Below are 143705 nucleotides of genomic sequence, written 5' to 3'. Positions count from 1 at the left end.
AAAAATGCCCTTGCAATATGTTGGTGGTTATGCATGGCAAGCTTAAGAACATCATAATGATCAGAAATTAGTGTTAAATACATTGTTAGCAGCATAACATGAGAATGGGTTTGTAAAAGACAATAGCCTTGTAATAGGTTTTCTACTCCAACTCCTAGGTGGTAGATACTGTGTTACATTTGGCAAAAGGGTGCACAAATTAAAATTGCCATTTAGAAAGTATACAATGAATCACAGGCCTCTATTTTCTTTAGAGGGAATTTGTTGGTATGGAGAATTTCATCGATGTGCCCTGTATCAAGCAGATCCCATAAGGACAGTAGCATTAGAAAGTCAGCAATGAGAAAAGTGGAGTCTACTGGAAAAGCCACTGTCCGCTTCATTCTTGCTTTGTACTTGTAATATATATAGGAATATTCCATCATAAGTATGTCATGTTAGTTGTCCTGTCATGTGGGACACTGTATTTACTATTTGAATCAGGAATCATAGAATCGTAGAATAGTTAGGGTTTGAAAGGACCTTAAGATCATCAAGTTCCAATCCACCTGCCATGGGCAGGGACACCTCGCTCTAAACTATATCACCCAAGGCCTCGTCCAACCTGGCCTTGAAGACTGCCAGGGATGGAGCATTCACAACCTCCCTGGAGAACCTATTCCAGTGCCTCACCACCCTAACAGGAAAGAACTCCCTCGTTATATCCAATCTAAACTTTCCCTGTTTAACTTTTAACCCCTTGCCCCTTGTCCTATCACTACAGTCCCTAATGAAAAGTCCCTCCCCAGCATCCCTGTAGGCCCCCTTCAGATACTGGAAGGCTGCTATGAGGTCTCCACCCAGCCTTCTCTTCTTCAGGCTGAACAGCCCCAACTTTCTCAGCCTATCTTCATATGGGAGGTGCTCCAGTCCCCTGATCATTCTCGTGGCCCTCCTCTGGACTTGTTCCAACAGTTCCATGTCTTTTTTATGTTGAGGACACCAGAACTGCACACAATACTCCAAGTGAGGTCTCACGAGAGCAGAGCAGAGGTGCAGGATCACCTCCTTCAACCTGCTGGTCACACTCCTTTTGATGCAGCCCAGGATACAGTTGGCTTTCTGGGCTGCAGGCGCACACTGAAGCCGGCTTATGTTCATTTTCTCATCGACCAGCACCCCCAAGTCCTTCTCCTTGGGCTGCTCTGAATCTCTTCTCTGCCCAGCCTGTAGCTGTGTCTGGGATTGCTCCGACCCAGCTGTAGGACCTTGCACTTGTCATGGTTGAACTTGATAAGGTTGGCATCAGCCCACCTTGCAAGTGTGTCAAGGTCCCTCTTGATGGCATTCCTTCCCTCCAGCGTATCAACCGAACCACTGAATCCCTTTGCGATTGTAAGTAATGAAAAGCTAAAGAATGGAAAATGTTGTTAAATGAAGGAAACAGTTAGGTTACAACAGAAGGTCAACAAAAATCCAAGAAAGGAGAAATCAAATTTGGAAAGATTCTGCAAAGGGCTAAAGAAATTCTGAGCAGTTCTTATGTCACGTGAATGTCACATAATCTGAGAGTTAGTTGCAAGATGGTAGACGCAGGGGGAATTCTTATGCCAAATACACTAGTTAGTACTGCAAGTTCTGAGATCAGTTGTGTAAGATGACTAGAAGAGGGCCAAAAAGGGGAGTATGATAGCTTAAGCTTGATTTGGAAGTAGGTAGACAAATGCTTATCCTGAAATCGGTTTGAGGAAACCAGATGGTCTCTGTGAATTCAAGTTGAAGTGTCTGTAAAAAGTCTGAATCTGGTAAAGGTGCTTTCATGTTGAGCGTAGTTCCAGTGTTTTAACCATCCTCACTGATTTTTGTAAACTTGTATCTAATCAGAATTTTCCATTTTCCTGCTTGTGTCAGTTACCTCTAGCCTTGTCTATACCATCCCATTAAGTAGCAATGACAGCAGTCCATATGCTTCATAATATGTATGAAAAAATATGAAGAAAAGGACATTATCAACACTTTAAAGTTTAAATCCTCTGTATATGTAATACTCTTTAGAAGCTTCAAACCTTGCTGTATTGAAAAAGTAAATGTTTGGTTTTTTAGTCAAGCATTTACACTACTTATAAAGCATTTGCATTTTCTTGCAGAGAAAATGTCTAGCTTAACAATGATGCAAATAAAGCAAATTATTTTATGCAACTGAATTTATTTTTAAATCTGCACTTAAAAAGATATGTATTAAATTTTGCTATCAAAATTAAGGTTAAGACAAACGATGAGACTTCAGTAGTTATTCATGGCTATTAGGGTTGGTTTTGCAGGCACAGAGAGCCCATAATGTGGTCTGTCAGTTCCATGAAAAAGGACTTTTAAGGAAACCACTGCTAGCTGCCTTCTGCAGGATTGTTTCTGATAAGTGTAGTGCCTGATAAATGTAGCATGAAGAATTGATTTTATGAGCCAATAGCCCCAGAGTTAATGTGTTACCAGGATTGCTAATAGTCTAAATCTTAGTTTTAGATGCCCATTATTGTAGTTGTTGTTAGCCGTGAATTCCCATCAGAGCTATTTTGTCAGACTAGGCTTCCATAATGGTGGTGGTTTTATTCAAGGCCACTGTATTTTTATTTTGATATATGTACCTCTGTCAGACCCTTTAATGATTTTTTTTTTGGGGGGGGGCGTGTGTGTAGGGTGGGTTCAGGCTCTTAGAGACTTGAAAAATGCTGAGAAACCTGAATCACATTAAGTAAAATGCTTATCTTGCATATATGATGGGCCCACTTAACCTATTTAACTGCTTTGCTTTTCCTGAGCCTCTCTGCTGCGATCCTGATTATAATGGGGGGAAAGGTGAATGGGACATTAACATTACCCTGTATATATCTGCAGGCCAGCTAATGTTATTGTAAAGAAAAAAAAAAAAGAAGAAATTTGAACTATAAATAATAGAGTATGGAAAATGTTTATGCTTCAGAAATTTGTCTTGCCAGGGTTAGGAAAAAAATGAAAGTGAGAAAAGAATGAGAAGAAAAACAGAAAGGAAGAAAAGTAGCATGTGGGAGGTTGTGTGTGGGGATTTTCTTGTATTTGTTGGTTTTTGTGGGTTTTTTTTTGTGGTTTTGTTTTTGTGTGGGTTTTTTTTTGGTGGGGAGAGGGTGTTTTGGTGGTGGGTTTTTTGGTGGGTTTTTTGTTAGTTTGTTTTTTAACTTTACCACTTTTGGAAAAAATTGTGTACATTTTGTCAGTACCAGTTACTGGCAACAAAGAAAGTTCTAAAGCCATGGGATTTTTTTTTGCGTATTTAAAAGGCTGATAATCTAATTACACAGCTAAAGTACAGGGAATTAGATTGCAGAATGAAATTCCCCCTTGTGTAACACTCTCTGACTTGCAGTGCGCCAGCACTGTATACAAGCTGCTTGATTATTTTTTTTTAAACTAATTTACAAGGAAAGAACAAATGGTTTGAAAATGCTAACAAAAAAAAAAAAAACCACACAACAATCCCACCCAGAGTGGTATAAAAAATATTCAGATTTTTCACACTTCGTTTTTCATTTCTTTGACAGTGACTTGTTATCTTCCAATTATGTGGAGATTCACTATGAAGATGGGAAACCAAAGTTTTCAAAGGTATTGTGCTCTTAAAATGTGTCAGAATGGTCTTTCTGAGGGAACAATGCCAAAAAAAGCTAAAAAAGGGGAAAAATTTTGTAAGACATAGATCCACCAGAATCCTTTATTCACATGTGCAAGGTATCTGTGGCCTCCTCTTGTGAGGTTACTTCAGTAACAGAAGAAATGTACAAAAAAGGAAAGCTATATGTCGGGATGAGTCGGCAGTGGTTGGTGGTGAAGATCCAGATGTTGCCAGAACAATCACATCTTGTAAAATGTAGGGGGTGGAGGGATTGGAGTCACCATCAGTATAGTCTTCATTAATTATTTATGTGTCCTTAGCACAAAGTGCAAGGGGAAAGTATAATGGTAATATAAGACATTCAAACAAACAAAAAAAATCTTGCAAGAATTACATAGTCATGAAATGGAAAATGGAAGACTGAACTCCAGAGGCTAAGGTTTCAGTTATTACAAAACCAGCATATTGCTTGACATCCAATTAATTACATTTGTCAGACTAGCTCCCGAATTTAATTCAGTGCCATGGGCTATTGATCCAGTGACAAAGATTAAAGTTATGCAAGAAAGTTCAGCCCTGACTAAGGGAAACAGATCTGTCTCGTTTGTTGTAGTAATAAAATGAGGACTGGCAGGTTCCTAGGAAGGTTATAAACTACGTTTTCAGGCAATGACTTTTTTCGCATTTGGTATGAATGCTGGAATATTTGTTGTGACCTTATTACATGTGAAAGATAAATCTCTGTTTGGAGTGGAGGAAAGCCAGCATTCAAGATGCATTTATGCCTTCAGCAAGTTGACTTCTGTTTGTCCAAGAATTAGATATCTAGTTTATTATTTTGTCTGTGTTGTAGAGAGTCTCAAATAAAACAATATATTGCTAATTATGGCAAAATTAAACAAATATATAGATATACAAATGTAATTATTGCAATATACTGTTTAGTTTTTTTCCCGTGAAGAAGAAACATAGTTTCTCATAACATAATGAGGAAGCTGTTTCATTAAGACTCAGGACTCTGCAGAATAGGCAAAAATGCTAAATGATGCAAGAAAACAATCCCCTCCGGCATCTAGACAAGCTCATGCAATTGTCAGCTGCAGCACTAGCATTGAGCACTGCGGTTGCTGAATCATGAATCTGGCTGGAAAATTGTATCAGAACTTTAGACTCAGCAAATGGCCTAGCTTTGCATGCTGCAGTAACTTGATCCAAACTTCCTAGGGGATGTTTTTTGAACTGATTTATTTAGAAACAATAATAGAGCTTCTGAGGTCACGTTAATCTATAAAAGGCTTCACTATAAGCTCAGAAAATATATACAGAATTTGTGTAGGAGATCAAATAAGGACTGTTTCCTGGTCTTTTGCAGTATTCTATAATCCTCTTTAGGCCTGAGTAAGTAAAATCTCGTTTTGTTTCCTGCTGTGGATGTAAAGAAGTGCAGTCTTGATGAAAAGTGTCGTATTTTCTAGAACAGGGTAATTTATTACAAGGGTGAAAACACTGAAGAACAAACAGCAATTTCTTTAGTTGGATGACTGTCTTTTAAGAAAATTCTTGAAAAGCTACTTGTGTGAGAGAATCACAATTTAGTTGTTAAAAAAGCATGGCTTATGCATTCTCACTGATGGAAAAGTAAATATGTAGTGTTTACTTTCTGCATAGTACTTTGATTTTAATTATGCACGATAGTCTGTTAGGAATTTCATTCAAATCTGAATAACTCATTAAATAAGATGCAAAATGGAAATAATGCTTGTGCATGATTGAACAAAGAGCATTTACATTTTTGGTACTTACTTGAATTATGATTGCAGAAGCAATGGGTCCCATATGCTTGTTGGAATTCAAATGACATGACACCAGAATTAGGAATATTTTGATGGAGAATGGCACATTTTTCAAACAGTGTGCAAGGCAGCAACCACACTTAAGGGATTTTAATAAAACTTTTTGAGAATACTTTTTCTATTAGTTTAGCTGGGGTTATTGTTGATAGGCATTAAAGACCAATTACTTAAATGAGGTAAATTAGTACCATTCAGTTTTTCTCAGTTTATCTTCACTGACATATAGCATCTGAATTTCTTTTATCTAACAGCTTCTAAATTTACTGGTCTTTTTTCTTTAGAAAAGTCAAAGTGCTGCTTTAGAAAGTCAAAGTAATGTTTCCTGGTTTATTTCTGAGCATTCATAGTTTGAACAGTCTGTTAATGTTCCTACAAAACTATTGTAGGTAATTTACATGTTACTGGTTTTTGCATGAAAGGCAGGGCCTTGTCAAAAACATGAAACATGATTGCTGAATTCCTTAGAAAAAAACCCCACAAAAATCCTGCCTTTTTTTTTTTAATAATTTGTTTTTTGCATCTGTTTGGAGTTCTCTGCAGTTAAAATCAAGAGTTGACTCCTAGTACCTTTTTGATATGTACAGTAAAAATGTGACTGTATACTTCAGTGTAGCTAAACTGGATTAACTTTCTGGCGCATTCATCAGTAGTAATATTGGTACCTACAGTCTAATGACATAATGTTTTAGTTGATAAATTTTTAGTGAGGCAAAATTGGTAGAATTCATGTCTAATGCAAATACATGCCAGATTATTGAAAACTGTTATCGCTTGTAATTTTAACATACCTGAAAGGTTTCAAGAAACAGTTCAATGCTCGCATAACCTTCATTGCACAACATTTTTACAGAATCAGTTCACAGCAAGAAAATGCATTTAAGATATCAAGAATGCTGTGACTTCAACAAAAGAATAACCCCTGTTATGGCTTGAAGACTTATGTAAGTTAGTCTTTAATGGGGACAGTTTTTCTCTTAAAGCAGTTAGGGCTAGTCTAACTAGCAGCAATCGCTGCTTTCTCTGAAATTTTACCTAATACAAGGTGTTACGTCTTTTTTTCTTTTTTTCTTTTTTTGCCTTGGCTTTAAGCAACAGACATTAATCAGAGTTATCTTGTGTGTATGTTTGTTTTTAAATATTAGGGTGGAGAGCATTGTTACTACCATGGAAATATCAGAGGTATCAAGGACTCCAAAGTTGCTCTTTCAACTTGTAATGGACTTCAGTAAGTGCATGTTCTTATTTTTCAAACAAGGCTATTAACTAATTATTACCCTTTAATATTATCTCTTAATATGCAAAGGACTGAAACTCTACAGGCCCAAAAATTGTTGATGTTTTGAAATGCCAGTACCAGCTATGTCAAGCTGCTAACATTGTGTTTTAGTATCATTGGGATTAAAGTCTTTTGATTCTGTCTCATGAAACCTTTGAATGTTGTGAGTGCAAATAAATATTTAACCAGATGAACTAATATGGTAAAAAATAATATTGTTCTTTAGCAGTTTACATGCTCAATAGTCATGTATGATTCTGTCAGCCAGTAGAAAAATTAATCTCTGACAGATTGTACAAGAAAAAATATAAGACATTAGCCCTTACTAGGGTTAGTTACTGTTAAGTGCAACTCAGCTGTTAACTGTATCCTGCGTATTAATGCATGTTTTAGGACTCCTCTTTCCAAGGTCAAATCTTTATTCTTTTTGATGCTCTATCATTACGTTGCCATTATGTTCAGTGACAGTTGATTGAAGTGTGCCTGATCTCAAAAGAAATTCTTAGCTTTAGCCACATGTGGTAGTAATGAACATATATGGAATTTATTTTAATATTAATAAGTTTGTCAGCCATAAGTTTCATTTTGTCTTATCAAAAATCAAATACTGCAAGCAAATTAATTGCCATCTAATCTGAAATATCCCTTCTTTTTCTCCATGTTCCAGTGGCATGTTTGAGGATAGTACTTATTTATACTTGATAGAACCAATGGATTTGACCCATAGTGCAGTAAGTTTATTTTTATCTACTTTATTTGGTTTGAGAGAATGCTCAAGGAATAGCAAATGAGTGTATTAGCATAAATCAGTAAATGAGCGACCTCTCATGCATTCATATGAAAAACAAAATTATATTAAAACACATGGAATTTATTTAAGGCAAGAAACGTGTAAGTATGAATTTCCTAAGATTTTATCTACTTTTCATTAATCTTTCTTTTCCTAGTTATTGTTCATCATTTAGATATTGGGAATACTAATAAAACTGTTTCCATAGCAAATGATTATGGACTGTCAAAAAGTGTTTATCAGTTTGCTCTAGTATTTGAACTAAAGGTTTTATGAATTCATAGAAGGGATCTCTGGGAGTCATTTGTTCATCCTTCTCTAGTTGGATCACACTGCTTCTGATTTACCATATTTTCACAAAGATTTAGTGACGTAGATAATTACATCCGGGTACCTTGCACTTTATATTTGTTAAGTCAGTGGTCTCTGTACAGATTCAGGGATGCTGATCCAGAATATTCAAATATATGACTAAGCCAGATCAGCATGCCAGATTGCATTTATGCAAATGTCTTGCTAGCTATTTGTATTATAATATAGCTGTTCCTAAAACTTTAGCTGTTTATGTATGGAACCGATGCAGTTTCATAGGAGTAAAACCATGTAGATTTCTACCTCTTGAATGATTCAAAGATTTGAGTGATCTTCAGTGAAATGATTCTGCAACATTGAGACATTAAGGTTTGCATCCTGCTTGGTCAGTAGGATATATTCCAGATGCTATATCACAGTTCTCAAGCCTGTCTTGCTCTAGTATTTAGTGATGTGTGACACACAATATAATTCTGCAGATATTATAGATACTATATAAAACTGTCTGCTCCCCACCAAATAAACAAAACCCAGCAAAATGTGTTCCTTTAATGTGTTATATATTTCTTTCGGACGTGCCAGAACAGTAGCATCCTACCCTTTGAAAGAAATCACTTGTCTTGGCAAGTTCTGCAGAAGAGGTGTTACGGAAGAAAAGATAGTTGTTTTCTAGAACAGATACCAATTTGTGATAATTTGGGGCTTGTCAGACTTCTAAAGAAAATACACATTAAAAGTCTTCTCCTTTTTAAGTGTATACACCAGTAAAACAGGGTGAAATAATCCTCTTAAAGATAGTGCATTGATTAGCTTCTTGCATTTTGCTGCAATTAGAAAGATAACATTTTTGTCATAAGTAGTAATAGTTGCTCTTCCTCTGCAGGAAGATTTCAACTGGAAACATACTCTCTAATCTGATTTATTGGAATAAGTGGTCTGTGTGCTCTAAAGCTTTTAAGGGACTTCTTTAAGTAATTTCAAAGACATCTGTGATACTTCCATTTTGCAGGCCACTAAACATTCTGAAGCAGAGAGGCTCCATGGTGTCCTCAGGATTGCAAATAGATTGCTTCACATGAATACTATGCCAAACTGGTACTATGGTTGCTTGCATTTTATGGAAAAATAATGAAAATAATAAATACTGAAAGAAGTGCCTGACTTTTCACTTCATGTTATTAATTAGAAGGATATGTCATATATTTTTTCTTATCAGGAAAGTAAAAGTAGGCCACATATCATCCAAAGAACACAAGCCACCAAGCAATTGCAGGACCTTGGTATGTTTTTGCTTATGAGTTTTTCAATATTGAAAATAATTGTGTATATAACTTGAAAAATTTGAATATTAGGCTAACCGTCTATATTGAATTGCTGATTATTTAGAAAAACTTGAAGAGTAGATACTAACCTGACTTTTTTCACAATTATTGCAATGGAGTTTAGAGTTGTCATAAAAACAGGAAAACCTGCCTGTATTTAGCTTTCTTCTGCAAATCATTTAATTATCATCAGTGATATTAATGCTATTGAAGTCATGAGATGGAAGAAAACATATATTCTAAGCCCAGGTTGCAATCTTTTTTCCTCCCCTTGCATGCTTTAGTTCTAAATTACTTGAGGTTTGATAAGAGGTACTTTAAATTTTGTGGACTTAAAAATTAACTTTTCAATAGCAGAGGTTCTTCTACTTTTAGTGATCTAATTTTGGTTTGGACAGTATACATAAGTAGTTTAAAATAATGCCATGAAATTCTTAAATTGTAATTTGTACAGAGACTGAATCTAATTCTGAATGGCCCTATCTGTCTGAACTGCAGTGGCTGAGGAGAAAGAGAAGAAAGAGAGCAGTGAGTAGAAGTGACCCTGAGTTAAGACCATTTATAAAGCCAAAACCAAACCCACTAATTTCCAGATTTTTAATGTTGAGAGAACATAGGCTTTAGAAAATAAATATTTTTTTGGTAATTTAATATTGTCATATAATAGTTATAAAATGATAAATCAATTATTTATAAATAGAGTATTTGGAGAAATATGGATAACCTTTCTAAAGTGACAGCAATACTATATATCAGCTGAATGTAAGTTAGTAGTGAAAATGAGTTTAGCATTTTGAGTGCGCTTGAGGATAAAGAATAATTTTGAATGAAATCTTGCTACTTTACAGCTGCCTGACACTATTTTCATTTGGCTTGTTAAGTAGCATGATTAAATTAAAAATTCAAACAAGGACATGCAGAACTGGGTTATTGAGAGAAAAGAAGGGGACAGTCCTCATGATCTGCACATGCATATGTGTCAGTTAAGGGAATAATTGAATTAAAGAAAATTAATCTGGAATTTTTCACTGAGTTGCACAATGCACAGCATATTTTTTTGAGGACGCAGCTATTTTTAGTAACTTCCTTCCTCATTAAATCTGTAGACCAAGAGTTTTTAGTGTTTAAGATTTTCTCCTTTGTGAAAATAAGAGGAGGGAAGCAGTAGTGGCTTCTATGCTGAACGACGAAGAAGAGGCTCTAAATACTCTTAATGATGTGACTCAAATTCTCAGCCAGTGTCTATCATAACTTCCTAAGTTACTGGAGCTATGATTATTTACTTTAGTTGAATGCCTGACCCAGCTGTTACAGGTTTACACACCCTGTGTAATATTTATGGGTAATCCTATTAAACCAGCTGCAGTAATTTTTTAAAACCACTACATTTTCATGATTTCTCAAAGAACGTTTTCAATCCATCAGGTATCTCGTGGTGTCTTTGAAGAAATGAAGTATCTGGAGCTCATGATAGTCAATGACCATAAAATGGTAAGTATATCAATTTAGTGGTACTCTTCCTTTTGATTATACTTTGTAGCTTGGTGTACACCGCTGTGTAGCATCAGCTGCTCTTGGTACAAATATTTAGTTAATCAGCAGCTGTTAACATTTGTACTGTTAGACACAGTGTAGGCCATAATACCTAGTAATGTTTAATGTTAGCTGATTTTTTTTTTTTACAGCAATTATATATTCAATATACATCTGAAACACTTTGGTATCATATGGATGGATAATATACCCAACACCAACAAAGTAAAGCAACAAAATGCTTATGTCCAGAACAAATACACTAAACATTCTAAAATTACATCCTCTCCTTAAAGTAATAAAGGTTCAGAAAGTGTTTGTCATTTGATTAAAGAAAGGGACAAGGGGAGCCCACTTTCTTTTCCTTTTTGTCTTGAGGGATGACCGGAACGAAATCAGACATAAGTGACATTAGTTATTTAAATGTTACTGCTTTCACTCATTACGCCAAGTAAGGCTATCAAAGTGTCCATGTGTTAGTTACCCTTATGAAAAATCAGGAGGGAGAGGCCGGGGGAGCAGTAAGTTTTGTAAACCTGAACACCTATGTTATAAACTCTTTTTTTTTATAAAGCAAGACAAATTTGAGTCCAATAGCTGTATTTTAACTAGAGCGTATCTCTTATGGGAAGATACTCAGTGTAGGTTAAAAAGTTTTCTAGTAACAAAGAATATACTGCAACTGACAGCAAGTTACTCTAAAACCAGCTCGACTGTGCCTTGTTCTGAGCCTTTCAGTCGTTTAGCTTTCTCTGCTGTTCACTAAGAAGCAAATAAGGATCATCAGCTCTTAGTATGACTGCTTATGTGTGAGCAAGACCTTTTTTTAAAAAATCAGGTTCTGTTGATAAAAGTTTCTGCTTCTTTTGCAAGTAACATAAACTTCTGAGTTTCTTTGAGAGCTCCTTGCATCGCTCCTCTAATGCATGACTTCCCAATGCTTGTGGGCTCTTTTGTCAACACTGAAGGATAATTTTGAAGAGCCAGAAATAGCAGATACTGGAACAGGATGCAGCATTCTGTACTTGTTCCAGTGCTGAATAGACAGATAATAAACCCTTCCCTCATCTGTTTAATAAATCAGAAATAGTCTAAGCAAAAATAACCTATATTTAATCTGTGTAGCTTCAGCAATGTGAGGGGATTTGAATGGGTGGAAAGAGTAGGACAGAAAACTGTTTTCACTTGTAAAGCCACCTGGTAGGAAACTGTGCTAAAAGCATGAGTGATAGTTGCTTAGTAGTGTAGGGCACAGTAACTGAAGTTTAGGGACATTTTGTTCTCTTGTTTGAGGTCTCTGGCTGGTGTTCCTTATGAAGAGATAATAGTTCTATATCTGTTTCCTCTGGCCTCTCATACTGTAGATGCGCTTAAAGGACAACCGTCCTGTTCATTACACTTGCGCAGGCACTAACTGTTGTCTTTTCTCTGGCTTTATTTGTTAGAACTTTAGACCACAAGCATTCAAGTTTTTTTGCTTCAGAGTTGTCAGTGTCTCAGAAGCAGATAATAATTGTTTTCAAGGAGTAAGATACATATATTTAAGGAAGCGTGCACAAGTACGAGTTAAAGCCTGACAGTCCAGGAGCTCACAAAATACACTTTTAAGGTTTCCTGCTTACTACCGGTAGAGGGCAGATCTCTCCTGCAGCAATAGCCTGTGAAGAAGTATCTTAAATCTCTTTGGCCGTTGTGTTGTTAAATGGTTAGTACTATGTATTTTGGCAGCATTATCCTCTCCTGTACCACTAAAGGCACAACTAAACCTATCTAATTAGATTGTTGCACTTTTTACTGACTTACTCAGGTTAATTTCTGTTTTAGAAGCTGTGTTTAAGCACATTATGTTGTATATTGCTATTGATTTGGGCTTTTAAATACTTTAATGAAAACCAAGAACATTTTCTGAATATTATTTTCCATATTTTACCATTCTACTTCTGGGAAAGCTTCGGATTGGCTCAAAACAAAAAAACAAAGCCACCCTTCTCTGTTCCCCCATTATTTTGCTCTAGTATCATGGTTGTCTATAGAGCAGAGTCCTGTAATACAGATAATCTTCTCAGTGTACATCCTAAGCACCTACTAGCACTGTAGCTGAAAATGCTTTGTTTTGAGGATAGTTATGGGGAGAGGGGGGTCTCTGCAAACCTATGTTATAGTATGTTTGGGTAGTAAAACCTCCTGCGGATATACTGAAGCATTCTGGAACTTAACAATGAATAACTGCATATGTAAAAAATTGATCTTCATGCTGTCAAATGAATGGCATCACTAAGTTTGATGAAGTTTATTATCTCTCTGGCATTTTGTCCATATAAAACTAGATTGCTTGTGCAAAAATAACTGGAATTTAAAGGGATGGGAAAATTGTTATATAATAATAGTGTATGTCACCTGACTTCCAATTTAAGAAGGATTATTTAATTTTAAAGGAATATATATCTTTCAGTTTTACTTTCACCTTCAAACCAAACATAATTCTGTAAAACTGGGCATTTGTCTATAATTCTAATTTGGGAAGGTAGCTAATTGTCTAACTTGGTGAGACTAACTACTCAAGTGCTCAGAGAAGAGTCAGACCCTCTTCTTTCGAGTCCTGTTTTTGGGGTACTGTGTTTTGGAGTGCGAATAGCTGAGACTTCCATGAAACTTCATAATGTTTGCTCATGAAGTGATGACATTTGTTGCTTTTAACCAGTAGTTGGAGTTTAGTCAGAGGTTTTTAATGAAGACTTTGTTCTATGCAATTTTGAGTTCCTTTTCTGTGAAATTGTGAAGACTTATTTTCTTGTTTGTAAATCATATCATGCAATTTCGGTTTATCATTTTACAGTTTTTTCTGAAAGTCCTGGATTCATGTTTAGATAGCATAGCAGCAGAGGGGACTTGGGTAGGAGGGGGAAAGGCAGGAAACAGTTGTAATGACATGCACAGAAATTAAGAAGCAGAATGGGTAATACAGCACATCTAAGTCTTTAGAAATGGAAAATACTTGAAGTTAAAACTGAAGATACTCAGCTTAGCTCTTTCCATATTCAAACATAAATTTACTTTTGCCTTTTGCCATAACTAATGCTACTTGTCATAAAAGTCTTGTCCTAAAGTACAGAAAAGATGCCTTTGCAAAGAGCAGTATATAGGACATGTGGTAAATACTTAATCTCCATGTCTCGTAATTATAGTAATGGAGTATGGCTAGTACAGCCTGGTATTTAACTCATCAGGTTAAGCACACATAAGGTACAGCATTCTCTCAATTTTGAGCTCATGTTTATATTCGTGTTTACCTGTAATTCCATTTTGAATGTTTGAACTATGATTCTAAATAGGATATTTCTTGTGGCTAAATGCTCCTTTTATGGATGTTAAAGCCTGTCTAGCATATATGGCTTTCTGTATCTTCCAGGGATTCTTGAATATGATGTGATATAGGCTGTGATCTGAAAAGCTTTTTGAGTTTTTCCCTTACTCTTTCATAAAATATTAATTTTCCTTTCTTCCTTTAAAAATAAAGAATTAGTAATAAATATTTAACTTTTCACTGTGCTCTACTTTTTCTTTTCCTTTTAGTTCAAAAAGCACCGTTCTTCAAATGCATACACAAACAATTTTGCAAAGTCTGTGGTAAACCTTGTAGATGCTGTAAGTATCAATGTTTCTCCTGAAAACTGTATAACTGACCTTGTTAGTTTAGCACTGTATTTAAAATTTCACATTAGCATAAATCAGGATTAGAAAAATAAGCAGCTATAAAAATTACATTTTAAAACTATTTTCCAGTTCTTCTGCAGAAGAATAGCCTGGGGTGAATGCTAGTCACTGCTTGCTTATTCATTATCAATATCTGTCATAATGGCAGGAGGATATTTTCAATTAATGTTGTAGGCATAATTTGGCAAAAAAATAATAAAGGTATATATTTAATATGGTGCCTCATGGAAATGACCAACTAACTTGCCTTCTGTGTATTTTATGCATTAGGCAGCCAATATATTAATTATCCAGTGCTTTTAGATCATAACTCTGTATGATCAGTAAGTGTTCTTTATGCCTCGTGTAAGACTTTTTATGGGCAGACTGTCTATTGCAGATGAGGAATACAACTTTTGTAGATCTGCAAGTTCTGAATAACCTTAGTTAATAAAATTTGGCTATTTATGACCTGAACCTGAAGGTCAGTTTTATTTCAGAATCAAGTTAAAATCTATATTTTAAACAGTTGTGTAATTGTTAAGGCATTATTGTCCTTGTCTATTGCTACAAAGACATTAAAATAAATAGAAAAGTTAATATTCTTACCTAATTCTCACATTACTTGAGTGGCATTAGGTGATCATAGTATAAGTGAAAATCAAGCATTATGTGAAGTAAATTTTAGATATATTGGGGAAATGAGAAATGATTTAATCTTGACTTAAGAATTGGCTTTGGCTATTCTTTGTCTTTGAGATCTTTTATTTTTCTTTGGGATCACCCAGTGTACCTTTACATTTCTTCTTTGCTGATTTTTGTACAGGTTTTCTGCAAAACTCAGTGGTGAAATTATTCAACATGAGAATTTTAAAGAAAAAGGAATTGTCAATAAAAGAGCAGCAAGGGGTTTTTTTTGACCACTAAAATGCCAACTTTAAACTGATCAGAATATTAACTTTTTGGAAGTCCAAGACATTACCAGCTAACCATTTCCCCATGTTTCCCTCCTGCTTTATCCCTCTTGTCCTTCCGTTTTACTCTTACTGGCTAACTGTGCATGTTTGACCCAGTGTTCTACTCCTGTGCCTCTCCTGTCTCTGCCCCCAGATATACAAGGAACAGCTGAACACCAGGGTGGTTCTTGTTGCTGTGGAAACTTGGACAGACAGAGATCGTATTCACATTCACCCTGACCCTCTGCAGATGCTTCATGATTTCTCCAAATATCGCCAGCACTATATCAAACAGCATGCTGATGCTGTGCACCTGCTCTCGTATGTACCATTATACAATGCTCCAGACTATTACAGTTTTATATACTCTTTTGTCTGATGCTTTTGCCTATCTGGTTTTTAATTCTTGCTTACTTCTTTTGCTTTGTATTCATCTGCCTGCCTTAGGAAGCTTAATCTATTTTTTTAACACCTTAGTCTATTTTTAATAGGTATAGTATATACCACGGTCATGTTGATATATATCTGTAATGAATTTTGAATGTCTTTGCAACCTGGAGATGTTCCATATTTGAAGCATCTTCTGATGAGCCCTTAAGGACACATAATTTTGCTAATCAAGTGTGTGTCATGTACTGTTTTCCCAGTAAAGAGCAGAAGAGGGCAGAGCTGACAGTAATATGTATTGCCACAAGAACATTCCAGTTGCTGTATTAAGTTACAGGCGTAGCTGCACTGATGGTTTGTTAATGGAAGGTCTCCTCCTCTAAAGCTGTAATTAATTGTTTCCTGAGAGACAACACTTTTTGAGGGGAAGTTCCATTTGTATCATTAGGCAGCACATCAACGTTGAGCAACAGTATTTTTTTTACTTGACAGCATTGTAAATGAATAGGAGGAAGAGTGTGTTCCCCTGTGCAGCATAAAGATCATAGAATTATAGAATCAGAATGGTTTGTGTTGGAAGGGACCTTAAAGATAATCTAGTTCCAACCCCCCCTACCATGGGCAGGGACACCTTCCACTAGACCAGGTTGCTCAAAGCCCCGTTCAGCCTGGCCTTTAACACTTCTAGGGATGGGCATCCGCAACTACTCTGGGTAGCCTGCTCCAGTGTCTCACCACTGTCATAGTGAAGAATTTTTTCTTAATATCTACTCTAAATTTCCCCTCTTTTAGCATAAATCCATCCCTTCTTGTCCTGTCATTACATGCCATAGTAAGAAGTCCCTCTCCAGATTTCTTGAAGGCCCCTTTACATATTGGAAGGCTGCTTTAAGGTCTCCCCTGAGCCTTCTCTGAAGACCTTAAGCCTTCTCCCAGCAGCATGACATACTACAAGGGCAGCGTGGGACATGCCTTCCATGTGATTCTCCTAGAACATTCATCTTCTGCAGAGGAAGATGAAAACACTGGATGAAGAATTTCCTCCAGGCTCTGTCATAGCTGTACTGCCTTAATGCAGGCATTGCAACACAATTGCAAAGTACTGACGACGTGCACTCTTAGTTACTTCTATGCATATATTGTGTCACTTGCTGAAGAGTTTGCTGGCAGGCTCTTCTCAGTTGGGCACAGTGAAAGGTCCCAAATACAAACTGGAATACAGGAAATTCCATTTAAACATAGGGAAAACCCTTTCAGTGTGGAGGAGGTCAAATGCTGGAACAGGTTGCCCAGAGAGGCTGTGGAGTGTCTATGCTTGAAGATATTCATAAGGTAATGGAACATGGCCCTGAACAGCCTGCTCCAGCTGAGCCTCCTTGGAGCAAGGGGATTGAACTAGACCATTTGCAGATGTACTTGCCAACCTCATCCCTTACTGTGGTTCTGTCTGTTATAAAGCATCCAGCTTTAAGCATTTGGTATAGTTACATTACAGTTTGAAAGTTCTGATGACTGTCAGGATGTTTTGAAATAATACATACCTGAATGAATGTCATGTATTTTAATAAATCAAAAGGGATGTTGGTTCTGCTATTTTGAAAGGATTTAATTTTCAAAGACTAGAGGCATTTACTGTGCATGCCTACGGCTGTGTAGTTTTATTATTATGCATGTGAAGTTAAGCTATTATGAATGATACCTATCTTATAGACATTTTATAGAATATTTTATATCCAGATTACATTAACTTAATTAAATTATTTGAGACTTATGAATAATAAATGAAAGGAGGCAGGGTTAAAGTGCAGCATTAAATTACTTTCCCTTTAGGTGTACTTATCAGTGTTCTCATTTGGATTTGAAGCTAGAACCTGAATTGGTTTGCAGAAGAGCATAATTAAAAAATTCTCAATACTGGTACATTTCAGGACAGAATTCCTTCCTGACAGATTATAAACTGGAATATGACCTTATATTTTTAAAGGAAATGTTATGATTGTATGCTCTTAGGAATCTGGCACTCTGGCTTCCCCTGCTTGGTTTGTTTGTGGGTTGGGACTGATTCTGCCTCTACAAGATACAAACTTTGACAAAAATATTATTTTTATATCATCAACTCTTTTGATGTTTGTGTTCTGTTTGTAAACTTGCAGTTGCTTTTGATGCTAGATGAAGTTTAATGTGCATGAAGGATATTAAATATGTGTGAAAATGATCTTTCAATAAGTTCTTAGTGCCCAATGTCAATGTGGTTTTTTCTCTATTTGTAAGGAATGTGACATTTCATTACAAAAGAAGCAGCCTAAGTTACTTTGGAGGGGTTTGCTCTGTGACCAGAGGAGTAGGAGTGAATGAGGTAATATTTTTTCACTACTGAAATTAAATAAAATAGAAACTGTATATTAAAACCTCTGAGTTTATTTCAGTGTTCAGGGCGTTACAGACAGAAAACCTAATTTAACAAAAAAAGTTCAGATTGTCACAGCCAATCTTCTTGTGTCATCATAAAACTACTGCTCACTGTGCTTTTCTTTTTAGAAAGCAATCTTCCTGTCTGCATTATTCTCCTACTAAGATCTTAAATTGGCTTGTAGTATGTATGTCAGAAATTTACACCCGAAATTCTCAGACAGGAACATTTGAAATATAGCACTAAATAGAATTTTGAGTCTTCTCACTACAAGAGGCTTGATCTGCTGATGACATGTAATTCTTAGTGGGCTTTTTAACATTAAAACTAGAAAAAATGAGTCCCTTTGTGTGGTGATGATGATGATTCTTACTTTCTTCAGTGCAGTGTTAAATCAATAATGAAAATCTCCTGTTTTAACATATGATGATCATACGATACAGAACTATTACATATATATCAAGCAGACTCCTTTGTGTTGGTTAACCAATGGAGAGGGATTCCCTATGGTTAACAGAGGAGATGTTTTCTGTTACATACATCATTGTGTTTATTTTCCTTATATGCACACAGAATTCATTAGACTAACTTACATTTGTTTTGTTGTGTTTGTGTTTTTTTCATTTTATTTTATTTTTGTTGGGTTTTGTTTTGGTTTTTAATTTTCCCTGCACTCTTCCTGAAACACAGTATGGCCTCCCTTTGGCCATGGCACAGGAACTAGCCCAAAGTCTTGCTCAGAACCTTGGAATACAATGGGAGCCAGCTGCCAGGAAACCGAGTATGTACACTGACGTGGAGTCTTCTTTTGTTCCCCTTAGCTATACATACATATAAACTCCTCGTTTGTAATATTTGAAACAAATACCAAACTGGCTGTATCTGTAGAGCAAGAATTACTGCTTTTGGAAATATATGCACCAAATCTGAGGTTAACCAGAATAAGAATCACCAGTTTAGTACTGATTTCACAATGACTTTAGTGATGTCCTGTATCTGGAGTTTAGATTCGTAACCAACTTTTAATGGTATAATGATAAAAACACCATTAATTTAGCTCAGAACTCCTAATCTATCATAATGAAATCTGTATTTCCTCTAGTACTATCACTGACTTCTTAAAATACAAAAATACCTGATTTATGGTAAGAAGCTGTAATCTAGTTCGCAGTGACGTTTGCTCACCTTGTTACCTTGCTGCTTCACAGCCAGAAGATTAGACTGATGTGGCCTTAATACATTGAGAGTGTAGGTGCAAAACCTGCTGCAAAAGCCCTTTTTGAGGCTAAAGAAAATGGTTGGGTTTTTCCACTTGCATCTTGTAAGCATCTTGAAACTGTTTGGATTTGCAGTAGTAACTAGAATACAGAACCTTTCTTTGAGAAAATATTACTTCTTTGGTAGATTACAGGCAATTTGTAACTTTTGTTTTACCAACCATGAGGTGTTGATCTTGTATTTTTATTTCATGAATTTGGTCACTGTTGACTTACATGCTGTAGCTGTAAGTAAACTGTAAATCCATTTTCATTCAACTACATTTTCTAATGAATGTTTGATTGGCTGATTCACATATTACTAGGAACAACTATGCCAAAGGGAAAAAACATGGCCTGTCCAGTAGCAATTTTCCTTCAGAGTGTTCTGTACATGTTTTAGGGAGGAGGAATCGTGAGCATTTTTAATCATCATTATCATGTGTAGCACACATACCCCTGTGCTGCCTGTTTTGAGAGCAGAGAACCTTGCCAGCTATTTTTATGCTGCCTGAAACTTTGTGTTGAGTCTTAAGAATGTGCACATACAGTAATTTGAAAGCACCATGTTATATGAAGTACATTAGCATCTCTTCAAGTGGACTGGTTTCCTTTTTAGGGCTAGCATCTGTAAGCCAAGCAACCATCTAATCTCTGTATAATGATTCAAGGTCCATTTTTATAGTGAGTACCTTATGTTCATTGTGAGCGTATTTATAACTGCTTTCCTTTTCTGTTGTATTTGGTCTTGTCTGAGAAGAGTGTGACTGCACTGAATCCTGGGGTGGTTGCATCATGGAGGAAACGGGGTATGTCATAACTATCAGTAACTGAGGGATCTGGAATGAGTTCATAGCATACATAAATATTTATGTATTGGGTTTTGTTCATGTGGTTTTGTACTAAGAAATGAAAAATTAGAAGCAGTTGGAACAACCCAAATATACAGATCAATTATTTCAGTTTTTAGCAATTCATTCCCTTTGCTATTCACATTTTAGGATGTTATTCATAAATCTTATATTTTGAAGTGCAGTGCAGTGTATTGACTAATGCTTTGCTATACTTGTAATGATTGAAAAGTAACAAATGTGTGTTTTTCATTAAATAAACCCAGTTATACTTTTTACATGCAGCTGAAAAAGTGTTAGAATACAGTTTTGATGACACTTACATTTTCCTCCTGAATTTTAGATTCCCTCCCCCCATTCCTTCAAAATTCTAAATTTGAGTGAACAGATTTTTCTACTTCTGTTCCAGTGAATAGGAGGAGATGCTGGAAGCTTTCAGCAGTTGTTCTCAATCCTTAGCTAAACAGTCAGTGAAGTCTGAGGGGGAAGCACATCTATATGGGAGGAAACCAGGTTTCATTGCCCTTTGCCCTTACACTCTGCCAGAGATCCTTTTCTGTGTACTGTAAGCAATTGATTAGAAAAGGTTAGCTTCTGAAACATAGCTTTTTCAGTCTTACAAAATCACTTCCTGTCACAATTCCTGCACACTGTGGAAGCTTGGTTGCAAAAATCATGGAGAGAATTAGTTATAAATAAGGCAGAAGGTGCTTAGTTTCTTCATACTAAGTATGAAGGAACTGGTTCTTTAGAACTGCCGTGTGGCTTTCCTGTAGACTTGTAAGAATGCAACAGAAAATTATTCAGAAGTTTGCTTCTGGAATCCAAAGTAAGGCATTGACCAGAATACCTCTATTCACCAGCTTCCTCCCTATGGTGAACTTGTCAGAGTATCAGTCTTGGGTGGAGATAGCCGTGGAAGGGCTTGTGGAACAAACCTCTTGTGTATCTGATGTGCTAAAACGAAAAAGCCAGGAGCAGATGACAGTCGCCCAGAAGCTGAAAAAGGGTTGCTTCTGACCTAAGTGAATAACTAGCTGCAGTGTAAAGCCTTGTCACTTCATCAGTGCCTGAAGATAATTTATATATATAGAATAATTAAATGGGGAAGTGTCAGCTCAGGATCAGTGAGCTGCTAGGAGGGGAATGAAGAAACTCCTTATGGCATGATTACCCCACCTGTAATAGCGTGAATAGTTCTCGTTCCCAGATCTCAAAACATAGCTAATAAAAACATCAGACAGTTTCTGTGTGAGAAGTTGCTGATAAAGTATGTTTTCATCAGTAAATATGAGAGAAGTTTGTAACATTGTGAACAATGTAGCAGATGATTCTTTCTTGCAGTGTAAGAAGTAGGGAGACAGGAAACGAAACAAACAAGAAAAACAGGTGACATAAAAATCAGGATGAAATTGTTTTCCTATGAGTCTGTAATTAAGCTGTGAAACTTCTTGCTATAGCACCTTGTAGATGCTAAAAGATTTAGGGCTAATTCATGGAAGAAAATACAGTCAAGATTATTAAGGTAAGATAAAGTAAGTCTTCCTGCAAAAGTCATTGAACTAAAAATCTTTGGAAGTTGGAAAAACGTTCTGCAAATAGTAGTACAGTACTCTGCTCTTCTCTGGGTATATTTGCAGGGCCAGATGGGATTTGGGTAAAGTGGATTTTTATTCTGACCCTATACAACTGTTCTTAGTTACTTTTACTTTAAAAATTAAGCTTATTAACAGGATCAGAAGAATTGAACAGTTTTAATACCCTGGCATAAAATCAGGGAATCCATCTTTTAAACTGAAGCTGCAGGGAAGATAAACCCAAGAGAACACTGGATTATGCATGCAATTGAGAGGGTGCATAGCAGCTATTACGATAATGTGGCTTCACCTTATTAAGAAGACAACTATGATTTCATATACTGTGGATCCACATAATAGAAATATAAAAATGCAAAATATTAGGGAACTTTCTCTTCTGTTCTGATTTTGTTTGAGGCTAAGATTGAGCTGACATCCTGTTGCACACAGTGGTTGTAAGAAACTGGGATTTACAGTATTAAAAAATGTTGTGACCCCTCTGGCCCCCTACAGTAACTGTTGGTGTCTCAAGGCATTTACTCAGCTGATTCTTTGCCATTTTAGGGTATACCATTCCAGGAAATTCTCCAAATGCAGCATCGCAGAATACAAAGAGTTCTTGCTTCGTGGCGGAGGTGCCTGCCTTTTCAACAGGCCAACAAAGGTAATAAATATGTTTGTAGTCACAGCACCTCTGCTAAATTTATCCAGATGTCTAGGTGGGTATTTTCTTGACAATCCTTGTAATCAGCTGACTGTTCATTCCAATAACATTTCAAATTAATTTCAAGAGGAGTGCAGCTTGTTTTCCATCAATTCTTCATGCTCAAATAATGACAGATATTACAGTTGCTTTTTTTCTCACAGCCAGGTACACCCCCATTCAGCATAAATTTACTACTACTTAAGCAGGAAGTAGTGCAAAATGAATCCAGAAGTGAGGTTGTAATGCATGCTCCACATATACTTAATTCTTGGACTTTTTGCTGTTAAAAAGAATGTCAGTTACCACACCAAGAATTAGAAATCAATAGTTTGCTTCATACAGACAGCAGCAGCTAAATCAATAGTTTACTTCATAGAGACAGTAGCAGCTTGTGGTTGTTCTCAGAGTTATCTTAATTTCCTTTCAGAGGTACATCTAGCAAGCTCTAATTTATAACTGTTTCCTTACATCACCCACTGCTTTTTCCACCTAAAAACTTACCAATATAATATTTTTTGCTAAGGCAATATTAGCATGACGTCCTTCTAAAGCTGAGTAATATAAACAGGTTCAGTGTGGCTCTTTTTGCAAAGTAAGACCAACCCAAAGTATTAATATTCCATTTAATCATGGTGTCAAACTTGCTGTCCTTGTAGAATTTAGTACCCCGTGAGCCTATTAGGCTGTTCTGTTTACTGTGCTGAATGCCTTGGCAGACCACCACCTTGCACAATTAACCAAAACGATCTTGCTTGTTAGAGTGTTTTTCAGTCTTTTCCCAGGGTAGCAAGCTTTGCTTATGGAATAAGAATGTAAGAATTCGTACAAGAAAGAGTGAGCAAGGAGAAAAGCAAATACAGCTTCATTTTTTGATGCTGGCTGTCGAGCAAGATAATGTGAACAAGTTGTCAAATTGACTGTATTTAGAATAAAAATCTGGTTTACTTAATGAAAATGGTCCCAGGAGAACAGCTGAATTGTTACCTCTGTCAGTTTTTCACAGCTTTGAAACTGAAGGACGTTGGGGGGAAGGGGAGGAGGGGCAGAAATTATACAGTATGAGGTTAGGCAGAAAACGGTGTGTTTAATATTCAGGTAAATAAAACGTAGTTGTGTTAAGCAGTCACCATGACGTGATTCTTAATCATAACCTTTAGGTTATGCTCTGACATGTATGTGAACCTTTAGGTTATGCTCTGACATGTATGTGAACATTTGATGGCTCCTGATAAATGCCATAGGGAATTTGTGTGTTCTGTTACTTCCTTGCATTTCTCTGGTTGACCCCCTTTATGCTTTCCTATGGGGTGCAGGTCAAGTAACCAGGTCTGTCTGATGGCGTATTGAATTTCAGGTTGAGAATAAGAGATCTTGCTGTTTCCACTGAAGCATGGTAGTAACAGTGGCTTATAGAGAAAAACATGTTTTCTAAACAAGATTGCTAGTGAAGAGTACATAGAGGTGTTACTTCAGTGTAGCTTTGCTTCTGGCACCCAAAATTATAGGTGCTATTGATTACCTGTGTAGTTTGTGCAATGAAAGTAAAATGTTTTCTTTCTTTTTGATTCCTCCCCCCAGCCCAAAGTACCAAAGTAGAATTTTATTCAAGTTTATAACTAATTTATATTGTATTATATGTTACATTTTATATCTTGATAATCCTCAACAGCTGTATTGCCACTAAGTCAATGCAGAAAGAACATGTTTACTCGCATCTTTCACCCTTATTTAGCTGCAGATTTATGTTCTTATTTTAACTTGTTAACTTTTACCTTCTCATTTCAATCATGTTCTAGTGATGAATGTGTTTGTGTTGCTAATAGCTCAGTTTAGTTGGGGATTCCTCATATTCTTACAAGATTTTAAAGCAGAATTTTTACATTGAAAACAGGCACAATTTTTGCAAAATTATTTCTGACAAGACTGAAAAATACCTTAAATTACCATTAATCAATATTATGATATGTGAAACTGGAATAGAATCTATAGCATCCTGAACTATAGGACTTACCTTTATTGTATATATCTGGTTTGAGGATTAACTGTTTAGCACTGTCTGTATGTGGTTGTTATTCTAATTTACTAATAAGGCACACAGAACTTGCTTTTGGCAGTATTTTTTAATGTTTATTACTTTCATGCGCATGTTACACTGGAATAGATGGGAGCTACTTGCATGAGCATGTGTGGGTACTTGCACAGATCCCAGAGATCTTACTGCTGACTGGTTTCTTGAAGGAATTGTCAAAGAAGTGGGAGTCCACAGAATAGGAACAAAGTTCAAATATTATCTCCTTGAGTATTATTTTATTGTCTTTCTGATTATCATGATTTTCTGAGGTCAGTATTCTCCTAAAGAGGGTTAGCTTTCAGTTGTACAACTTTCATGACTGAACAGTTTTGACTAGCAGCACTTGGAATCATTCTGCCTTCCCCATTGCAGTATCACAGCATGTATATTCTCTATGAGAGCGTATTTCCATGGCATGGTGGAAATGGGCAATGTGGGACAGAAAACTCATTTGATGCTAGTTTTAATCTTACAGGCTGGGGGTCTTTTTTGCTTTCAGCTTTTTGAAACCACTGAGTGTGGAAATGGATACGTAGAAGCAGGAGAAGAATGTGATTGCGGTTTCCGAATGGCAAGTAGAGTATATATTACTCCACAAGTATATATTACAAGTATATACTACTCAAGTATATATTACTCCACAAGTCTTATTTTTCTTACAAAATATATTCAGATAAATTATGTGATTGGTAAGGGAGGGGGAAAGGTTATGGAAGTGAATTTGTTTTGCCTGTTGTTTGGAAACGGCTTTGTTAAAGGACTGTGTTAAAACATTTTCCCAAGTGAGAATGAGTGCAAAGGCAGAGTCCTCTGAACGGTTCCTGTTACACAGGTGACAAAGTGTAGCTGCTTTCCAGCAAGTTTTGAATTGTTGCTTACATCTTTATTTGTGTACCTGGAGTGGTAGATTCCTTATCAGTGCTTTGGAGATAGATGCCTGGGTTTGGACAGAATAAGTAAACTGTTGTGGTTTTCTCTATTTTGGAAATATTTCATTTGTTTTCAAACCTGCCCTGTAGATTTGAGTCCTAGTTCTAGTATTTAAAGAGAATTGCACCCATAATTAGTTTCCTTAATCTTTTTTCCTGCATTCTGAGCAATTTGGCTAAGCAGCTTGCATTTGGCACAGGCTATTCCTCACCTGTTAAGAAGCTTCAGAAGGTGTGAATGCCCTTATATAGCATACTTGTCACTGTTTTACCTTTAGTATCTGAGCATTGCAAATGTTCTTCTAGCTGATAATTCCAACTCATCAGTGCTGAACTGAATCTTTTGTCTGCTGATACCTAATAGTTTGTTGGAAAGATTGTGAAGAGAATTGTTACTTACAATGGAAAACTAAATTTTGCTTAATATTTTCTTCAGGAGTGCTATGCAGATTGTTGTAAGAAGTGCTCTCTTTCTAATGGAGCTCACTGTAGTGACGGACCCTGCTGTAATACATCATGTCTTGTGAGTGTTGCTGCAGTATATCTATTGTTCTGTCCGTTGTCCATGGAAGTCCTATGCAGCTTGTTATAGTTCAAAGTGTGTTTTATGTAGAATGAAAAGGGACAGCTTATGGAGACCTAATCTTAGACCTTAACTATATTCTTCATTTTCTAGTTTTTCCCCCGGGGCTATGACTGTCGATATGCAGTGAATGAATGTGATATTGCAGAGTTCTGCACTGGAGATTCTGGCCAGGTATGTATGCAGCAGCTTTCTCTGCTTCACTGTTGATGCATGCTTGCACTCATTTTCATATCAGTTTAAGAAGAAAAATCCAGATTAGCAAACTGCACACTCATATGCCCAAAATAACTGCAGCAGGTTATTTTTTAATCCTAACAAAACCTTTTAAACAAAAGAATAAAATATCATAACTCAAAATTAATCAAAGTGGACTTGAAATATTACTTCTGTACATTTATTTGGTTTCTAGAACTTGTAGGGTTTTGTGTATCTGTGTAGTATTTGTGCCAGACATCCTCCTTTACTCTTTGCCTGGTCTATAGCGTGAGTAGTAAGAATATATAGCAAATGTGAATGGAATCAAAGGGAATAAGGGTAAGATTTTATTAAATAAAATAGTATAAAATATGAATGTAGGACACTATAACTTGAATATAGAATCATTTAAGTTGGAAAAGGCCCTTAATATCATTGAGTCCCTGTGTCCACCACTAAACCATCACTAAGCATCACCTACAAAATGTCTTTTAAATGTCTCCAGGGATGGTGACCCAACCACTTCCCTGAGCAGTCTGTTTCAATACCTGACAGTCCTTTCAATGAAGGAACTTTACCTAATCTAAACCTCCCCTAGCACAACCTGAGGCTGTTTCCTTTCATCCTATCACTTGCTACTTGGGAGAACAAACTGACACCCATCTTATTACAACCTCCTTTCAGGTAGCTGTAGAAAGTGATAAGGTCTCCCCTGAGCCTCCTCTTCTCCAGGCTAAGCAACCCAGTTCCCTCAGCTACTCCTTGTAAGACTTGTATAAAGGGTTCTGTTTTTTTAGAGTGTGCACAGGTATTAGAATTTTAAGACTCTTTCTTACACATTTCTCTTAAACATTTGGCTAATACTCAAAAGTATGAGAATAAACAGCAATCAGAATACTGGTTTGAGTTCTTTTCAATGGACAACTTTATGTACAGCTTCCATTTTCACAGCAATTTTGATTTAGGTAATATATGCTCCTTTTCAGCACTGAGTATTTAGCTTCAGGGCTATATAAGAACTATGTAGCTCTGCTGCAGTAATTTACTGCATCAAGTTCTTAGCTTTGAAGAAATAAGATTCAGGATAGATCACGTCTCTTTCTGTGCATTGGCTGTAATTACAGATGCCAATAAATTAACAGTAACCTCTTTTTATATTACCATGTGAGACATCTACATTTACAGATAAGTAGCTATTGCTGATATTTTATTGTAAATCTTTTATTCTCTATATGGAGCATTCTTAATGGGAGGGAGAAGGGCTTTCTTCAGGTAGAAAGGCTGCCCTCAAAGTACTGGCTAGCAGCATACCCTTTCCAAATCTTCACAGGTCCATTTTGATGAGAAAAAGCTTTGAGAATAGGCTGCTCCTAGCTTCATCACGTGCCAAGAGAACATCACAATTAACATCATAAAAACCCCTACACCTCTATAAAGAATAGACTGGTAGGCTACAGCTGGGTGCTCACTCACTTTCTTAGTGGAACTGAGCTGAATGCAGTGGCAGTGTTGCAAACATGGCCTCACTACTAGCTGCCAAATACCCTGTTACTGAACACATTTGTTTTGCTTGTCATTTTACATGACCTCCTCAATTTCTACTTGGAATATTCAGAAAGTTAAATCAAACATTGTATTTCATGGCTGATGATGTTCATTTTTTCATTTGTATTTGTAGCTATAAATATTCGTGCACTAATTATGTCACATTATATTGTGCAGTTGTCTTCTAAATCCATTAAAATTCCATATGTGATCCTTTGTATTATTACAGTACACATGATAAAAAAATTGTTACTGTTTTTCAGTGTCCACCAAATCTTCATAAGCAAGATGGGTATGCCTGTGATTCTAATCAGGTATGCAGTGTTTAAAAATCCCTGCACAGCTGCAAATAGAAATCAACCTTATACAAGAATACAAGGTTTTGGTTTTGGTTTTGTTTGTTTAGGGTTTTTTTGAATCCTGTCTTCAATATTTCTTTATGTATTTTGTCTTTTGGACATCACTGTTCCTTGTGCTTTATGCAGTCAATGAACACTGACTAATAACTTAGAGTAAAATCTGCTTGGCATCCTTACATTTCCATATTTAGCTTTTATTACACTCCATGTTAACAAATTCTTTATAACTACATAAATGAGGAAAATAAAGCAGTTGCTGAAATGTCAGTACATGTTAGGCACCGACTTTGAGAATCTGCGCAAAATGTGTACTCAATTTACCCAAATTCATGAAAATTACCTCCCAATCTGCATGTGAAGGATCAAAACGAGACATTTGTTGAGGGAGGGGGATGATTGAAATGGTATTCAGTTCTCATTGCTAACATGTTGTGTTTTGTTTAGGGTCGTTGCTATAATGGTGAATGCAAGACAAGAGATAATCAATGCAAATATATCTGGGGATCTAGTAGGTTGACTTTTAACTACCTTAAAATGTATTTTATTTCTGGTTCATTCCTGTGTTTTGTGGTTTTAGGATGTTATTTTTTGTTCCTGCCACTGTAACTTAAAGTAAGTTTTCTGCTTATTAGAGTAGACTGCAGTGAGATCCCGTGGCTTGATGGCCAAGTGAAGTTTCATGTCTGGGAGTGATGACAGTGAGATAGTTCTGACATGATGGGGTTGCAGACATAGGTAGGGCAGCAAATGCTGGACTCTGGTGGAACTGGATGAGAAAACATACAAAATATTGGCAACTTTGAGTTATTGTTACTCGGGGGGGAGGGGGGAAGATTGGTTTGAGGATTTTATTTTTTATTTTTTTTTATAGTTCAAAATGGATGTTTTGGGTTTTTTTTTTTAATGGCAGTTACCGATTCCATTATCCCAGCAGCGGTTCATGCTAAAGCTGCTTCACCTTGTCTCTCTTTGCTATACCATCCTGTAAGTCAAGAAAATTAATTAATTGGTGCGAATTTAAATATACACAGTATGAAATGAAGCCCAGAAGTGCTGAGCAAAATAGAGCTGCAGTTGCAATGGATTTTGGCTTGCAGCTGAGAGGGGATAAATTTTCTGAGTAACGACTTTGAGGCAGTTCAACAGAGCAGAACTATCAGGATGTCCTGTCCTCTGGCACTTCATGCCTTTTTGTGCTTTTTGTCTAATCATAACTGCCATTGCTGACACTGCCTATTTGAGGCAGAAGAATCATTCCATTCTAGGGAAGATGTGAGGGAAAGAATATAGTTTTACCGTTTATTGTCTTGTACAATACAAAGGATGCTATGTAACTGTAAAATTGGATAGAGACAACATTGTCTTCTAATGTTCTTTTGGAGCTTTACGCTGCCACGTTTCATTTTTTGGTAATAGGCACTAAAAGGCAATATCTGTTTTTATTAACTACTTACTTCATATCTTACACAATTATGTTTTAAAATATTTGGTTTCCCTTCTGTACAGGTGATTTTACTGAAACTCCTCTGTCTTATTTACGTTTAGTATTTGATCTTAGAACCATAGAATAGTTAGGGTTGGAAAGGACCTTAAGATCATAAAGTTCCAACCCCCCTGCCATGGGCAGGGACACCTCACACTAAACTATGTCACCCAAGGCTCTGTCCAACCTGGCCTTGAACACTGCCAGGGATGGAGCATTCACAACCTCCCTGGGCAACCCATTCCAGTGCCTCACCACCCTTACAGGAAAGAATTTCCTCCTTATATCCAATCTGAACTTCCCCTGTTTAAGTTTAAGCCCATTACCCCTTGTCCTGTCACTACAGTCCCTAGTGATGAGTCCCTCCCCAGCATCCCTATAGGCCCTCTTCAGATACTGGAAGGCTGCTATGAGGTCTCCATGCAACCTTCTCTTCTCCAGGCTGAACAGCCCCAACTTTCTCAGCCTCTCTTCATATGGGAGGTGCTCCAGTCCCCTGATCATCCTTGTGGCCCTCCTCTGGACTCACTCCAACAGTTCCATGTCCTTTTTATGTTGAGGACACCAGAACTGCACACAATACTCCAAGTGAGGTCTCACGAGAGCAGAGTAAAGGGGCAGGATCACCTCCTTCAACCTGCTGGTCACACTCCTTTTGATGCAGCCCAGGATACGGTTGGCTTCCTCTAGAACTGCCTTTTTTTCAACTGATTTTTAGAAAAAACAGAAGACCTTGTTAATTAAATAATTGTGGTTTAAACCATTTGGTTCAAATTTCCACTCCTAGAGAGCAGTAGAAGTTACACTCTGACTGTTCAACCTTGGTTTTCCCTATGAAGTCCTAAAACAGAAAATAAAATAAACATTTGTTTGATGTCAGAGCATACAGTTATGATATATGTAATTTGTAAAATCTTTGGTGTCTGGGAAGACAGATTGGGATTAATTGCAGTGAAAACAGTTAGAGTAAATGTATGTGCAGCTGTTTTGAAGTGAACAAACTTAGAGCACAGATAAATTCAAGTGCAGGAGACAATACCGACACTGTGGAAACTGTTTTTTACTTTTAAAGTTCAAGCAAATTTTGGGCACTGAGCATTGTTTAAGAAAAGCCGTCTGTAGGTATTGCAGTTCAGTCTGCTGGGTTCCCATTGGAGTCACTGGAAAATACCATCTGTGTATGTACATATGTGGTTAGAGATGTGTTTTGTATTATAGAGAACTGCTGCAATAACTCATGCAGGTTTTTAAAGCTGTGATGGTGTCAGTGGAAATTATTTCCTTTTTCATCAACAGAGTCTTCAGGATCTGACAAATTTTGTTATGAAAAGCTTAATACAGAAGGTACAAAAAAAGGAAACTGTGGAAAAGATGGAGACCGATGGATTCAGTGTAGCAAACAGTAAGTGATCTTCATAGTCATTAATTAGGTATTGATTAATACTGGCTTAATGTTGGCTACTTTTTCATGAGTGTCAGCAGTTTGTTTTGCCTTATTTTGGATCTTCTTTCCCTCACAAGGTTTGCATCTTGTAAAAGTTCCATTCAGACAAATCCATGGCTGACTCTACAAATACACTTATAAAGAATTCCAGGTTCTCCGAAGAATGTACTTTGACTTTAATACTTTACAAGGAGCTGGAGCAGAGGGCAGCAAACCATCACCTGTTCATAATATACAAACACTTCAGATTTGGTAGGGATAAATTAGGCTGCCAATACACATGCTATTTTTACTTGCTCTGGGATTAATAACAAATTATGATATTTCAAGTTTGTTTCAACCTTTATTTTTGACCAGAGAGGACCATTCGACACTTGGATGCTCTTAGAGAAAATAGCTGATTCACTTGTATGTGAGCATGGTATCTGATAAAATTTACTTTTCAAGCTAATAGCCATTAGTGGAGAGATTTACATTTCTCCTGATTCTCTTACTGGTTTGTAATGTTTAGGTACGCATGTAACAGTTTCAGTCTCAGGATGGTGTTTTCCTTCTTTGTCTATTAGATGTTTATCAAGTGGCTTTATTTATTACATGATTAACCTTTCAGAGAGGATCATAAGGAAAGGAGTTGTGTAATGGATATTTTCTATATTTGGATTAGTGTTGTTCTGATATGTATGTTAAAAACTTTGTATAAAACTGGTTTGGGGTCAGTAGAGAGATGCAGAAAAATGGTGTAACTGAAGGGCCATTTAAAATGTTTTGGAGTTTTCACAAATACGGTTTCCAGCATTCATCCAGCTTCTTCTATGACTTGGGACAATTGTAGGAGATGGAATTTTTAACCCAATATCCTTCTATTGAAGATTGCACATATAAAATAACATCAGACGAAGCCGATTCTTTAACAAAGTTCAGGCACACACGCACTGCATGCGGGTGATTTTTATCATGGTTCTGTTGCCCTGCAAGGGAAATAAAATTCAATTAAAAATTCAAACTCAATGTACAGCATTCAGCCTGCTAGAGAGGGAAAGGTAAGTTATCCTGATGTGACAAAGGTTTGTGCAGTTTAACTCCTCTTAATTGTACTATATTGTAATTAGAGCACAGATAAGTTTTTGGCTCATACGAACTTTCACTGGTCCATTAGCGTGAGCAGTGCTTTTTGCCTCTTTTCATTTATATCAAGTAATATTTTACTTCCAGACTTGTACTCTGAAAATATGTGGCTTACCATAATATATTACTTAATGTGATCAGCAGCATCATTGCTAGCCTTTTTTTGTACATATACTTCTTATTATTCTAGTAACTTTTTGATTTATATTTTCATTTCACAGTGATGTTTTCTGTGGCTTTTTGCTCTGTACCAATCTTACTAGAGTTCCCCGAGTTGGCCAAGTTCAAGGAGAAATTATTCCAAACTCTTTTTATCATCAAGGACGAATAGTGGATTGCAGGTAAAAGATAATGCACAGTTCAGACATTATTTTACTCTGTCAAACATAATTAAGATAAACATAGCTGTAAAATTCTATGAATTTTTAAGGTAATTAATATTTTACAGCTCAGCAGAATCATTATCCTGAGTGATACTTTTGATTAAAATAAGGCCTAATATTCCACATTTAAAGAGTGAAAAATGTGGCTTGTCCTCCTAATTAGCTGATTTCTCCAGTTCAGTCATAGTTTAATGCTCAGCATTATACTTCCCTGGTGGATAAAAAGACTGTCATTTCAAAGATCTATATTTTAAACATAATGATTTTGTGTCTTACATACTCAGGGAAATAGCTGTAGGGGACTGGAGGAAACTGAAGTTTCTTATTACAGGATAAGATGTTAAACCACAGTTCAGTTAAAAGGCAGGTAAATTTTAGCCTGCTGTGACAATACTGGACTTGTGTTTCAAAGACATTGGCAGCACTGCTGTCATACTAAGAATACTCTTTTTTAGGCCCTAAGTGAACAATGATGCCTTAAATTTCCTATTATTCTACTAGTGTCTAACCTAGTAGACATGAGGGTTTGGCTTTTTTTTCCACGTTTTTCTAGCACTGGTATTCCACAGTATTTGAGGGGAGAAAAATAAAAAAGGAGAAAAGCATGGGCCATCAAAGGCTATTAAAAGAACCCCAAAGCCTAAGGTGCCCTTTGTGAGTATTTAAGCCATCATCAAGACTTCTTTTTAGTCTGACTGCTGGAACACATTGTCAGTGCTGTGGACGGACATGATTTTGTTTAATCTGTCTGTATGCTCAAATGAGAGAAGGGTCTGAGGCTTTTAGTGTCTACACTGACATGTTTAGTATTTTCAAAAGACTCCAGTCATAATACTAATAGTACCTTAAAACTTTTTTCTCGTAGTGGTGCTCATGTTCTTTTAGATGATGATACAGATTTAGGTTATGTGGAGGATGGAGCTCCATGTGGACCTCAGATGATGTGTCTGGACAAAAAGTGCCTGCCAATTCAGTCCTTGAACATAAGCAGCTGTCCCATTGGTTCTAATGGAAAAGTCTGTTCTGGTCATGGGGTAAGTCTGAACTGGGAGTTACCAGCTAAGCTTCTCCAGCTGTCTCTGCTCTATCTGGTTTTAATGTACCCTGTGGAGTTCTCTGCCTGAAAGTGTTCCTAAGACCTGTTGATCTGCAAACACAGATATTTAGATTTAGGGGAAGACTGCCATTCTGTGAAGCACAGGTAAGATTTTAAGCAGCAAAGTTGTCAAATCAGTTCTGCAGTTATACCCAGTGTTGTTTTTGTTTCTAGGAAGAAAAAAAACGCTTTTATATCAGTTACTGAAAGGCTTCTGTAATGTAGTACCTGTATTTCGAAGTATTTGCCATCTTCAGTTAGACTTTTTCCTGACACTTTTATGAAATTGGTCCTGGGTTCATGGAGTTACACCCCATGACTTAAGTAAAACTTAAACTGTTGTATCTCAGCAGAGACTGTGTTCTTGAACAGATGCAAAGTGTGTATCATTTTGCATTCAGGCTCATTATATTCTGATTTTCTACCCATAAGTCCATTTATCTAAGACATTAGGTATGTTTTAATGATCTTCCTTAGCTATAAGATTGATAAAACATTTCCACTGTGAGATTCAGTAGACAAATACTTGCCTGAGGGGCTAGACTTTATACAAGAAGGCATTTTTCTTCCTTCTTGTTATGTGCACTTGGAGTGCTTCAGAGAAGAGGGTTACATTCAAAACCAAGAAGATAAAAAATTAAAATTGGAAAGTAAAGTTTCTAGGAGATCTAGAAATCATCTTGGTACATTTGGAGAGTAGCGTGACTGGTAAGAGAACTGTTACCTTCTTTGGTTTGCTTTGGATTATTCCAATTCGTAATTTAAAAGACTACTTGAGTTGACCAGACCTACCATAGGATGTGTTTATCTTCAGCTTCTTAGCTAAGATTCTTCAGGGAATACTTTAAGAAGCAGAATGAGGTAAAAGTTAAGCTAAAAGAAAAAAATCAGAGGTAGTACTTGCTTATAATCATTAGTATGTAAGCAATTTTCTGGTGTATTATGCCCTTATATTCCAGTGTCCAAAAGACTGATTAGCTGATACCTAATGATTGACTTCACTTCTAGGCTCATAATCAAAACTTCATTCTTTTTTTTTGTGTCTGTTTCTCATGTCATGCTTTTTTCCCCTTAGTAACCTCTTCTAGCAACGCATTACATGTGCTTTTTAATATGGAAAGTTCATAGCTCTCAACTCTATTGATTTGATACTTTAGGGCTTATCAGTTGGTTAGGTTTTCCTGTATCTGATAAGTGTATTGCCAATTTTAGTGAGTCCTAAGTCCTTTTTTAGAGGTCATTCAACTAAATATAGACAGAGGAAGAACTATTTCATCTTTCTAAAAGATAAGCAAGCACTTCACATTGCTTCTTAGAAAAAAAATTCTGACAAAACTAATGAAAATCTTACTGTTTTTAATACATGGGAGCAAGCTGTAAATGAGAGGTTGTAAAGAATAACCGTGTCTTAAACCGTTTAAACGCTAATACTTGTATTTGTTCTGGACATTCGGGCTCAAAGTCTAGATAGCTGGTGAGTGGAGATCTAACTACACTAGATAGGGGATTTTCTAGATGAGAATTTCTGTTATTTTTTACATTCTATGCAGGTGTGTAGTGAACGTGAAGATGAAACCACTGGGGCCACTTCTGCTTTTCTTAGCATCTGAGGGTATTTAGAGGGTTAAAGCAAACTTTGAGGTTATTTATGTATTATACTCATGCTAAACACTCAGCGGTATTTTTACAATATATAAATATATATAAAATATAAATAGATAAGTTTTATACTGTGAATTAAATACCTAACTACATGTTAAAGAAATCTAATAAAATGTAGTTCAAAACCAATTGCTGTCATTTATTTTCCTTTCCAGATTTGTAGTAATGAAGCCACTTGCATTTGTAATTTCTCCTGGGCTGGGACAGACTGCAGTATTGATGATCCTATCAGGGATACTGGTAGCAAGAAGGATGAAGGACCCAAGGGTTTGTGTGATTTCAGTTTTGATGTTCTTTCAAATATTTATGACATTTTTCTGTTGCTACATGGTAGTAGATTGTCATATAACAACCAAATATTATTGTACAGTCCTTTTTAGACCCAGACAGTAAAATTCTGCTTTGTGTAGATGAAATAGGTCTTTCTGCTTTGAGAATGGATGAAACTTACTTTTTTAACCTAAATTTGGGGAAGATTTCAATAGGTAAGGTTACATACTTTCTGATTTTTCTTTCATCCCTTATTCTCTATTTTTTATGACCATTTTCTGATTGGAATATAAACATAGCTCTTATTATTTCTATAATTGAGTATTTATGTTTTACTAGATGTTGCCAGTTCCCTTAATTGTTCTCAGCTAATTCAGAGAATTGTGGCATAAGAAAGGGAAAGGTGGAATGTGCCTGGTGAAAAAAGCTTTGGTTCCTTGAAAACAGATTTCAGTGAGAGGAAAAAGAAATAAATTAAGATTTTTAAGGACTTAAATTCTTCTTGCTATCATTATTATTTGCTCTTACGTATTTAGTAGATATTTCAACTGCATACGATGTATAAATACAAAGAGGAGCTATTGAGGAAATAATTCATCAAAGCAGTTTTGCAAAGACAAAGAAAAGCACTTGAGATTCTCTCTGACTTCTCTGCCAAAGAATTTCTTCGGATTGTGCTGCCCAGTTCTCTCATGTCTTTCCTGTCATCAGGACATTGTCCAACATCAGACTATATTTATCCAGTGTTATGCAGTTACAGATGAAGCTCCCAATAAACAACTGAGAAAGCCAAACAAAATTTGTCCCAGTTCCAGGTTCTTCTGTCCCTTATACAAGGCTGATGGAAAGAGGATAGAGTAACTTAAAAATGTAGCCCTTAGAGCTCAGACCCTAATGGATTACTCTTTCAAATATCCAGTGTTTCAAGGGAGGGCAGGGGTTTGATATGTCCCTCCAAAATGGCTCTACTAGTGTCTTGTGTGCCTTAGTTTTTGCCCCATAGCAGAATGGCTCCAGTAGACTTTTACCAAGAACTGTTGAAGAGATAATCTTAAAATAAGTTACTACTGCAAAGGAAGCTCTCTAGAACAGTCTGGATTTGTATTAGGGTATCTGTGTATATACAGATGTATGTATAGAGCTGCTTGGTTTTTATCCTGCCTTGCAATACTGCTTGTCTTTCCGTTTCCCATGAAAACATTCCTGACTGTGGAATGCTGCTTACACAGTCTTAAAAAACACTGTGGAGAGCAGCACTATAGAGCTCATTACTTCTGTGTGTATGTGGATAAAGAGAGCAGTATTTACACTTGTGACACTGAAAGTACATTATTTGATATCGCTCTTTCCACATCCCGTAGGTAAGAAATAATGCCCTCTGTAAAGAGTTCTATAGGAAACCCTTTTGTTCTATAGGAAACCCTTTTGCTACACAGAAGGTACACTTATCTTGGTTAGATTTTTGTGATTTAAATTAACTCATCTAATTCAGACTGAAAATGCCTTTATGAGGATTACTGTGTCGATGCTGAAATATTCTGGGAGAATGTCTGAAATGAATAGTATGTGCATGGATTTCTGCCAGCAGGTACGGACATGAAGCTTAGACTGCATTTTTCAGTGGAGCCCTCTGCAAAAAGGCAGGATATGGTTTTGTACAAGATGGTTCAACAATTCCAAAAGATGGATTATTTTTACTTTTGTTGTTACAATAATTTATTGGTGTTGAATCACCTAGAATTTAGGAGCTAGAACACTGACAGCTCATATAATCTCTTTCAATGTGCTAATAGAGGAATTCCTATGCGAGAAGATGCCAGAAGAACACAGAAGTAGTTTTGTAAAGATTCAACATACTCAAGTAGTTTCCATTAAGCATTTTCCCCTTATTACCAGTACTTCCTACGTCATGCCAGCTTACAAGCATGAAACAGAACCCGAAATACTTGGTTTTCCTTAGCCTGAAATTTCAGTTTTGTTACATTTCAGAAACAGAACGCTCGTGATGTGAAAATTCACCCGATAGATTTAAGATCTTTCACACCACAGAGCCAAGCATTTTTCTTACTACAGTTGGAGCATGTATAACTAGGAAGTATTGCTATTTATTTATATATTGTTACGACTGACAGTTGAGTGCTACTCCTGCTGACTTGTCAGATCTTTCCATCATCCATCAATTCCTCTTGGCTCCATTTTCAGGATTAAAAAAAAAGAAGTCTTTCTTAATTATGTTGGTATTGATACACGAGTCTTAAGTTACTCTAAACTCAGCAACCTACTGTATCCTGTACTAGCAGACCTACCCAGCATGCTGGCAGTTTTGGGAAGACAAAGTGTTCTTGCTGTTAATTTCTGGCTACTGCAGAAACTTGGAATTACTTTAGAGTGTTGGCTAGGAGTTTTGAAATCAGTAGGATTCTGTATGTGCACAAGATTCTTCCTTTGCCATTTCATTTGCAGAATTAGGCCTTTGCTTGACTTAATGGAAGTGTGTGTATGTTTGTGTTTGGTATAAAACTTATGTCTCAACTGTGTAGTGTGTTTGTGTGTAGAGTTATGAAATAGGAAAAAGTTAGGAAACCATTTCAAACCAGACTTATTCAGCAAGAAGACTATGAAGTTTTGTCCTTGGAGAAGTTCCCATTAGACAGGATTTTCAGCTACTTGCTTGTGGTCTATTATGACTCAGTATATCTATCAAGCTTTTAATCTTTAACCTAGGAAACACGTAGATGTTTTCTCTTAAAACAGTTCCCTTACAAAATGAAAAATAAGGCCTCAGTGTCTTGAGAGAGACTGTCTGCACATACTGAAAGTTCCAGAGTGCTACCTGAAGCGCATTTCTAGAGAAGGATTTTTCTTTCACAAAGGTCTTATCTGTCTTTAGGCTTTAGAGATAAATAGTCTTGTCGAGAAATACAGTAACAAATAAAAATATTACTAACTAGTAAAGGAATCAATTATAAAGCTTGTGGTTTTTGCTCTTCCTATGATGGAGCTGTTGCCAAGCAATTATCATTTGTTATATTATGGATACAGTAAGTTTCTGGTGATAAAAAGAAAGTTTTCTTACTGGTGATTTGTTTACATTTTGGCTGCTTTAAGAAAGCAATAGGTTGAGGATGTTCCCTTGTAGAGGAATAATAGAATCACAAAGCCAACAGGAACAGTCTTACATTTAAAGCAAAACTTTTTATTGTAATATTTGCAAGCATTCACAGAAAATCAAATACTTGGTTTCAGAAATTTTTAGCTACAGTATTTGGTAAATAAAGGTTTCTTAGGAGGTTTGAAGTGTTTATCTGGCAATGGACTACAGTATAAAATATTCCTTTGAGGAGTTATTTCATGTTTTCATTTCAGACATAATGTGATTATTTCCTTAAAAAAATCTTCCCTTTTCCCTCCACACAGTGAGCATGGCCACTAACAGGCTAATAGGTGCAGTGGCAGGGACCATTCTGGCCTTGGGGGTGATTTTTGGAGGCACAGGGTGGGGAATAGAGTAAGCATTTTTCTTAGTTTGAGTTCTATGTCTGGTGCCTAGTGTGTGAGGTAACCGTATGCACCTGAGCCCTCTGTGTATTACCCCATTAGCTTTGTCTTGTGGCCACTGTATTTGTCATGTGATTGACTGTGTCTGTGTCTTGTGGTTTGCTCATGCAGTGTTGAACCTTCTCCTGTCTGGGGTAATGTGGGGCATAAACCAATAACCTGGTGAATTTTTACATTGTCACGGTAAAATTAAATGTCTAAATGTTTCCATTACACCAAATTATAAAAAATAATTGGGAAAACCGGCAGCTTGTGATTATTTTGCAGAACAGAGGAACATGGACCATTTCAGAAAATGCAGGAATGGTTTACTGCAGTCTGTGGGGCTTTCAGTCTTATAATAGGTCACATGATCTAGCTAGGAAGATGAAAGCTGATGATAGTATAGACAGCTAGTTTTACAGGAAAGCTTCCGAATGTTCTATTGCTAGGATTCTGTTACCTCAAGGTGGTAGAATGCTTAGAGTATAGAATTCATCTATGAAGACTATGGATGAGTGATTTTTGTTGTCTTTTCTAGTTTTCGGAAACTGATCTCAAGTATTAGCCCACTACTTCAATTTTACTAGAGGCTATGATCTACGTATGTGTATGTATATGTATGCATACACATATAAAAGTGTCCATTTAAGAACTCTCTTCATTCTGCATTCACTGTGCAAACTACACAACAAGTCACTGTTATTCTGCTCCTCTGAGATTTCCAACTCTGCCATGTTTCTAAGACTACGCATTACCTCTGGTGCGTGACAGTGCCATCTCCCTGAAGGGGGAACTATAACAAGGCAGTTTGTGATTTCTAACCACACTGTGTGAAAAAGCATTCACATGGAGTTCTAATTAAGGCTGCACAGGCAGTCTGCTGGTAGGCACCATTTGTGTGTAAGTTTGCAGCTCTAAACACGTTTTTAGCTTTTGCTAAATGGGACTGTTACATGAACCTTACCTTAGATTCTCAGGAGAAAAGAGAGTTGGATATTTGGTTTTGATAACTTAAACCAGAGACTTTGCCTGGCAAAGTGACAGGCAAGAAAAGAAAACATCAAAGCACCACAGTGCCTTGTTACCTGCAGGACAATCTGGTCTCTCTAGCAATTAGCCTAATTCTAGCAACTCAGCCCAATTCTCACAGGCATTTGATTGTATGGGGGGGAAGGGGGTGGTGGTGGAGATGTTTGGTGTTAAAAATGAAATAATTTCTTTAGTTGTAGAATCAACTAGGTTGGAAGAGACCTTTAGCATCAAAAGTTATGGATGCTTTATAAAATTGGCTCAGATCCAGAAAACGTTTTCAATCAGGACCTGGTTTTAATTATTATTTAACATAATTTCAGTAACTTTCACTACACCCAGTTGTTTTATACATTATTTTTTTTCTGTTTAAATTTGGATTGAATTATTCCATATTCATAGTCAATTGATTTTTCAATTGAAAGAACAGACTGCTGTCCATTGAATGGATGCGCACTATGAAATGTATTTCCCCTCCCTACAAATATTTGACAACCAGGGAACACAGAGGAAGGATGTAAAAAAGAGGCGATTTGGTACTTCCTCATCTAAGTTATAGCTGTGCTACTATCAGTTAATCATTGAATCTCTTTTGTGGAAGGATAACATTCTATGGCTAGAAAGAAATCCAGCTTTAGAATTTTTCAAGGCTTCTAAAATGTACTGCAGATAAATAATTTGCTGTGTTTTCAGTCTTTTCTTATATGCAATAATTTGATAAAAAGTAAGCCATAGATCTGAGTCAGATGCGGTAGCTCACTGGGCTGCTGGGCCTTAGTTGGGGATATAATGCCTGTGGAATGGCATTCATTTACCCCCCACCATGCTCACTCCTGTTGATTTGAGCCAGGTGTGAATTTAAAGGTAAGTCCAAATAAAATTTATTCTTCCAAATAGTGAAAAATCATCTTTTAATTACATGCACTGCTCCTGTCTGTAAAGCTCACTGCACTGCTTTTCAGTCCAGAGCCTTTTGTTCATATTGCTGAATAATTCGTGTAGGAAGCAACCTTTAAACCTGGGCAATCTGACCTCCAGAAGCACTGATACAGGAAATGTGGAGTGAGTGCAGTGGAGTTAGGGCAAGCACGGAATTTAAAACCTAGGCATGTACTTACTGTAGTGTCTGGGACTGGGCAGGTTTTGTGATACCAGCCAAGGTACCAGCTTACGGCTTTCAGTTGTTGCAGCTGCCCTTGCTCTTTTCTTTGCTGATCTCTGGCTGCTCCTATTTCTTCCTTACGTTAGCTGTCAGGCAGCTTTCCAAACTCTCTTTCAGGACATTTAAAATAAGAAAATTTCGGTTGCTGTGTAGAATGGTTTGGGGAGAGTGGGATGGGAGGCAAGAACTCTTTTTGAAGGCTATTCCTGAATATGTACACATTTAAGCAAAGAGTGCACACTGTGCTGCAGAAGAACGGCTAAGTTGGGTTAATTTGTGTTCAGCTCAGATAGAGTTAGCTTTACATCAAAGACTGCTGAACAGGAAAGTTTTGTACAGAGCAGTTAAAATGCTACTCAGGCCTATTGTCAGTTTTCCTCCACCCTGTGTAAATAGAGCACTTAAGGATCAATTATGAATATGTTACTTAGGTGTTCCCTTACCCTCTTCAGAAAATTGCACAGATATATTTTGTGCTGCTTCTTTTTGTTTCTCTTTTCCTGCACCACCCTTCCCCACTTTGCTGTTAAGTAGCTTCTTGAGGAAGATCAAGAGATGCTTTGATGTTTGGAAAGCTTAGTGCTTTTATTTCAACTTTTGTTCCTTATTATATACTACTTTGCTTTTGTAAAACAATTGTTGTAAATTTAGCTTTGATGTAACTGAGGAGTGTGGACTCTGATTAACAAGTGGTGCTAGATGCTCTCAGTTCAAATTAAAATATCCACCACCTTTCAGGATCTCCATGGAAAAAGGTTGGGCTTTTTGGTATTTTTTTCCCTTTTTTATTTTCTGTAGTCATACACATACAGCATTCATTCTGTTCCCTTTCAGTTAAGGAATTATTCACAAATATCTTAGTGTCCTCAGCTAGCAGTTCCTTTACCAGATAATGGAGTGAGTCACAATAGAATTTACTAATACGAGGTTTTTGTCTGTGGCAGAAGTCAACATAGTACAATGCAGAGACCAACAGCTTTGTTCATTCTTACTGTTAAAGAAAAGTAAGTTGGGCTTACAGAAGTTGTATAGAGACAGCACCTTGTGTACTGTCTATATTCCCTTGGAATTTTATGACTACCTTTCAATTGCTTCACATAACATGAATGAAGTCGTTGGTTCTGATGTCTTTCTTACCATAATCCTTTATCACAGGTCCTAGTGCCACCAATCTTATTATAGGCTCCATCGCTGGTGCCATCCTGGTAGCAGCTATTGTCCTTGGGGGGACAGGATGGGGCTTTAAGTAAGCAATGCCGCATGTCTTCTCTTCAGTGGCTATGGCATTTCTCTTTCTTGCTTACATCACTAAATTTTGAGTTCCTGCTACAAGATTTCCAAGTTAACTCCCCTCGCTTCATCCCCCAAACTGTAACAAACTGATTTAAAGAGAAAGAATTACACATGTGCTGAACAAGAGGAGGAAAGGGATTTGAAACTCGTGGATGTTATCAGGATGCAAAGTTGAAGTACAATAAATTTACCTTTCCTGACTTTACCCCAACAAACCATAACCTTAAGAAAATAAGGTCTTTTTCATCTTCAGGTAGTAGCATTATTCTCAGAAGTTGACTATAGTGATTAAAAACCACCAATAACACATCTTCAGGGATGTCTGTTTTGAATAACAGTACTTCCAAGCTGCTATATGAAAAACTTTGTGTAAATGGCAAGCTGTGGCAGTAACAGAGCAGTTTTCATTGACAAATGTGTAGACGCAGTTGATGCAGAAGTACCTGAGCTAACTTTTGTTGTGCGTATTAATATTTTTTTTCCTTACTTCACAATTAAAAATAAAATCAAATTTAGGAGAACATTTTGAAATCTCAGGATGTCTCCTGAAAGATGAAAACATTTATCACCTAATTCTAGTTCTGTGCAGTTTATAACTGTGAAGAGTGACATACTAGTCATTCTGCTTCTGACTGTTCAGCAAAGAGAGAGTCTTGTACAAAGACTCCTGTCTTTTTATGTAGCATCAAGTCCAGCTACATGCATGGTCCATATTTGGTAAAAAGGATCTAAATTTAGAATCTATGTTTAGATCCTTGCAAATCATAGAAGTGTTAAGCATAAGGACAAGTTATTTCTCATGTATTCCAGTTACTATTCCATTTCAGTGACATGAATGAAGATTAAACCATGATACAAAAATAAGGTATAATTATTCATTCAGGGTTTTTATAATAATTCAAAGAATATTTTTATATGGCCTATATTTATATTCCACATCAGAGTTTAGAGAAAATTATTCCTAATTAAAGTAACTATGACAGTAGAAATATAGTGATCAGGTGATGTTTATCTGTTAATTCACTTTTGAAGGTCACCTGAAAAGATGACTCCTGCCTGTTGCACTGCCTGCTACCACTGGTGTTTTCAGGAAGACTCTGTTCTGAAGTTTTTCCCCTGTACTTCATTGCACTTAGAGTTTTCAGTAAATACAGCCCAATTTTCTGTCAGGCTTGTATTAACATTTCTGGTAGAAGTTTTGATTCCTTGAGAACAACAACACAGGCGCATTAAAAGTGATAATGTTATAAACACTGAGAGGGCTAGAAACACTCATATTGCAAGTTCCCATGGGAATTAACCAAGCTACAGTTTGTTGGAAGAAGTAAGTATCAGATTATACTTTTGAACCAGTTTTCTGCTGCCAGCTGTATGTCTGTTACTTAGCAATCCATATGCTTTCCAGACACAGGGTATGCAGTAATATATTTGGATTGCAGAAGATAACTTGTTGAAAACCCAGTACAAGTCATTAACATAGAAAAACCTGAGGTGGTTTACTTCCTGTGAATCTTTTTAAGATGTCTTGTGCCATAACCACCTTTGCTCTTTGGCATCAGTGCTGCTGCTCCCACCAGCAGATATGTGGGCCAGGGACACCTTCACTCAAGTACTCACATGGAAATAGGTCTTTAGAAGAATTCCTTTGTCTCAAACAATGGAGTACTTGATTGACTGTGTTCCACAGCTCTCAAACTACACTAAAGTGTTCAGCTTTGCATCCTGGTGTCATTTGCTTGCCCAAATGTACACAGACACTTGTTAGCACTACAGAGGATCTGTATTGGAAATGCCTCTTGAAGCTCTTATTCTCAAAAGAGCAAGATACAAATGTCTATTCTGTAGCAGAACCTCAAAAACACTGGCCTGGCCTAGCTCACAGCTTGAAGTGCATGTTTCTTCTGGGGTCAGAGGGGAATTGAAAAGGCTTTCCAGCTCGCATACACAAGAGCTAGCACATGGAGACCCTCTGATACTTTGCTTCAGATGTATGTGGAGGGACAGATGAGGATAATAAAGAGGATTTTAACTTCTTTTTAAAACAAGTGATGTGTTTAGTCTCTGCAAATACAAGAGAAGGTAGCTAATGCTTTACAAACTGGGAGATGTGATTTCTGTTTCACAGGTTATCAGATGTTCATATGAACATACGGTACTGTGGTGTCAAGTCCATATCAAACGTAAGCTGCAACTAAGCAAACTTTGTTCATGAACTGAGGTGGGGGGTGGGGGCTGGAGGGGAAGTGTAAAAGGCTTGATGGAAGTTTGGAAAGACAAAGTAAAAAAACCTAAACAACTTTGAACAAGTTTCACAAGTGAATGCTAGGTTAGTTTTTCTAATGAAATTAATATGTGAATAGGAAAGAAAAACATTAACCCCTGATTTTAGGGGGCATAGAGCCTCTATGCACATTTCAGATAGCTTAGTTAAAGGCTGTGTGTGCAAACCTTGTTAAGAGGTAGATCTTACTTCAGTTGAGCCTTGCTTAGTAATTTTAAAGCTTTGGTAGACTGCAGGAAGGGAGTCCTATACATTTCTACCTAAACTCTGCTAGGTAATGTACAGGAAATACGAAGTCTATTTTGATGTGGCAAATCTCTGCAATATAAAATGTTTAATGTAGGACCAATACAGGAAAGCCATTTTTAAGATTAGAGCAATCCTGTGCATCGGCTGCAGGTGCAGTCTCAGAGGCCTTCACTCACCTTTTTTTGTAGCTTATATTCACTTATTTTCCCAAGCTACTACTGCAGTAATGTAAACCAATTAAATGCTTCTGTTGCTGACTTTAACAGTGTTAAAGCACTTTCTGGTAATAAAGCAGCACTAGTAGAAGTGATGTGGAAAATACACATGAAAAGCTGCTTTTTGCTGTATCAGAATGCAAAAGTGGCTGACAGAAGAATTGCTTGTAGGCACAACTATTTCCAGCAGTTGTTTCTTAAGTGAAGGGTTTTCTATCCCTCTAACAGAAGATTAATGGATGGACCAAATACCCAGATACAGGAAATACCAAGTTTTTAACTGGTCTGTGCAGGTGCATCTAGACTCCCAAAATTTCTGCAGGATAAGGCAGAGGAATGCTAATGGCAATGTTGTGAGGAAGGAGGTTTCAGCCCCTTGCCAGCATTTCTATAGTGTGTGTCAGGGACTTAGATACAGTCATCACTACACAAACATCAGCCTTAGCATCCTATGTGAGATATTGTCTCACTTTTTTTCCAAACTAGTAGAATAAATGGCAGGTCAACGTCTTACTTGCAGATGCTAATTTTAGTCCTTTACATTGCTAATTTGAATCAGTTTTGTGGCAAAGCATCACTTAGTTAATGCCTATGAAAACATTTGCTATTTGAAGTGATTAAAATACCCAGTTAAAGCTTTGTATTTGTGATCCCACAAAAGCACAGATTTAAAGTAATATACTGTGTAACCACATTCCTAATTAGCTAAGGAAAAAAAGAAGTTCAATGCAGAGCACTGCATCAAAGTATTTCTTATACCCAGCCTCTTCTGAAAACAGTCTTTGTCTGAAATATTTCATATTTGCAAAGATGGCCATAGTAGAGAGGCAGTGATGTGCTGTAGCATGCTCTGCTTTTTCGATCCAGAATCAGCTGTAATTTCGCTTTCTGTTAGAGACGTTTTTTCTGGTTGGATTACAGACTGAAAGGCTGACCCTCATTATTTAAAAAGGCATTGAAACATTAAATGCAAAGAAGTTAAAGTTCTCAGATATTCCATGTAAATAAAGAACAGGAAACAGCATCATTCTCTTATGTCTTCCATAGAGAACTGTTCTGCACCTCACCTTCCCGTTTTAGTGTCACGCACTGAAAGGAACCCTGTACTGCTGTAATACATAGCTATAAAGAAGTGCAGATATCCAGGCCCTGATACTTACTTGGCCTCCTTGCTTTTTATTGTTATTTTCTTGGGGAAGAGAGAGACTTGTTCTATTTGGCGATTTAAGTAAGACTGCTGTCTCTATTTTAGTATTAAAAAGGTTGGGGATTTGGGATGAAGCTGTTAAAGCAGGTCAGGGAATCAGAAATAGCATTCCCATTCCTGCAGGGTAACACCTGACTGCCTACCTCTGTGAAGTGCTGTTGTGGTCACAGCAGAGAGCTATGGCTAGTGACTGTTCCCTTACTGATGCTATACCTGATGGTCCTTATTTCAGAGACTATTTCAGGTTCCTATATTAAATGTTCTTTCAGTTCTTTACATGTTTCTCTGTCATATAACACTGTCTTAATATCCTAAGTGAAGAAAGGCAGTGGTTTGGTTAGTATCTTATTCCTTGAAGTGTGTATTTCTGCTGGATAAAACTAGAAAATGAGTAAATACACAGTTTGGGCAGATCACAGAAGGCATGGTGAGGGCACAGCAGACATGCCTGTTGGCTCACAGCACAGGTGCTGGCTGAGCTGCCATACAGCCAAATAGTCATTACTGGACCACTACAGTGGCAGAGATAAGAGGTTTGTTACAGGAATTGTTCTGGGAAGTTAGCATGGTATCTGTCCTCCGTACCTTGTCCTAAGACTTAAGAAAGTCCATTTTAAGTAAAATCAGCTCAGGTAACAGAATGCAATTCAGTGTGCATTTTAACAGCTTGTCCTCCTCAAGTGAACTGGAACATGGTACTTTCTCTGCAGTAGGAAGAGAAGTTACATCATCCAGATTTTTCACATACACGGGTGGTTTAAGGGGACTGACTGACTACTAGCATTGGAATTCAAACATCAGTAGTATTTGAATTCAAGTATGCTAGACAGTATTTTAAGAAGAGGTGGAATGGGGGGAAGGAATCAGCTTTCCCCATTTAAACTGGCAGGATAAGCAGATGCAAAGCCATTTTAACTCACATTTAATCATGTTATATTGTGTTCATACTTCCTATGATGCAATTCTGCAAGTTGGCCTGAAAAAATAATTTACTCATCTGAAATTTACCTGCAGTACAGAAGAGGATGGATTGAGACATTGAAATAATGTCAGCCTAATTCAAGAGAAGCATTAATACAGTGCTTGTAGAGGGGAAATTATGAATACAGTGATCTTTCAGAAACTATCAATGCTTAAGCATTCACCTTGCAAAAATATAAGCATTCGTAAACAAGAGAAAAGCAAAATAAAGGATGCCCAAGAACAACCATTCCCTGGAGGTCTTCCCAAAAAGGAGTTGCCTTTGCATGCATTCATTAGTCTCTTAAACCACGAGACAAACCTCATGTATTTATAAATATTGTAGCAGTGCTAGTACTTAGCAGGGCTGCAGAAAAGAGAAGGTCCTGGGGTTGGTATGTAGCTTTAGAGAATTTATGAACTCCTGTTCTGTATTTTTGCATGTTGGTTTGGTGGCGGTAGTGGTGCCTATGCCCAACGTTGAAACTAAATGCATGAGCCCCTTGCTTGATGCCCCACATAAAGCCAGATACTGGGGAGGTTGCACCCAACTCTTGTTGTCGCTTCCTAATGTCTTGCTGTTTGATGTAGGATATCAGTATCGCAGGAGACTGGATATCACTGACCAGCTTGCTACGCACTGTTAACATTAAATTCTAATCAGGCAGTTTCCAGAACTGTCCAGTCTCCTTCGAATGCAATGTCTTTGCTATATTTTGCACCTTACTAACTCACAGCAGTTATGGTCAATAGTGGGGTAAGGGCTCACAGAGGCACTGACTACTTCATCACACTGGAACATGTAAACCAATTCTGGTACAGCCAGAGATGGGCACTTGCCCTGACAACTAGAGTGTCTGTGCTTACGCATTTCCAGTACTGGCACATCCAACTCATTCCCTTTAGGTATGTGCATGCTTTCTTCAGTTACTGGAGGCTGAAAGTTTCTACAAAATCAGAGCACCACTTGAAGTGCTACAGAAATAACTGAGTTCTGTATGCCCGGAAGGTCTTCAAGCTGCATAAGGAAACCAGTACCTCAGTACTACGCTACTGAAAGCATGCAATCAAATTCCTTATTACCCCTTGGCAAAGTTATTTGTTGAACTGTGTCAGTGTGAGCCTTTTACTTTACTATGACCTTGGCGATAGCTTTGTTCCTGTTGTGTCTAACCAATGTCTCGCATTTTTCTCTTTTCATCTCCTTTTGGTGCAACCTGGAAGAAATGTCAAAAAACGAAGGTTCGATCCAAGTCAACAAGGGCCTATCTGAAGAAATGTGTTTCAAGGAGCTGCTTCTGGCACTACTGGATTTTGGGTATCATGTCTTCGCTGTAGCTGCACACAAACTAACTCAGTAAGGAAGAACATGGGAAACTGACTATAAACAGTGTTGGGATGTTAAGCTTTGAGGCAGTAGAAGACTCTCCTTTTTGGAGATAAGTTCAGAATACTTCCTCTATTCACCTTTCTCCTGTTAACATTAACTGACAAAGCGTTACAAGCAAACTGTTTCAGAATCAGGTGGGGTTTTTCTTTTCTCAAACAAAGGAGGAGACACACAAACCAAGTGCAATAAGAGAACTGTTCCAAAAATAATGAAATAGCAGCAGATCTTTTCCCCAGCCTGCTGGCACTCTAACTTCACTTGAGTTCGCATGACTTCCTTTTTCTTACCAAACTCCAGTGGCATGAGGAGCTAGTTCTGAAAGGGTAACCTGCATGGCTCACATACAGACAACCAAGCTCGCAAGCTGACCCCAAGCAGAATCTGCAGCCCAATAAATGCAAACCACTGGGAAGCCGGTACCAGGCTCCAATAGCTTTTCCAACTGCACAGTGCATTTCACCACTGGACTCCAGTGTTCCCTGCTCTGGGAGCTCGCTCTCTACCTTGGTTTGGTCTCCTGGGCCAGGAGTCTGTTCGGTATGGAAGCCACCAAGTGGTGGATGCAATTCTTCCAAGAAGGAAAAAGTGTAAATATGGAAATAAGATTTTGATGTATCATTTTCACAGATTATATATAAATATATATGAGAAAAGGATTTCCATATAAAAAGTTCTATTCTTTATGTAAATCTATTTTTGATGTTGGGTTTGGTTTTGAGGTTTTTTTGCTCCCCTTTTTTTTTTGGTAGCATGTTGTACAGCGGATGTTCTGGGCTTGCTCAAAAAGGCAGATAATAGCATGCAGATGCAGGGAGTTCTGACACCAAACAGATGTGATCTGAAGTTTGTATGCTTGAAACCAAAAACAATTAAAATGTATAAATACATATCTATGTATTGACTGTAAGTCTGGATTACTTTTTGTTTTGGCTGTTCCACAGATTTTTCCGTAAGATAATGTAAGATAAGTGACACCCTCTCAAACTAATCACAGAAGTGCCAAGCATTTTTAATTGTTATTATTTTTAACCATAGCTAGTTTTTTTCCTAATCCCTGTGAAATAAAAACTGAAATAAGCCTTAAAATACTCACAAAAATTAAAAGCTTAGACAGAGCTCTTCCTCTTTTTGCCTTGGGCTTGCAAAGGTGACTGATGTTTCTGACCCACTCCCTGTAACTCTTTGATGCATCTCACTTTTCAAAGCATAATGCAGAATTAGTACTTTGACCCTTGGCTACTGCTGGGCAGTTACCATCACAGAGCGTGCAGAATCCCACGCTATCTCAGGCGGTCATGCACTGTAATGACTTGTAGGTACACAGTGTGCACAAAGATAACAGCTTTGCAGAGAAGTGTGGGCACCTGCTCTGTTCCCCTGGACCTGCCCAGCTTGAGAAAGGTATAAAGGTGTCTTGTTTAGGCCTCCCTCCAAGTGCAGAGCTGTGCAGTCTGGCTTACCCTCTTCACCTTGATTTAAAACTTAGGTAATTGAGTTTGTGTAAGTGAAGTGACCTGATGAAAGTTTCATTGCTGCATCTGATAATCAAATTTAAGAGTTATGTGTTGGACATTAGTAACAACAGAAACCCAGTTACAACTGTTTACTCCATCTTTGTTTAGTGGAAATCCATTTCCTGAGTTAGCTTTAAGAGCCAAAACAGTAAGAAAATGCTGCAGATTTCCTGTGACTTAAAAATCTCATTTCTATTATATTTCTTATTATGATAATGTTCAATCCAGCAGTTTCACAGAGAGAACTACAATATTGTCATGGTTTAAGCACCCAGGACAAATATATTCTTTTTGTTGACAGATATTATTAAATGGGTTTAAACAGCTTTAACATAATCACATTAACACTTTCTACATTATGAGTTAAAGGTGCTGCACACAGGTAGTCACCAATGATATGTGTTATAAATCTTATTCTGAAAAATTCCTGCCTGGCTTTATGCAGGAGGAAGCTGGTGACAGTACTTTCATGGCAAACCAAAAATACTTGAAGCTGTATTATTGTCCTCAAAAGGTACTTTGCTTGGGAACATAACCCCAAAGTTCATCAGGGTTCTGCTTCCAAAGCAGGAGTAACCCACAACAGAAACACTAGAGTTACCAAAAATCAGAAGTAAGTAAAATCAAGTGGCTATACATAAACTACCTGTGTAATAAACCTTTGAGAAGCGCTTCACAAACAGCATTGTTAGTGTGTGATGTGATGTTCTAAATCAGACCACAGTGGTCCCCAGCTACTATGTACATACATTCAGTGCTGGAGTAACTTTTTGATTTACACCAGCAGTTTCATAAAGATTAGGAGTTCCTCACTGACTTTATGCTTCACTCACCTACTGTATGTGAAAACACACATTTGCCTTCTGCCCTGCGGTACATGAGGCAGGTGGCAGCACTGCTTGGAGCACACGCAGGCATGAGTGCTTTCTGTGGTGGCAGACAGGTAAAACACAGGGTTTGGTAGGCATTGATTTTCTACATCCTGCCTTTGCTGTGCTTTGGAAAGTCCATGTAGTATTCATTTGTTCATCACAAAGCATCATCAAAAGAAGAGCTGGTCAGCAGTGCCTCTACTTCATCCACTACCTGTTTGCTCTATTATTTATCTGTTCACCTGGACAAGAAACTGCGGTAACTATTGCTCATTCCAGTTTGCTGCATGATCTCATTGATTTGACCTGATCCTCCTAAACGAGAAGTCTGCCTGGCAACTAACAACCGTATAGGTGCATGTTAAAAGAAACAGATTACTTATGACTGGAGTTTGACCAATTTTTCTTTACTATGCAAAGATGGGTATTGCACAAACAAATCTAAGACAAATGTCTGAGGAAATGCCATAGAATACTTGAAATTGTGTTTTAAGCCTACTCAGTCATGTTTTGTATTCATTATTGCTTCCACTGTTATTCTTCCTTTTGAAAATGATTTGTAATTATTTTTTTAAGTGCACAACTTGATGTTATAAATCAAGTTTTTGTTTCAAGTTAATACTCATTCATATCTTGTTGGCTGCTAATGAATGGAAATTCAATAGTCCTTGTTCTGCATCTTAGCAAGATGAGTATTAAAAATGTCATGAACATGGAATGGAGTAGTTTTTAATTTTTCAATCATTTTTTCTTTATTTATTCTCTCCATTTTCTTTACTTTCTGTGCTCAAGACACCACCACCTTGCTAGTGGGGGAGACTGACTGGGGCTTTCTTTTATCAAAGATCTCTAAAGTGCATCTTGCCTTGCAGCAGGTATCTCTCCAGGAGGGGACACTGCACTCAAGCTTCCTGGTGTGCATGGGACCTGCCCCGCAGCACCCAGGGCACATGGGAGGAGGGCATGGGGCCAGCTTCACTGGGTTGAATGAGGGCTGTGCACAGCCATTAGCTGAGGGAAGCCTGCTGTAATTCAGAAATCTGTATTATGGAAGTGCAAAAACTTCTGAAGTGATTTAATTATTTCGAAATGTTTTGAGAGCTTCATAGTCACCCAAGAATACAGCTGGTGTTTTGGGGGGTGCTGAATGAAGCACACGTCCCCCCTCTGCTTTTCTGAACTCTAGCGAAGCTGGCCTGGGAAAGCCAAACAGCTGCATGACCAAATAACTGCTGATGGGTTTTTGCTTGCTCCAGGCACAGAAACAAAACCACACTTTTGTCCTGCTGTCTCCCAAGGTTAGGTATGAAGGCACATATCTCATTAGAGCTGTAGAGTGAGGGAACACTGTCATTAACAGATCCACCATCACCCACTTTTATTTCCTGACATTTGAGTATAAGAAGGTTTATCTGTAAACTCAGCATGAGCATGCAACAGTTTGACTAGAATTAGAGTAGACAGTCTTTCCTAGAATAGGAAAGCCTCTTGCAGTATATGAATACAAAAGCAACATACAGGTGGATGCATCCCTGCTCTGGATTGTACAAGAAAGTCTTTCAGTTGTTTTTTAGGACTTTCACACCACCAAGCACTGAAGAGTGAACTTGCCGAGGCACCTACTGTTAGGAACAAAAGCAACACAACACAGCAACAAGTCCTGTTCTACAAACCAAATAAAACCTTTCTTTCCTGAATGTGCTTACTACAGTGCCCTACCCACCGGGGCTGAAAACTAAATTTAACATGAGTCATCCATTAGAAATAGTGTAGAGACTGTTTAAGTGCCCTCAGAAAGCTTGAAGAAAAAAAAACACCTAGGAATGTTAGTAGTAGTGATGCTGAAACCACTACAACTGGGAAAACAGTATCTTGAAACTGCACATACTGTAATTCTGCTCAGAGATGTATTGTCCGGAGCTCAGTGTGCACATTACCACATCTTCATATCTTTGTAGGTTTGTTGAACAAGGTCTTCAGTGGCAGCATGTAACACAAGAGGGCACACGGCTCCTAGGAAAGCACAAGGACTCCATGTGCACCCAGCACAGACATCCACTTAACAGGTATTACTCCTGAACAAACACAATCTGCTGAAGGCAGCATCATGCAGCATGCTCTAATTTGCAGAAATGGTGCAATCAAGTGTCAGCCTATTTGCTCTTGTTAACATTTTCTTTTAAAAGAGCTTGGCTTTGTCATAAGCCTCAGAACACTCTCAGCTTTACCCCTAGTATATACCACTATGCTGCTAGATGTAACAGGCCATGCTTCAGGGGGCGCTTTCTGAGCCAGTACAAGAATTTCCCCACCAAAGCCAGTAACTCAAAGCATGAAGGAACTAACTAACAAGTGTTTTTTACCTGCTCTGAAGTGGAAGTAGCTGTGCCAAGCACCCATGGGACAGCCTGCAGGGAAGCTGCTGCTTTCAGCTTTGACCCAACCAACACCTCAGTACCCCACAAAGGCTGGGTTTAGTCTGAAGCACTGACCCAGGAACTGGGCCTCTTTAGGATACACGCCATTATGGACACTTAACTGTGGAGAGGCAGAAACAGGAACAAACCTCCTAGTCCAGATCCAGTTCTCAGATTTCATAAGCACAACACTGCACCATTTCAAAAAATCCTCTAACTGCTCATATGTCATACACTAACAGCTTTCCCCAGCCATCAAACCAATTTGCTTTTGGGACCCTTAAGCCACAGGTTTTCAAGTGCTCCATCTGTGTCTCCTGTCTGTTGCTTGAATGCTATTATATCTCTGCTTTTAACAGATGACCAAGGCATAGGCAGATTACAGACTGGTAACACACCGTGCTTCCATTACATCCATTTTGTCTCTTCTGCAGAAAGGAAGTGTTCCCACACATGAACACATGCTGCTTTCCTGCAGTCTAACCCGGACAGTGTCCAGCTAAGTCACGACACAAGCAAATGATACTTTTGACTGGTTTCCTGTCTGCAGCTAAGGTGATGACCAGTTTCTTCTCAGGAATGAAAAGCATCTAGATTCCTCAAACCTAGTGCTATTTGCATAAGCTTTAAGACAATGGTAACTTCATAGCAGCTGTGCTAAACTTGCTTCCGCATCAACTGCAACAGGCACTGGACCAACAACTGACAGCTCCAAGTTTCTCCCCATTTGACTCCTTTGAAAGTATTTTGCGCATATCCATGGTTATATGGAAACAAAAGTCAATATTCTTATGCATGTTGCCCTCACACATTAGGTCCTAGATATAAATTTGGCTATTTGCCTTGGAACAGAATAAGGCTGACCTTATTAATTCAGGACAGTTTTCCATAGATGTGGTCTTCAGACTGTAAAGGCTGAGGATTTAAATATCTATTATGTATCTGCTCTTCAGAGAGGACTCTTCAATACATGTACTACTTAGTGATGCTATGGATTCACAGAACAGGGAAACACTCTATCAGTAGGTGAAAGCTTTGCTGTTCTCAGAAGGGAGCATTCAGTAAGTAGTCCAGAAGACTGAACAGATCTACTCTTAGTGTCTAACCCAGGCAATAGAGGACCTGGATCCTTGTGGAGCTGCCACACAGCAAAATAACTCACACGATTGGTAACAGCAGAGATATTTTCTTACTTGAGAGGGAAACAGCCCCCTCTTCCCCTCTCAGCTAGTGACAGACCTACAGACCAGCTCCAGTGGAAGTCCCCTCACCCAGGGGGTCACAGCATAAATGGCACTAGCAACAGCAACTGATTTTGCTGTGACCCTGCAGCTTTGACTCACCATAAGCAATGTCCTATGGACCCTTGCACAACCGTGCCAGGAGCTGTGCTGAATGGCACCTTTTGCTGTCAAGCCGAAGGAAGAGCCCTGATCATGCTGGCACAACATCTACCCTGCTTTCCAGGTCAATGGAAAGCATCAGTGGGCTGTGCTGCATAGCAGCAGCACTACAGACACTTAAAGCTCCAACTGGATATAGCACTTACCTAAGTGCTTTTGCCAAAGCCTGAACGTTAGCCTTAGTACAGCCATACAAGGTGTACTTCCACTCACCTCTTCAGCTTCTGTAAACAGAGATGTTTCTTTTCCCTATAAGGGCCTCTTCCCTAAACACAATTTATAGCAGTCTAGTTTGCTCCAGGACATACCAATAGCTACAGAATTAGAGAATGACTGTACAGAACTTGCTGTAGAAGTGCTGATGGTTGTGTTAAGCAGTCTCCATGAATGCTTCCAAAAAGAAGGCTCAAGTTACTTTTAAAATACAAGGACTATAGTCTAAGCCTCTATGCTCCATTCATATATTTATGTATTTATTGACATATTCTGTCCATCCATTTCCTCTCCAGACCTATTCCCCTGTCAACATACCATGTTCTAAGTAAGGGGGGCACAACAATGAAATGGGATGGATGCAAAGTGCACAAGCAAGCCTTTTGGCTTTGGAGTCTGTCATTTCTCCCCTATTTCCTTTCAGGCAGATCTGAACTCTTCACTGCTATTGGAAGACTTGCATTATGAAGTTACTCTTACAGAGATTGTTAAAAATAACATAGTTTACAGACAATGCATGCTAGAATAGCATTGCTGTGCAATGAGAAAGCAGTTCCAAGAAAACTGGAACTATTATCATGCCCTCCACCATCCACTGAAAAGCTTCAGGAAATTACAGATTTTTAAGTTCTCCTTTGTCTACTGAGGAGGCCCTGAACTCAGGGCTTAACACTGCCTCATTCACAGGAAGAAAGAAACAATTCTGTTACATAGCAGCATCCCGAATGCATGCTGTTGGATCAAAGGGCTGGGCAGGTAGGGAGAAGATTCAGGTCCCATTATATTTTGCCCCACTTTTCCTTCCTTTGGTTTGGCTGGGTAATTTTCACTTCAACTATAAGATGTCTAGGACAGAAACTGCCCTATTCAACCCAAGGTGACCTTTAGCACCTAGCCCAGGGAGCTCTGGTTTAGGCAGAGCTGGTTGGTTTGTACATTTAAGACAACCCTGCACACAGGCATTTAAAAATATTATAGATCTTCATGAAATGTGCTGCTCTTTAGGTACACCTAAGAATAGAATACGAGAGAAAGGACCTTCTTAAACTGGTCTCCTCAGAAGCTCCAATTCAAAGACACACCTACTACACAGAATTTTCACTCTAGTGTCACCTTTTTATCATCTCCTTTGTGAACAGGTTCCAAAGGGTACATTTGTGAAAGAAAAATGGCAGTTTCAAAGGCTGAGTGGTCTAAGCTATTAAAAAATACTGAGTAAATTTAAAATATTCAAAAAATAATAACACTATCTGCCTTTATCACACAGTTCCTTACTGAAAATGTACAGGGTTTGTCTAGTCTATGCTAAATAGCAGAGCTTGTACTACACTTAGAAAAATCATTCAAGGAGGCAGATTTCCCTGGCAGTAAGTTCTGCATGACAACATACTGACTTTTCTCAGCAGATTTTGCATGGAAATAACCACTTCCCTCTGACAACTGCAGTAGTACTAGTGCATGTATAAAGGCATCACACCTCTGGCTTAGCAGGATGTAAGTGCTTCATGAATGCCAAGGAACCCTAGATCAAAACTAGTAGCAGAACATAAAGCAGACTGTTTGCTGGACTACCTGAGAATGATCAGCTAAGTAATGAAAGCTGAAGATCCCACAGGGCCATTCCTTTCACAGGAAACAGAATATCCTCATTACACTGCAGAGCCTACTGTGACACATTTCTTTGGCCCTAGATTTGCTGTACCACCTCCAGTTTCTCCTTGCAGACTAGTTTCCCCAAAGAGCTTCAGCTCTGAAGGTGCAGGCTCCCAGAGTCAGGCCCTGGCTGCTGTGGGGAGAGTTCGACAGTGGCTGACACAATTTCCTGGCTGGCTCACTGGAATGGCATAGGAGCTGTCCTGAGGCAAGCACACTCAAACACCCTTTTCTCTCAAGGGCTGCAAGAAACACACACCCTTAGAGCAAGAAAAGGTAGGAGACCACATTACAACCCTGCTCACCTTCAATAAAGAACACACTGTGAAAGTGTTTTCCTTCCCCAGAAGATTTGGCTATAAGACACTGGGATAAATTGATCCTGTAATAGGCTCCCTTTCATAGGTGTTAATGGCAGTTTTACGAAAGCATGTTTCACTGAACTGCTCTTGTAACCATGACATACCCAGGGGGACTCTTGCTTCTGACTAGAGTGCCTGAAGGTGAGAAGGGTTTCCTTTATTGTCTTCTAGTGCTCAAGGAAGGGGGGGGTGCAGGAGATGTCAGAAAGAACTGATGACTGTTCTTGAGCACAGAGTTAACAGTGCAGCACATAAATGGCAATAAGTCCCTTCATTCAAAAACCTAATAGTTGTCTGGATATGAATTGCCTGCCTGCCATCAGAATTAATCAAGACCTCTCCAAAAACTGCATTGGATGGTTAAAGTCAGACAATCTGCCCACAGGACACAGAGTTAACTTTTTGTATACTGTATTAATCAGTTTGGGAGATTTTATTATTTTCTTGGAATGTGTCGGCCTGGATAGAAATATGGAAGGTTCACAGTCATATTCTTTGCAGACATCACTTGCATGTATAGTGCATATAGTGCAAACATCATACACACCATAGTGTGCCATGTCACCAAATTACATTTTCAAAACATATTCATTTTCTAGCCAACATTGCTTAGTTGTCACTTGTAAAATAGCTGCTCCAAATGTCATTTCAAAGCTTGTGTTAAACACATTTGTCACAAGAAACATTGCTTCTTTCACAAAGAAGTGTCAATGATGAAGCCACTTCAAACACCTGACTAATGGCGCCTAAACTTACTCTTGAGAAAACACTTCAAATAGGCCACAGTAACAGAATTACTCACATACAACAGCTAGTAGGCAAGAAGAGATTAAAAAACTTTTTATTAAAGACAGACAGATCTCTTCTAATACAGAACTGCAGTTTCTCACAAATTCTAGCAGAAACAGAAGCCTGTGGAGATAAAAGAATGCACACTTGACCCATTTACACGAAAGCAAAATATACACCAGTGAGTCAAAAGATCTTAATAAGGAAGGTCCCTATACCCTGCTGAAACAGGGCAAGCAGATCTAGCAATAAGAATTAAACCTCTGAGTGCCAAGATCTAGAGATCTGCCACACAGTAGGAAAACTAGAACAGGAATATGACCCCTTTGATGGCAAGTGGTGAAACAAACAAACTGCTTGGCTCCCATGCCATGGCACACAAGCAATCACCTAACATCAGATTTGCCATCAAGAATTTAATAACTAGAAATCCTGGGGAAAAAAATATAGATGAGCTTTGGCCTGGTTTTCTTATATGAAATACTGATTGCAGCACCAGATCACAGTGAAGATCTGTACACACATTTCTCTGAGTACACATCAGTTACCAGTTAGTAGCAACTGGTAAAACCCAATGGTATTCAGACAAGTAATAGACACACTTGCCCCTAACTCAAGCTGTGTTACGAACTTAAGCATCACAAGAATCTGCACATTCAAGTCACCTAAAAATTAATCAAGAGATTAGACTTTACATTCTAGGCAGGTTAAGCAGTAGGAGCTAACAGCAATAAAAACAATGCCTTTTTAAGTTATAGGCGAGGGGAATAGCTAGATGAAGCATACATCAGGAAAGAAATATTAGAATATTGCAACTTATACCTGACCAAGGTTTAGCCAAAGAAGGTGACAAGTCAGAGGCACTACCACACTGTAAGGCAAGATGCTGAAGCTGGTAAAGAGGTGGCAAAGATATGATCTAAGAACCATCTATAACTCCCTTTCAAACAACTGTGAAGATAAAAAGAGCCAAATTCTTCTTGGAAGAGCCATATAGGTGCCTATAGCCCAAATTAGGAAACAAACTAGATAGTAGGAAAGAAAAGATCTACTAGGATTCCAGACACAGCCAGTTTGATCTAGTGTTCAGACTTATGCTTCAAGCACAAGACCTCCAGAGGGTTGTTTTCACCAACACGTCTCAAACTCCATGAAAACCAACAAGACACAGAATTATCACAGCACAAAAAAAACCCAAAAACACACCAACCCCCCCAACAAACACCAAAAACACAAACCCACAACCCAAAAAACCACACCCCACCCCACCACCCCACAAAACCCAAAAACCCCCCAACCCACCCCCCACCACAAAACCCCACCCACACCCCCAAAAACACAAAACACCCCAACCCCCCCAAACAAAACCCACCCCCACCCCAAAAACCCACCCAACACACCCCCACCAATTATGTTGTGGTAGGGAAAAAGAGCAGAAGAGGAGCAACACAAAGTTTGTCTAACTCATCAGGAGCTTGAGTCCACTTCTCAGGCACAGGCCACAGACATCCCAGGGTGTCCACAGGACACCAGCTTCTGGCTCAGAAATATACCCATCTTTTGCCTGTCCCATGTCTTGTCTGCTAGGTCCACAGAGATGCTTCAGGTCATCACCGATGGTGTATAGCACAGAGTCTTGACTCAAAGCCCTCTAAATATCATTTTAAAAATTAATAAAAAAATACCCACAGACTTTGGATGAAGCATGAGTGTTTTGTTTCCAAGAAGCTCTTAGGTGTATTTGTCAGAGAGCCAATTTTAAGCAGTTTAATCTCCTGCTTAAAAGAGAATTTTAAGAGATATAAATGGGAGTCCAGGAGTTTGATTCCCCACTTTACCTTTGTGGATTTTGAAGGGGGAAAAAAAAAATAAAAAATATGAAAAGAAGGAAGATTCAAGTCTCTGCCACATACCATGAGTTTGAAACCTAAAAGAGTTCTCTTCCCTCTGAGAGTCTCACCTTTTGCCTTTGCCATCTCTTCACCACGATTCACATATCGCTGAGAATTTGGAAACCAATTTAGTAAAACACAAACTTTCAGCTAAGAATATGCCTTGAAAGCATTTGCTTTAGGTTAAGGCTTAACCAGGTGTCTCATCATGCAGCTCACTTCACAGAGCTCAATACTGGATCCAGGTGTGGCTGCTTATGGCAGTAACAGGCAAGCTGCAGGCACCATCACACATTGTGCTCCCTCAGACAGGGCTAAATTTAGGTTTTGTTTTAAATTTGCAAATGCTTACTTAGCTCAAGCAATCATAAGCCATTGCTTATTAACTGCTAATGTTAAACCACATCAGAGGGTTTGCAGGAGCAAAGGCAGTAAGGAAATAACTCTGCACAGAGTTGTTTATGCCTTTATTCAAAATGCAACTACCAGCGAGATGGCCTCCTAGTTTTCTCTCAGCATCCCCTTCTCCTACAGCCTGATCATTTTAACACTAGCTTGTATGTTATTTTTACTTTTTTTTTTCCAGTAGAAATCATGTCATTTCTGTAGCATTACATGATCTGAAATCTCTCTCCTATCTACAAGTTAAAGAATCAACTTCTCTTGATAAAGACATCCTTTTCCAAATGACTCTGAATATGACCTACAGCCCATCTGAATTAAATTCATTCATAAGATATGGAGACCTGCTGAAGATGTATTCCCCTGACAGCCAATGTTCACATCATGCAGTACAATGAAAGAAAGATTATTGATAGCCTAAAAAGGGCACAGAAAGCTTTACTGAGGGAGAGTACACGGAACTGAATGAGATCGCAAATCCTTCTATGTTTCTTCTCCACTCAGAGGTTGAGGTGATGAATCCAATTATCAAAAACCTCTTTCCCAGAAACAGAATATGAGTGCTCTGGTTCAGAGGGAACAGACTGTAGTAGGCTCAGGAAGTATTTGTGGAGCTGAGTACTTTATCTATAGCAGTATTTCCCTTGAGCAGTGACTCTCATTTCTCCGAGGACCCCTGCTTCAGCACCCTTGGCTCTACCAGAAGGATTCTGAGTGGAATGAAACCTATGATGCTCTTGATATAAAAATCAGATTAAATGCTCCTCAGAAGGGGACTCAAGCTAACTCACATCTTAACAATGACTCCAGAAAGGTTCCAGGTTGGCAGAAATGTAACAACTCACAAGAAACATTTTGCCTTTTCCAAGTTGCAGCCTTTTGGTCTGCCCTTATGGGGCAGAACCCTTAGAGTGACACTCTAAAGCTCCAGCAACATCAGCAAAAAACACCCCTGCTCTATCTGGCTTCCTGCACCCAGGCCAACCATGAACACAAGCAGCCTCAGAGCCTTTTCTACCCAGGAGCTTCCTTTAGGTTGCTTACACGACAACACCCATGCCTTACAGGAACACTTTCCTTCTTTCCATCACTAAGTTCAACACCAAACACAGAGGCTAGGAGAAGCACACTGGCTACTGACACCCCAAGGAGACTCCAGATAGCTCACAGGCCCAAAGTCAGCTTCTACAGAGCAAACTTGAACAAAAATGCTTAAAGATCACTTTGGCACTAGAACCAGGGAGGGGGCAGTCTACTGGAACAGCCTGTATTTGATAGCAGAAGAGAAACACTGGAGAACCTACATGACACAAAGCTTCCCATTGCCATGTCACAAGGGCTTCTTGCAAGGCATGACATTCTTCAGTTCCTCACAAAGCCTGTTTCAGCAGTTGCTGCTTAGTATTACCTCCTTACCAACCCCACACTTCTTCAGGAATAACAGGAACATGTACAAATTTGGCAGACTTATCTACATAGTTATCTACATAGATTCTAGCCAGATGTTCTCTCTACATAGTTATCTACGTTGATTCTAGCCAGGTGTTCTCTCACCCCCTAAAAGTTCCTTTAACTTCTGTTCAAAAGTAACATTACTTACACAGAATATATTTTCACACAGATTGCTCACGGAGAAAAGGAAATAAAGCATCAGGAGAAGAAAGAACAGTGTTTATTGTCATAGACTCATTGTAAGATCGTGGGTTGGGAAAGGAACATACATCTCTAATTACATGGACAGGATGCAGAGAGAGATGTAAAATTACAAGGACATATATCACTAACGAAAATCTGTGTTTCAAGTCAGCTTTCCAGCTGGTACAAACCAGGATGGCCTCACTGATCTCAACAAAGATAAGCCTGGTGCTACTGAAGTACAGGTGCTTCATGGAGAAAGGATGATGGTTCAAAGTGCAAAGATATCAGGGAGCTGCCAGTGAAAGTCTTGAAAGAAGACTGGTATGAACTGGTACAGCTGCACTGGCTGCAGAGCTACATGATCTGCCCTACAGAGCACACACAGTTATGAAAAAAGAATGGTCACCCTCCCCACTGCTTCACATATCTAGTGTTAAAAAAGTTAAGCCAGCACTGGCTAGTAACCTGCTCCCAGAGCTCCGGCTCTGAGTTGTATGTCTGAGGCAGAGTTGAGCTCAGGCTCTTCTCTCTGCACTGTAGCAGATGACCCTTTCAGCAGTGGCTTCCTTCTACTCCTCTGCTAGCTTGACTTGTTTCCCTAACGTGTACAGAGGTTTTGCCGCTGTTCCAAGGAGGCAGCAACAGAGAGGGGAAGCAGCCAAGAACCTCAGAGAAAAAAGCACAATATTAGACCACCTTATTTTCTTTGTTTTGCTGAGGGATGGTGTGCAGCCCTCCAAGGTAGCTCTCCTTTACCTAAAGCCGTGGAACTGAGCTGCAGCAAGCAGCTCAGCCCCCTTGTTGCAGTTACTGCCTCTCCTGGCTTTCTTCTGGGACTCTCCTCTGTGTCTCTGCTTCAGGTCCCAGGAAAGCTGGACCCGCTACTGTATAGGCTGAACCCTAACCAGCAAACAGCCCTAGCTATGCCACAGACTCCTGCTCTGTGGTGAGGGACCTCCAGCAGCCAAGCACAGCAAGCAAGATGCCTGGGGGCTGAGCCAGGTCCAGACAACATGAGCTGTACTGTAGGGGCTCGCTTTTACCCCTGTTCCCCCCGATTCAGCACTATTAGGAAAGGGGGCACAGGGAGGGCTGCACTTTGCCAAGTGCCCAGGTCTGTTACTCTTGCACCGCTCCGGCGCACGGCTTCCCCTCTGTCGGAGCCCACACCAGGCTAGACCCCAGGGGAGCAGGAGTCCGTGGGGAGCGGACAGGCGGGGCAGAGGAGCCGGAGTCCGTGGGGAGCGGACAGGCGGGGCAGAGGAGCCGAGCACGCTTCCATAGGGTTAGCTCCGCAAGGGGAAGGAGGGGGCGCCGGGTACCCGGGAGCCACGGCCCGGGGGTGGGGGCTTCTCCCCGAGCCCTGACGTAAAAACTAAGAGGGGCTGCCCGCTCCGGGTTCATAAGGAGCGCGGCGGCGGCGGGCGCGGAAAGCCGAGCCCTGCCCTGCCCGCCCTGCACACCGGACCGCCGAGGTAAGGGCTGAGGAGCCGGGGGGGGGTGGTGGTTGGGGCCGGAGCGGACGGGACGGGCCAGGAGCGGGGTCCGACGGGGAGCCCAGCAGAGTCCCGGACTGGCGGAGCTGCCCGCGGGAGCTCCGCAAGCAGCGCTCGCCGCCGAGACGGGCACTCGCTCCTGCTCCGCGGGACTGGGCTCGCCTTCCTCAGGGGTAGGATGGAGTGACTAGTCACAGCCGAGAGCCACAACCACTTAAAGCAGCGACAGCTAAGGAGCTAATTAACTTTTTAATGATTATTACAATTGTAAGGGGCTATTTGTGACGGGGAGTGGAAAGGAGGGGTAAACTGCCAGAAGAGGGAAAAAAAAAAAGAAAAAAAGAAAAGTCAGAGCCAAGTGACAATAGCACACACACAGACTTCGATTTATGGACAGAAAGACCTAAAAACTGGAAGGGGGAGGGGGGAGAACTGCTGGAAGCATTTACCACAAGGTCAGGTAAGAGATCAATGAAAACTGACATTCCCTGAACATCCCTTCAGCTCTCAGCCATCTAAAAAACTGAACTTTGTAGAAGACTAAGAGCAAAATGCTGCAGGGTTAGACCAGACCATAAGAACTAATGGTCTTGACTACTGGCCCTGACCAATGCCATTGACAACACACCTGAAATGACATCCACCATTGCATTAACATCCTGTGGGCTCCCTGCCCAGGGCAGTCCCTTTGCTCACACATCTGACAAGTCTATAACCCTTTACCCTTGCCGTACTTTTGTATCTTACAGTTTCCAAAGGGGCTGGGGAAGGTTGGTGGGGTGTGGAAGCAGCAGAGAAAGCAAAGCAACCTATTCAGTTCGTAACCAGTGCAATATAGATGGCCCTTCTTCAAGTGACATGCTTAAAAGCCAGTTTTAGTATTACTCCTTTGAACTCTCTGTTGGTGATTTTATCTTTTTTTTTGGGGGGGGGGAATGTTTCCTCCCCATGGTCATATCTGAGATTGCTAAACTGCTTTGAAAACTAGAAGGTTGATAAACAAAGTTAATTATGGCTGGGTGGATTTCCTGTCTCTTTATAAGCAATTTCACACCAAGTGAGAACTTGTTTAGACTTTAAGACTGTATTTGCTTGAATGCGTGCTCAAGGCCAGGCTGGATATATTTCTGTGCAACCTAATCTAGTTGAAGCTGTCCCTGCTCATTGTAGGGTGTTTGGACTAGATGACCTCTGAAGGTCCCTTCCTACCAAAACTATTCTATGATTCTATGTTCCTCAAAAATGTCTCAGTAAACAGATAAGTACACGCAAATTGCATAGCATATATGCCCAGGTGTATGCTGCACAGTGGAAAGGCTCCAACGAACAAATAAGTAAGAATGAAGCATTGACTCACAGGATGTCTTCAATTTTGCTTCAGAGAAAGCAATCAAAACCTGCCTTGTGCACTATGGTACAGAAGAGCAATGCTTCTGGAGATCTTGGGAGCAGCATGGGGGCAACCTTATCACTACCACCACCATCATAGGTGACATACCAGTAAGCAGATCAGTGTGTGAAGAGTGTGCCACCCCTCTTTTATTCATCAGCTTCAAGGTTCAGATGCAAGGCTGTCAAGCCCGTTCTCCTCATGAGATCCCAGCTCAGATTAAAAACTGACTGCAAGCAGTTGGGGAGTAAAGTCTGAATACCTCCTGAATGTTCCCAGAACCTGACCAGGTAGCCACATAGGGGCTAGGTAAGAATATTGCTGCCTGGACTGACATTTCTGAAGACTACTTTAGATCTACCACAAAATATGTTCTATGAGCAACTTACCCCTCCCTGGGCTTGCACACTGGCAGGGGCTTGACCACTTTTCACACACAATCCATCTACACACTTATTCTGTCTTCAATATTTTTCTTCATAGAGCAGGGAAACATTTATTGTGCTTTCGATGACCACTCACGGAAGAAGCTTTCTACACAAAAAGCCAGTTGATTTTTTACTTGAGCTCATGAGGAGAGATACCTTCTCCCCTGTCAACATCCTTCAACAATCGAACACATAAAAGCATGAACACTCAAGATTAACACACACATTAAACAGAATTGTTTGTCCTAAAAGCTGATCTCTGATGTTGTAGATTTCCAAAAATGGGAGGTTCTCCACATGCCTTGAGCTACACTAAAACCCACCCCCAAATCTGTTACACATTAGAAATGCATATTAGAAATGTAGTATCATGTAGACGCATGTGAATCTGCAGACTATTTTAAAGTCTTGAGTAAAGCAAGACTGCCTAAAGGCTTAAATTCTTTGCAAGAAGGAATGGTTTTTTACTGAAGAAGGTTAGGGACCTGTAAATCAAGAAAGGACAAAAAGCTTCTACATGAAGAAGTTCCACATAAAAGAGCTCATCAGATGGATTTAAGGATGCTTAACAAATTTTAACACATGCTTCTGCTGCACAGAGTAATGCAACTCCACTTAGTATTTATATTCATACATGCAAAAAAGCATACACAGATCTTTAAAGAGCAGAGAAGTAATTGCCAACATCTGACATGATGTATATAATGTAAGGTACCAGGGCTTTGTTCCTGCATCTAACAGAGAGGAATTTTTCATCTTTTTGGTTTTGTTATATTTCAGTGCACTATGGACCTTGGGAACAGTGGAAAAATCCACTGCAACATGAGACTCACCTACTCTCTGCTAATTGTGGGAGCGTTCTGCGTAACACCCTTCCTCTGCCATAGCCAAATTGATCCACTAGCTCTTGGGCGAGCAGACCCCCAGTGTTGGGAATCCTCCTCAGCTGTCTTACTGGAGATGAGGAAGCCTCGTATTTCTGACTCTGTCAGTGGCTTTTGGGACTTCATGATCTTTCTGAAATCATCAGAGAACTTGAAACATGGGGCTTTGTTCTGGGACCTGGCTCAGCTCTTCTGGGATATCTATGTGGACTGTGTGCTCTCCAGAACCCATGGCCTAGGGAGAAGGCAGCTAGCAGAAGCTGAACAGAAGATTGCAAGTCTACGTTCTCAATTCACAGTGAGAAACCAAGGTTACTACTCCTTTAAAACATGTCTCATGGGCAATAACTAGTCTAGCAGGAAAGAAGAGCAGTATGTGGCAATAGTACAGAAATAGAGAACATGCTGCACAGCCTCTCAGTAACAGCACAATAGTAACAGTACAACAGTAATAGTACAGAGCTATTTTTGTGTTTAAATTGATCTCAGTAAAAATTTGACCTCCAGACAACCTGTACTCTAATGATAGCTTTTAAGATTCAGTTTGGTGGGGGGAGAAAGGGCAGCAGAAAGTGAAACATAGGAGGATTCAAACAAAGAAAACAGCTCAGCAACTGAATATACAAACATACTCCTATACACCAGCATTTTTACCACTATTGCACCATGGACAAGCTAGCTCCGAATTCTTCATTCCAAGAGGTGCATTACCCCAGGATTGTGTTGCACTGACACTGCTGGGGAGAGTGGCAGTCTTTCAGAAGAAAAGCAAGGTTGTTTACTTGCCATCTAGTAGTCATCCACTAGGTATTTCCATACTGGCGATTTTGCCCAGCATACAGACCTAGGACTCAGACATGTGCAGGCTTTCAGACACAGCTACAGCTTCACGAGGAAGAACACTATCTACGACACTAAAAGATGCAATTCCTAGCCTCCAGGTTCCCAGCCCCAGAGCAAAATCCCCAGGCTTAAACTAGGTGTTTCCATATGCAGTAAGGTGACAGCTAGCACCTCACAGCAGGATCTGCAACAGGTATCATATCAATTAGCCTCCTCATTCCCAGTAGAAAGATACAGCATAGCTTTTCCTAAATCTCAGTCCCTTATAAGGCTTCAGTTCTGATTCTGCTGTCAAGAGATGTATCCTTCCCTTGAGAATGTCCACTTTCAGAAGGGGCAGGTGCTATAAGCTGATGGAAGGGTAGAAATGCTGCTGCCATCACCAACAGTGTAGTGAATTGGGCCCACAGTGACAAGGCAGAACTGCCATTTCACTTTAATGGATTCAGACCCTTAACTCTGCTTCCTAGATCAGTGTGTTAGTTATCAATATGTCTGGAGGGAATGTCTGTGGAAGAATGAAGAACCTCTCTGGGCAGCTACCCATTACAGTCTCTCTAAAAAAGGGACTTGAACTCAGAATTCTTCTGACTCAGGGACACTATACCACTGGACAGTCCAATTCTTGCCCACAAACCTTAAGATGTTTTGTGTAATGAAAGAGGATTTGATAGACAGGATTAAGAGGTCCTTTACCCCCATTACCTACAGAGAGTATTTTAGCCATTAAGCCAGAAGATAGCTGTGTTTGAATCAATCCCCTTAGAATGAAGAACTCCTCACACACATAGGGACAATTTCTAAACTCTAAGTCAGACCACCACTACCTGCATTTTAAAAGCAAAGAGTGGATCGTATCCTGCTCTGCAAAGAATCTGAGCCATCACATAGCTCTACAATCTTGACTGAATTGAGATACACTGACAGCAAACAGCACAGAACCCCCTTCTGGTTCCCAAGTGGCCTTAGGCATCACAAAGGTAGCAAGTTGCTCACTCCTAACCAGAGTGATGCACTTTTGAATGCAAACAACATACAGCTTTAGAAACATGAGGTAGTAGTACTATCAAAAAGCAAGATGTTCACCAGGCTAAAGCACCAGATAAATTTTTGTTTTCAGGATTGCAGCTCTGAATATCACTAAATTGATCTTTAGCCTTTTGTTTACATCTGGCTCTTCATGTCTATATCACACTGTGATTTTCCTAAACAGAGCTTTTGCTCCAGTTGAGATTAAGAGTAACAGTCTGACGTATTTTGAAAAATCAAATTATGGGGTTTGTGATTAATACTGACTTTTTACTCCTAAACAGATTTTAAGCGCTACTAGGCATTCACACTCTAAGACAAACAAGGATCCCTCCCCTTCTCTATTTCTTTACCTCCTTGTTTTGTAAGCCGTAATCAGTTAATCTGGTTTCTCTGTACAATTGATGAACATCAGTGAATAGCAGGCACCTTATAACAGTGACCACCTAATTTTTATTTTTTGGAGGAGCTATCGAACCTCTTATCCAAGTCTCCCAGTTTTTGAACAAAGCCAGCTGGTTTAATTTTGGTAACTCTTGATCTTACTGCCTTGTTTCACCAGTGAAAACAGAAATCAGTTGTTCATAATTGCAGATAGAAATCGCATCCTAGAAATTAGGAGGAATAGAGCTACTGCTTCTTATGTGTAAAGAGATATACAAGCCTGTTTTCTTAGCCCAAAGAGCAGCACTAACAGCATTTGAACAACCTTCTGTACTTCACATCTACATGGATGGGTACAAATAGCTGTCAGTAGGCTTGTTTTAGAAGTCAAGCAACAAAGCAAGATTTCTTTTGCTTTATACCGTTAGTTTTGCAACCACTGATAACATCTTTATTGCTCCATACTGAAATTTTAAATCTTATTCCTTTTAAGTATTTATTTTATGTTGTTTTGGTTTTTTTTTTTATTTGGGTTTTGGGGGGTTGTTTGCTTGGTTTGTTTTTTTTTTTAGTTGCAAACAGGATCGTAACTCAGGAGCAAGTTGTAAGCTGCATTCACTGTAGTCCTTAAACCTATCATGGAAATGGAAAAGCAAAACAGATGTGCAATTGACACAGTAACATTGATGTTAAGGTGTTACTATTTTAATGCCAGGTTTCAAAACTGAAGGGTAAACCCCATGAAGACATTGTAAAAATTGAGTATCAGGAACTGAGCTTTTTCTAAGAAAAAGGAAAACCAAACCAAGCAAGCAAGCAAACAAACAAGCAAAAACCAACAATACACAGCAATCAGAAGTGCTCCAAGCAAAAACCTCCTGAAGGCCTTGGTGAAAGTTTCACAGTAGTACTGAACAAAATACCCTCCTAGGAAAAAAACAATTCTGTCTGAGTGTACACCAAGACAATGACAAAAGTATCTCCAGTCCAGACTATGGGGTTCAAACACTGTTTTCTAGTCTTACCAGGTTTCTGACTGTAGTTAGTAACAGATCTCAAGATACTCTTTAAACTCTATACAACCTATTAAAATTACAGCAAAATCAGAACAGCCATATATGACTTATCTGACAAACCACCTCCATCCAGATAAAATCTTACTTAACCAGCAGCATTTCAACTTCCTCAAATATCTCATAGTGTTAGTCAGCTTTAAACTGAGACAAGTAGGGAGAGTCCTTTACAATTACCTTGCCAGGACATCATTAGTAACTCAACCCTTTCCCCCAACAAAACCTGAATGCTATGAAAAAGCACATTTCATAAAACATTTCCAGCATACTACAACACTAGTTAGATACATTATAGTTGTCAGGCTTAAAAATCGCAAGAAGAATATAGCTTTTGTACTCACAACAAATTTTCCCAAAGAGCAGCTGTACCAGAAGTCTCATTTCAAGAAGCCATGTAGCACATCCTCTCCATAAACACTTGAAAAACAAAAACACAACCCCCTCCTCACCTCTTTTCTACCTCCGTTCTCCTCATCAGCAGTACCTCTACTACCCTGCTACTCAGAGTGGCTGCAGCTGTACACACCTCCCTCACAGGTGCCAGTAATGCGGCTTAGGTCAACATCTCAGATCAGGTGCAAGGGAGGGTAGTGGGACAAAGGCTGTTGTATTACGCATTTGAAGTCTGGTAAATAAACAGATACTGTGTTAAACAGTCTTTAAGAAGACAAATGTGTGTAAAAGAAATAAAGCCAACTGTGGGCTTTTGAGATCATTGCAAAGAAAATGCCCCATGGTTTCTCAAGGAAAAAACATATGCGCTACTAAACAATGTGAGAGATCTCATGCACTGTGCAGGGAGGTTGATGACAAGCCACCCAGTCAGTAAGGCTGTGACCAGGCTCAAGTGCTTAGACTCTGCTAATTACAAATGGAAGAATTTTATAGGAACACTGAAGGAAAAGGTCTATGCTGGGGGAAAAGATCAAAGTAATTTGTCACTAAAAGGCAACTTGCAAATGGAGGGACATGGCTATCACCAAAACAAGGGGTCTGGGGGCAGTGCTGATGAAATAGGGACCAGCAGCTAAAGATGGAGAAAACATGGATGTAGGAAACTGAGTATTGAGCTGCTCTTTACTGTTTGGAAACTGATTACTTATATGCATTTTCATGTAATTTTTCAGGGATATTTCCTCATATTCAGAGGTCACAAGTTCTGAAGAAGAAAGACTTGTTTGAAGATTTAATAAGTATCCACATGCATAAGAGCATATCTACATTACTTGGAAGAATCACTGGAGAGCTAGGAAAAAAGAGGAAATGACACATTTAGTCCAAGATCTTGATTTGTGTATATGTTTAAGCTACTTCTCTTTATTTGCTTTTTGCATTTTAATCCTCATTGATGTCAATTTATATGCTGGAAGAAGGCCTGTAACTATGAGCACTGTATTTCTGATTAACTTGGACTTGTGGGGTTTTTTAATTGCTTATGAATTCAGACTCCTTAATAAACTGCATGATTTATAAGCAGTTGCCTACTTTAATCTGTGTATATGAGGCCTTTTGTAATGCATGTGACCTATCCAAACTATTGTCCTTTGGGTGCCAAAACAGGAAATAACTGATCCTTCAATAAAATATAGACAAGCAGAGCAGGAAGTTGCCAAAAACCTCCACTGGCTCCAAAACAGGATTAGAGTCAAGATGGTGATGTTTTACTGTATGCATAGCTGTAAGCTTGTACAAAGCAACCACTGCTGAAAAACATCATCCTACTAAGGAAAAGTAGTACATATTTTTATATTAAAAACACCTTAAAAAGATGGTTCTGGTTTTCTAGTAAAAGTGTTAACAGGTTTTACCAGCAGCTTCTCTGTGTGCTTTGTGTTTTTTTTTACAGTATTTTCCCTAAATTTTAGTTACTAAAAACATCACTTAAAGTGTTTAATTAAAAGAATTCTCATGCATAACTTGAATTTGCATCTTTTTTAATTTGCAACTTCCTTGTAGACAAATCAGTTTCCTCTGTGACTGTTACTGAGAACTCTAATAGGCAGTCTGATATTAAACTGATGCAACATAGCTTTGGGCAGGTTACATTTGATGCTTTGATGAAATATTTCCATAGCCTGGGTGGCTGAATGCAACTACAAAATTAAGCTTTCCAGGGCACCTACATTCAGTTGTTAATTCAAAGTTGCTTTCCTGGAGCATGTGGCAATATTTGGTTTGTTTGGTTTGGGGGTTTTTATGTTTTTGGGGTTTTTTTGGTTTGGTGTTCTTTTTTTTTCCAAAATGCCCAAAGAAAAAGTGATTTGCTGATTGTTCATCAACTTGCAGAAATAGGTTCAAGTAGCACAGTATGTAAATGAAATCTTAAAACAGTTACTGGGCCTGAATAAAATAAAATAAAATAAAACGAAACAGTTCCATTAGATGAAATCCTAATCTTACAGAATCAGCAAGAAAACTGTAAGAGGGTTATCATCTTCAGTGGCATAGAATTTGTACTTAATGTTCTGGGTTCAGCAGTAGCCGTCATTTTTTTTCTCTTAGCTGGTGCAGTGCTGTGGTTTTGACTTGGAGCCTGGGAACAGTGCTGATAACACCAATGTTTTCAGTTGCTGCTCAGTAAGGTTTACTCTGACCAAGGACTTTCTGAGTCTCATGCTCTGCCAGGGAGGAGGGGAAGCCAGGAGGAAGCAGAGACAGGACACCTGACCCAAACTAACCAAAGAGGTATTCCATACCATAGCACATCATGCCCAGGATGTAAACTGAGGGCAGTTACCCCGAAGGGCGAGATCACTGCTTGGTTGGGCTGGGTATCGGTCGGCAGGTGGTGAGCAGTTGTATTCTCCTCCCTGTTATTTCCCTTACCATGATTATTATTGGTAGTAGCAGCAGTGGTTTTGTGCTATACCTCAGTTACTAGACTGTTCCTATCTCAACTCATGGGGGTTACATTCTTTCGATTCTCCTCCCCATCCCTCTGGGAGCCGGGGGAGCAAAAGGGGGAGTGAGCTAACTGCTGTGTGGTTCTGCATTGCTGGCTGGGCTTAAACCACGACAGTTAACCATGTAACAAATCATTTAAATGTTCGAGAGAGGACGGAACACTAAAGCAGGATGAACACGGAACACACAGTTCAGTACACTGCAACATTCTCCCAGCTGCCTCTGCCTGCAGCCATCACCTACAAGAGTGCTCTGCTACCATGTCGGAGGTGAGAGCAGTGTTACAGCAGATATCCTCACTCTTACTGTTGTTAATTAATCTAAATTATATATCTTAAAGCCCCATTGTGCACAACTTTGTATTAATATATGAGACACAGTCTTCACCCACAGTCCCTGCAGCTATTAAGACCAGCAACTAACAAAGAACTTCAGGGGTGGATGCCTCATGCAAATAGGATTGGTATTGTAGTAAACCAGATGTTACCTGTTCCCATGTGCTCTCAAGCTCTAGAAAAGCTGAAACCAAACATTATCTGAACAGGTACTGTTTATCTTAGATGCTCTCCGAAAGGGCCCCTTGTAACAGGCTAGTACTTCCACTTTAGATACATCCTTCCTGTAACAACAGGATCACCCAGGGAAGGGCCGCTGGCAGCTTTCCTGTTCCCTTCAGATAACAACAGAAATGGTGAAATGCCACTATGGGCCCAAGTGATGTTTAGTTTAAACAAATTTGCAACACTTCTCTACTTCTGCAGGCTTCTTAATTAACAGGCTGTAGCACCCTTTGGGGAAATGAGCAGAAAAGGATTAGCACATAGAGGAAAGACTGAAAAAACAGATGAAACTCTAGCATAGATCACACATAGGTTCCCCATTGAACATTTGAAAATTGCTGACATAAAGGAGATAATCTGTGTTATTAATTGTCCTGAAATAAAAAAGGGATGCAACTAATGACATGTAAACCTGTAAGTGATAAAGTTCCTGAAGGAACGCCTACCTCAGGGAATTTCTTCTCTCTGAAGGTCTCAGAGCATAATTCTATTTTATAATTTAGGTCTTGCTTGCTTTTATCCAGGTCTCAACAATTCTGGCATTAAAACACAACCAGGAGACCTCATAGCAGCCTTCCAGAGTCTGAAGGGGGCCTATAGGGATGCTGGGGAGGGACTCTTCATTAGGGACTGTAGTGATAGGACAAGGGGTAATGGGTTAAAACTTAAACAGGGGAAGTTTAGATTGGATATAAGGAGGAAATTCTTTCCTGTTAGGGTGGTGAGGCACTGGAATAGGTTGTCCAGGGAGGTTGTGAATGCTTCATCCCTGGCAGTGTTCAAGGCCAGGTTGGATGAGGCCTTGGGTAATATGGTTTAGAGCGAGGTGTCCCTGCCCATGGCAGGGGGGTTGGAACTTGATGATCTTGAGGTCCTTTCCAACCCTAACTATTCTATGATTCTATATTTGCTACTGATTTACTCACTATAAATTGAGACCTTCTAGAGTGGCTGTGTTAAGGGAACTAAAAGTGCTGTGAGTGTGAGATGCAAGCAGATTTGATGTACAGGAATAATTAAAAATGTCTCTGTGTCTAAAGACAGGATATCACTTCCTACCACTTTTCCCTTTAAACTTCATTAGCAGATCTTGGGGTGTGCTAGGACTGCTTTTGAAGATACAGTTCCTGGCTTATTGTTCTTCAGTCTGCATGTGCCAGAAGAACAATGGAATGAACATGTCTGAAGTTGCTCTGTTGCCAGCTGAACTGAGTAGCAACAAAATAACAGCCTTGGGATTTTGTCCCTTTCAGCTTGTAAGGACCTGGTAGTTAAACAGCTGCTTATTAGGATGGAAAAGCACTTCCTTGAGTCTTTATGTGCTGCCATGAAGTAAGAGTTCATGGTGGTTCAGGAATATCTGTTTGTAAGATTTTGTGCTCGAGACCTAGTATGTGTTGCATCAGACCAAACCAGTATTTGTTAGCTATCACTGTTTCCAGCTGATTCTAATCCACATGCACTGACGCTTGAAGGAAACTCAAAGTCTCAACAGAAGCTGATGGATATTTTCCCATTATCAGAAGTTCTTTGTTGTATCTCTTGTCACTGGTATATTGCAAAAGCTACTAAGCCTCTATCTCACACTATATTCTGTTTGTGATAATACAAGTATCCACTTTCTAGGGACCTCATCCCTATATGTATTGTGGGGTCCTCCCCCTCAGTTAGTTTCTCTACTTTTGAGCCACGTCACACTTCCTTTGCTAGAGACAAGCTACTTGTCAGCTTCCAGTTGAATACCGTTATTTGTTGCTGTAATTCTTGGGTGTTTGCAGTACATGTAATTAAGGCCTCCTGTGAACAAAACTAGCAGAAAGAACCAGGAAGGTTCATTGCTATCACTACCACAGGGTCAGGTCTTTCAAGAAGGTGGCTGAGGTGCTACCAACAGGAAACAAGATTTCTAGCCATTTTAATAAGTCAGTCTGTCCCTTTATCTTGGTCATTATAATTAATTCTGAAAAATACAAGACCAGGAAAATCTGTGTGGAAAATTAAGCATTCTATTCCAAGGTTGTCCTAGATATGCAAGTTAATCAGTAATGGAAAGCCTCTTCTAAACCAATTAAATTACTTTAAGTGTTCAAAGCACATTTTCATTTAATGCAGTAGTTTGGGAAAATATGATTATGTAAATATCAAATATTGGGAAGTCTGACAATTAAGAACTAATTTCTTCCTTTAGTCTAAGAAACAATGATGTGATAGCGAATACATCACTGAAACCAGTTAACTGAACTCACATATATTAAAAAAATATGTTCCTGAAAGACAAGCCATTATGGATTATACAGCACTAAGAAGAGAAGACATAGCAGGACAGTTGTTAAAGCCTGTGTAACGTTAATGAAGACAGGCTGATTTTTATCAGCTGGGCTAACATCTACTGCACAGGAGCTGGAAGCCACCAACAGAAGCCACCAATAGTGATAAGAATGTCTTTCTGTAGCACTATTTATGGTCCCTGGTGAAGTCAGTAAATGCAGAAGTCTGTTATGTTGGGTTATTACACCAAAACATCTGAGACACTTTTAAAACTCTGATATGGCATCAATTACCTTCAATAGTTCAGTAGAGCTGTAAGGGCAAGTGGTAGTTTCCGTCATTTACAAGCTGGTGAAATCACTTGGTTGATGAGGTCAGAAAAGGATCTGCTAACATGTTCAGCTGTAGAGAAGAATTCCTGCTGCAAAACAGACTGTTGAGCTGAAAAGTAGAACAGATTTTTAGACTTTCAGACCATTTAGGTGCTGTCAGAGCCCTAAAAAATTCTGTAAATTTCTAATTTTTTAGAAACAGCAGTTTTTGCCATCGTTCTTTCTTTTACATCCTCATTTATCAAAAGTGAGACATCTTGACCGTTGAACAAAGCTCTAAGCAAGACCATTGATCCTACAAAGGGATTTTGTACTGCTGGAAGTCTGCCAGAGACTAAATTCATAGTTACAGGGTCAGAAGGGGCAAAAGAGAAGACCTCCAGTGCCCTCAACTGTAAGTTTGCTCCTTAACTGACTGCCAAGACTGATTTCCTCTCATGCACTTTGACTCATCCTGTTTCAAATTAGTCCAACATAAGGAGCTGTATTTCACCTTACAGGAATATGTTCTACCTTATGCTATAGGGCTGGCATATTTCTACAATGGCAAAGGCAAGAATCTGGGTCTCCTCTGAGGGTTAAATGATTACGAACTATATTATAAACTGGATGAAGGTGTGAAGACAGTGTGAAGATACCTGGGAGAACTTATACCTGCTTGGGATTGGAGAGACACTGCATCCTTTAGTTTCATCACTAGCTGCTGCAGTTCCACTTCCTCACTGGCTTCTTTCTCATCAGGTGGTATCTTCACTGCAGTGGGAGTAAAAACTGTATTCCTCATGATGCCCCTGTGGGAATTTTTTGTCAATTCAGGCATATGTGTTTGATTCTCTTTTGCTTTTTTATTCCGAGGTCTGTTGCTCTGCAGGGATGCTGACTCCAGTGAGTCTTCTGAGAAGATGAAGTCCACTGCAGTAGGAACTTCAGGTGTCTGTAAAAGCTGCATTCTATTTGCAGAGTTGGAGGGATTCAAAGATTTCCAGTCTGCACATGTTCTGGGATTAGGCCTTATTTGGGCAGGATTCAATCCACCCTGCAGTGTCCTTTCCAGCAGGACTTGAGGACTTCTTGGCATCATGTATTGACACTGTACAAAAGGATGCTCTGATGACTGGAACATTGCCTACAACAGACAATACATAGAACCTACATCATGAAAATCATTGATAGTTTAACTTGCTGACAGTACTAAAATAGGTAAGAAAATAATTTCAGGTCTTGTGAGCTAAAGCAATTCTTTTCATGAATAAAATATTATCCTGCAATAAAATAAAATTTGTTTGTGGCCATTTTTTCCACAATTTCAATGTGAAGACATTATATGCTTTAATGCCATTGAAAAAGTGAGAATAATAACATTTCAAGAGTAAAATTGCAGGAAAATTCTTCTAGAAGAATTGCATTAAGTGAAAAAAATATATGTATATTTAACACATATCAAACACCTCACACCTGTTAACATTCAGAATTCCAAAACTAGGTTGGTTGTCAGTGCCACCATTGTACTTGAATCTTCTAGACAGAACTATGATGGCAAATACCATCCACTGCATGAACACCGAGTCTGGTGTAACTGGGATCACTGAGCCTACTGTGCATGTACTGGACACAACTTCATGTGTGGAGCCAGTCCTGCAAACTGTGGACAGGTCAGTGTCACAGCATGCACATGGAACCTTATGACATGCCAGGTCATACTGGACTCCATGTGCAAGTGCTAGAAAGCTGGCCAAGTGTACAGTGCAGATGCATCTGGCTTTTCTCTGTATTTGGCCATCCTTGAAAAACACATGAAAAGTAGCATTGAAGAAAATGCTACAAACATGCTGCAGGTGGCAAACATGTATGCATTCCCTGTGAAATAAGGACCTTTTTAGAACCTCAGAGAGATCTTAAATAAACAAGAATCAATACAATTTAAAGGAAATAAAACACTTTCTGTTTGAGTAAAAAGTATTTTATTTATTCAGTGCCAACACAGAACTCTTCTCTAAAGAAAAGACTGCAATGAAGTATATAACATTTCTGTTGGAAACCATTTTCTCACTCATCTTCTTACTATACTGGAATATCCTCGCATTATTTTAACTGCCGTAGTATCTAAATATCCCAGATATTGGTATGTGCCTGATGCTAAATATATACAAAATGACAAGTAAATCCTTGCTTCAGAGAGCCTAATTGCTTCCTCTGAAGGCAAGACCCTAAGCAGACAAGTGGAAGGTGCACAAAATAGTATCAAGACTGCTGGTTTGCAGCAGAAGGAGTAGTTAGTGCTCAGTAATTGCCCATAGCTATGAATATTTTTGCTTTATTTATCACTATACCTTTACTTCTTGCTTCATTTGCTGCAACTTCATTTGTAGGTTTTCATGGCTTGCTCTCAGGCTTTGGAGCTTTGCCTCTATTTTGCAGCTTTTGTCTTCCTGACAGTTGTGAAGAAATTGCATTTTGCCCTTCCACTTGTTGAACTGCTTCTTCATGTACCTGCCAAGGGACACAGGAGGGTGGGAATTTTGCTAGATCTCACACACACAAACACATGTAGTCATGGAAAAGAGCAAACACTGTAGCACAAGCTTTCTCCTATTTGTCAGTTCAGGAAATTTTGTCAGCCTTGGAGTTAGAGGCCAGTATTATAGGAATTGGGCTGTAGCCATGGAATTAGCAACAACAGGAGTGTTTTAGATGAGGAAAGATGTGAACTGAGCGGAGCTATAGCCAGGACTGGGCCTTGCATCTTGGGGTTTTACTTTTCCCATAAGGGTGGTTGCAACAGGAGAGACATTATAGCAGTCCCTCTGTCTAAAAGCAAACCACTTATGGCAACTCCCCAACCTGGAAGATTCCCATCATTTCCACCTGGGCAGCAAAGGAGTAAAAGCAGCCTCTGTCCCTTTGCCTGAGTTCCTTCTGTGCAGCTTGTTTGATGATATGAATAGTTCCTGCATAGGCCACTTGTCCTTGAAAAGATCCTGTGATGTTTGCAGTGAGAAGTGCCACCCTCCCCCACACACCACAGAAGATTTAGAAATAATTACTTACTTGGAGCACAGTCTGACAAAAATACCACACAAATCTCTGCTCTAGAGTTGGGATTTCTCTCAGAAGTCTGAGTTGGAATACAGTTTTGTTTTCCCCACAGCTAAGGTGGAGACTGACAGAAAAGCTTGATGACATTGTAGTACTAAACCAGCTACTTCACAACGCACAGCTGAAAAATTTATCTCATTTGTTTAGTTACACACAGAAGTTCACCTGATTCACTTCCTTTTGGGTATGTGCTGGCCACAGACAAAAGCCACATCAATTTCACTGGAATTATGCAAGCCAAACCTTTTAAAATTAAAATTAGTATTACAGTGGTACCTTAGAACAGCATTTAATGGGTCTTTACTGTAATATGGTGACTACCTTCAACTAACTCAGAGCCCAGTTCTGTGAACAGGCACGTAAATGCTGGAAGTTAGTCCAGAAAAAAGAACAAAGAGTTTCCCATGAGTAATGTGATTCATTCACCCAGTTATATGATAAGCTCTGGGTCAGAGGGTGCTGCAGTGTTTCAGGAGCAGGCTTCCCAGATATCCTATCAACTAGTGCTAATCTAAATGAAAGCTGAAGATCTTTGTCATATCTCTTTGTCTTCTCATGTGAGAATAGAGTGGTGTAAAGATACAGACTTACAATGAAAATACAATTGTTTTGGTCTAGTCTTGGGGTGCCCTTGGGTGAATTTGGAGCAATAATTGTACATTGACTCATGAAAAAGAAACAAAACAGGAACAGAGGGAACTGAACATATTGTAGGAAATAGAGTAGATTCAGTCATCATACTACTGCATTTACCTACCTGCTGTCATTACGAATACTTCTAATGGATTCGTGCATTTTTAACACATCTGCTTCAAAAGAGGCTATTGCCTGTAAAGAAAAGTATCTGTTCATAACTTTATCAGCAATAACATTTCATTTTCTATGCAGATTTTGATACAAGAGGGCATGGCAAATTTGGAATTTGGTGTGTCTGGCAGATTTATTAGCTAATTTTTATTTAACTGATTGCAGTCATCTGATGCACTAAAGAATTTCTAATGGCTATTAGAACTGATTGCAATATTTACTCTATAAAGCAAATTTATTGCCCTGTGATGAATTCTAAGTGTATGAGAACTTGCTTTGTTTTATGTTAAAACAAAACCCTCATTCCGTGGAATTTCCGCTAAATGGAATATTCTGATTTGAGCAGTGAGACACTTGAACCGGCTGGACACAGTAGTTTTGGCTGCCCCATCCCTGGCAGTGTCCATGGCCAGGTTGGATGGTACTTTGAGCAACCTGGTGTAGTGGGAAGTGTCCCTGCCCATGTCAGGAATGAGATGATCTTTAAGGTTCCTTCCAACCCAACCCATTCTGTGATTCTGTGATTCTATGATTCTGTGAAGTCCCACAACTGCTCTGGGACAAGGAGATGGAGGGAGAGACTGGATGTAGAAGAGAGAAGCTCCTCATCTTTGAATGAAAGTAGCAGTCTCTGGACCATGCAGGAGACAGTAGCCCAGAAGTCAGGGAGACAAACACTGCATTAGAGGTAAGCTGCTTTAGAGACATGGTATAAACTGGGCTGGAATCAAGGCTGCTAGGAAATTTTAAGACTAAGAACTGGGGCCCCAGCACCTCCAGGCTTTTGGATTCTATTAAAAACTATAATTTGACTTATGGTCTGCATCTTTTTAAGCAACACTGAAATAATCTGCACTACAAGATGTTGGAAATCAGTATATAACTGCTCCAAAAGAATTCTCAGCCCTGAGAGAAAATGAGCAAGAGAACAACACGTGACAGAATCCCAATGCAGGGATGCAAGTCCCATCTTAATGTCTTCTAAACCAACAAATGCCAGTCATCAAAATTATATGCTTAAGTAATGTCTGCCTACTGCTGCTCCTGCAGATACGTGCTGGCTGCCACTATAGCTCAAGCTGGGCAGCAGAGTCCTAAAAGAGAGGTCTTCCAAAATTCATGTCGGGAATGGTAGCCTAAATGACCCGACATGCACATGCTAGTTATCAGCTACTGCACCCCTGGCTTCTGGGAAGAACAAGACGAGTGGATAACACAAAATGGTTTGAACACAACCCAGTGTTCCCTATGTTCTGAGTACGTGCAGAGCTACTAACCTTTCATATAAATATAGAAACAAAACACTGCTTTGCACTTATTTTTACCTACACTGTCCTACTCTCTCTTCTAGCATTCTTTCTATGCAGGGAACCTGGAAATGGATTAATGGAGAGCTTTTATGCATGAGTTATTTTAGTTGGAGTGAACATTACTCTGGGTTTATCTTGAAGAAGGGTCCATTCTGTCCTCTAGCTATTGCCATGGTGACAAAAATGGCCTGAGTCTAATAAGAATTAAGATGTCCTTCCTTGACTTTTGCCTGCAGTTTGAAGACAGGATGGCATTTTTTTCTTGTCAGAACAGAGAGAGGCCTTGGTCTTAGCTTGTCTTTAATGTTGGCTTTAACTAAGACCACTTGGGAAAAAATAAAAACTAACAGAGCAAATATTCTTAAAAATACTTCTCAAGGTCACTGAGCTCAAACAGTCACTAATCTGTGGAAGGTATCAAATTGAAGCTTCACTAAGTTTTCAGACAACATTTTTTCCATAAATGAAAAACTAACAGAAAGTTGAAGCTGCCCATTATGTTTCTTTTTCACTGGTAATTAGAAGGCAAATAAATAGTTTCCTTGGTAGGTCTTCTTCACAGCTTTAGCACTATTTCAGGTTCATGTTTCATTCACCTGAGTTTCTGTCTTGCCTCGCTCTGGTGTCTTGATGTTATTCTCACTCTTCTGCACTACAGTTCTGTTTTCAGATATGAACTTGGGTGACTCAAGGACAGGTCTGTCCACTAGGAAAGACAGGTTTTCAGGGCCAGGTAGTGGTGAAGCATCGAGTTCTTCAAGGGGACTGTATACCAACAAAGAAATAAAGAGTAGAGAAAGGGTCAAGCATTATATGGGTTTGGTACCTAGAAAGATCAAAATAAAACTAATGCACTGTAAATAGACAGCTGTGCCAGTGAATAAGCACAAAGTACAGTTTAGCTGTCTGATGGCATATTTTAGCTGAAAGAATTAAAAAAAAAATTCCACTCTTTCAACAGAATCTCAGCAACAGGTTCTTCTTTCCACCCAGTTAATATCGGTGCAATAGCTGCTTGTCTTTTTTGCTTCCTTTAGCAGAGATCTAAATATGTTCAAAAATTCAACTACAAAAAGATAGCAAAGGACCAGATACCATGCTGTTCAGAGTTGTGCTAGGGAAAGTCCAGATACCTATCAGCCCCACTAACACCTGTAACAGCAACCCCAAACAAATTATTCTTTCTCTTATTGCTACCAAAGCATTAGGCAAGCAACACCCTGCAGAATTACAGAGAAATCTTGATTGTTCCCAGAAGGATTAAATGACTTTCAAAATGAAGAAAATATTTTTCATCACTAGTTGGGAAATGCTAGCAGTGAAAAATGTTTTGCATTTTACCACAGTCTAAAAAAACAAACACTGAAATAATTTTCTCCATAAGCATCACTGTAACTATCATCCATTGGTCTCTACTGTATGTAAAAAATAGGTGTCTAATAGCAACGCACTTACCTAGCAGTGTAGTATAATCACGTTTTATAAACAGATTTTTCTCCTCCTTCACACAAGAATTAAATTAATTACTTTAGAGAGGAGGGATCATTTTTTCCCTATTTCAGTCTCAGCGAAGCCTGATTTGGAGAACACATACTAGATGCAAGAGAGTTGCTGGGTCTTTACACAACTGCGACGGAATCTCATCCTTTGTATGTTCATAGTGCTTACCCCATATAATCGCTCCCTTCAGTTTCTACAGCTAAATATCAACAAAAATCTCAGAGCAACAAAGGAAAAACTGCAGGGGAAAGTCACAACATGTCCTCCGATGCTCACTATTAACTACTGTGACCAATGAAAATACAGTAATTCATTTAAATGTTGACTAAAAGCAGATAGAACTGATCTGAAAGAATTGGAATGGTGATATCAGCTGCTCACTATTTTGAGCAATCTCAAATATTTTTTTTGTGGGATTTGCAGCTCAGTGGGACTTGCGTAGAATGACTGTCAGTGAACTCACTGTGGGTCTCATGTGCAAAGCATTCACAATTAATTTCCAAGGAGTTTGTCACAGAGGAGCTGCTTAAAACCATTACTAAATATTTGCAATGGTTGACACTAGACTGAGCATAAAAAATGGCATGGAGAGAGAGAGGACATAAGGAATGAGGGAAGTAAGACACAAGCATGTTATATTTTATAAGGCAACTGGTCATTACGTTGTCAACATGGTAATCATGGTTAAGCTAGAGAACAATGTGCAGCAGCTTCCCATTTATGCTCTCCCTTTTTAATGGAAAAATCATGACATGGTGTCTGCATAACAAAATCACTTATTCAAAGGACATCATCAAGCCATGTCCACAGCCTGGCATACTATTCAGAGATCATAAACTCATTGGAAACAGACACTCACGAAGTCTTTTCGTGGGTATGGAAGTACATCTCCTCCACTGCATCCAGAGCCCTCCTTCTCTGAGACTTCTTTCTTCTGCAGTGCTCTTGAAACAGGTTATTTCTGATGGTGCGGAGAAAGTGCTTTGCATTCGCCTTTGCTGACATCTATTGGAATGAGGGATAATAAAGAAGCAAGTGAATTTTCAAACAGGCACTGCCCAGAAGTAGACACAGTCCAAGGCAAAGACAAGACATAAGAAAGCAAAGGTTCACCTCTTCAACAATTGAAGAGGCTCATGGCTACTGCCTGAGCCCTGGAAGGGGAGCTGAGGTGGATGATAATGCAGGACCACAGGCAAAAATGCCTCCAGTTCTGTTAAATAAGCAAAACACTCCGCCTGGGCCAAAATGAGGCAGCCTGGAAATGCCTAATCCAGTATTCTGGTAGCTGCAGTGATCAAGCTCATAGTTACAACAATAAGTCTGCCTGACTAGTATCAAAGTTCCCTCTTGATCAATGGGCAGAAGTACTTTTATACTTGTATGAAGTGTTAATAGGTACAGCCTTCTGTGCCTCACGTCCTGCCCTCATACAGTATAGTAAAACCCACACTTCCATGTCACAGCAGTGTCAGGCTCAGGTACAACAACTAAGCTCAGTAGCTGTATTACAGGAGGACACAAACCAATTCTGCTCCAGGAAGTAACAGCTGCAGAACATGGGGTGAGCTCTGACAGACTGAACAGGGAAACACAAAGAGAGCAAACAGCACGTCTCCCAGAAATTCTCAACATGGTAATAACATTACCACAAGGTGTCAGCATGGAAAGGAAAAATGATGCTGATACTTCAAATCCCCACTCAGTAGCCCACTTCCTGGTAAAGACAATGTGAAAACTTACACAGCCAAGGACAGCATCAGCTAAGAGTGGAAGGTTTGGGAAAAGTGCTTTACCACTGATGATGTCTCACACAAAAAAGATAAAAAAGTGAGTGAGTAGCTTATCTTTCTAATTTTGGTGTAGATTTTTGAAAAAAAAAAAAAAGAAAAAGAAAAAGAAATACGTGGTTAATATTAGAGTAAGGTTTCATAATGGAAATCTAAGTTCAGTGATCCGGTTGCAATATTTCAGCAATAATATGGGAAAGGTCAATATCAGACAGTGTAGGAGACGGAAGGGATTTTATTTTGAAACAAAACTCATCTTCCAAACACAAATTCACACTGTTGAGCTTTGCCACCAGTGTGGCGACAGTACAAGTTGCCCCTGTAACAGAGCCCAAATATGTGACGTGAACTTAGCTGGGCCCATGCTGCCTCTTTGTGCTGCATCCCTGACAGAGACAAATGAGTCCAAATAGCTTGCAATAAAGTGAAAAGGCTCTGAAATAAGGGACATTTCATGAGGGATTTTGTACAACTTTAAGATTAATCAATTCCTGAATGAGGCCACATTGGGATTGAGAAGAATAATCACTGAGGCCCACTGAGTGCCCTTTCCTCGGGTTTAAGGATAATCTGCGAATAGCAAACTTGCCATAAAACTCCTTAGGAAGAGGACTTGCACTATGGCATTTCATGGCTCTATTCAGAACTAAACACTCCGTCTAAAGTTAGAAGCTCCCTTTTTTCCTTTTCCTGACTCACTAATATATCATGCCCATTATGGGTAATACACACAGAATTTCATAATCAACGTACTTCAAGAGTCTACTGCCTACTTGCCTACATGAAAAACCTGAATAGGGAAATGAATCAGTACAATGGGACTCCACCTGCACACAGTGTTCCATAACAGGATGCGAATTCTTATGTGGTTTGCTGAGACGGCCAGTGAAAAAGCAGACTTGGCAAAGGTCAAAATTGAGGCACTTCAGACAGCGATACCTGTAAGGAAAAGCAGAAGGATTAAGTTACTTCCCCACAAGTAAGAATTTGGTGTAAGTGAGCTTGATTACTGGAAATGCAGATCCCTCGGTTAAGAAATGCAGAGAAACACCTTTGTTAGAACAACAACTTTCTTTGGCATTCTCTGAATTCAAGAGTTATTTTGCTCTGTTCTTCTCCAGAACCCACTAATGATATTGGTATTATTTATTTCTGCACCAAAATTCAGTTCAAGGAAGAAACAGTTTTTCTAGCACAGTTCCTGAGAATGCAGTTGTATCTTCGTATGTTTCTGAGGCCCCAACTTACCTCTATTTGCTGCTCTCATGGAACTGTAATATCATTACATTATTGACATAGGATTTGCAACTTTGAAAAAAAACCCCAAATTGCAAAAAACCTAAACCTGCAGGCTTGCTATTAGTGAGAGGAACAGTAAAATGATTTTCTGAACATTCTGGTCAGTATGTAATGGATAGTGTTCTTTTTATACCATTAGTCCATTTTGTACCATTACTTATATCGGTAAGATGCTAAGATGGATAACTTAACTAGCCAGTTGATATGCCTGATTATGGGATAAAGAACTAAGAAATGAGATACACAGGTTTAATTTGCTTTACCACTGAACTACCAGTTTACTTTCAGTAAATCTCCAGAATCATGTCTGATGCTGAGCTAAAGGGAAGCAGGATGCAGGCTTGAGCACTAGGCTGTGATGGTTCTTTCTTTTCTTAACTTACTCGTTAAATTAGATTATGTCCAAAGATTTTTGCTTAATACAGCAGTTAGAGCCTGTAAGGTATGAAAACGGTGGTAAGAACTATTTATGTGGATGCTATAGATTGCAGTAATTACTCACACACCTGAGGCCTATAATGGGGAAAATTTTGCAGACTTTACATCTGGCTTGGTGCGAAACCATTGTTGTGGCTGATAATCTGTAACATGTAGGGAGCCACAGGAGAACAGCAGGCTCTGATCTTAGCCAAGACAAGAATTTTTCTTCAACAATTGCTGAAGTCAGAACCTGGAAAAAATACATGTCTCAAGGTTAGCCGTTTACATCAAAAGAACTTATTTCTCGTCTATAATGCTTAATAAAAGCTGATATTGGACTCTGCTAGCATAGATTTTCATGTAAAATGTTACTGGGTTCCAAAAGGCTTGCAATAAATGCAGGTCTTCAGTAGTATTACTGAGGACCTTTTCTATAGCTATAAATCCTCCTATACTGTGAGACTGACAATCAGTCCTGCCCCTTAGAAGTAGATACTGGTGTATGTTATATGGTGATATGCTTGCAATTTTAATCAACCAGCAACATTGACAATCATTCCACAGGACATCGTAATTTCACTCACCCCATGGAAACAGCTGCGCGTTGCAATTTCCACACAAGACAGAGTGCAGCCTTCTCCCACAATGGCTGGTATCTGCATCAAGAAGAAAGGCTCAAAAACACCTCAATAAAAAGCAGATGTTCCCATCATGCTCTGCTGAGATGGTGACAGCACACAGATGGTGAAGTATCTATAGAAATGCCATTTTACACACTGTTCTGAAAAAATCCTGTTCATATTCATACCATCAGCATGCAATTTCATAGTTAAGTATGTGTCAGAATGATTTGCTTCCAGCTCACTTACTGAAATGGATCAACATGCTATGTTGCTATACTAGAATACTGAAGGACACTGGGTTTTAACCACAGGAGTCATTTTCAGATCCCATTTTCAGCACCATTTCAGCTGGAAATACATGTATGCTAAGGCATTTTTCTGCAACTGCAAGCTATTCTAGTGAGTTCAAATATCCAAAGTTTGGAGTCACTTTAGGAACAGCTGTATGCAGCTGTTCCCAGGACATGTAAGCTCCAGAAAAAATGAATGCACAGAGGCACTGATGCAAGTGGTGACACTCGCTGAGAAAAGCTGTAGAATTTGCTTCTTTTATCTACTTCTCATGGTAGCTCCCTATATCTGCAGAGCGCCCCACTGACTTTAATCCAATAATGTAACTGGATATAAAACCATGTATTTTTTCTCCTAGATTAGGATACTCCTTCAAGATCTGTTGTGTAACAGCACTGCCATAGCATTACCTGATTTAAGTCTGTTAGTAGGCTTCTCAGGGCACTACGGGTGATCAAGGCCATCTTCCCATCAGGGACAGCATAAAACTGGAAGAAAGCTGAAAACAACCAGAGGAAAGAAACTGGAATCCTGGCAGAGCCTGAAGTGTCTTCTAGCTACTCATTCTTAAACTATCTACATGATGACTGCAGTCTACCAAATAAACTCCTCAAGAAAGTTCCCCTTAATGTCACTAACAGGCGTTCAGTGACAATAATTTCTTCCTACAGGCAGGGAAAAGAGAAAGAAAGCAAGGATATTATGATAATTCCTTGTTCCTGGCAGTTAAGACAGGTAAGGATGAAGGAAAAATTTTCATGGCTGTAACAAAAATATTTAAATTTGTTTAAACAAGATAGGTCCTATTTAAATCGTGAATTGTTAATTCCAATTGTTATTTGGAAGGAGCTACACAATATGCAGTGAGGGAGTATGAGGCCAATATGCCACTTGTGGTCCATCTGCTCTCCATTTTGGGCATTTAATCCAAGCAGAAATCTTTGTGCTGCACATTACATCGAGCTACCTTTATCTGTTTTACCCAGTCTTTTTAAGCATTTTTGTCTAATGTTAAAAAGCTTCCCGGATCAAATATATAAAACTGTTTTCTAATTCAATGACATTTGAAATTAGGGACTTTCTGGGTTTTTTCTGCTAGGCAAAAAGAACTTGCCCTTCATTTTTAAGCTCTACCTATCTTAAACTTTACTATGACTTGTTCTGATCTTTATTCAAAGATGACTAAGGATATTGGTGAAAAAGTATTCTCCTGCATCAGCCTTTCTCTAAGCAGTCAACATAGTTTACTCTTTGTATGGCAGAGCTGTATTCTCTTTTAAAATGTTCAGTATTTCAGGCAGTGTATAAAATCATACATTTCCCACCTCTGTATTTAGCCAGTAGAGTGTCTCCTGAAAGAGCAATTAGGGCAGCTGCAGCAGATCTAGCTTTGATATAACCTGTTCCAGACCTAGGAAAATAAGATAAGATACACTACAATCACTGAGAATGTAAAAACTGAAACCTCTGAAGAAAAAATATTGCTATGTTGAAGAAAACTTTAAGACTCCCCTCCTTTTATATGTACACAACTGATGTCCATTTTAGTGATATTTTATGTCTAGGACCCTTTGTCACTGAATGTAGCTAGAGTTAACTGTTCAAGATGCCAAGCAACCATAAAACAAAAAGAAAGCATCTCCTTCACAGACCTCACATTTCAGGTAAAATTTCATTTTCATTTCATTTACAGACGTGTCCTAAAAAAAAATATCTGCTCTTCATTTGTGGAAAGCCTTCTGAAATACGAAAGAGAAAGCAGGATTATAATCCTGGTTTTGTATCATAACATCAGGCAGCCCCAGATCTTCACTGAGCCACTCTTGGGCTGATTCCCTTTAATTTAACTGCAACTCAATTTTATCAAAAGGATATATGCAGGAGCAAGACTTCAGTTTTGAGTGTCTGACCACAAAGAATGTAGCTTAATTTAGAACCCAATTTTGCAACATAGGCACCTAATGGAAAGATGTTTTTTTTATGTGAAAACAAAGCAGACATGAATTGAAATCCTGGAATTCTGTATTTAAGATATTACTTTTGCAAAGCAGTATTGCACGTCAAAATACCATTACAGAAAATTGTCTTCAAAGTGTCTTTAGCTAAATTGTGTTTTTCCAAAGCATACTGCATAGAACTACGATACACTTCCATGGGAAATTGTTGGTCAAAATCTTACAGATTTTGAATTTATATGTTGAGTTTTTCCATAATTTTCATAGAAAAAAATGCCCAAGATTAAAACTAAAGTACACAAACCAACTCCTCATGATGGTTTATGGGATTTTACTAAGTAAGAACCACACAAATGGGGAAAAGTCCTTATGTGCTTTTGCCACTAAATACTTTCCAGTGTTTACAGCAGACAACAGCACTCTACAGAGGTGCCTTGATTTGAAGAAAATTACAATAAGCTTTTTCTAGCCCACATACATGTCAAGAAACTTGTAATTTATTTTAAAGTAATTACAGCAATAGTAAAATTGTACACTATCCTAAGAAACCAGAAAAAAAGACCAAGATAGTCCTGTTAAGAAGATTCTTTTAATCATTTCCATAGAGTGTACACAAATTACAACATACCCTTGATGTCTCTAGCTTTGTTTCATAATACACCAGTTTATTCTTAATCTTAATTGATTTTTTAAGTACAAAAACCCCCCATAACATAGGACCATAAGCAGTAGTGATCATATTAATGACCAGTGATTGAAGGAGAAGTCCTGCAGACCTCCTACATCTCACTTTCTGTAAGAAACTTTGCTCTGATGTAGAATGGAATACATTTCACCTGTGGTGAATAAATTACAAAATGAACTTAGCCTTTATGTTTTAAATGGGTCACAACCCAACCCACGTTTGGTCAATTAATTCATTAATCACAAACAATACATGAGGTAAGTACACTCTGTGAGCTGTTTTCTTAATATTCACAGAAACTATTTGCTGTTCACAGGGTTTAGCTGATCACCTTAGTTATGAGATTGTACTTTTGTTTCATAATTAGCTGATGAACTTTTTAAGCTGGAGAAAAATGAATAATGAAAAGTGACTAGCAAATTCTTGACCTTTCTATGGGCATTGTAATTGAAAGGCAAATATGCATTCTTTTTCAGAACTATATAAAAAAATCTTGGCAGCCAAAAGAAGAGCTACTCCCTGTAAAACTGTTTACAGAAAAAGTTAGCATGGACTGGCATAGATCTGGGCTTCCAGATAATTTTGGAAACATTTGACCACTTTCTCTGATAAAGCTTTGTGCCTCATATTGCTATAGCTGAACTACTCCTGTTGTGTATATAAGAAAAACATCAATAAAATGTAAAATTTTGATACCAAAATGGTGTGAGAGTGATAGAAACAAACTTAGCCTAGCAGTACTTTGTGATGGATTTACATCTGTGCTTCCTCTCACCTGTCATACATGGCAGCTAGCAGGCTCAATGTGAAATCAGCGGCTCTTGGATGTACCTGGCCCGGTTTTTCTAACCTCGCCCTTTGGAACATTTCTGTCAGCATTCCAGAGATCTGCTGCACTTTCAGAGAAACCTGCTTTTCCCTCTGGCTCTGTTCACTTGACAGGGTGTGCTGAATCAGAGAAACATCAATCAAATCCACTGTGGAAAAATTAAGGGAGAAATGAATGAGAATCCCTGCCTTTTATGAATGGAAGCTCAACTATTTTTTTATTAGAAGTGTCTAGCTAAGACATGTCTGTTACATAAAGTCTAAAACAGCATGCAGGATTTAAAAATAAATAATCTGGGAAAGGTATTCCTGTCTATAGATGTAGCAAAAGTTGTGAGGCTACAAAGAACAGCTGAAATAAAATTCCCTGGATCTGATTTTGGGATAAATAAAAAGGGAATAAAATAGCATAATTAACTGCAACCAAATTGTAGAGGGTAATAGCATGATTAACTGCATCCAAATTACAGTCCTAACTTTAATTCTATGTATAGATAGATATTTTGTAGACTCCAGAAGAAGCAGAGAACCTAGAATATGTCCTATGATCTTTCCAACGCAGATGGGAAAATATCAGTGTGAAACACTGGTGAATCTCAATCTGGAAAACCGTGTGCAGTTCTGGTCACCAGTGTTCAAGGAGGAGGAGAGTAAATGGGACAGATGCTATGCGTGCTTACAGAAGACATGGAGGAGTAGGAAACAGAGCTAATATAAAGCTGTGTGAATTGGCACCAGGCAGATTTACTACATCAGGCTGCGATCAGACTAAATACATTTATAGGAGGGCATGCCCAAATGCAAAAATACGGCCAAGACCAACAGACTAGTCATCTTTCTGGGCAACCCTGGTCTCGTGAGACCTCACTTGAAGTACCATGTACAGTTGTGGTGTCCTCAACATAAAAAGGACATGGAGCTGTTGGGACAAGTCCAGAGGAAGCCACGAGGATAATAAAGGGGCTAGAACACTTCTCATATGAAGACAGACTAAGAAAGTTGGGGCTGTTCAGCCTGGAGAAGGCTGCGTGGAGACCTCATAGCAGTCTTCCACTGTCTGAAGGGGGCCTACAAGGATATAGGAGAGGGACTCTTCACTAGGGACTGTAGTGATAGGACAAGGGGTAATGGGTTAAAACTTAAACAGGGGAAATTTAGATTGGATATAAGGAAGAAATTCTTTACTGTGACAGTGGTGAGGCAATGGAAGGGGTTGTCCAAGGTAGCTGTGAATGCTCCATCCCTGGTGGTGTTCAAGGCCAGGTTGGACGGAGTTTTAGGTGACACAGTTTAGTGTGAGGTGTCCCTCCTCGTGGCAGGGGGTGCTGAAACTAGATGATCTTACACTCCTTTGGAACCCAAACTATTCTGATTCTATGAAGACATCACTTACAGTGTTGTGCATTTTCAGCAAAAGACTGTTTCAGGTGGAAAATTCAAGAATTCCATGCATTTTAGCTCAATCTGGAATTTACATCCAGTAGCTAGGTGACAGGGAAAATGAGTGTGGGGTTTGTGTTCTATCACATTTAATTTTTTCTCATTAATACTTATAGTATTAATAATTATTTATGTCAATGCATTTTTGATGATCTGCAATCATTTCCAGTAAATCGACTCATAAGAAACACGAGAATTTGACATTTAACAAGAAAAAGAATATACAGATAATGATTCATAATTGACAGTGATGTCTACATAGCACTGTTGCAGATTGTAATACAAATTTGATTCTCTCATTCCTTTAGAATTTTACTAATGTATTTCCACTGACATTCAAAAGGGGAAAAAAAATCAATTTGAAGTACTATCTAGCTCTTAAGTGCTTGTAATACATTCTGAGAATCTCAGGTGGAAAATGAAAGAGAAAAGTAGCATAATAACTTAGGGTGACAGCAGTACAAGTTTTGTTACAGATTCTTCTCATTGTCAAAGCACAGGATTCTCTTCAGCTACTAACACTGGCATAGACTTTGTACTGAGCGTAGTTTTAGGGCTGTTCTGTAGATGGAGCTCTGAACATCATTGAAAGCCTCTGTGAAAGAAAATAAACACGTTACAATGGTGGTTTGTCAAAAAACAAACCAAAACAACACAACAAATTATTTAACTAAAAATCAAAAGAACCAAATATGCACTTGATGAGATAGCTTGGTGGGGAAAGTGGTCTTATGACCAGTGACATGATGGGTTGTAAAAATAGTATTTAACATATCACAGAATCATTGAATAGTTAGGGTTGGAAAGGACCTTAAGACCATCTAGTTCCAACCCCTCTGCCATGGGCAGGAGCACCTTACCATGCCACCCAAAGCTCTGTCCAACCTGGCCTTGAACACCGCCAGGGATGGAGCATTCACAACTTCCTTGGGCAACCCCTTCCAGTGCCTCACCACCCTTACAGTAAAGAATTTCCTCCTTATATCCAATCTAAACTTCCCCTGTTTAAGTTTTAACCTGTTACCCCTGTTCTATCACTACAGTCCTTAATGAAGTGTCCCTCTCCTGCATCCTTGTAGGCCCTCTTCAGGCAGTGGAAGACTGCTATGAGGTCTCCACGCAGCCTTCTCTTCTCCAGGCTGAACAGCCCCAACTTTCTCAGCTTGTCTTCATACAGGAGGTGCTCCAGTCCCCTGTCATCCTCATGGCCCTCCTCTGGACTTGTCCCAACAGCTCCTTGTCCTTTTTATGTAGAGTCCTGCATCTGGGCAGGAACAACCCCAGGTTCCAGTATAGACTGGGGAACGACCTGTTATAGAGCAGTGTAGGGGAGAGGGACCTGGGGGTCCAGCCGACACTGTGCCCTTGTGGCCAAGAAGGCCAATGGCATCCTGGGGTGTATTAGAAGGGGGGTGGTTAGTAGGTCGAGAGAGGTTCTCCTTCCCCTCTACTCAGCCCTGGTGAGACCTCATCTGGAATATTGTGTCCAGTTCTGGGCCCCTCAGTTTAAGAAGGACAGGGAACTGCTGGAGAGAGTCCAGCGCAGGGCAACTAAGATGATTAAGGGAGTGGAGCATCTCCCTTATGAGGAAAGACTGAGGGAGCTGGGTCTCTATAGTTTGGAGAAGAGGAGATTGAGGGGTGACCTTATTAGTGTATATAAATATATAAAGGGGGAGTGTCACGAGGATGGAGCCAGGCTCTTCTCAGTGGCAAACAATGAAAGGACAAGGGGTAATGGATACAAATTGGAGCACAAGAGGTTCCACTTAAACCTGAGAAGAAACTTCTTCTCAGTGAGGGTGACAGAACACTGGAACAGGCTGCCCAGGGAGGTTGTGGAGTCTCCTTCTTTGGAGACATTCAAAACCCGCCTGGACACGTTCCTGTGTAACCTTATCTAGGTGTTCCTGCTCTGGCAGGGGGATTGGACTAGATGATCTTTTGAGGTCCCTTCCAATCTCTAACATACTGTGATACTGTGACACCAGAACTGCACACCCAAGTGAGGTCTCATGAGAGCAGAGGGGCAGGATCACCTCCTTCACCCTGCTGGTCACGCCCCTTTTGATGCAGCCCAGGATACGGTTGGCTTTCTGGGCTGCAAGCTCACACTGAAGCCCACTCACATTGAGTTTCTCATCGACCAACACCCCCAAGTCCTTCTCTGCAGGGCTGCTCTGAATCTCTTCTCTGCCCAACCCGTAGCCGTGCCTGGGCACACCTATAGAGCACACCTGCTTCTTTGTGAATCAAGTCTGTCCATGGACCAGAAAAAAGGATATGCACTGTGCATACTTTAAGCCAAAATCAAAACGAAATTATATTTCTTCAGCCAACACTGTTTCTTGATCACAGATGCTCTTCTACAAGGAACGGTTTGTCAGTCTGCACAGCAGGGTTATTGTTTTGAAAGGCTATGTTTGCAGCATTAAACAAATTTTCTGTCAAAATTAACATCTGGGGCTCTCACAGAAGAAAAACAATTTACCAGAGCAACTGGCTTTTGACATCTCTGCTTAGTAATCTCACCCAAAATGCTTGACTAAGTCTCATACCTTTCCATGATTTCAGCTCATTTCTGTCACATCACTGAAGTATGTTTTTCAGAGTGGGAAGTAAGGGCTTCTAAAAATGGCTTATACCTGATACTTCACACACATTCCTAGAACTTCAAGACACACACAAAAATGGGGGAGGGAGGTGAAGGCTTAAAAAGCTTTGTTTACAAAGCTTTAGAAACTAGAAAGGGGTTTATTGGTTATCCTCCTGTCCTAAGAGACTCTTTCTCCCTGTACTTGAGAGAGCAAGAGTTACTCACAGTTGATTAAGGTCAAAGATAAACAACAAATACGCATAACTGAGTAGAAATAACTCAGAAACTCTGGATCTGTTTAGTCTGGAAATAAGCCAATCTGTTTGCCATGGTTTCCTACAAATGTACCAGACTAATGTTAATAGTCAGCAAATTATGGGCTCTCCTGCTTCCCAGCTGCTGCCTAAGATATAGAAATAAGCCAATATCTGCTATACCATCTGTTTAGTCCTCCTCATGTCATACTATGTTTTGTGATATTATTTGGAGATGTAGTATAGCATATCATACAATGTGAAAAATCGGTTCTGACTTCCATGCATCATCAATTCTCTGTCTTCAGTAACCTGATCCAACGCTCTTTTCAAAGTAACAGAAAGACTCCCACAGTTCTCAGTAGGCTATGGATTAAATTCCAAATGATTATTTTCAAATACAAATGCTAGAAACACATGCATGATCCAACTCAAACACCTTCCATGTGCAAGATGACTAAGTGGAGGGAATCTGTTTCAGTAGCCATCTGCTACTCACTTGAAGTCCATCCTTACAGACAAAATGTGGCCTCAGAGTAGGGCATTCTGTGCCTGTCAAGCAGTTCCAGAGCTAACTTGTGAGAACACACAAGTAAAACAGCAGACAAAATAAAAAAAAGACCAAGTAAAATACAAAATATTTTAGGATTAGTTTTTATGAGAGGCTATTTAGGGACAATAAACTTTCATTTCTCATAGCGATGGAGCTTCCCCTTTGGACAGAAAACAAGCATGTAATAATTCTGCAGTGGGACAAATTTCACTTCAAGAGTCATAAATGCCCTTTGTTGAGAAGCTGGCAAAGGAATTCCTACACACGTACAATGCATTGTTTCCCAACATCTCCAGCTAATTACCCGCTAGTTCTGCATTTTGCATTACTTGTTATCTAGCAGTGTCTGCTAAGATTTTGCACTCGGGAAGGGAGTGTATGGCCATCCTTCATGCCTATTCAAGAATATGTGAAACAAACCCTTATGAGACATTTTAAGTCAGAGAACATGGCTCCTGAGTGCCTGACCATTCCATAAGCCCATGCAACAACAGCAAGGAAGGTACCAGGACAGATCCAAAAATAAAGGTGGGACATCACAGCTGCGTAATTTGTCATTTACGTGCTACAACACAGAGATTCTGAAAGTTGCATGATTTCATTACAGTTCAGTAGTTTCTGTTCAAACAGACAGATGTTTCTTGAGAAAAGTTGGGGAAAAATGATTAAAATCCTTACCCTGCAAGTCTGGATCCATTGGAAATGAACAGATGGCATTAGGCATTCTATAATGAAATAAACTAAAGTGAAAACCCACATTTTCTAGGCAAAGACATATCGAACCATTCAAATCAAACCTTTTAATCTGAACAATTACTGGAGGCATTCCAGAAAAGAAACTAAACAGAATTACATAAAACAACATAATCATTTTAGTGCTAAGTGCAGAGAAGATCCAGAAAATTGCATGCTGTCTGCTCAGGATAAAGTAGGAGTAATTCTAGTAACTGCAAAACAGTGTGAGGGCAAAACCAGTCCCCAGAATAGTTTCAAGTACAGGAAATGGGATCTTCCAGTATTGAAGTGTCCACTGTTTACAGATAGAATTACTACACAATCCATAGTATATAAATTCAGGGTCAGAGAGGTCGCCTTTACACCAAACTCTTCCCAAGATTCATTGATTGCAATTAGTCACAAATCTATTTTCTAAAATTTTCAAAAAGAACTGAAGTTTTCAGCTGAGCCAACATTATTTCTTTTGGGGCTGAGAAGGAGAGGAGAAAGGAAGCATACCCATGAATCTACTTCTTCACAGAACCCTGAAAGCAAAAATAATGATGTCCCTAATAATAATAAAAACTGAATATCTCCCATCAGGATTTATTTCATTAGCACCTGAAACTCCAAATATTTTTAAACATTAAAATATAAATATGAATTCAGTTCAGTAACTATCAGTTAATGTTACAGCTGAAAAACATAAGTTACAAAAGGCCACATATATGGCTTGTAGTGGGGGAAAAAAGGCAATTTGCTAGAATAAATAAAAATGCAATAGCTGAAAACTGTCTAAAGCTTTAACAATAAATTTGGTTTGATATTAAAACTGAACTTACTCGAATGTTCACTTTATTACATTCTTCCAGTAAGTCATTGATCATTTGCCATAAACATGACAGAATACCTGCCAATTATGAAGCATAAATATTCAATGATCTGTAATTACTGAGTCTGTCATAAATATGCTTCTCACCATTTTAATTAGCAATAGCTGCAGTTCTGTGTTTCAGTTTCTAAATAACCTATAAATACTTTGAAATGATGGGATACAGATTTGCTTTAATAGCTTCTTCATTAAAGACTACAATTTTTATTAAAGTCCTTTTTTGATAGAATTACCACTATGTTTCTTTTTCACTATTCCTCTGTTTAATTCCTTACTAAGGTTTAGGCTCAACCCTGGATTGTGTAAGACTACAGTTCTGCCCAAAATTTACATACACATGTAACTTTGCTGACACAATTACTCCTAAAATAGGTTCAGTAGTATATGCCTCTGAACAGCTTGACAGAAAAGTCAATATAGGGAAATGAGTGAAATCAGAAGATTCTAAGCAATGAATTAAACATAAGTGTTTAGTGAAAGCTGCATGTAGCAAACTAAAGGATAGACTTACAAACACACAGTTTGTCTCATGTTTTCCTCCTTTTTTTCCCTCCACCAAAGCTACATAAAACAAAGCAAGAGGATAAATGTATAAAATACACAAGTTAAACTCAAATTAGAACTCAATCATTAGAATTTGCTCACTCAAGAACAGATCCACTGACTTGACTACATTATACAGCATGCATAAACTATTTGTATTTGATACTTACATTAAGATGACAATTTCTCTATCCAGTACAGAATAATGCCTAACCTTTAAATTACCCATATAGATAAACATACCATACTTTTGTACTAGGGTATTCATAGTCTCAAAGTTAAGTATGTGTTTATGTGTTTTACGAAACTGGCTATCACTGTGCAACATAACATCATTTCCCATCAACCCTCCCCTCCAGAAAATTATGAAAGGCATTATTAACATAGGCAAAGTCTACATTTTTATATACAAAAGTCTATGGAGAGTCCAGCTCTTGACTGCAGTAGGAGTGCTTGGGTGACATGAACAGTGTCTACTTCAGTGTTAACACATCTACTTTATAATGAACATGAAAGTAGTAGTAGTATCTGCTGCCATTAACTATAATTCTGCTCATTGATAGACTATTTCAGCCAGTGTGATGCTGTATTTCAGTTACATGTGCCCTTTAATAATTAAAACCACTCCACAAAATGAAGCGGACTTTTAAAAGTAACTACCAATGGACAGGAAGTAAATTTTTACAATTAGAAACCCCAATCCCATTAACACAAATACTCTCATGTGCAGAATAAGAGTAGACTTATTTTTTAATCCCATTGGAATGTGCAAGAAAAATAACATCTGATCACTTACATGTATTTAGTTTACCTATATAAGTTCTCAGCATACGTACTTTAGCAAATAAAATTAATTTTTAAGTATGCTACGTAATTAAGTTACAGTACAGAAAAAGCCAAACCAGATAAAGTAAGAAAGAAATCTTCCAATAGATTGACTTGATCACAGAGGCTTTCCTTCTTTTGAAATCAGGCAGCATATGATCAGCGTTTTAAACATACATAAAATAAACTACAATTACTTTTGTTTCCTGTGAAGGGTAAGAACATTCTATGCTTTTCAAAGGCTGAAATTATTGCTTTCTCTTAAATACAGTAACAGTGCTTACCTTTCTCTCAGCTACTTACTAAAGGCCCAGAAGTCAGACAGCACTGCCAGAGAAAGCCTAGTTTTATAGCACTTTAAAGTTGACTTCAAGACACAGTTCTAAAGGTTTTGCTTTTCAATGAATGCTCTTCACAACAAATGCCTGGCAAAGGCCCAGATCAAAGTATCAGGTAATGTCTAAGCAGTCAAAACAGAGAACACTAATTAATTAGTCATAAATACCTTGAATTATTAAAGATAAAACTCCTTTGATCTCTGTTTCAAAGCAATTTTTTCTTATGGGTAGAGTGCAATATTTCTAAATTGAAGGACCTTTACTAAGCATCTCCCAGTTGCTGAGAAACAGTGTTGCTATAGAGACTGAAAAGGAGGCCGAAGCTGGCACAGTAATACAGAAAGCACAATGTGCCATAGCAAACAGTTGGTGCAACTACACAAAGAGGGAAAATAGTAAGTAAGTCCTAGTGGTAATGTCCTAGAGTAAGAATTCTTTAGGCCAAACATAAAGCTTACACACTCATCAGTACATGCAAATGCTAGTGTTTATGCAGCATATATATAACATTTGTGAGACATACACTTCTCTTAAAGCCCCTTTTCATACATTTTTCAACAGTTACTCTAGTACCCAGGTAGTAGGATTCATCAATGCTATGAATATCCTACATACATATCATTACTCAGTAACTTGTGAAAAAATGTGTACCGTTTACTTATTACTTATAGAAATTACTTATTACTTATACAAGCACCAAACTTAGTGATGACCAAGTCAGGCTGTGCTACAACTGTAACCAACTGTGAATATTTTACCTTTCCTATTACTCTTTCTTTTTCTCCTCAACAAAAGATAGGTAAAGAAATTTTTCCATTCTATTATGCTTCCATGGGGAAAGACCTGAATTTCCCTGCAGGCCATGAGGCAAATCTAATTAGAATAATTTAGGATACAAGAGACATCCAAGACATTTGTTTTGCCTTTCTCCTCCCAACCTCTGAGAAAAATATCTTTGCCTGTGGTTTTCAGGTAGTGACCCAGAAGTTTGGTGTGGCTGCTTATATATTGCAGAAACAGTTCATCTGCTTCTCATTAAGAGCTATGCAGTGTTGGTGCTTGAATTGCAGCTTGTTTGAACTACTTCCTCCAAAGAATTCAAAGAGTAAATGACTGCCAAATCATATTCCATATAGAAAAAAAAAAAAAAACAAACAACCACAAATGTAAATATACATTAGAGGAGTTCACTTTTCCTATTCTGTCTTGGGAAGGAGCTACAGAACAAACCAAGTAGTTTGTAAAGACTACTGGTAGCATACTTCCCTGCTATGCTCCCCTAAGACATCTGGCTCCAGATGCTCCTTGGAGACTCAGACAATTCTCTGTGCATACACCACTAGAAACTAATTCTCTGAAGACTGCTTCTTCCTGAAATGAATGAGTCCTAACCACTTTCTTGAAGACTTTTTTACACTTGTCTCTACAACTCCCACATGAACTCTTCCATGAAGATACTTGTAACAATATATCAGATACTGTACATGTTGCTTCTCCCATACACATTTCATATACAGTAAGGAAGTACACTCTTCCAACTTCCTTGTGATACCACAGCTTTCTGATCTCCTCTTCCTAAGAACAGTGAGACGCCCCTTCTAATTCCGTCCACATCAGCTAATAAATAGCAAACAAACTCCTCTTGGTTTCCCCACATAAGAAGATGTCTACCCCTGTTCACAGTGTGAACCTCCTTGAACAAAAATAATTCATTTATTCTAACTATTTATACCTGATTCAAAGAAGATGAAACCTTTTATTTTGCTTTAAACACATCTGATAAAAAATCAACAACTACAATAATATTTCATCTTCATCTCCATCTTTTAGGACACCAAAGACATTCAAGTGCAAGTGGTTTATCAGTAATTCTGTTTGGACAAGGACTTAATTGATTCCATGTTTGACTTAAAACATATGGGTAGTCCCTATGAAAATCATGAAATAAATAAGAAACATGGAGACAAACCCAATCTTGTCACTAAGGAGTTGTATGCACTTAAATTTTTGTGTTAAATATCAATTTTGCCTGAGGATATATATTCTTATACAGTGCTGTATTTCATTACAACTGAGACATGAATCTGGAGTTATAAAACTGCTACTCCTATGTGCTACTCCCAATCTTGCTCTGAATTGTCAAAATATGAACATTTTAGACATTAAACGATGTTTTGAAAATGTTTTACTGGCTGAAGAAGTAGAAATCCTAGACTCATTAAAGGCTCCGTACAAAGAATGTTATATTCACACTGTTTTTGAAAGATTTTTCTTCCTACAGATTTCCGGGTTTTTAACAAGACAGACACTGTAAAAACTGTGACAATATTTAGCCTTTCTTTGAGCAGCAGAAAACATCATTTTGGTATGGTAACTTTCAGCATTTCTCCTCCAGACAGCTCTCATTAAGGTAAGCCAGCAGGCAAGGTTTCCATCTCTGTAAGAAGAGCAAAAACAGTACATATTTTTGCCAACCTCCTAAATACTTACATATGTAAAGTGATATACAGGGCACTTCAGGAAGTGAACTTGGCAGTATCATGTGGCCTATAGCTTTTCCACACGCTTCCAAGTATTAGGAAGGGATATTGGAGTTGTTCTATAGATTTTTAGTTGCAATTTCTCACATCATTGCAATTTCAAAAACTTAAGATAAGCCTGGTGTGTCATTAACAAACAAAGGAAATAGCTTCATAATTTATAATGTAGGGATATTTAAAAGGTTTTTCATCTACTATAACTGGAAGAAGTGGCAGATGTGACTGCCACTTACTAAGATTGCCTTCTCTATAGAAAGTAGGAATATATAACTTTTTAGCCTGTTGTCTTTGGGTGTCTTAACCTTTTCTTCTTCTGATAGGCTTATAGACTAAAGATATTGAATGAACTATTTGGTACTGCAACAAACAGAAAAATAAGAAATTTGAGTTCCACTTTATAAGGTTTTTTTCCTCTGTTAGAAATTTAACTCTTGATTTCTAGAGAATACAGAATAGTAAAATATAGTAAAGAACAGCTTCAAAAACATATAGCAGGACATATAGTGAAAAATGCTTTTCTAATGAGAGTCACTTGGGTTAAAAAGATTTTATATTTACTAATAACCTAAGATAAAATGTGTAATGCTAAACATATTATTTATACTCAGATTTTATATTCATGATCTGTGAATGACACAAAAGAAACTTATCAAAACAAGGTTTCTACCATGCAGGCTTGCCCCTACTATCATCATGTCCCAGGCATAGTCAGGATACATCAGACAAACACATTGTATTATTGTTATTCCTGAACGATTTTATATCCATTTTAAATGAAAGGGACAGAAAATAAGAATACATTACTTAAATTCACACTTAAAATTTGATCTGATCTTTTATGGGGAGAAAAACTCACCCTGATGCAAATATTTTTATCTAATGATTTTATCACCTCCGTATGGTTGCATTTCTTGTATTTCCTTTAGTGCAACGAGCTTTTCCTATTGGAAAAAAATAATGGAATGGAAGGACGGAAAGAATAAACAATAGAGTGGGAAAAAAATAAAAGAAAAACAAACAAAACCCCCAAACAAACAAACCCCAAACCAAACAACACAGCTTTACTATCACTCAGTCTTTTCATCCACTCTAATTTGTAAGACAAACTTAAAGTATGTTACAATCAAATAATCCTTACATGTTACTAGTATGACTGAAGACCCCAAAATCTGACAGAAGCTAGAATGTAGATCTTGGGACCAGTCTTTTTAGTATTTTATATTTAGTCATCTTAAATTATTTTTGTTGCACTAAGTGCCAAGAAGTTCATGATGAAATTATTTCCCACCAATTTTGTATTTTCTGAAAAATCCCTAATTCTGATAAAATCTGTCCTTCATTCATGCAGAGTCACAGCTATAAAGATCCCAAAAGATATGTCTCCTGGCGTATATAAACTACTCTGAATATTACACAAGCAAAATCAACATCAGCAACATGGAATGTAGAAACATTAAATTAAAGCTCATATTTCTGTTTTGCACAAAGCTTGCAGAACTCGGGGTGCAAATTCTACACTCACGTAAGTAAACTTATCATTTCCTTTCTGGGCAACAAAACAGTCGTCTGTTCATTTCAATATATTAATAGTACCTTACACTTACAAATACCTGCATTTATTATACTTAAGTGCATATGTACCGTTTGTCTAACATTTGGTGTCGAGGTTTCAGTATTCAAAGTTATACTGTGATGTACCCATAGGTGGCAGAATGGGCATATTCTTAGACAGAAGAAATCGTCACCTGAATCAGCTCATGGGCTAAGCATCCCAGAACTCCTTGGGTCTTTTCATGGATTTTAAATTCTGTCACGACTTCCCAGTTACCATTCTGGAACCTCACTGGCATAGAGAAGACAATACCTTCAGGAACACAAAACTGACCTGAAGAAAAGGGAAAATATGACCCAAACATACTATTTCTGATTAAAAGACACATCCTCACCACTGTCAAGATTAAGTCCTACAAACTTGCAAAAGTCTGCAACTGTAAGATCTTAGTATAAATAGACACTACGTTCCCTTTTTACTGTAACTTCTTGTTTGAGGTTCACATTAATCATAGAATCGTAAAATAGTTTTGATTGGAAGGGGCCTCTAAAAGCCATATAGTCCAACCCCCTGCACTGGCCAGGGATATTTTCAACTAGATCAGGTTGCTCAGAGACCCGTCCAACCTGATCTTGAATATTTCCAGTGATGGGGCATCCAAGACCTCTCTGGGCAACCTGTGCCAGTGTTTCACCACCCTTATTTCTTAATAAATTTAAAAACATTCTTAAAAATTTTCTTCCTTATATCTAGTTTAAATCACCCCTCTTTTAGCTTAAAATCATTACCCCTTTCTCTATTGCAACAGGCTCTACTAAAAAGTCTGTCCCCATCTTTCTTATATGTTCCCTTAAGTACTGGAAGGCTGCTATTAGGTCCCCCTGGTGCCTTCTCTTATCCAGCCTGATCAATCCCAGCTCTCTCCACCTTTCTTCATAGGAGAGGTGTTACATCCCTCTGGTCATTTTGGTGGCACTCCTCTGGACCAACTCCAACAGGTCCATATCTTTCCTGTGCTGTAACACAATTGCTGTAAATTTTACATCTTAAAAGGGGGGGAATTTTTCTTTTTTTCTTTTTCTTTTTATTTAATTTCATACAACAGTTAAATGGCTGTTGTGAAACATTCCATTTATTGGGGTACATAACTACACAAGAAGAATATGCTTTCATAGCTTAGGCTTTAAGAACTATGAACAGTCCTTGCACAAAACCACATACTCCAGAAAGCACTTAAACTAAAAAACTAAGAGACAATCTGCAACAAGACAGTATTAACCTAAGAGGTGCTTGTAAGAAGTGAGTATCAAATCACAAACACTGGAGTCCAAAATTACTTAGGTTTGGAAGTTCTTATGCTGAAACAAATTCTCAGGCTCCCTCTATATCAAGATTATTTTACAAGTTTTTATTAAATTAAAAATCTTGAATAAAAAATAACGCTATACACACTGGGGAAAGCTACAAGAGAATATGTAGTGCAAAAGTAGAGTTACCTTCAGTAAGTATTCCCACAGAAATGATCTCCTCAGGAGGAGAGCCATGATACCAGTATCTTAGTACAGTGGCCACTGCGTGAGCAGGTAACATCCCTCCATAGCGACAGAGCTGGGAACTCAGTGAACTCTGTGAAGGTTGCAATTCTGAGTGGATCCATTCTCTAGCAACAAAAAAGGGAAGGAAAAAAAAAGGAAGAGAAAACTAAGGCAACTGCAGGAAGACTAGTTGTCTAGAGAAAAAAAGAATGAACTAAACCTGAGGGAAGAAAATAATCAAAACTTACTCAGACTTCACTGCTGAAGGCAAGGCGCCTAAAGACAAAATAGGGTCTAACAAACAGTAGCTCAGGAGGTAACAAGCACTGCTTACCTGTGAAAGTCAGCTCACTTACTCAAGTCATAACCTCTATCATTACTATTTACATGTATTACTGTCTTCTGCAAGAACCCAGACATGAACCATAATCCCCCTGGGCTAAGCACAGGACAAGTGTAGAACAAAAAAACCCCCTGCTGTCCAGTAAAGGCTAGGTTTACATCAGAGTGGGAGCTTCAGATAACCAGGCCTTAGCGTATGTCATATCTGCTGCCTCTCACTACACCCACTACACCACTAACCCTTCCTCTGATACTTTCAACAAGAAGCTGTATAGTGCCAGGTATCTTTTTTATGTATGTGAACAAATTGTCTATTTTGGGAAAATGACAATATTAATGCGCTCAGGCTGTATGTTCAATGAAATACAGGTACTTCAAGATGTAGACATACGTTTAGTGTTATTTTGGAGTTTCTTCATGCATACTAGACATCTAAGTCTGGACTTCCATTACTTCTTATAGGCAGTTCATGATATGATAGAAGAGAAGCACACTTAAAGTGTAGGAAAGTACAGTTATAAACAAAGTTGGCAGGAAAGTCAGAACTCAGCTTCTCAACTTCTGTTGCAGACTGAGTACTTGAGTTTTCCTTTATTATGCACAGCTCTAGTCAGTAAGGACAAATCTTGAAAACAAAAAACCATTCTTAATGTTTAGTATACAGTTCAGATAACCATGAATTAAAAGCAGTTATCTAGTTTTACCTTAAAAAAAGATAAAATCTGTACTGTACCTATCATAAAGCATATTCAACAAAGGACGTGAAAAATCAGCTGGGCCCCAAATAGCACAGTCATATCCATAAAGTTTTGCATGTGACAAATCAATGTAGTTAGATCCAGTAATATTGCCCCAAAGAATCACATTTTTAACTCCTGTAATAGAGGAAAATACATAGATTACTGAAGACACAGATACTTTCACAACATAGGCTGGATCAGATAACATAAAGAAATCCCTTTCAAGATGAATTATTCTTCAGTTCAGTGTCCTGCCTTAATAGCAGAAATCATTTGATCTGAAAAAAAGCAACAGGGTTCTCTATAACATTTGGAATCTCATCACATACTGAAAAAAGAACTTTTCCTGAAAAGAGAATTTTTTTCATGTTATTGTACGTAACAGGAAAAAACTAGTAAATACTTAGCTGTCAGAAACCAAAACAAATCTTGTAACAAATATATAGCAATGTTCCTTTTAAAATCCTGTAAATGCAAAAAATAGAAATCCTAAGTAAAAAAAATTATTAGAAAAAAATATCTCCCTACTTTGGGACAAGAGGGATTTCTCAAGTAGCCTGCTGATAGGCTATTCAGCCTATTCACTTATTTTTCTATTTAATTAGGCTCCAAAATAGCTAGACTTGTCATTGATGACCAGCTCCTACCCCTGTAATATTGAAAGAATGCTGATGCTGAGCAGGCCTTTGGAGCACACTTTTGCTATGCAGTGCAGAACCATGTAAATATAACCAAGCTATAACAACTGACCTGAGGAAGAAAGCTAATTAACCCAGAAAGAATACTACAACGTAGTTCTACTATGCTGTCATTATCTGCACAGCAGTATGTTGTCATGTTTATCCGCAGCTAGTCTGTGTGTCTCCAAAATAATAATATGCTGCAGAATGCAAATGCAATCTTGAAGTGCTAGTTCCTGACCTGCAACACAGCTCAGTCCTTCTTAGCGTATTTCCAGCATGAAATACACATCAGAAGGGCAGGGCTGCATCCAAGATTTAGCAAAAGAACTGACATTCATGGGATCAGGCACAGATCCAGATAGCAGTAAGCACAGAGAATGGTAGTCACACCCTGGCATTCCCTAGAGCTATACAATTCAGTATAAAGGGTGCACTGCTGTGCTTGCATACCTGCATGCATATTAACTGTGTTTTGCAATGTACTCCCAAACGTGTCCATCCACTGAATTTTCCAAATGTTACTAGAACACATAAATAGTCACCTGCTACATTCGTATTCAGCTTCCTGGCCAGCGTGGCTTTAGTTGCACTTTCCCAGGTTGTCGCAACAGCAATGACATTTTTAGGCTTAATGGATGGGCCATATGTCATAATCATCAGCGCCTTAAGGTTCACAAAGGTTTTCCCTGATGAAATTACTCTGACCTCGCTCTTGGCATTCTTCTCAATCAAGGGAGCATATACTTGACAGATCTCACTCACTTCTCGTATGTAGTTCTCAAGGGACTGGACTTCACAGTTTAAGAGGACATCATCAAGAACAATGACAACATCGGCTTGAATAAAAGCCTCATTTATTTCAGTGTGCTCTGAAATACTGCGGAGGAGTGGGAGTGCCATGTCTTCAGCTTCCATTACAATACCACGAAGAATTTCCTTAGACTGGTCAGTGTCAAGCAAATGGATACTGATTTCTGTGGTCATGCCAAACACTTCTCCATTTGCCAACAGAGGGATCAGGTGATAACAGATTGGAGTTGATGCACTGATAAGAGAGTGAGATAGAAAAATTATAGTTAACAACTAACCACTGATTCTTTGGAAGAAGTACAGAAATAAAACCAAAGGTCTTTCTTTTGTATTTATGTTTAAACAGACCATCAGTTTGGATTATTCTTTCTGCTTTTAACAGGTTAAAATTTACAACAGTTGAGTCCTCCTTTCATTTGAAGGTTTTTCCATTCTATACATTCCACACACCACTTAAAAATTGTTGTCTTTAAAGAAGCACATTTTTTAAAAAAGATGCTCTGTTAAGACTACCAGAAACAAAGATGCTTCTGACGCTACAGCTGCAATAGACACTTTACTTAAGTATTTCCCAAAACATTCAATGCAAGCTAGTGGCATTACAAAATTCCTAGGTTATTTTGCAAATACTTGCTTTTCCCTAAGGTGAACTGGGGTGTAAATGTTGCCTGTTCACAGCCCTCAACCAACCCAGTGCAAAACGTAAGAAAAGTAGAAATGATTTCTAAATTATATACTGAATGCTTATAGTGAGGAGTGCAGAACCTGATTCAAATCAGCAAATTACAGATAACTTCAGATGATTACACCTATTATACGTGATAGGAAAAAGCGCTTTCTTCTGAAGCTGAGTGAAACTTCATAGATATTCTTCTTACTCTCACCCTGTGATCCAGATCTGCAAAGGCTTGATAAGATTTTTAGTCTCTTCCTCCTCTTTTTCAACTTCAATATACTCCTGGAGGTTTTCCTCAGCAATGCTTAACATTTCCTCACTCAACATCCTTGAGGTGATGCCATAATAGTGCTAAGAAGAAAAAGGATTATCACTAACCAAACTACAACCCAAACACAGCAAGGTAACATTAGAAGGATAGCTCTATTTACATTTCAAGGATAAATAAAGAACAACAGTGTTATAAGAAACTGTAAAATATGTGTTTACAGTATTAAAGGCAGCTCATTACCTGAGCGTATTTCAGAAAATCATGAAGTCCTCCCAGAAGCAGGCCCTTCCCTCCACGGTCCAACAGTTCTCTCCAAATGATAGGAGAACATCTGTGTTCCCATCCATTCATTTCACAAATGTCATGAAGCCACTGCTAATGTAAACATCCCCACCAAAAGGTTTTAATGCTTTCTCACATTTGATAACAATTGAATGTCACAGTTATAAACATTCTTATTTCCTGTCAACACAGAATCATAGAATCAAGTGCTTCACAACTTATGTATCACTGCATGCAAAATCGTGGGGATAACACAAATGGTGATTCACCGTGATATCTCTGCAAAAGGTCTAACTTCTGCTGGGTTTTACTGTTGTAATTGTGCTTAGTTGTCTTAATGGTACTGAAAATAGCAATGTTGTGAAGCAGCAAGTAATCCGAGGATTCCTATTTAGCTGCAGAATGTAGGTAAATTGCTATTCAGTTGAGTATTAGAGTTACTTGGCTGAGGTGTCAAGCAAAATAGAAGAGGTACGAAGCATCATAGTACTGTCTATCTCATTAATTAATACTGCATATTTTTTCAGTTCCCCATAGGGACTACAGTGGAGCCATGGCAACACATCTACAACAGAAGTACCCAGAAAAGCCTATCACATTGTAAACAAGTATGTGAGGTTTAATTTCATACTTCCATTGTCATTCAAAGCCCTTGAATGCCAGAAATGTTCTTAATAAGTAACAACTCTGAAGGTATATGCAATCACAGTGCGCAAAAGATTTACAGGATGAGCAGCCATTGACACATAATAAAAACATAATAAACTTGAATTTCTTACTGACAAAACAGCTCTAGGCTGGCCCACAGTTTGTGCCTATCTTCTGTGGTAAGACTCACAAGAATGCCAGTCTCTCACAACATTCAGACCTTTTCCCAGCTAGCTCTTGTACATCCAAAGCTGCTTCTGCAGCACCTCTATCCACGTATCAAAACTCTAACACAGGAGAAGAGATGCTGGGCACCTCACAAGGACATGACTCACAAGCCCTTACCTCCCATTTGTCGGGGTGCTGAGTGATCTTGTGAACCCTGAAGCTCGGCAAGTTAGCCTGGAGATAGTCTGCCAGGAGTTCAGCTTTGGCATAGTAAGGGCAGTTAGCCTTACCTGTGAACACAGCGACACCACCACAAACCCAAGATGTTGTGACATTAACTGATAAGGGCTTATACAGACCAAACGCTTTTAAATCGTACTGATTAACAGAGTTTTACATGACCAGCATCCTGTGAGTTCCAAGAAAGTAACGGAACAGGCACATGAACCAGCGAAGAAAGGGCAATTTCTGAGGTAGAACGGCCTGTTCAGCCAGTGTTTAAGTGGCTGAGGGGGTCATCCCGGGGGGAGGGCACAGTAGGAGCGGCAGTCGCCTCATGACGGGACGAAGGCGCCTCACCTGCCACCACCACCTTGGCCATGCGCGCGGCTCTCCCCAACGGTCGCTTCGGCGTTGCTAGGCAACGCGCCGCGCGCCGGGGCGGTTTGTCCCTCGGCCCGCGCCGTCCCTCTCGCGAGGCTTCGAGCCGAGAGCGCGCGGGGAGGGCAGGGGCCTCGGTGCCATGGCGCCGCTGCGTGAGAGGTAATGGCGACCGGGCGGTGGTGGTCTGGTGCGCGGCGCGACCCGTCCCAGCGCGGGTGAGGCGGGCAGCGGGGGCCGCGGGCCAGGCCGGACAGGACAGGCGAGGACAGGCGATGTGCCCCGCTGCTGCGGCGGGGTGCTGTGAACCGGTGCGGAGCCGCCGAAAGGCCTCTTGTCTTCTTGGCACCGGGCCTTGGGCCCACACCTCCTGTACCGTACCCCCCTGGGCAGCGTTCGCAGTACCGCAGTACCGAAAAACTCCGCCCGATGGTGCCTCCGGCAGTGGGGGTGTTACCAGTGGGACGGCGGCACGGGGCCGGGTCAGGCTGTTGTCTGCGGCCGCAGCCAGGCGGGATTCTGTTAAGCGGACCTGAAAGTTGGCAGTGACGTATCAGAGCCGTGCCAAGGGGCAGTAGAAACGCCTGTTGGGAAGAGGCTTTCCCTCCCGCATGGCTTTTGGTTAAAACAGCAAAGAATGTGGATAACCCAGGATGAGTTTGTCTTGTGTTGAGATCTCTAAAGCATAAGAGATCCAGTAGAAGTCTCGCTGCAAATCATCTTCCAGGGATCGTTTTCCAAATGTTTGTGGGTTTGGTTGGTTGCTTGGTTGTTTCCTGTAAAAAGTCGTGCATAATTAGGTAATTGAAACTTTAGTAATTGAAAGTTCAGTCACTAATCCATAATTTTCAATTGTTTTTACAGATAAGTGATGTTACACAGTTCCTCCAGGACCTGTTCTTCTGGTAGAACTTCATCGGATCCCTCATGCTGATTTGGCATTTCAAAGCTATTAATGAGACATTAGTCATAATGAATAATAAAATAAGTTATTTGTTAAGCACTGTTAGGTGCATGCATAGGTGCAATTCTGTGCTCGCTCCCAAATCTTCGGCCACAACCAGAAAACACGTGTTATGGATTTGCAGGTACAGGGAGCCCCTGGAAAATGTGAACTTCAGGCGATTACTATTAAATATTTTCCCTCCTTTTTGTGGCCCATCTCTTCGATTTCTATCTCAAAAGACAGATGTTTTTAGTACAGGTGCTAAAATAGAACCAGAGAAGAGTACAGAGGCTTTGATAAGTGAGGAGACTCCCCAGAGCTCCTTGGAACTTGAAAAGTTAGATGATTCTGGAAGCCCCAAAGAGAAGCGTGTAGCAGATCGTAATGAACTGTTCTACAGTAGTCTCCGGAAGTGTACCTGTCCTAGTGATGCGCTGGACTTGTACGAGTCCGCTCTTTCCATTAAGCACTTCGCAAACTGTTTAACTACAGTGTGGAAGCTCTTCAAAAACCTATCTGAAGAGCAGCAGCGTTACGAGAAGCAGCTTATCTTTGAGCACCCTGCTTTTGTCAAGCTTTGTCAGCACCTGCTGCGGGATGCCCGAAGGATGATGCGGGGTGACCTGGTGTTCAGTCTGCATGCCCTGGTGAACCTGGGTGTTCCTCAGAACACTCTCCTGGTCCAGACTTTGGTGAGGGTGTGCCAAGTAAGTATCAAAATCCCTTGTCTCCTAAATTGGGGCTGAAACCTCCAGGCTAACTCTGGGATGCAACATCAGAGAGAGTTGGGTTATATCTCTGGTTTAGTCTGATATTCCATGGAAACAGAGCACCCATAGGGTGTGTATGTCCAATGTCGTTAATTTTTGAAACCACTGCCTGATTTCAGAAGGATTTAATAGAAGTCTCAAAAATCATGACCTTTGTCAAATAAACTAAATTTGACTGATGAGAGACCTTGTAGATCACTGCAGTATTAAAGTTCATGAACTGACTTCTGGGGGGGAAAGATGATGGCAAGCACCATATGCCAAGTTATGTGGATTGAGTGGTTTGTTTTTCTTTTCTGAAACTTTTACTGGTCTGAAATAATCTGACATTGTGAAAACTTTAACAGGAGAAACTCAATCAATTTGATAACCGATGCATCTCAGTTTTGGCAACTACTTTAGCAGGAATGGAAAAAGACAAGAATGTGAGCGCTCTTCAAGCTGGATTACAGTGAGAAAAATACATCTTTCACATGTTCTTCATATTTAAATGTTTGAATGTATGCCTTAGAAATCATGGGGGGAATGCGCATAAAAGACATGCTGTGGCTTTAGGATGACAGTGGTCACATAACAGCTGTACAAGACAGTGATTTTTGGCATTGTTTTTGCAGTTCCAATCAGAAAGGCTTCCGATGACACTGGGTGCTAGACTGCTCTGCAGAGGATTCATATTGTGACTGCAGCTCTAGCACTGTGGGTTTTTTGTGATGCTGATCAAGTCACTTTGCATAGCTATGCCTCTTTATCTGTGTGTAGAAAGGAGGTAATAAGACTAGCTTGCTTTGTGAAGTATTTAGATATGTCGTGACAAAAAATGCTGTGCAACAGCCAGGGAATATTTTCTTTTAATTTAATAAGTAAAAATTAAAAATGAAGGCAGGTGTAGACTTTCTCTGTGCATCCAGCAAGGCCTGCTGTGGAGTGTAGTTATTTTTTATCTGGGCCAAGGAAGTTTACAAGGGTAACCAGTCTGTGCACTCCCATGAGATTGTTTTTACTGAGGCTGTCACAAAATTTGCCTTGGCTTTTGGTCCTTTGTATCCAGTCCTGCTTTGCGAAGGTAGATGTGTTAGTGATACGCATAAAACAGGTTCTCCGGGAAGCTCAGGTAGATTCCTTGTTAAGTTGGTAGAAAGGAGGACATCCATCTACAGCTCTTGATGTTTGGAGCTCTTGCCCGTTTGCAGGAAGCTGCATCTGCAGGGATGAATTTCACAGCAATGCACTGCCTTAGCGACAGTTCATATTTTTGTAGGTGTGCAGGTATATTTAAGGTTGATTCAGATATAACAATAAAATACCTCCTCCTGAGCTGGAAAAGGAGGTGCTAGGGTGCAGAACTCCATCTTGTGCTTGTGATCTCTCCATGTTGTCTTCTCACCTTCTCTTTCTGCAGCCACAGCACTTGTTTGGGTTTTTTGCCTCACTTGCACCTAGTTGCTGGTGTCCATCCCCGGGTTTGCTAGCTGCTTCAGAACTTATCTGCACACAGATGATTCTGTGATGAAAATGTGCTGCTTTCTGGTTGGTTGGTTGGTTGGTTTTTTTTTTTTTCCCTGCAGAACAGTGTTAATTCCTTGAAGTTTAACAGCACTCACATCTGCACAGTCACATGTGCAGGCTGGTTAGGTGCCCCTGCTGTTAATGTATCAGTAGCAACCCTCATCTGTCACGATACAATGAAGAAAGCATGTATCATTATTTCCATGTGCAAAATATCTGTGCTGCAGCCACATCGTGTAGAGTTATGCCAGCCTTGAAAAAAGGGAGGTGGGAGAGGAGCAGGGAATAAGAGCTAGTTTGGGAGTAAGTCAGTGAGGAAGAATGGGGGTACCTACCTATTTCTGCTGAAGGTATGACAGCTCTATTAAACAGTTCCTCTCTCTAGCTCAAGTCCTTCTGTGTGTTTCTTCATCAGATTGCTCGTGGAGCAGCGCATTACAAGTATCAGAGACATCTTTATATTGCATAACCTGATGAGATGCATGGGCAGAGATACTCCAGTCTTTCTGAAAAAGAAATTAGAGGTAATTTAGTTGTAGGCACGTTTTTACTACCACAAAGCTTGTGCTCTTAAATTGTTTATAAATTGTATATGGTTCTTTCCAGACACTTAAAGTACAGTAGACAGGTTAAATGCATTTGCTCTACAAATCATAGCCCAGCTGCAGAAAAACTTGGATTTGGAGGTTGGGAATAGCCCACCATTAAAAGGGGCAGAAAGCAATGGAGATGGCAACAGGAATCGAGGCAATAAAATACAAGTGCCTTCACCTCTTGTTTGGGTTGGCCACATGGTATTTTACAGAACCATTTACAGGCTGTTTCCTGAATCCCTTACCCAGCTTGTGGCTGGAAGATGAGAAGACAGAAAACTAGTCTGTGATGGGGCTGTGTCCAGTAATGGTATGGGGGAGCAATAATGGCTTGGGGGACCAATGGCAGTGAGATGGCAGGAGAACTCATCTAACTCATGGCCGCCTTCCGTGTATGAAAGATCCCTTGGGAAATACAGTGGTTGGGAGCAGGCTGTAAGTTTTATGGTAGGGTGTACTGGGTATCTTCCCCTGATTTAAAGGCATTTTTTGAAACCTTTCAGATAGGGCCTGCTAGTGGTTTTATCACATAGCTGTAGGGCTCTGAAGTCAGCGTTTGTAATAGCATTCGTGAGGAGGTGAGGGAAGATACCATTGATGGCAAACTGGGCAAGAGCAGAGCAGTGCAGGGGGCTCACACAATGTGTTAGGTGTAAGTAAATCATAAAACCTTGGGCAACGTACCACGTTTTACTAGATGGTGACAAGCTGGGTGTGTAGGAATACGGAACTGAGAAGTAAGTAACATTTTTCCATGTTAACTGAGGGGAGCACTTAATTTTGTGAGCCCACTGGGTGCTATTTGTAATACTGTGTAATTTCTGTTGTAGACGATTTTATATTTAACCTTTGATATGCATGCAGTAAGAATACTGTGTTTTAATAGGCGATATACTTTGTAGTCTCATTTTTACTGTCATATCAATCTAATTACTGCTTCAATAAATGAGGTCTCTTTTGTGGCATCAGAGCTGGCCTTTTGTGCATCAGACCACATCTACAGCTGGGTGTCTGTGTTAGGGATAGGCCACTCGGTGTGGTATTGAATCATTTTGAAGGCTTACAGCTTTCACACAAATCCAGAACAATAATTGGAGTACTATTAAATGAGTCAACTGTGATAATTATATTTCTGCTACTTTTTCAAGAGTTGGTAAAAGATACATATTCAGAGCAGTGGGAAATGAGCTTACTGAGACTTTTTTAAAAAAACATAAAGGCCGATTGCTGGGAACTTGCATAGTGACATGGCTCTAGAACACTTGATCTGCTGTAATTGTGTATTAAGAAATTGAGAATAATTACTTTATGCTTTTGCTGTTTGTTGCTCCTTTTTCTTTCATGTAAACCTGAACAGGCTAAGGAATTTGTGAAAGTTTTGGTGAAAATGCCTTCACCAGAAAGCAGTGATAATATACCTGAAGAATGAAGGATTAATAAACTCTAATTCACTTTAGATGGCAGTTTTGAAAGAGGTAGACCATCTGACTTTCCCGAATGCTCTGCGTATGTTTTTGGCTCTTGTTGCAATGAATTATTGTTCCACTCCAATCCTGAATGCCTGCAGTAAAAAGATCCAGGGTAAGACAAAAATGTTTATTAAATTCCCTCCCTTATACCAAATGCTTCCTAATTGTCTTATCTCCCTTTTCTGATTTCCTTTAAAACTCAGGAACATTTTTGGTTTACACTATATTTTAGTGATGTGTTTGACAAGCATCAAGACAGAAAATTACTGATGGACTATGAAAACAAATAGCTCTTATTGTCTCTGCCCTTCTTAACATTTACCTGAATTACATATTTTTCTCTGCATTTTTCTGTACATAGAATTTAGGAAAAAGAATGGAATTCTAGGGAGAAAAAGCAGATTTCAGATAAACTTAAATCTGAATCAGAAGTGGACATCTTACAAGATGGATTGGTGGCTTAGCATGAATAGTTCATAAGCTAAAGGGAACATGATGTTTCCCTGATTAACTGGATTCAGATATTGAATGCTGCTTAATAACTGACCTCATGCTGCAGCCCAGAAAATAATTAAATGAAAGGTAATGCTTTCATCTCTCTCCATACTTTTACAATACATTTCTTAAGTATATGTGGTCAGTATAAATTGATTCAGACTTAAAATACATCTGAATTTGTATATAAAAACACATTAAGATAGGAAAATAGCATTATTAACATAAAAGAACCAGGAGTGTTTGGGATGCATATACAGCCTTTATTTCTTCTGGTTCTTAAGTGTTAGGACATACTGGCTTCTCCCATAGGACTTTCACCACACTTAGTACACAGGCTAAATGGCATACACACAATGAGCAGCTACTCTTGTTGTTTTCCACCCTAGCTTTCCCATGGCAGAGTCTCAGACATTCAATTCTTAGAAAAATAATAGAGTGCTACAGGAATAGGAACCTATTGTTCTGGGAGGAACCCAGAACAAGGAAAGTCCTAGGTTTTTATTCCATTAAACTCAGTTCACACGTGTCTTGGCCCAGTGGTGAATTTTGGTCTCGTTCTTCTCATGCACCATTGGGTTCTTTCATTGTCTCCAGGCAGGTGGTAAATTCCTTCCTGTCTCTCCTGGTTGGTGCTAACAGGTGCAACTCCTTTATCTTCCAGTTTGCAGTGGTCTCAGGGCCTCTGTTTTCATAACAGTGAGGTTGTAAATTAAGTTCAACTTCATTTAGGTGGTAGTTAGCTGCTTGAGACTTAAGGCGCTAGCAACTTCAGCTTCCCGTGCTAAGCCACTACTCATGCTAAGCAAAACCACTCAGTCAAAAGAACTCACTTAACGGAATTCAGTTAATTAAACTTAATTCACAACAATTTAGTACTTCTTTTTCTGCATTTTTTTTAGTACAGGTTCTCAGGGCAAATGATGCTCTGGGGTCAGAGTGATCAATTTCTGGACAGAAGTCATCCCTATTGGAGGCTTCTGATGGTATATGAAGAGGAGGGAAGAGCACACTTTAGGGCCGAAGGGGGAAAAGAATTCTCTAGCAGGTTTTCCAGGTTCTGTCCTGTTTGTGAGGCTCTCAAGAAAGTGGCCTCCTCTCCCATATCTGGGGATGTGGCCAGAATTGTAATAACGTCATAGGTTCTTCCTGAGTTAAATTTTGCAGCAGCAAGAGAGCGGCCCAGTGGTGATACTAATTTTCTAATTACACAGAAGAGAGATTAAGATCAGTGACCAGTGACACGGGATTCCGTTAGCCTGTTTTCTTTAGGAATACCTAGCATTACAAATCACTTTATTTGATATCATTGGCTTCCATCACAGTTGACAGCACTCAGCACTTCAAGAAAAGAGGTAACAGTGTTTTATGCTGAGCCTGGAAAATCACTGAGCACAACTCAGAGGAGTTAAATTTTCAGGAATTGCTTTCCTGCTATCCTCTTGAGTCCTCTGGCAGAGGAAGAAATAAAGTCTAGTTCTGTGGGGTGCTGATCCTACTACTGTTAACTGTGCTCTTTTCCCTTGTGCTTACTGTCTTTATGACATGTATGAACCTTATTGCAACGAACAGAGTTGTTCAAGAGAGAGCAGATACGTTCAAGAGACAGCACTGTTCTTCAGTACTTAATCCTTTTCATCTCAGGATTAGGTCCATCTTGTGTGGCAAATGAAGCAGCAGTCCTGTGCAGAAGTCTATTGTCATCTGGCACTCAATCTGTGTCATCACTGCTTATATGCCAGGAGGTTGTGTTAAGGTTCTGGGTTTTCCAGTTTGGCATACAGTAATGCTTTAGTGCTTGACAGCCTTTAGTGCTTTTTAGACATAGATTCCTATTTGTGATTTCTTGCTGGTTGTAAAACCAAATGGGGAAAAAAAGTAAATTTCATCATGTGCTAATATCTGATCAGTCAGCAGCTTTAGATCCACTTCTTTGTTAGTGCCTCAGTGGACATGGTGAGGTGGACAGCCCAAAGGTTCAGTCAGTGCTGAAGTGGCTAGCCTGAGGGATTCCATCCTGAGTGCAGGCAGGTGCTGAAAATTAAGAATCCTGGAACAGAAGATGTTCTGGGAAAGCAGTCTTCTTGCTGTTTTTGTTCATTTGTCCCCATTTTCTGATTTATCCTTTCTAGCTTGACCCAGCCTCAGTTTCTTCATGTGTTTTAGCTCACTTGGCTTTGCCTAGGTAGTCTCACTCTATTCCACAGTTCCTTACCTGATTTTGGTTGTTTTTCCCCATCATTCGTCCCTCATCCAAACTGTTCCCACAATGTCTCCACCCTACATTTGCTGTTGCTTTGCTTCATTTGTCCTTTTTTTTGCTCTTCTGTTACAGAGCATATCCATGATATTCCATTGCGGCAGCTAATTGTCATTCTGGAAGCTTGTTACAGTCTCCAGTACCGTAATGTGAAACTGTTTTCAGCATTAGCAGACTATGTTAATTCTACTGCCAGCATCTGGGACAAAAGACAGGTAAGTCTGAGACCAAATAATTTATAGTGGTACTAGAAGAATATCTGGTGCTTTTCATCTTACATTTCCTCATGTTTATGTTTGATCTTTGGAGAACAGGTTTTCTTAGGAATCCCAGTCTGATGAAGTTGATACAGTTAGATTTTTAAAATGCTCTTCTATTTTTTGATGAATAAAGAAATAAGAAATAAAATGGGTGTTATGGTTTGAAAAATTTGCTTTCATTAGTAATGCCTTTTCTGAAATCAGCATTGGATCCACTTCACTGGCTTTCTTGACCTTATAAAACTATCTTTTCTTTTAGATTATGCTTTTTCTTTCTGCCTGCGAGACACTTGGCTTTCAGCCTACTGAGCTGATGGGTATTTTTGCTGAGAAGGTGACAGAAGACCCTGAATTCCTCAACTTGAAAAACCTTATGATTGTTCTCCGAGTATATTCACGACTGAACTATGTTCCCAGAGACCAAAATCATCTGTAGGTTTTCATTTAGAATGCATATTACACTGTGTAGTCACTGTAGAGTAATGTATGGCAACTAGTATTTGATTTCAGTTATGTAAAGGGTTAGTAATCCTGTTTTTAAATCTGTAAGGTAAATTTGCTGTTGTCTTTTCACATTTTTTTTCTACATAGGATTTTTTTCTCTGCAATTGAAAATGGAGACATGGGTTCTAGAGTGATCAGGCTACTAAGTCTGTTGATAGGTAGCTGTATCCCCAAAGAATAATAAAAAGCTAATTTTAAGATTACAAAACATATGATTATACAAGATAACAAAGATTTCTAGCTTGTATTTTTGTTTGAAATCTGTATTTTATATAGCCTTATTTGTGTATTTAGATACTTTTCTTCTGCTTTTGGAAAAGGTTTTTTGAGACTCTTCATAGCTGCTTGAATAAGTGCCTCCCTCAGATTTCCGACACAGAACTGCTGAAGGTGGCATATTCATTCTGCGTCTTAGGATACCTTCCTCATCATGCACTTGATACACTGATGCAAAAAGACAGCAGGAATGAACTTCTACTGTCAGGTCAGGCTTTACTTTATCGTTTTCTTGTTTTAAAAGTAATATTCTGCCTCCATTTGTAATTTGTTGCAATTGTGTTAGAAGTTTAGAATTTAAAGAATGCAAACATGATTAACAGTAAATTTGAAGTCCTGTAGGCCTGGCTAACATAGTAATGGTGATCTAAGTGATCTGTTTCTCCACTAGAGCATCAGGCCTGTCTTGGGCCCCATGATTTCAACAGCTGAATAGTAGGTGTGCACATGGAGAGAGGTGAATATGAGATCCATGGAAACATAAATGTGTAAGCGCCAGGGGTTCCATCTTCAACAGATGTTGAGGCATTTTTAAAAGCACAGGAAGTCTCAACATTTATAAACCAACTTTAGTACCTGAAATCATGAGTCTAATTTATATGTTTTGTTCTGAGTTATAATGAGGAGCTTGGAATTTGTTTGTAGTAGAAGTTGGTTTCCACATTACAATTTTATACAGCCAGTAGATTAATTCAGCAGAGTAGAAAGTCAGTGTAGAGTAAACCACTGTCTTGCTGTTGAGTGTGCTGTGACTGAACATAAAAGCTGTAAAGCTGTAGCTGCTTATACTGTGTGCAGCTTAGTACTATTACAAAGTACCGTTTCTAAATTATGGCCAAGTCTGATACTGCTTTTTTGTTTTATAAATAGCCTTCTGGTTGTCTGGATTTTATAAATGTTTTCATTCATACTTTCTCATTCCATGTTGGACTCCTTAAGTCTCTTGTAATAACTGACAGCATGCACAGAGCTGTGTACAATAGAGGGGAAAGATGGATAAGCAGACAGGTCTCAGCTGTAGACTTCAATATTATAATTCTTGAGTTGCTTATGTATATTTAAGAATACATTGAAGATAATAATATTCTGTAAAGAAACAATTGGGTTTTGATTCCTATATTGAAATTCATTTGCTCTGCTAGAACAGAATGACAATAAAATGAAAAATTCTGTGAGATGATACATTGGATGTAATATTTTCTTGCATCCTTTTTCAGATGATCCTAACAAAGAACAAAAGGAAATGATGCTTCGCTGCGTGAAAGTGTGTATGGAACTTGATAGCTCTTCCTTCACAAAGCCTGCATTTGTACTGACTGAGAATTCCTCCTCATTAATATCTCTTAATCTCAGAAAGGCTCGGGAGGCACTGATAGAACTTCTGGGAGATGAGAACATGTTTCAGCAAAATGTTCAGCTGCCATATAAATATCATATTGGTATGAAGCCAAATTACTGTTACATTCTTTTTAATGTAGATTTATAATCCCCACACAAAGTAAATTTGCATAGGGTGCAAGTGTTTAAAAGTGTAGACACAATCTTTTAACAAATGATGTTGTTGATTGGTGAATCTACGTTCTAGGATGCTTCTGTTAAAGCATTTAAGTCCATTTACGAAAACTTTATGATTGCTCTTATTTACAAAACTATGTTGGACTTTCTGTTAAGCATCAGTGAGCAGATGTTAATTGTACATAAATCCAATATGGCCAACTGTTTACAGAGTTGACATGTCAGTACTAAATCACATTAGAAACAAAGCTAAACAGCAGCTGCCTTTTGTTCTCTTAAGTTCTGGCTAAGGTTTGGGTTTTACTTTCATTTATGAAATGGGATATGACTTTCAACAGGTAATCATTTCATAACATTTGGTTTCTTCTATATTTTTATATTGCTTAAGTTTTTGCCAGGTTACCAGTTTTTCCATATTTGTAATACTTTTCTTCCTAAATATCTCTAATGAGGCATCAGATTATAGGAAAATCTCAGTAAGGATGACAGCAGTACTTTCTTTGGAGTATGATTTCACTTGCATAAAGTTACATCAACAGGGTTTTTTTTTTTGAAAATGTGCAAGCTATAGCTATGTATGTTGGTTACAGGGAGGGAAAAGTCATCAGTAATATATAAATTACTGAAGAACAGCTATTAGAAACAGGGCAATGATGGCGTCTGTTAACTTTTTCAAATGAGCTGTTCATTTGAAAGCAGTTTGAACAATTAATGTTTTGTTATTTTGTTTTCCAGATTTTGAAATCAAAATGGATTCAGACAGAAAGAAGGTGCTCCCAGTATCTGCAACAGATGATCACACTGACTCAAGTGTTCAAAGGTGTCTTTTTTGACTGCATGTTTTATCTAGCAGAATAGTTTTATTTGTATGTATTCCATCCTGTTGCTTCTTTAGTTCAATGGTTAGCATAAGCAAAGTAGATAACTTGTTAGTTGTGCTCACTGAAATAGACAAAAATTGCCAAGCCAGTTCAGAGCAGCAACTCATCCAGCTCACTACCTTCTAGCAGAGGCTAAAACTTAATGTTTCAGAGAAAGAGGCAGGAAACATCACAGTAATCTGATACTCATACTTTAAAACCTGTATTCATTATGACTGAAATCTCTTCCAAGAAGTTGCTACATTATGGTTTTAAAATTCCAAGTATTTGTGTGTCCAGTGAAGCATTCAGTTACTCTCTTAAGTCTCTAAAATGTGCATTTCAGTGGTATGTTATGGCAATTAATTCAGCTGCTGAAATGTAATTTGATTAAAAGGGGTCATCATACCACATTTTAGTGATGAAATTAATCTTGTGTGGAAGAGTGACCTCTCAATAACTGAAGTGGGACATACATCATTTAAGTAACACTTAAGTAGAATTGGGTAATACGCATTTATGTGCTGGATCACTGCACAGCAGCGTATTTTGTACAGTTTGCTTTTTGGGAAAAAGAGAGTTAGTGAATGATGTAGCAGAAGTTCACTGCCAGGCTTCCAAGGCATGCAGCTTTCCTCACCCTTCCAAGCAGGCTTTTATAGCCGGAAGTAACTAATTCTAAATATTAGCAAAGGATCAGAGTAAATGCAGAAGCTGTCAAAATAATGTAGAATTTTGTATGATCTATTTCCTTCTCATTGTGGGATGAGTGAAGATCTAAGGAGCAAATTCCATTGTAGGTACTTGGGTAGATGGTGGTGCTTCTGTGAAGCTCATGGAAGAAGAGAGGGTCTAAATTAATTAAGTCTGGAGAAGGAAAAGGATAATGGAATTTGTGCAGTACTGATATTTTTACCTATCAGAAAGCTATATATTCTGCAGTGTTAAAGGACATCATTGTCTTACAAATGCTTATTCTGCATTTGTACAATGGAGTCTTCCCTACTCTTCTTGGTTGTAGACTGGCTTTGCTCTTTGTTCCTGTGTCTGCCTTCTGTTTGGGTTCAACACACCCCCAAGGGAAGCTGGCAATGAAGAAGCGACATCTAAATAAACTGGGCTATCATGTAATTCTGGTAAGAGTTACTCTCTCTTTCTGTCCTGTTATAAGCACAGTGATGAGTATGTGTGGTAGAACAGGCTTTGTAGTTAATGGTGAGCCTCATCCAGAAAGGTAATTGTATATCGTCTCTACTTAAAAGGTGGTGTCACTGGGAAGAAGGGACAGAAAAACTCTAAAAGATAAGCTACCACTTACCATTATCAGCAAAATAAATATAATCATAGTTCAGGGAAAATGAAAGGTCAAGCCACTGAATTGCTTTGTACCTAAAGCATTATGCGTCTTTGGTGTATTTCCCTGATTTTTATAGAATAGGTGATTCAAGTCAACTGACTGAGCGCTTGGTTTGAGGGACCAGCCTAGTTTGCTGAAGACAAGAGAACTAACGTACTCTTTCTGTTTCATTTCTTCCAGATCTTGAACAAGAAGTTTCAGGAAATGACAAATGAAGATGCTGTTGAGTTTTTGAAAGGAAAAATTTATCCAGAAAATCCTTTTCCTCCTTCTGAAGTGACTGTGCAAGATAATAATTAAAATAAACATTTTGGGTCTCCTGATCTCTCTTTTTCCTGTGTAATTAATGTAAGGTTTTAGCAGAAGAGATAAGCAGTTTTATACACAACTGCCTACTGCAAAGTATCACAGATTGAGAGAAGCCTGTAAAAAGAATAGTGCTGATAGTGGGGGGTTTCTTTAGCAGAAGGAGCTACTTGATTAACCCAAAAGCATCTTGACATGCATTGCTGTTGAAATTTCTTCATTTTATCTTCCCTTTGCTTCCCCTCCCCATGCCCCAAGTCAAATTTCTCTCTTCTGGGTCAGGGAAAGGAAATGACTGTTTCAAGTGGTATTGGAACCTGGCCTACAAATACACACTGGAAGGATTCCCCCCCAGAATCCTGCACCACCATCCGCTGTGTTCTTTATGCAGCATTACAGATAGCAATAAATAACTCGGCCTAAGGGGTATATTAAAAAATCCAAAGATTTTTCAGAAAATTTTCTGAAGAAATCAATCTCAGCCATTTTTCAGAAGTTCAGACTAGTAATGGTTCTGTTAGCTGCATGCTCGCACTTTTGAACCTTTTGCTTCACTGTAATAGATCCTGAGATTTCTTGATACAAGAACACAGGTCTGCCATGTCTATGTGAATTAACTCTTGCTGTCTGTGGAGAGACTAGTAATCAGAATCAACTGGAGGTGTTGCAATACTCAAATTATTCTTACATACTGTGATGCATCTTCACTGGCCTCTTATGTAGTGGTGGAATTGATGACAGAGTCCTAGAAGTTTAAAGCAGTTTTAGGCCTTTCAGCGGAAGGAACAGAGAAACAGTTCATCTTTTCCATTCTTGGTAACATTTACTGGTAAAATCCATTTGTTGTGCTGGACTTGCTGAAGTCCTTAGTAAGAGCATTGGTATGCTCAAATTACATATATTTGCCAACAACAGCTTGCTTGTTTCTGCGGTGTAATCCGATCTTCAGTCACAATTTTGCTGTACCACAGCCACAGCCCAATCGTCATGAAGGGAAACAGCAGTACTTCCTACAGTTACTGTGTGCTACCTAACCGTGGTGCCCTTGCTTCACTTGCTAGCTCCAAGCACTACGTTCTTTGTCTTTCTGAAGTAGCGCGAACACATGATTACCATATTACAATGATGAGATAAAAACGGTGATAAGGTGAAAAGAAAATAATGTGTTTAACAAAAATTCACTGTCCAATTTCCTACAGAACCTATAGGTAGAATATGGTTCACATTCATGGAGGAAACTGCAACTAAAGCAGCATTGTTGCAGCAGTCTGGCATAAAGAGCAGAGAGCGCTGTTCAGCATTTCAGTCTCTGAAATGCAGCATGTGCAGTAAAGCAGATTTGGGGTTCATCTGCTTAAGTTTGTTGTTCACTCGTTTTGGATCCACTGCTTTAAGAATCAACAGCTGTACAGCTAACTGGTCAGACCCATCCTGATGTTCTGAGCTGGCTGGCTGACTGACTCATGGTCCTGGCCTGCGCTGAAGGAGATCTGAAATACTCCGTACTGGAGAGCCTGGTATTGCTCAGAGCTGTGTTTGGGCAAGCATTTAGTGCTGGTCAAAGATGAAGCCCTGCAAACAGAGCTAATGCAGTGTCAGCTGTGGCTCCTGTCTGGGCTGGGGAACTGTTTCCTCTGAGCTTTTTCAGTCAGGTCCTCAGTAGCAGGTAGGTAGCTCCCATCTCTTCAGGAGCAAAACACCAGGCAAGGAACTATGCTTTCCTCCTGGGTGCTGGCAGCCTGGACAGAATTAGCCACCAGTGGGCACAAAATGGTATAGCATGTTGTATTAAGTTAGCTAATCATCTTTCTTTTTTTAAACACCTTACAAGTAGGTGGAAACTTATACAGGCAGTATGGAAGTGTAGTAGTCTGCCATAGTGATCACCTTGCTCATTAAAATATCTTGCTTTATTCTTCCTGAATAAGTTAAGTTGTTACTATGTCACCTACACTGATTCATAGTTCCAAGCAGTATGTAGCTGCTGCCAGAGACGTCAGAGCTGTGGGTTTCTAGAATCTTTACATCTGCTAAAAAACACCTCTGCTGCAATGTCTGAAATAAACCTGGTGTCCAGTTCAAGTAGTAAGGGAGATCTAACCCCCTGTTCTGTGCATTACAACCTGTATTTAGAATACTATTCTCTCTCTCCTGAATCATGCTTATTAAAATTAGTGGGATACTCACAATGAAGATCAGTAATAATTATTTTGCTCCTGTAATTGTGGGTTTTGTCACTGCATGGATTGCTCAGTGCCAAAAATGCAAAATCCCCTTTTTAATTGAAGGAGATAATAAACAGATGTTTTTAGCTGACCTGCCAGTGAGGCTAGCAGGAGATGGAAGCTGCGCCTTTCTCTATCATTTTCACAGTCTGCCTGCAGACCCCGGAACATGTGTTTCTAACCTTTATTCACACTTGCAACACTTTGCAAGTGCAGTGGCTGGACGTATTTTTCTGAACAAGGAGCAAGGAACCAGGAAGCTGAATATGGCTTTATTTCATACAGTCCACAGGCGTATCTTATTAACAGATGGAACCCAGACATTTGCTCTGGTGTTTGACTCACTAAAGGTATTTCAGGGGTGTATACAGTCTGTAACAAGGCCAAGGTTATCAACCTTATGTAAAGTGAAAATAGGTAATTCATTAAATAAATTAAATTGCTGAGGGAGGGGAGAATCTTCAATGAATTGAAGGCTTATTAAGGAAGATAAAGCAACTATACAGCTTAGAGTAATTATGTAGCTATGACTTAAAGATAGTGAACTCAGCTGCACAGAACAGCCATATATTTGACCGCATTCTTGTATGAAGGCAGATTATTTTATTCCTGGGCCACAAAGAAGTCTGAAAAGTAGATCCGTACAAATCTTTCCTTCCTTCCGAGCTATGAAATACTGGGATAAGTATTTGTCCTGCTAATCTAGAAGAAAGAGATACCGCTTTTTCCCATTCCTGATTTTTACATGCTGCTTCTTGTTAGACATCTTTTGATTCACAAATCTTATCTTATTACAAAACAGTAAAAGCTGGCTTATCCTGCAATTTTTCCTTGAGAATAATGAATATACTATCTATCCTTTGACCTCTGCAGGTCATCTGAAAGATACCAACATACAAAAGGGTCACAAGCTCACATCATTGTCATGTTTCACATGATCAATATGAGAACACTGTGAGAAGGATTTACAAATGTAAATTCCATGGCAAACTTCCCTGGCCCAAGAATGATGTTAAGCATTGCAGGATGTGTGAACAGATCTAAACTGAGAGCAAGAAACAGGAAGGCAGAAGACGTGGGCTGCAAGGGTCAGGAAGGCTTTTGTGTGAACAGAAAATAAACTAGTACCATCTGAGCAGAAATGAAACAAAGCTTGTGAAGTAATGCAGAATGAGAACAGGGAGTGTTTGGAAAAAACAAATTGTCTCCATAAGCAGCTGGATTCACAAACCCTGACAACTTGTTTTTTTCTCCTGTGTGGATTTGCTTATGCCTAAACCCGCTTCTGAACCCTAAGTCCAGCCTTCTCAGGGTATGAAATATTCCAGCCACTCCAGAAATATCCAGGAGCTCTCTTTAAAACTTCCTTCTTGCTTTGAAGTTGACTTAGACATTCAAAAGTGACTGGGACAGAGGGACTATGTGTATAAATGCACATTGCAAGAGTTTGATTTTTGTTAAGAAATCACAATCTAAATAAACTGGAGCTTAGAATAAGAGAATGAAATTCTGTTTCTCCGGTATTGCAACTTTTCCTGAAGTTTTCTGGCAAGAGGTTGATTTATGCTTTCTATGCAGAGAGCTAGAAATGTGGCTCTGGTCAATTGCTGAAGTGAAGGAATGTTCTCTCTGATATTCCCGTCCACCCCCTGGCTGGTGCAGTAGGTATTATTTTACATTGCAATTTGGTAATATTAAGCTATTCTCTTTGCACAGAAGTCTCAGAGCACATACGATGCCTGAATGAGGTTGCAGGTCCAATATCTCTTTACTGACACTAGAATATATGAATTAAAAAAAAATTGCAGGTTTTGTAGATCTCAGAAAAGGTGAAACATTCACTCCTAGGTGAAATGTTCTGCAATTAGTTATTACAGAACAAAAGCAGAGCCATGGTTATCTGTTGTTCTCTACATGTATACCTTTAAAGCAATTATGGTACTTTAGCATAGGTTTTACTGAACATGCAGTCCTGAGAATTTGTTCTTTGCTAGTAAGCATTGCGGGTTTAGTAGCTCTGCATTGTTCTCTTTTAAGTGGTGCAGATATAATGGAACTCTGAACTATGTTTAAGATCTGTCCTAGTTGTTGCAGTTTTTTCCCTTTTTTATTATTTCTGGACAACTGCAGTGACAGTATGAATGTGATGGCAACCGTAAATAGCCACTCAGGAAGAAGACGGAGAATCTGTCTTTGGGTCTGCAGCAAAAGTCCTTGTGTCCACAGATAAGCAGTGAGCTGTCTGTTTCATCCTGTTCCGTCTCTCCAAAAATGCTCCTATGCTGTACTCCAGTAACACTGTTGCCATGGCACCCATCAAAACCCAGTTATGCTCTTGCTTTATGCAGCAAGATGCAAATTTTTACAAACAGGAGAATTTCTTTTCACTTTTCACTGCTATAGGTAAGAGACGACCCATGCCTCCAGACAAAGGCAATTTACTGAACACTCTTTGTCATTCCTGCGTATGTGCTGTAGCTGACTTTTCTCACTTCAATCCACAAAGGGCATTTGCTGAATTTTCTGTATTTGCCTGTTTGATTTCCATGGTACAGACTCTGCTGTGCATAAGATGTCATCTGTGCTCGACCACCCTTTAGAAAGGTGGGGAAGTGTGTGGGAGCATGGGGAAAGGGGGAGTAGCTCATCTGCTGGTTTAAATTAGAGTCAGGGCACTACAGCAGTATGCACCAGCTGATGCTGTGGCTCCACGGCTTCAAAGGAGAAAACTTGAACTATTGTGTGAGCCCAGTTTTGTCCCTCTGCAGCAGGGAGCAAGTCGTGCACTGGACTCTGCCTGCACAGACACTGGTGTAAATGGTGACAAATGCCAGTGAGGTCTTGATCTGTACTACATATACATACCGTGCATGCAGATGCATGCAGGGGCTTGTTGTGGAGGAGATTATGTATCTGTATGCTTAGAGGTTATTGCACACAATAGCTACAGAGGGAGGAGAGACCAAGCTTGAAGCTCATGTTTGAAACGTTAGTCACATAAGAAAAGGCTATTTAATCTTTCGAAACATGCATATTGAAGACCAGCACTGGGTTTTTACTTGTCCTTTGTGCTGGCTCAGCAGTTAGCAGCTTTAGCAGAACAGCAGTTTCTTGACGTGGGGGATTCTCTGGAAAAAACAAAGGCAACCTAACCCCCTGAACACTGCAGTGTATGAGGCAAGAAGAGGGCAAAGGCTGCTGATGCATTTGCCTCTGTTGTTTTAGAATATGCTCCATTTTGCTAGTGAATGATTTGTCCCAGGGACACGCTATCTTCTAAATAAACCTTCAGTCTGGATCACCTCTGTATAAACATAAGGCAAATGACAAAGATCTGACAAGTTAAGCAGGCAAGAAATATGTGTGCATGTGTATTTAAAGATTTGCTCAAGGAACACTATGAAATGGTGAATGCTTCACTGACATCAAGGAGAAGACTTCCTTCTCAGTAAGCAGTACTCCCCACAAAAGGTGGGGCAGAAGGATGAGGCTGGTTTGATTTCTGCACTTGCTAAGTAAAAAGAGAACCTTCCAAACTTTCTGCTGCTGGTGGTAGGTTTGATATTCATTTGCTGAATCTAATAACTCAGTATTTTGGGGGCAGGGGGTAGAAGAGAATAACAATGAAGGTATCAAAACCACTCTGTGATCTGAGAACAATATGATCTGGCATTAAGGCATTAGACAGAGACATGGAGAATCTGAGTACAGCTCCCTGCTTGCCACCTGTGCTCATTGGCAAGTCACTCAGGAGATTCCCCCTGGAGTACCCAGAGTCCTGGTGTTTGCACCCATCTCACTAGTGCTGTGACTCAAAGGAATACCCTGCTTGGTATCAGAGACCCAGTCTGGGGACAGCCAGGTCCCTAGCTGTATAACAGAGGTGTCCCCATTTGAATGGCTTGGATCAGTAAGCTGTCCAGGCAGAGCTGGCTGATGTTTCAGATCCAGTCCTTGTACAAAGAGTAGTAACAGTTCAGTCACAAGAGTAGAATAAGTCTTGGCTAATTGTAACAGAAACAGCTCCCTTTGCTGGAGAACCCCAAAACCTGTGACCAATGCAAGCCATGTCAATAATCCCTGCTGCAAACCTAACTAACCCTGTCCCAGCAAGCCCTTCAAAGTTACACTACCCAGTCTTTTCCCCATATACTATTAGCAGCAATGATATTTTACAAGATCAGTCACCAAAATACAAGCAGTTTCTACTGCATGTTATACTCAGACGTACACATTACACTTCAAACCTAGCTTATAAACTCTTTAAGGCTCATTTGCAAAAATACACCGGAAATTCTACTTAGTATAAGTGGATTTGTTTAGCTCAGATGAGATCTGCTTTGAGATCTTTTATCAGATACTATTGTTTTCATTAATAATCACTGAGATTCCTGAGGGAGTTCATAATCATTTTTAACAGATCATCATGCTGGTTGAGAAATTTGGAGTATTAACTTGCATGGGTGTACATATGCAGCTGCATGCATGCAAGCAATGCTCTTAGGCTCTAATGGTATTAAATGGAAAGCTAAGTATGTGTATCATTGATGATAGAACAGAGGCCAAAGGTTAATACAAACATGTTTTACAGCTGCAAGAGCTAATTACTTAAGTTAAAGTGAATATAGTGTATATTGTTTGGGCCTAAGAAATCATGTGCAAGCATATTTGCATCTAATCATAAAGTATTTTAGTGCTTGTAATAGAACTCATTAAAAATAATGTTGGTTATTCTAGAATACAGTGCAGTAAGCTTGTTTTTTAACCATTCAGCAATTACAGAGACTTATGTGCCATCCTTTACAGTTCTGGTAGTATCAGTAATAGTAGTTTGTTTACTTACAAAGGTAATTATTTTATCTAAAAATACAAGATAGGCTTTTAATGTTATGCGACATCTTCTTTCAAAAGGTCTAACTAAAACAAACAACATATTGCTTTGACAGCTAAAGGTTTGCAAGAAGTTTTGTTTCTTCACAAAATCAAGGATTCTTTCTTAATTTTTGCCCACTCAGAACATCAGTATAGGATCAAACACTTCTGAAAATCCTTTTCCCCAGAGCAATACCTTTGAAATCATAAGTTCTAATCATGTCATCAGAAGATATTCTTATGAGGGAAAGTTTTCGGGACTGGACAAGGTGAGTGAGAAAACCTAACTAACTGGTCCTTCTGACAGTGGATTCAGGCACATTAAGAACTGTCAGCAAATTGAATCTTTCCTTTGATCAAACTACAAGGGCAATAATTTGCAGCCAGCCCATGTGTGTGGATTTTGGGTTCTGTAATTTACCTTTGCACCTGAAATCTACTACCAGTAGGTTTTTTAAGTTAAATTGCACAATCCTCATGCAGACAAATTTCATACAGTAATTGTGTTTACATGACTGCAGAATTTTGTGAATAGCTCCTCATAAAGGTGATCACTCAACTCCTAGAACTGAACCAAAAGTGTTTATTACCTTGTAATAACAGGTGATAAATATCGTCTTGAATTCCGATCATATGGTAAATGACCAGCCTCAAGTTCTTTAGCAGTGACGTTCTGCTGTCTGAAGAATGAAGGAAAAATAACCACCTGTTATTAAGGGAAGACAATTTACTAGTAACATTTTCCTTCCCTGGCTGAAGAAAATGGTGTCTGAAGAAGCTGCTCTGCCAGCCTAATTAAACCAACACAGATTTTGTCAGCCTGCTTCAGCCCCCTTGCATAAGGAGCTGCTTACTGAACATCTACTTGAAGCTCTTCTCTGACAACAAAGCTGTCTAAAAACTGCACCACAGGACTTGTGCTGAAAAGGCATATGTTATCTCACACCCTGACACAACACTGATATTTCCAGTTTGAGCTCAAAATATGTGAGTATATACATGTATAACTGCTGTAAAAACTACGGAGAAATCTTTGAAAGTATCTTTAAATGTGCATCTCTTGAAATTACTAGATCATGTACCAATCATCAAATTAGATCCACTAAGCTAAAGCTTAAGTGTCCTTCGTTACTTGACAATCTTCAGGACAGCTAAGGCTGCCTTAATGGAATTAATTGTAAGGTTCCCTAATAATATCATTGTCATGGTTTAAGCCCAGCTGGCAACCCAGAACCATGCAGCCACTCGCTCACTCTCCCCCCTTTTCCTCCCCCTGCTCCCGGAGGGATAGGGAGGAGAATCGAAAGAATGTAACTCCCACAGGTTCAGATAAGAGCAGTCCAGTAACTAAGGTATAGCACAAACCACTGCTGCTACCACCAATAATAATAATGATAAGGGAAATAACAAGGGAAGAGAATACAACTGCTCACCACCTGCCAATCGATACCAAGCCCAACCCGAGCAGTGATCTACCCCTTCTGGGTAACTGCCCCCAGTTTGCATCCTGGCCATGACATGCTGTGGTATGGAATACCTCTTTGGTTAGTTTGGGTCAGGTGTCCTGTCTCTGCTTCCTCCCAGCTTCCCCTCCTCCCTGGCAGAGCATGAGGCTCACAAAGTCCTTGGTCAGAGTAAACATTACTGAGCAGCAACTACAAACATCGGTGTTATCAGCACTGTTCCCAGGCTTCAAGTCAAAAACACAGCACTGCACCAGCTACTAAGAAGGAGAAAAATGACTGCTACTGCTGAACCCAGGACAATCATTCTAACCTAATGTATGTTGGCTGGAATTCTTCATGGTTTAAGATTATTTTAAAATCCCAAATGTAAGGTTAATCGAGTGTTTTCAGTGTAACCTCAGAGAAAGAGAGAGAAAGTTCTCCACAAGATGATTCTAGAAGAGTTCTTGTAACTCAGCATAGCTTCCAGTATATTCCCACTTATGCTAGGATTGTTGCTGGAGCTAATGGGACTTGAGAACAGTTAACACTGTTGAATCACAACAGTCCAGAGAATTTCAGAAGAACCTTTCTCTAACAAAGCTGTGAAAGCTGAAGACTTGGCATGCTGAGAGGAGCAACGATTCAGATTGCAAATCATACAACATATTGCTGAATATTCATACGCTACAGAATTAAGACCATATACTTAATATTGTAGAACGAGTTGGAATATTTTGAGTGCTGCTCAGAAAGACAGAAATATCTTTTAGTACTCATACAACAAGTCAATACCTATACAGTATTCTATCTCCTATGAAAAGTCAATTGGAAACAGAACTGTCAGTTCTTTGTGTGTTTCCTCTAAGTAAACCCACAGTGAAAACCAGAGGATATTTTGGTAAGACAGCTGAGTTATCCACCCTGCTTCTTCACTATAACAGAGGACTAGGATTTAAGGCACATTAATCGGCATGCTACTGTATTGACCCTGCTGGGTGGTGATTCTGTCTTGTGTACATACTGTGAGTTTCTGCAGCAAAAGAGAAGGGGATTCACTGGAGGATGATTTTCTCAGGAACAAGGTGATGATGTGAAAAATGATGATCATCTTGAATTCCATCTAGTTCTAGTTTGGCTTTTAGTTCAGATGGAATCAGAGCAGGATTTAGCTGTGGAACTGGGAAAGCTTAACAGGATGACTGATGTTTGTGGAGACACACAAGCGCTTAAGTTTTTTTTTGTCTTTTTAATAAGCTCTTTGTCCTTGAAAGTTACGTGCAGCTCAGTAGGAAATCTGGGTGCAGGCAGTTACCAGGATCAAACTCACTGCTATATGATAGTTTTTAAAACATGTGGTATGCTTCAGGATGGAATCTTTAAATAAAACAGTTCTAGCTTGTGGCTGTTGTTACACAGACTGTATGCAGATAAGTCACAAATAGCTAAGCATATGTGTGGTGCAAGGTTAAAACAATAACAAGCAGGTCGAATCATTCAAACACTGGAAATCACTTTGACTCCAGGCCAACAGCTTAGCTTGAGATGATATCAGTATGGGATAAAAAGAGGATAAACTAACAGGCTTAGCAGCCTGCTTGGAGTCAGCATATAGTATCTATACTTCCAGCAGGAGAGCAGATGGTCATATATTTAAGGAAGCACCAGACAGGGAGTCAGGACATCTGAATTCTATTCCTAGCTCTGCAGCAGTCTTCCTATGTCACCTTGGGGAGTCACTTTTTCCCCTTTTTTCTTAATCTTTTAAGTAGTGGAAATAATATTTGCTTGTAATTTGCTTTACCCTTATAATATTACAGGGCAGTTGAGAGGCTAAAGTGATGCTGAAAAAATGTTCTGAGGCTCTAAGAAGAATGTATGGAAGAACTGCAAAGTAAACTGGAAGAAAGGACACTGAAACAAAGGTTTCAGATAGCATGTTTGGATGGCCCATGCCTTTTTGCCCAGTTTTCAAGGAGGGAATAAATGGATTAAGCTGTCTTCCACATTTGCTGGAAAGATAAGCAGCTGCCAGTAAGAACCTGACCAAAGAACAGACTTTATTACCAAGACACTATGTATGCCTAAGAGGGCAATAGGCTTGTTGACGTTAACTACTCATCCCAAGATATTTTTGCATTGATGGCAGAATAATGTCTCTAATGGCTTTTATTCTGAATTCAGCAATGCTGCTTGCAAGCTGAACGTTAAGTACTTAAGACATACTTAAGTATTGTCTTTTATGAACAAATCTTCTGCTGAAGTTCCAAGACAAGTTCATTTTTTTAAATCAGTGAGAAATGTGTGAGATTATTTGCACAAAACTTTCATCTGAAGCCCATTAAAGTCAACAAGACTTCAAAGGAATTTGAATCAAAGACCTAGCAAGCAATTGTCATTTCTTCTGAATCCTATGCCCATTAAATAAAATGACCCAATCTATCTTCATCAGTATTTGGCATCATAGGACTGATGTTTTCGCCACAGAATAGATATCTTCTGCTTTCAGTGTGGAGATGTAGGCTTTAGGCTGGAGTTGAATTTTAGTGTGTATCACAGTTTTCTCCATTTGTACATATACTTTTTGCAAGAGAAAAAAAAATAAGCATTCTGGGTTATTTCCTCTATGATTCAATTTTTCTTATTCCTATATTCTGAGTCCCTATAAAGGGATTGAACCCAAGCTCAAAGACAGCTCTGGTAAAAGGGCACAGACAACACTACAGAAAACTTCAAAAAATTAGTCCACCTCATAGCAGTGGTGAAGACAAAGGAAGCAAAAGCAAAGGTTATCTGACATGTCCTCAGTAGCAATATGGAATATGGTCTTCCAACATGAGTTTGTTTTTCTGACTCCTCACAAATGGATCTGTATGTCATCTGGACTTCCTTCAGCTCTTCTGGAAGTCACTGCGGGTTGGATATCTACATGGAGGGAAATAGTCAGTTTTCAGGTTCAGGCTGTTGAGCAGGTTATAGTGCATGGCAATAAAGTAGGAAGGGTGGTGAGATCTGTGAAGAAGAACATATTCTCTTGCATACAGCCTGCTTTAGTGAGAACACACTTTTGAGTTAAGCTGCTCCTTTATACTGAGACAGTTCTGCTGCCTGTTTCCTTGACGAAAGACAGCCTTGGTAGTAATGTAAGAGGACTTCATACTTCACTCTACAAAGATACCATAATTATAGTTAATGTCCATTGCATGTGTTCACAAACAAACTGACTTCCTGGACTCTACCCCAAATTCATGCCATTTTCTGCATTAAATCACCATGGGATAGCTTTAATCCAAGAGGGAAGCCGAGTGAAACAATTTCTCTCTGAAGAAATGTGCTATATGTCTAACTATAGCCTATTAAGCAGAAGTTTTACTCTTGATATATGAACTAAGCAAGAAATTAAATATTTGAGCCGGTCCACTAACAAAACCACTCCTTATGACAGTGTAAAGTTGATAACCAGAGACTGATGTGCTCCAACCAAAAGTGGTTTAGATGAGACTCTGATGTCCCAAACTTTTCTGTTACAGGAATGAAGGTTGTTACATTCATGTCCTTTTTTTGGCTAGATAAATGGCAGAACTGCACTTAAGAGGGGCAGAAGTGTTCCACAAAGACACAAACGCAGGAAGGAACTTGAGTTGTTCTCAAGTTCTTCCCATCCCTATGATTTTTATAAGCTAATCTTCACTAGTTGTTGTGGACCTTGCAGGTAACATTTTCTCCCATGACTATCAACTCTGTCACATAGCATTTTCAAAGATTTGAAGGTGACATATAGAAAAATCTTCTTCTTAGAAGTGCTTCAGTGAGAATGTGCTATTTGTACATAGTATGTTTTGGGATGTGGAAGAAAGCTTGGAGAACCAAATAAAAATAGAACTATTCAAAAGTTAAGTTAATGATTCAACAAGGGCAGGTTCCCTTCCAGGAGAAATCTGGTTATATATTATAATTGTACAAATAAAATGCTCAGTCCTTCTTATCTGTAGTCCTGCACTGTTGCATCTGGGTTCTGTGCACAAAGATGTGGCTTTTCCTTCCGGTCATCTTTTCTCTGGGGATGCTAATGCCTGGAAAACTCAGCTTGAAATTGCAATATGAAGGGTGAGTGTGAACGGGGTATCATGAAGAATTGTGCATGCAGTGAAATTCCCACAAACTCTGTAAGATTAATAATAATTATGAATTTAAATGCTGGAGATAAGGTTACAAAGTGGTAAGCATTGTAAGATTTGGAAAGAAAACATAAAGATGGGAAATGAAGAAAGAGGGAACCAAATCCAAGCCAAGAAAGATACAGCTGCAGCTGTAGGAGACACAGAATGCCCCTCAAATGCACCTCAGGATGCTCTGCTTCCATTAGCTGAAATTTGTTTGGCTTAGCCTCTTTCATAATGAACTTTGAAATCAGATGCCATAGGAATAGAATACCTTTTCTCAGTATATAGTTTGGGGGATGACTGTGGAAAATTATACCCATTAATAAAAGACAGCTGAAGTTATGTGAAAAAGAAGGTGTCTCAAAAGCAGCTTAGATATTGAACCCTGCTGTAAATCTGTATCAATAACTGAAGAAAACTAGTGATTTTGTCCTGACAATCCTTAACCCAAGGTGTCCTGAGAATGAGATTATCATATTTTTTTACTGATTAAGGGTTTTGAAAAGTATGAAACACCTGGTTTTGCTTTATTAACCACTCTTGGTACTGCTCTGTAAGAAAGTAAGTGATATAAAATTATGCTGTTTTCTTATCTAACCTATTTTGTTTCATTCACCCTCAACTACACAAGGACTGATAGGTTACAGCAGTTGGGATTTGCAGGAGGCACACAAATATAGTGTGGAAGCCAGCTATCCACATAGAATTTTATACACAGCATTTTCTAAAGTAAACAGAGAAAGTACCTGAATGAAAGTGCTGAATGCTTCTAGGCTGATTATATCCCCAGAATACAGCTTTTAAAAGGAGAAAAAATAAAGCAATACCTACTGCAAAGAAGTTCTTTCATAGCATACTCATTTAACAATTCTCCTGACAAAGCTCCTGGCAATATACACAGTCACTATTTCTCTCTTTAAAATGTGTTATTTTCCTTTGATAATATTTAGTCTTTAGATTTGTACCAAGGTTGCAGTCAGAGCCTGTTGATTTCACTGAATATAATTCAATGAATTCTTGGTAATGTAGTGTTCATTTCTGTTTCTAACTGCTCTCCAGGACTGAACCTGTTGAGTACTTGTATGGCATGTAAAAACACTCTTAATTGAGTGGTCAGTGTGACTTTGGGTGGGCAGCACCTGCATAAAGATGAAATAATTAGTAAAGCCCATTTTTGATGTCATTTGCTCTGTTCAACAACTTAAGTGAAATATCCAATCTATAGCATTCAAGGAAATGCAGCTTATGCTGAGAACAGGCATAGAATCATAGAATAGTTTGGGTTGGAAAGGACCTTAAGATCATCAAGTTCCAAACCCCCCCCCGGCATGGGCAGGGACACCTCACACTAAACCATGTCACCCAAGGATCTGCCCAGCCTGGCCTTGAACACCACCAGGAATGGAGCACCCACAACTTCCCTGGGCAACCCATTCCAATGCCTCACCACCCTTACAGTAAAGAACTTCTTCCTTATATCCAATCTAAACTTCCTCTGTTTAAGTTTTAACCCATTACCCCTTGTCCTATCACTACAGTCCCTAAGAGTCCCTCCCCAGAATCCTTATAGCCCCCCTTCAGATACTGGAAGGCTGTCCTTCAACTTGGTAAGAAAGATTGACTGGAGCATTTTAAAAACTGTTGTTCTCACATGGTCACATGAGTTGACTTTGCAGTTCTCCACTGAGAGTCCTAGTCCGTAATCATAAATGAATGTGTGCTTTCTAATCTTAGTTTACTATTAAAAATGATTTGTCTCCGCACTGGCTATTGTAAAAGGTTTATCAGTAAATAAGGGCTGGCCATCTGGCAGCAATCTGACTGTCTGGCATTTCTTTCATTTGGTGTAATGAAGACATAATGTCAATGAGGATAGAAAGATATTACAGGATATTGTTTCCTTCCCTGATAAACAAAGAGCAAAGCAATCCCAGGCATTTAGAAAGAATAAACTCTGAACTGCAGCTGAGAAGTTCTCCTAGCTAAGATGTTCATCCTGCATCTACAAGGTTTATTACAAAGTTATCATGGCTGTTATACCAAACTGTTAGCAATGCAAATGTAATCATTTTGCCCCATAGATGAAGGCCTTATATGTTAACAGCATCTCCTGAACCAGTAATAAACAGCCCATTTTAACAATCAGTTGTTATATGTTTATCAACAAAGGTGATATTTTCAAAAGAGATGTAAAAAAAGCCCCATAACCCCCTGTTTTTCAGTGGATAATGTGAATGAATAATGAATTCTATTTGCATGTATATTAAGCTGATAATTGTACATTTGTTTATGGAAGCACGAATGATAGCAGTTGCAGTTCAATTGATGAGAGCATATTATATTGATGGCCATAATGACTATGGCCATGCAAGACTTTTGCAACATGAAATTCTGTTATGAAAGCTTTAACATGTAAAATGTTCTTTTTTTGTACTTTTGTAGAAGCTCCAAGGCTCCTTGAAGTCAGTGAAGGGACTGTGAAGCAGTAGTTATTGGTTGCTAACAAATACGAACACTTCTCGGGTTCCCCATTCTATCACATCAGGAGTGGATAACTGCTGTCTTACTGTTGAGTGATGTAATGTAGTCATCAAAATGCACTTCTCATTCTGAAACCCTTTCATTAGAAATGGCACACTTGCTGTCAATCCTGGAAAGTTGATCTTACGCAACACTGAAAGAATTACAAAGAGGATTTTAATAGAAGAGAGAGATTTGGGTTTTGTGCATTTCCAACTATTTTAAGTTGTTCTTTCTGAACTATCAGTATTTTTTTTCAGATTAAGATTGTAGTAAATTAAAGTTTCATGGTTCCTCACAAAAATATACACTCAGACACTGGATCTGTGTATCTTTCTTTGTTAGAAATATAGAATTATAGACCCTGTACCAGAAATTTTTATTTTCTGCAAACTGAATAAGTGTATGCAAGTCTGGAGAGCACACTAGTCACTATTTATGGAATAAATTGACTATTCTCATAGCAAGTAGTTTCTAAACATTCCAAGCTCTCATCAATGTTCATTTGCCATGATTATCTAATGGTTTTACATGCTGAAGTAGAAGAGCAAAGCACCAAATCTATCTGGAACATCTTATAAAATAAATAGTTTATTATATATCACAGATGATTTTGGTTTGGCTCTGGTCCTGCAAAGGCAGAAATATAGATGCCCTGACAACCAGAGCTCATGTGAGCAGTTATTTCAGTGGAGCTAGTATGGTGAATAAATAGTTGCCACTTTCAAGGAAGTAGACTTAACACTCAAGCAACAGAAAACTCGTATCACTTAGTCCTGTTTGCAGCTAAAACATTCCAGGAATTCATCACTCGGACATGTTTTTCTTGGAAGAGCACTCATTTACATGTTCTGTCTTCCTTCTATGTAACAAAATACCTCCTTTTGACTTACGGAATCATGGATACTTTAACAGACATTAAAACTGATCTTGTCTCTCTGCTGAATTCCCAGGGATCAGGTTTTGCATATTGTGCCAGAAACATTTCAGCAAGCCCAGCTTCTTCAGCATCTTTGCAGCAGTTTACTGGTAAGAAAGAATAACCATGTGTACCAAAAAAGCATAGTGGGGTCTTGGAGTACAAAACAGATTTACAAGTAACTTTGGACAGGAAGGAAGGTTAAAGTAAATTCGAAAAAGCTTTAACTAACTTTTCTTACTGTAGGGTGGAAGTGCTCTTCTTTATGGAAAGAAGTTAGTTTTCTTGCATGGCTCTGTGAAGGCACTGCTTCTTATGAGTGGTGCCTGAGTCAATGGAAGCACTATGGCTGGAGAACAGTTAAGGGGAGAATTTGAAGGAAAAGTTCTTCCATTTATTGATATGAAGCTACTCTATATTATATACATTTTCTCATTCCAAAACTGGCTTGACTGTGCATTTCTTTCTTCTCTGCACAGCTGGATTTGTGGAAGCCTCTGCTACCTGAAGACATTGGGGCTGGAGAAGACCTGCACATGAGGGTCCCAGCCCCTCTGGTGCAGGAGGTGAAAGACAGCTTAGATCAGCATATGATCTCTTACAGGTACAATCTCTAATTTCACAATGGGAAAGGCTGGCTCTAGCAATATTCCTCGCTATCACAAAATGACCTAGCCCTTTCCAATGAACAGTCAGCAAGTACTGATGAGAGGAGTCAACCTTTGTTCCAAGTGCCTCTGACTTACCTTGACCTGCCCAATGCACAGATGCTATATATACACCTTTGAGTTTTAAAAGCACATTCCCCTGTTTATTCACCTTCCAGCTAGCAAGGGCTGTGATTTGGAAGTGGGATCTGTGACAGCCTAATCTGTCTTGTTTCTTGCTGTTGCTTTCTCAGTGCCAGAGGTTGAAGCTCAGAGGTGCAACTCTTTATTTAGCCTAAAGTCAGGAAGCCAGACCTGGTACAACCACTACTTACAGGAGAATGCTTTGCTCTTGGAAAGCATTGATATTTGAACACAGGGTCCTCTCTATTTTGGAGTCCTCAAATGTTTAATTAGTGTCACTGAAGAGAAGCAGTCTCTGTAGCTCTCCTCTTCCCTAGTCTTTTGTTGCTCCTTTGGTTTGGAGAAGAGCCCTTACAAAGTGAATATTCAGCCAGTTTCTTTCAATCTGTAGTTTTCTACCCCTATCTCCCTCCAGGCTGGTGAGAATTTCCTGGTACCATCCAGCCGAACAGAGATATTCCAGACAAAGGTTACAGTGTCAGGTGCCCATTGTGCACACAGTTGGGAGCCACAAGATGCAAATGGCCCCTGATGCTTTATCATACCTACCCAGCCACACATCTTCACTGACTGCCAGCTTCTGCTTTAAACTAGATCACCTAATCCAGATGCAAAGAGTATTTATAAAGCCAAATGGCTTGAAATAAGATCTACTTTTTCAGTTAACCAGTAGCTAGCTATATTTCATACGAACAATCCTGTAGTCATTCAGGGCTGGTGATAAACAGCCTATGGGCATACAAGTATATATTTACCAGACAAAGATAAGTTAAAGGATGATTGGAGCCACTTCAAAGCCGTGAAGTGTTAAAGTTGATCTTGACATCCTGCATCTTTCCCCATTAATTCTTTTTAGTAAGTGTGATGCCCTGACAACCAGAGATGGGGAGAGATGAGTTTGAAGCCAGTACAAATTATCTAACATCAAGTTTAGACATTCAGGACTTAGGCAACATTCCAGAAGATATTTAACCTCTTATTTATATCAAGGCTTTTCATATTCTGATGGTTTCAATTGATTCTAGTGAAAATTTAAAAACTAAACTCAAGTTAGCAGCTTAGTCTTTTTTTCTTTTCTTTTTTTTTTTCCTTTTTCTTGCTTTAGGGCTAGAACTGTATCCACATTGTATAGGGACCTAAAGAAAGAGGTGGCTAATTCAAGAGTGAAGATGAAATTTGGCTTTGTATTGCAAAGGGGGTGAGATGAGTATGGCAATGTTAGAGTTAAAGTTCCTATAACACATTCAATGCAGGAACCACCTTTTAGAAGGCAGTTGACATGCAAGGAAGGTAACATGCCAGTCAGGTATATAATGAGAGAGACATAAATGACAAATTATAATCAGGGCATCAATATTCTGACTGTGTAAGACTCTGGGATTTCAATTCACCAGACTGTGATAAGGCATTTTACATGTGTGGTTGCATTTCAAGGGAATTTACACTGGCTGAATTTTAGTTTGAAGTTCAGATGTGAATAAATATCAAAGCTTAGAGTGAAAATCAGCTGTAACTACTCTTAAAAGTTTCTTATTTGCAGAAATGTGAATCAGTGGTACTGTCAGCAGAATAGCCCATTAGCATTTACAGTGGTTGAAATCAACAGTGTTTAAGTGTTTAAGCTACCTTTGCAATTGTCTTATCGCAAGTGTTACAATGAGCACAGATTTGTAACAGTGTTACAAGGGCCTGATTATGCTTAGAAAGCACAGTGTATGATCCAAAGTCTCCTGAAGCCAAGGAAAAGGTTTTAGTGACTCCCTTGATCATGGAACCACACATGTGCTATGCTCATTTCCAAACTCATTTGTAGGTAAAAAAGCAAAAAGAGCATTTTGAAGGAAAGAGGGGGTTTGTTCTGATTCTGGCAAATTACAATGGATACTTCAGTGAAGTCTTTGCAAATTGAAAATGTCTCCATAAAATACAGTGAAACACTAATGGTAAATTTTCCACTTTTCCCTCCTTTCCCCAAAAGGTGGTATTTTAGAGTTTTACCCAGAAGTACAAGTGGTGTAGAAAGGAAAGATACCAAACACTTTCTTTTTATATATAAAATTGTCAATCTTAAAATTAAAAAAAAAATATATCTGATAAAGTTACGACTTTATTGTTTAAATCCAGCAAAAACTTTGAACTTCCTCTTACATGAAAGTAATCATTATGCTGATGGTGGTGAATTTGCCAGGCAGTCCACAACAGAAGAGGCTAAATCCTTTCATTTGTTGATGTAAGCAATGTACCCACCAGGATAGTTCTGCAGTAACTGTTAGGGATTGGTTTCTTTCCTACCTCTCCCTTTTCTCTTCCCTCAGCATCCTAATACCTGATGTGCAGGAACTTGTGGATCAGAGCATGCCAAGGGAAAGGAGCAGCCCCAGGCAGGTCCCAAAGGGTTATGACTACACCCAATATCACCCAATGGAAGAGGTAAAGATGAATGCAAGACTGCTTGCTTGCTTTCTAGATGCTATTTTGTAAATGCCACAAGAAGCAACTTTATGCTTGCAGAAAGCTCAGCTGAAGTCAGTGGAGCTCTTTCTAGCTTTCTTCTTTGCAGAATTAGTCCCCACTCTTTGACTACAATGTTGGTCTGGTTGAATTGAACATGAATTTGCAACTGATTTTGATTAAATCCTCAGTTCTTCCCTGACCAAAATCTAAATGCTCTGCATGAAACAGCCATATGCTTTTGCAGATAATAATCTGGGGTTCAGATGATTGCTTTGCTATCTTTCTACCCTATCATGCTTTATAATTATCTCAAGCGTTTATTTGTGTAAGCCCTAGTATGTTTGATGCTGAGACAAATGTGAAGTGCAATGACTATTGTGGTCTCTGGAATCCTGCTGAGGAAGAAGAGATGAACAGTGGGAGATCTGTAGAAAGAAGTAATTTAAGGACAGGTTTTTGACATTCTCTCTGAAGGAGAGAATAATGTCATAAGGGTGGGTTGTGAAGACTTCTTGGTGCTATGTTTCATAGACCAGTGGGTAAGCCTGGACACAGGCAGACCATGCTGGTATTCTCCCTCCCATCCACATAGTAAGTGTGAGAGCAGAGTCAAACCTCATGTATGTTTTGTTTGAGCTACCTATTGGGAATGACTGCTGCTGAGCTCAGATGCAGAAAATCAGTACTGATAGGGAAGAGACTGTGGTGCTATTTTGAAGATTTGACAGTGTGGCTCCATGTCTGGTGAAGTCAACAGAAAGACTCCCAGTAGGATGAGCATGTGGAATGAGGTTTAGAATGGAGTATCAGTGTGGTATTGCAGTGATGTTGCGTTCTAACACCCAGTAAGATACAGCCATGCCTTTGCTCAGAGATGAGTGGAAGGCCTTCCATGAGTGTTAAGTGATACCACAGCTTGAAATAAGCTCTAATATTGCTTGTCTAAGCAAAAGAAAATGCTTTAATCTGGAAATGTTGGTGGAAAGAGAAGGAAACTCACACTCTATGACTATTTAGATTTATCAATGGATGACTGAGATCCAGAACAGCAACAGTGAGCTGGTGACTCAGCACTACCTGGGGAATACAGTCGAGAATCGACCGATGTATTATCTGCAGGTAAGAGGCGAGCTTTCTTAAAATGAATAAAAGGTATCTCCATAAAAAAGTACACAGGAGAAGGCAGGATTCAGATTTTTCCTAAAACAGTGCTCATCCCAATTCATTAAAATAACAGGAGATGGTTTTAGTCCTCGACAGTACAAGTAAGACTTGCCAATTTCCATACATATTATCACTATAACCTTGCTATTGGTATTATACAGTGAAAACAACAAATTTAACAGAAGTCTTGCTTAGAAATACAAATCAAGCTGAAATTGGCCTGGCAATAGCTGCGTGTGAGGATAAAGAGTTTTGCTTTGTTGTTTCTATTACCTTTTACAGCATATAGCCTTTCTGCTAGGAGTATTCCATGACATTTTGTATTGGACATTCTAGTAAAAACCATAGTCTTAATAATTGTATTAGTTATTGCCTAATCTGTTCCTATCACTGTGTAAAATTAGATTCCCTGCCTTTTTGTGCTTCCCTTTCTTAAAAACAATTAAATAAATCTCAAAGTAAGAACAACCAGTCCTGTGAATGACTAGTATAAATGAAAAAGAAACTGTTTCATTGACATTCCTGCTCAACAGACACTCTCAAACTCTTGCCCTGTGACACTACAGAGTGGGGGGTTATTAGGAAAAGGAGATAGTCATAATGATGTTTGTAATAATAATAATAATAATCTCAGATGGCTTAATAACATATCAAGACACATA

General features: G+C 39.0%; 6 protein-coding genes across 13 annotated transcripts in view; 4 read left to right on the top strand and 2 right to left on the bottom strand.

Annotated features, from left to right (window-relative positions):
- ADAM23 (ADAM metallopeptidase domain 23) overlaps positions 1-48992 on the top strand; it is a 70612-nt gene extending 21620 nt beyond the window's left edge. Inside the window, exons 4-27 of the mRNA XM_061378094.1 lie at positions 3552-3615; positions 6618-6700; positions 7419-7482; positions 9070-9133; positions 9630-9703; positions 10601-10666; positions 14282-14353; positions 15512-15678; positions 18016-18100; positions 18845-18935; positions 20171-20219; positions 22403-22502; positions 25115-25186; positions 25981-26067; positions 26221-26301; positions 28134-28184; positions 28674-28737; positions 31009-31114; positions 32503-32622; positions 33530-33698; positions 35578-35689; positions 42579-42669; positions 44842-44896; positions 48853-48992. Of these exons, the coding sequence (XP_061234078.1) occupies positions 3552-3615; positions 6618-6700; positions 7419-7482; positions 9070-9133; positions 9630-9703; positions 10601-10666; positions 14282-14353; positions 15512-15678; positions 18016-18100; positions 18845-18935; positions 20171-20219; positions 22403-22502; positions 25115-25186; positions 25981-26067; positions 26221-26301; positions 28134-28184; positions 28674-28737; positions 31009-31114; positions 32503-32622; positions 33530-33698; positions 35578-35689; positions 42579-42669; positions 44842-44896; positions 48853-48966 (2101 nt within the window). The 3' untranslated portion in view covers positions 48967-48992. The remainder of the gene's footprint in view (positions 1-3551; positions 3616-6617; positions 6701-7418; positions 7483-9069; positions 9134-9629; positions 9704-10600; positions 10667-14281; positions 14354-15511; positions 15679-18015; positions 18101-18844; positions 18936-20170; positions 20220-22402; positions 22503-25114; positions 25187-25980; positions 26068-26220; positions 26302-28133; positions 28185-28673; positions 28738-31008; positions 31115-32502; positions 32623-33529; positions 33699-35577; positions 35690-42578; positions 42670-44841; positions 44897-48852) is intronic.
- Positions 48993-55688: 6696 nt separating this feature from the next.
- On the bottom strand, positions 55689-97916 carry DYTN (dystrotelin). 2 transcript variants are annotated; one of them, XM_061378422.1, is made up of 16 exons: positions 97332-97916; positions 95890-95936; positions 92329-92403; positions 90316-90517; positions 88226-88311; positions 87311-87399; positions 86571-86642; positions 86073-86236; positions 85095-85206; positions 83337-83482; positions 81574-81742; positions 79618-79688; positions 78095-78254; positions 76419-76890; positions 75726-75873; positions 55689-56448 (listed from the first exon to the last, which is right to left on the bottom strand). In XM_061378422.1, the coding sequence occupies exons 1-15, from the start codon at positions 97349-97351 to the stop codon at positions 75770-75772; spliced, it is 1989 nt and encodes a 662-aa protein (XP_061234406.1). In that variant the 5' UTR covers positions 97352-97916; the 3' UTR covers positions 55689-56448; positions 75726-75769. The 2 variants fall into 2 exon arrangements, with proteins under 2 accessions (XP_061234406.1, XP_061234396.1); XM_061378412.1 differs by lacking the exon at positions 55689-56448 and having other exon boundaries at positions 74717-75873; positions 76403-76890; positions 95890-97916.
- On the top strand, positions 66024-71668 carry FAM237A (family with sequence similarity 237 member A). Its single transcript, XM_061375730.1, has 2 exons — positions 66024-66682; positions 70828-71668. The coding sequence occupies exons 1-2, from the start codon at positions 66274-66276 to the stop codon at positions 70965-70967; spliced, it is 549 nt and encodes a 182-aa protein (XP_061231714.1). The 5' UTR covers positions 66024-66273; the 3' UTR covers positions 70968-71668.
- Positions 97917-100501: 2585 nt separating the features above from the next.
- MDH1B (malate dehydrogenase 1B) lies at positions 100502-109487 on the bottom strand. 7 transcript variants are annotated; one of them, XM_061378455.1, is made up of 10 exons: positions 109353-109487; positions 108951-109063; positions 107916-108050; positions 107613-107755; positions 106461-106963; positions 105229-105370; positions 104115-104278; positions 102812-102951; positions 101923-102007; positions 100502-100963 (listed from the first exon to the last, which is right to left on the bottom strand). In XM_061378455.1, exons 1-9 carry the CDS (start codon positions 109372-109374, stop codon positions 101939-101941), a joined length of 1431 nt encoding a protein of 476 aa, XP_061234439.1. In that variant the 5' UTR covers positions 109375-109487; the 3' UTR covers positions 100502-100963; positions 101923-101938. The 7 variants fall into 7 exon arrangements, with proteins under 7 accessions (XP_061234439.1, XP_061234443.1, XP_061234452.1 ...); XM_061378459.1 differs by having other exon boundaries at positions 107916-108047; XM_061378468.1 differs by having other exon boundaries at positions 107916-108006; positions 109353-109469.
- On the top strand, positions 109425-122507 carry FASTKD2 (FAST kinase domains 2). Its single transcript, XM_061378433.1, has 12 exons — positions 109425-109535; positions 110238-111026; positions 111437-111540; positions 113011-113119; positions 114646-114769; positions 117488-117627; positions 117932-118104; positions 118497-118660; positions 119670-119891; positions 120703-120787; positions 121849-121963; positions 122365-122507. Exons 2-12 carry the CDS (start codon positions 110301-110303, stop codon positions 122482-122484), a joined length of 2082 nt encoding a protein of 693 aa, XP_061234417.1. The 5' UTR covers positions 109425-109535; positions 110238-110300; the 3' UTR covers positions 122485-122507.
- A 12552-nt stretch (positions 122508-135059) lies between these two features.
- CPO (carboxypeptidase O) overlaps positions 135060-143705 on the top strand; it is a 14341-nt gene continuing 5695 nt past the window's right edge. The window contains exons 1-5 of the mRNA XM_061375717.1: positions 135060-135139; positions 138669-138744; positions 139114-139238; positions 141741-141855; positions 142897-142998. Coding sequence (XP_061231701.1) covers positions 135060-135139; positions 138669-138744; positions 139114-139238; positions 141741-141855; positions 142897-142998 — 498 coding nt within the window. The remainder of the gene's footprint in view (positions 135140-138668; positions 138745-139113; positions 139239-141740; positions 141856-142896; positions 142999-143705) is intronic.

This window comes from Neopsephotus bourkii, unplaced genomic scaffold (genome assembly GCF_033783945.1).
Source record: "Neopsephotus bourkii isolate Nb327-2 ecotype Australia unplaced genomic scaffold, CSIRO-AGI_Nbou_v1 NB_196, whole genome shotgun sequence".
Taxonomy (NCBI): domain Eukaryota; kingdom Metazoa; phylum Chordata; class Aves; order Psittaciformes; family Psittacidae; genus Neopsephotus; species Neopsephotus bourkii.
This window is presented reverse-complemented; position numbering and strand designations above follow the sequence as displayed.

What these genes read in the sequence shown, in the direction of transcription:
- FAM237A (XM_061375730.1), top strand. Translation starts at nt 66,274, where the DNA reads ATGGACCTTGGGAACAGTGGAAAAATCCACTGCAACATGAGACTCACC. An exon ending in ATTCACAGTGAGAAACCAAG is followed by an intron (nt 66,683 to 70,827) that starts GTTACTACTCCT and finishes GTAATTTTTCAG; the next exon opens with GGATATTTCCTCATATTCAG.
- DYTN (XM_061378412.1), bottom strand. Translation starts at nt 96,082, where the DNA reads ATGATTATGTTGTTTTATGTAATTCTGTTTAGTTTCTTTTCTGGAATG. An exon ending in TTCCCCATTATAGGCCTCAG is followed by an intron (nt 85,207 to 86,072) that starts GTGTGTGAGTAA and finishes TTTTCCTTACAG; the next exon opens with GTATCGCTGTCTGAAGTGCC. An exon ending in GAGGCAAGACAGAAACTCAG is followed by an intron (nt 79,689 to 81,573) that starts GTGAATGAAACA and finishes TTTTCTTTACAG; the next exon opens with GCAATAGCCTCTTTTGAAGC.
- MDH1B (XM_061378455.1), bottom strand. Translation starts at nt 109,374, where the DNA reads ATGGCCAAGGTGGTGGTGGCAG. An exon ending in TTGCAGATCTGGATCACAGG is followed by an intron (nt 106,964 to 107,612) that starts GTGAGAGTAAGA and finishes CTCTCTTATCAG; the next exon opens with TGCATCAACTCCAATCTGTT. An exon ending in TTGAATATGCTTTATGATAG is followed by an intron (nt 104,279 to 105,228) that starts GTACAGTACAGA and finishes TTTTGTTGCTAG; the next exon opens with AGAATGGATCCACTCAGAAT.
- FASTKD2 (XM_061378433.1), top strand. Translation starts at nt 110,301, where the DNA reads ATGCTGATTTGGCATTTCAAAGCTATTAATGAGACATTAGTCATAATG. An exon ending in CTTTGGTGAGGGTGTGCCAA is followed by an intron (nt 111,027 to 111,436) that starts GTAAGTATCAAA and finishes AAACTTTAACAG; the next exon opens with GAGAAACTCAATCAATTTGA. An exon ending in GCTCTTCAAGCTGGATTACA is followed by an intron (nt 111,541 to 113,010) that starts GTGAGAAAAATA and finishes TTTCTTCATCAG; the next exon opens with ATTGCTCGTGGAGCAGCGCA.